At 42.9% G+C, this 144,179-nt stretch overlaps 1 protein-coding gene across 2 annotated transcripts; it reads right to left on the bottom strand.

Annotated features, from left to right (window-relative positions):
* Positions 1–4,764: 4,764 nt before the first annotated feature.
* ZNF462 (zinc finger protein 462) lies at positions 4,765–76,252 on the bottom strand (the record flags this gene model as incomplete). Of its 2 annotated transcripts, XM_080939950.1 has the most annotated exons (13): positions 4,765–5,341; positions 6,638–6,761; positions 12,796–12,928; positions 24,928–25,151; positions 33,453–33,589; positions 34,398–34,665; positions 60,441–60,632; positions 63,662–63,780; positions 66,780–66,883; positions 68,969–69,211; positions 72,384–72,422; positions 72,675–75,580; positions 76,033–76,252. In XM_080939950.1, 13 exons carry the CDS (start codon positions 76,250–76,252, stop codon positions 5,134–5,136), a joined length of 4,917 nt encoding a protein of 1,638 aa, XP_080796076.1. In that variant the 3' UTR covers positions 4,765–5,133. The 2 variants fall into 2 exon arrangements, with proteins under 2 accessions (XP_080796076.1, XP_080796075.1); XM_080939949.1 differs by having other exon boundaries at positions 68,969–69,130; positions 69,966–75,580.
* Positions 76,253–144,179: the final 67,927 nt, after the last annotated feature.

A 144,179-nucleotide genomic window follows, 5' to 3' on the forward strand; every position in this document is an offset into this window, starting at 1 on the left:
GGGTCTTCTCAAGATCCTTGACTTTCTAGAATGGACAAGAATTGTTCCCTTTCTGATGAAGTAGACCTGTGTGAAGACTCAGCTGTTGAGAGACTGCCCAATTTGGAAGTCTGGCCTTTTTGTTTGAATAATTTTACTGTATTGAGATATGCAGAAAATTTAAATTAGCAATAAAAGTAAACAAGATTCATGTTAGATTCCACATGTCCATTTTAAAAATAAAGCAAGGTACTTGGGTTTAAGTAAACTGCACAAGATATCACATCATAGATAGGTCAACTGGGGTTTAAGTGCAAGAGATCTGACCAATGTTCTCCCTCTGTTCTGTATACCTATGACCTCCACTTCAGCTCCTGCTCAGATGTCCTCAATGATGGGCTGTGGTGCAGAAGTGTAAGGAAAGTTAGCTTTTTCTTCCCCAAGCTGCTTACAGTCACGGACAGAAACTCAATTGAGGCGATGCCCTTTCTAAACTTGAAACCCCACTGGGGATTTGTCACGGTGAAACTGGGGCAGGTGAGGGTGCTACTGAGAAGTACTAACTGCATCAGTATGAGCTGCAAAAAAAAAAAAAAAAAATTAAGCGAGTGTTCAGTGACACCTAGGAACTGGGTACAGACTACACTTACCCAATGAATCATCCAATATGCTATGGAGTTCAGAAAAGCTTCAAATTGTGATGACTGCATATAAACACAGAAAGTATTTACACCTCGAGGTGAAAAGAATGTCATAAAATCACTTATTTAAGCCATAGGAGATATCAGCAATGAAAGGGCCAGAAAAGTTCACAGCATGTGAATGTGGGATACTGAAGTGACTTCACTCTTTCCTTCCTATCATCTATCTATCTATCTATCTATCTATCTATCTATCTATCTATCTATCATCTATTATTTATCTATCTATCTACCTATGTATCTACCTATGTATGTAGCATGTATCAATCTATATATCTATTTATCTACTTATATATCTATGTATGTAGCATGTATGTATCAATCTATGTATCTATCTGCCTACCTACCTATCAACAAGGTATCATATCCTTTACCAGGCTAGAACACCAAGATCCATCTGTCCCCACCTTCTGAGTGCTGGGATTCCATACAAATCACCATTCCTGACTAACAAAAAACAAAAACTTATGGTTTCATCAATTCTCAGAGCCCCATTTTCCCCCAACTCACTTGTATAACGCAGGAGGCACTTTGATTTTGTTAAGCTTATTCCTAGGAGAAATAGCTCAATGGTGGGCAAAACACAAGAGGCAGGGGAGGTTACATATCATACCGCACTGTTTGCTTAAGTGTAGGACTGAGAGCCCACTCAGTGGTTAAGAGTATCCAAATCCTTCATGTGTCTTCCTAAACCAAAGCCGGACAGAAGAAAACCACATTCACTCTCAAGCAACACAAAAGCCCAAAGCTTCTGAGATTAAATGAAGGCTCCAGCAGAACCCAACACCTTCCATGGAAGTTTCCCTCCCAATCTCCTATTTCCACCTTCCTTATTTGAAGGCTGTCAGAAGACCAGAGCCACATCTGTCAGTCTGTTCATGATCCAGTGGCTAGCACCTGAGAGGGAATATTGTGTAAGCCCTTGGCTGATGAGGCCAGCATCTGGTGTTTTTGAAGAACACGAAGTTTCCATATGCCTGCTGTTTTTTCATCTTGGTAGAAGCTCATAGCTCACATTCTTTCTGGACTCATTGATAGTCTAGACCAAATACTTTCCAGCCCCTCATGGGGCTGTGAACAGGTCCAGCCTATATAAAGTGTGTGTGATCCTATCAGGGCAAGACCATCAAGTGGACAGAATGCTATTGAGTTTTCTGCAGTGACCCTGGCATTTGTGTGCTGTAATAGACATATCATATGATCAGATGAAGAAAGCTAGGGTCACAGAGTCATGAGAACTGAAGCATGGTGCTAAGCCAAAAGGGTCAGATGTAACCCCTACCGTGGTCAAATCATCTGCACATTTCATTTGCAGTACGTTAAACAAAGCAGAAGCATGGGCTGGACACCAGCTCAGACTGTTCATAACTATTGACAGAAACCACCAGACAACAGCAGCTTTCCAATCGGGAAGCTCACTAAGTAACACTTATGAAAACAAGGTCATCCTAAGTTCTCTGAAAGCCCAAGAATCTCCAAGAACTCAATGAGAAGAAAATGATCTTTACGGCTTGATCCTCGATTTGCCTTGCCCACTGATCCACATTTTGGGATGGAGCAGTTGTGATCTTCCTGCATCAGACTCACAGTGAGATTTCATGTGTGAGGTGCCACAATCGATTCTCATTTTTGGTAGAAAATATTCTTTCCATAAAAGTTTCATTATTGATGTGTACCCCAATGCAGGAAGACTAATATTTTATACTCCTGCTCAGACTTCACCTTGATTTTACCTGCTTTTCGCATCTGTATAGATTCAGCACATAGGTGGAAAACTGGTCTTGTCCTCGCCAGCCTTCCTGTCTGTAATCACACCCATAAATAACTTAACAACAGATGCACATGTGAAAAAATTCTTTATTAATTTCTCACATCTTATTACAAAATGTATGTTGCAAACAACTTGAATAACCTACTTGTGTTTTTTTTATTTTTATTTATTTTTTATTTTTATTTTTATTTTTATTTTTTGTGTTTAAACCCTTGGCTTCAAGGAGTCAGGATCCCCCTATCTTTCATCAAGTTTCAGGAAACACTGATTATTGGAGTCAATAGGTTATCATTTTGCTATTTATTTTCTTCTCTCAAGCTCTGGAAAAAAATGTCCTCTGTATAAATTAAACAACAACCAAAAATGTTGTAAATTCTATGTCATTACAGTCAACAGAAAACAGAATGCGTCCAAAATGTGCGGCCACAAAATATCAGGTATATGTTTGAGAAAGAAAAAGAAATGACATTCTAGCCTTGTTAAAAGGATAATGGTCCCATATTTTTATTAACAGGTTAGCAAAACAAAATCCAATGGATTACAATATTTACATGTCTGAAAAATAAAGTAGTGATAAAAGCATGTCACAATTATTTTTTCCTTTTGTTGTTTTGTTTTTGGTAACCATCACAGACATCCAATCCAGGTATGAAACTGTTTAGTACATTTGAAATGAGGCCAATCAAAAGCAAGTAAGGACACAGAAGAAACTGTCTCGTTTCACACTTCCCCTTTTCTGGTTTCCACATGATGGCCCCCATCCCTAAAAAATTAAATTAAACATCCTACAAATAAAAATTCTTAATAGAAAAAAAAATAAAAACAAAACAAAGCAAAAACAAGATCATGCTTTTCAAGTATGCACTTACTTCACAATTGCAACATCTTTCTATGGATTTTCTCTGAAGCTGTGTGGGACACTGACATTTCAGTTTACCCTCTTCCCTTCTGGCCCGCCCCCCACCCCATCAACCCTTCCAAGTTAAAAAAAAAAAAAAAAAAAAAAAAAAAAAAAAAAAACAAGACCAAACAAAAAACAAACAAGGACAACAAAAGAAACATGGAAACCAAGGACTTACATTCACACACACACACACACACACACACACACACACACACACAATCTCAGCTTCAAGAAAGTTCCTTTTTACTTTTTGGAACAAAACCCCTTGTTCACAATCATAATGTGCTATTAATGTAGACCTGCTTTTAGTCTAAGCTGCTCTTGGAAGAAAAAAAAAAGCTACTGTGGGGAAACAGAGCAGCCAGATGGAAAGAAAAAGCACTTCTCCAGGCTCCCTGCAGGATATGCCATCTCTTATCCAAGCTCACGAAAGGGAAGGCTCCCAAAAGAAACGAGACAGCCTCACAATACACAAAGCAAACCAAACACAGAGTTCACAGCACACACGAAAGCCAGCCCAATGTAACAGAATTGATTACAACGCACGATGTGTTGGTTTGAGGAAAAAAGAAAAGGGTGAAAGGACCTCTTTATCTGGCCCACACGCTGCATAGCTGTGCTGGGAGTTTGGTTCTTTAAATTAAAAAGAAAACAAACACAAAAACAAATTTAAAAAGAAGTTAACCTCTTTGTTATGTTCATGATTATAATTATAAAAATTCACACACACACACACACACACACACACACACACACACACACACACACACACCCCAACTTTCCCTTGACCTCAAATTAAAATAACAAGCATACAAAGAACAACTTATATGAATAAAGAACTGAATTTGTGCTGTGTTTGTAACACTCAAATCGAGAGGAAAAAAATAAACATGTGGCCAACGAAATCCCACAATCACCATAAAATTAGTTCACATGAACCTACCAAATTCTAAATTATAGCTGAACACTAATAAACAGCTTACCTGGAATACAAGATGACAATTCACACACAGTTATCTAGTAATTAAAGTCTGTTTCTTTTTTTTTGTTTTGTTTTTTACTAAAATAATTAAAAAAATCACAGTATTTTAAGAAATAAAACCCACATGGGGATTTTAAGCACAATTTGTGTTCCTTTCTTTAAAACTCTTTTTTTTTTTCTCCATTCACCATCCTGTCCAGTTCTCTCTACATTTAACCACATGGCTGACAGGTGGCACAGACAATGCAGAGAATTCCCTTGGTTAAGTCTGAGGTACTAGGAAACAGGTGACTGTTTTATTTATGCAAAGCAGTTTTTTTGTTTGTTTTCTGTTTTATTTTTTTTTTTCTCCCAAAGCGGCGCAGTTAGGTCTTGAAAAAGCTTAAGGTATTAAAACTAGAAAAACGCACTGAAAGCTGTGCGCTAAAAGTTGTTCCCCTAGGAGAAGTCTTCTATGTCCAGGAGCCTCAGTTTCCACACTGTCCGAGAGGGTCATGGAGACTGCTGTGCCATGGAAGATACTTCCCAAACTGCAGCAGATGAAACTTCCGTGAAGATCCAGAAGGAAGGATGTAGTGACAGGAAAGGAGCCACATATTCCAACCATTTAAATAACTTTTAATTTACATACTCACTCACACAGGTACCAGTGCTTTGAAAATAGATTGTTCAGTCCTAAAAGCAGCTTTTGTTCTGTCTTCTCTACTCTGTCTGTCCCTCCCTTCTCAGCCCACGCCGGCCCTCCCACACTTTCATCACGGTTCAAGTAAGGTTTGATAAGAATTTCACCAAACTCTTATTCGTTTTTGGCCTCTGCATTCTCCAGGAGAGATTTGTCGGCAGCTACTACGCAGATGGTTACTGTTTCACTCTTCAAGGGAAAGTCTATCCCGATTGGCTCATCGTCTTCCTTGGCCTCTATGGAGGACAGCTGTATACTATCCTCCATCACCTCCTTTGTATGGATTTCATTCCTGCTCACTTGGTTGGTATCATGCAATGCCCTGGAAAAGCAAAATAGCAAAAACATTCATGAGCCAGGTGTGGTGGCACGTGATGGCTCTCACCCCAGTGGGAAGATCAGGAGTGGGGAGGGAGCGGGTGCTTCTGGAAGTCCAGCACAAGTTCAGGGATCATCATCTTTTCTGGGTGTGTTTGTTCTGAGACAGAGTGGGATCTCATGGCTAGCTAGTAAGCACAACTCCTCTCTCTGCTTCCCCAGAGCTGGGATTACAGACCCACATCAGCACGCCCAGCTTGTCTCTGGGCATGGAGCTGAAATCCTTAGGCATTTTATGACCTTCCTGGCCTCTCACATGCTTTTTCTAACCAAACTAAAAACTCATCTAGCCTTTCTTCTCAGACCCTAAAAGTGCATTGAAGTTTCCCATGAATGAACTCTATGTGTATATAACTACATTATCGGTGACTGTTATGTGTAGGTCATGTAAACCTCTTTCTAACAATTTGGACCCCTAAAAATATCCAACTTTGTACTGTGCTTTCATTATGGCATGTTTTGTTTCCAAATTAGTATAGCTTTTTGATATTATCTTTTTCCTTGAGTTAGAGTTCTTGGAAAAATACCAAGAACTGCCTCACATTCAGATCTATCAGCTGAACTCAGAAGCTTAGGTATTGGCCAATAATGACCAAGACAAAAGGAACAACTCTAATATTGAAGATTTATTAGTCAAGTCTATTAATAAATTATCCAAGCACACAAAAAACAAAAACTGCAGGCATCAACCATGATTGCAGAAACTTAGTTATGTTCTAAGAAGTCTTGACACTTCATGGACATTATCTTCTACAAACCACAAATTAGTTCTCTTGTCTGGTGGACTAAGGAAGGATTCCTCTTGCAAAGGACAATTGTGTTTTCAAAGAGGTTAGGTCAGAACCTGACAGGAATGCTCTCAGTTACCTGGGAGACAGGTGTGGAATGGTGCTGTCTCTAAGTTAAGTCTTGGCATGCTTAAGGCCACTCATGGAATGAACAAACACAGCAGCCAGAAATTCAGACCACTATCCACATTCCCTTAGAGCATGAGATTCAGTTGCAAAGTAGAGGGACATGCTACCCTTGACTCTGGAGGCTTTCCTTCACCTGACTGTGACAGAGTGGCCATTTTAATAATTAACAGAAGGAACAATCTGCTTTCTCGGTCTCACTGCCTGACCTTCATGCTCAGTAAGGCAATACCAGGTGGGGGTGGGGGGTCTATGCAGTATTAGGGGATTCTAGCCTCCCTCCCACTCCTTGCTTGCAACAAGGGTCTTCTCGGTGCCCTACTTACATGCCATGTCTCAACACGTGTCTTTCCCACTCAGAGCCCTGTGAGAATGCCCGTCCACAGAATTCACATGGAAATCGCTTTTCAGTGTTCACACCAGGCCCCCGGTCAGCAAATCTCATCAGCTCTGCAAACAGAGAGAAAGGGCCAGCGTTACCCTTTGTGTTTCTGGAATCTAGAGAGGATCAGTCAACACTCACCAGAAAATACCTCCTGCCTTACCTGGGAAGCTAAACTGCCCACATCGGCATAGACTGACTCCCTAGTGACCGTGGGCTTCTCTTAAGGACACCTCCTAACCAGGTCTTGGGAACTGTTCTGGGTTTAGTCATAAGGATGCACATTTCTCCTCATTTATGTCACTGCTTCTGTCATCAATAACCCAGGTTCTTTCTTGGCCTACTCTCTGAACCCATTCCGAGTGTTCTCTAATTAACTCATCCCTTCTGCATGACCTGAATGAGGACTTGACGGCTTGGCAGCTACTCGTTGTCTGTCTGAAAGACGTTCTGCTCACTAAGAAGAAAACAGACTACGGAAAGCCCCCAACCTGCTTCTTCAGTACAGCCCACAGGATTTCGTTGTATTCCAAATTAGGCCAAAGCTTCACATGTGTGACACTTTTGTTGGATGGTTAAGAGTCCTGCAAAGACCATTCTGTGAATGGGACCCTAAAGAACTATGAGGTAGGGGCGGGAGCTTATATAAAAGCATGTCTGGGACATTGAGATGTCTCAGTAGATTAATGTTGCCTGCTCCCAGGCTCGATGACCTGAGTTTGATCCTGGGAATGCACCATGGTAGAAGAGAACCACCAATTTCTGCAAATTGTCCTTGGACCTCCACTTGTGTTACTCCCTCACACATACAATAAATAAACAATGCAATTAATAATAATAATAGTAATAATAATAATAATAATAATAATAATAATAATAATAATAATAAAACAACAGCATGTTCCTAGCTACTGACAGATCATGGCCAACTGTTCAGTGTTTTTTAAAATGGTGATATTCACAATCACGGGGATACAGACATTTCCAAATGAGTCTGGTGTACACATCAAATATTGACTAGCTGCTTTCTTTACTCCTATGATGCTGGCACATCTTAGGAGCCTGATACATGTGGATCAGCTAGCTAATTGTTTTTAAGTCACACCTCCTGGCAAGCTCAAAGATGAGGGTTTACATGGCCTTTGTGCTGTCCCTCATAAGCCCATATGTTTTTCATTAGCGTATAGAGGGCCATTTCTTCACATGGGTAGTAAGTAGCAGACTACACACTTCTGAAAAAGGGTGGAGCTTGGAGAAATTTGATCATTTTCATCTCTGATTACTGTGGGCCCCACAGATTAGATGTCACAGGAAGATATCTTCTAGTTGAAATGCCTCATATTTCATGAAATCTTCTGGATATTAGCTAGGGCTCTGTGACACCTTCATCCTCCTCACAAAAAGCTATGTGAACAGGGCCAGTTCTCACAATAGACATTTTCTCACAAATTAAGAAGATCACCACACAAGCCATTAAAAATAATTGCACAGACTATCTTCCGTGATTCTTTTCACTGGAAATGACACAGTGCCATCTGCTCTGCGTATTAATTCCTTAGCAGGGATTATCTTGGGCAAGAAATCAACAGAATGCCTTCCCGACTCCTCCCAGTTGCATAATGAGAGGGGGCAGGGTGGGCAGCATTCTGCTTGGGTTCAATTTCTTCATTCGTGGTTTCTCTCTGAAATTCCCAGGCTGATCCTGCCTTGTGTCTCCTCCCAGAACCACTCCTCAGCTCTCACGTCTGGGAAGAGACTGGGTAGCAGGAAGGCTAGAAACTACCCAACTGAAGGTGGCTATATGAAAGTTCAAATTATTCACAGCAAGGATGGTGCTTAGCACTTGCTCCTTTGCCCTCAGGAAACATGAAATCAGTCATCTATTGTCTCTAAGGGCACAAGCTAAGCTTCGTCCTCAAAGAAGAGGCCAGTCTACCTGTCACATCTCAAATCATTCTCCCTCAGCTGGAGAGCTGAGCTAATAGCCCCTCCTGCCCTCTGCCATAATCCAGGATGTCTGGCAGAAACACCCCAGGCTATTGTTGGCCCTGTCTTCTTGGCAACAATCTACTGAGATGGTGGAAGATTGATTCTAGGTTGTTTCAAGAGAGAAAAAAAAATGGGACAAAGGGAACTGTTCTTACAAGGATGTGTGACAGGGAAGGAACAGTTTCAGCTTGCAATTCCCAAGGTACTCAGGTCAGTTCCCCATACCAACCAGTCTACCCAAGGAGGAATTTTTCTTCATTTGTTTAGGTCTCTGGATACAGACATGACACTTTCGGGGGAAGCAGAAGACACACAGTTCTCTCTAATTCCATCTAGTCTGAAGCAGAAAGCCCAGTGGGTAGAGAAAGGCAAGCTGGACTAGCAGGAAAATGTGCTTGTCACCTCAAATATCTCAGATGATGTGTTTTCTCATGGCCTAAGCTTGTTTTATTTGGGGGGGTGGGCATTGGAAAATGGGGGTCTTTGGAATGCTGATGGCTTCAGAAATAGCCTAGGCTTAGCATTAGACATGAAAAAAGTCAAAATATCTAACAAGGAATCTCTTATCTTCTAAACAGGGACAAACTGAGCCACAGAGTACCAGGAAGAAAAAGGAGCCTTTGTAACCTCAGTCAGAAGTATCCTCTCCCTCCCTCGCCCTGAGGACATTCAAAACAGTGCAGAGATGTTAAGAATTTGTTGTGAGAAACATAACTGTTAAAAGATTTTTGTTGTTGTTGTTGTTGTTGTTGTTTTGTTTTTTAATGGAAAGAAAAGAAATAAGCCATACTTCTGAGATCACAAGCATTTCCCTTATAAGAAATGGCTGAACATAATAGCCTCTAGTCAACCCACAGATGAGGCTGTTTGGTTTATGTAGTCTTTCAGGTTGACCACAGCAAGCAGCTTTGACAGGTTGGCACATTTTGGCAGTAAGCCTGGGCTATCTGTGTTGCTTGGAGATTAAAGGACCCAACTAGATCCCTTGATTATCACAGAGGGAGGGTGGGGACAAGAAATGTACCACAGAAGAATTATGGTCTAAGGAAGCCACCTGCTCAGGCCTGCTAGATATTCTACCACGGCACCTTTAGTCTATCCCAAGGCCTAGTGCATTTCATGGACTAGGGTCTCTTTAAAAAAGAACATTTTTAGCACTCAAAGGGGTTGGAGATGTGAATAGTGTTAAGAGATCTGCTTTGGAGCAAAGAGACTGAAACCCTTCCGTGGGTTTATTATTTATCTTCCTTATCTTACTTTAGATAGCTCTTAAGTTTGTCAGAACTATTATTTATTAGGTTCATGTTTTGGATGTAATTAATTAATGCTTTTGGCAGTCTTGTAATCCAAGGCCTTTCACACCACGAGCACATATTTAATCACTGAGTTACATCTCTACCCTTTGCTTTCCATTCTAATATCAAGATAACTACAAAAGACCCCCGAGAAGCACAGCAATCTAGAGTGAACAGGATGAGAAGTTTGAGGTGCTTCATTCTATGACTGTAAGATATATAAAGAAAAACAAGGTCACCAAGACAGCTTGTCACTAACCTAGATCAGATTCGTGGAGCAATGAGAGTCTCAATCAATTGTTTTGAGAAAAGTTGCCAGTATAACCCAACGAGGGAAAGAGAACCCTGTAAATAATCACTGGGATGATCAGGCATCTCAGGCAGAAGAAACTAGATCCTGATCTCCCAGACAGAAAATCAATGAACTCAAAATCAGTAAGAGATCGAAACATAGGTCCCAACACCATAAAAAGTGCTGAAAGAAAACACCGGGGAAGTCCCCATGACACCGGTTGAGCATGACTTTTCTTTAAAATTATTTTACATGATACCCAAATCACAAGTAACCAAAGAAAAAATAGGCAAATGCAACTGAATCCTTCTGTACTGCCAAGGAAACATCGGAACGAAAAGGCAACCCACAGAGGAGGAGGAGAATCTGTGGACCACACACCCATTATAGGGTCAACATCCAGGATACACACAGAATGCAAACAACTCAGTCAATATTCGAGTGAACCATTTCCCCCAATTAAAAGGCAGACAAAGGCTCTGTATGAGTGTTTCTCAGAAGACATGCAAACAGACATTGGCCATTCAAGGGCACTCCACATTCTGAGCAAGAGGAAGTCCAAATCCATGCCTTAAATACTGCTCTGTAGCAGTTAGAGTGTCTGTTACCAAAAGAAGGAAAGATAACAAGGTGCTGGCGAAGGTAAGAAAACAACATTGCAGACTCATAGCAAATTAGGGCAGCCATTGTGGAATAGTGTATGTGAATTCCTTAGCAATCTCACTCCTGGGAGGACAAAGAATAGGAAGTGAATGAAAGGAATGTAGCAAAGAAATGTCCAGCAAAGACATAGAGCTCATTTCAGCGGCCATTTGTCTGTGAGAGGATACAGAAAATGTGATGCACACACCCACTGGACATCATTCCACTTTAAGACAAGAGATCCTGTCATTTGTGACAACACGAATGAAGACTGTACCTTAAGGAAAATGAACCAGGCATAAATGCAAACACTAAATGATTCCACTCCATGTGAAACCCTGGCCAATCCAATGATTCAGACTGTGGAATACAAGGTTGGGGATCTGAGTACATATTGGCTAAAAGACATTGAATTTCAGGTGGATAGGAAGTGAGTTTAGGAGGTCAATTTTGTGGCATGGTTACTCTAACCAGTAATGCTATTGCAGTTTAAAATCGCTCAGTTGATTAAGATCTTATTCTCCAAGATAAGTGATAAAAAAAAAAATGTTAACAACTCCATTTAGCCATTCCACAATGTGTACCTATTCTAACATTTTACAAACACACATTTTTTTAAACTTGATAATTAAAACTAAAGAAAATACCAAAGTTTAAAATCTGCAGCTTTTAAGTTAAAAATCTATATATTGATCACCTTAGGAGACAGACACTGCTATTATCATAGTCACTGCCACTACTATTTGTGAGCTGGTGAACTCACAAAGACAGAAAGCAAAGTCCTATAGACTGGGGGCCAACATCCAGTGAACCTTCATATTCCATAAGACTAAAGAGACAACACTTGGTGGTCACTAATCCAACGCATCCCTTCACTACTATAGTGGTGGCTGTGATGCTTTCTGTCACATTTACAGTATCCATGCATGAACTTTTCTTGCTCAATCTGCAGTAACTCAAGGAACACATTCCAACCGACACTCTTTCTTTTTCATTTTGAATATGCACGTGGGCGTGGGCAGGCCAGAAGAGTCTGATCTCTCGGAACTGGAGTTGCAGGTGGTTGTGAGCTGCCTGAAATGTGTGCTGGGGACTGAACTCAGGTTCTTTCAAGAGTAGCAAGAACTCTTGGCTGCAGGGTCCTTTTCTCTTCAGCCCTTCACTCCCCATCCCAACCTGTATTTTTATGTACTCACAGCATTCTAGGCTTAAATAGTAAAAAACAAGGAAAGTCTCTAGACCACATAAACATGCTATCTGCAATTAAACACATTTTGGAGTCTTCCTATCTTAAAATAATGGGAGAATGGCAGGGGTTGGAGCAATAGTTCAAAGCTTCCATAAACATAAAATGGTGTTTTCTGTAAATGCAGGGGAGAATGAGGCACTGTCTCTTCCTCTTGGCAGAGTAAAAACAGAACCCTAAGGGTTTAAGGGGATGGCCCTGCAGGGGGGACATGTCCAGGTTCATTACTAATTCTCACTATGACCCACCCCAGCAACAATCATTTTTAAAGGAGTGCTCAATTCCAAGTTCACTCTTATCCCTCGATAGCACTCTGGTGTCTTTCATCTTGCTCTTTGCCATCTGCATTCTGATGGCTCCTCAGACACTAGTTTTCCTTGCTAGGAACCATATATTTTTTTCTTAGCAAACATACATCTATAATTAGAAAGAAAATGTCTGTTTTCCTTGGAGTTTCTATAGCTGGTAATAGTTTGTAAAGACAGGGCCGCTGATGGTGCCTAAGCCAGTCTGTTCTGCTACTTAACCAAGAAGGATCCTTCCTTCTGTTCTTCCCATAGCAGCCTCCTGCCTCCCTTCTGGCTCACTGTGGACATTCTGGGTACCATCTGGGACTCGGAGAGCAGGGTAAGACCAACCTCTGTCCTCAGCCTTGCTGCTCATTTCGTCGTCCTTGTCCTCGTCATCACTGCTGGAGCTTTCCATCTTCTCCTTCATCTGTTCCAGCTGATCCAAGTTAACCCGTCCAACCAGCTCGAAGTTACGGCTGACCTAAAAAAGGGCCAAGCAGATGATGGAGAAATGAACCACAGACTGCATGGATACTCTTGGAGATCTTTCCAGCACAATTCCCCCTATGTCTGTGTTTTTTCATCCAAGTCCAGACAAGCTAGGAGCCTCAAAAGTTCATTTCTTCACTCTCACTCCCAGAGACAGACCTTGGCTTCCCATTCCAAACACTGGATCTCTTCACCAAACTTATGAGACGCAGATATGGAAAACAGAGAGAGCCCAGAGCATCACAAAACCTATCAAATGGCATCAACACGGAATCTAAAATCAAACCCGTCTATCTTTAACTACCCAAGCTTCCAATACATCTGCATGCAAAGTGTCCTTACCACCTGACACCCATGCTCCTGGGCTGTACCAGTTAGGACTGTAAGACTTTTAACTCTAGTTTAAATTTTAGAGCAAACAATTGCTACTAGTTTGGCTACAGGTTTGAAACTGACCACAGCCTGTTTACAGGACTAGGATTACCTGCACAAAACATAGGTAACACACACACACTCCATTTTTATTTATCTAAAACGTAGTTAGAATAATGAAAGAACCTGAGCTTCCCTCAAAATATCATTCAAAGGAAGCAATAATCCAAACTACTATGTCTAACAAATTCTGGTTTGGGGTTTTAAGGTCAACAGCAGCACAAAATTTGCCTTCTCTGCACACATAGAGTTGTTAGTGCTGGCAGGAGAGGGTGCCAGAATAAGCCAGAGCTTTCACTCTGTGTGAGGTGTGTGCTCTGATTCCCCTTCTGAAGGCCAGGGCAGGGGAATATCAAGACAAATGCCACTCAGTCCCTTCCTCCAGAGGCTCACGTCACAGTAGTTAAGGAATGAAGGCAGACACCATTCATTAGGTGGGCCAGTTCCACAGCTGCCACATGAGAGCATGAGGGAGGAAAGAGGGCTCACAAGACAACTCAGAGCACTCTCTGGGGCCAGCCTAGGACAAAGGTTTGCTGAGCACCACCAATTCCATATGCCTGGCAGATGGGACCGTCATCACTGGCTGTGACAAATGAGAGGGCCCTCAGCTCAGGGTACCAGGGCCAACTCGGTTCTATGATGAAACCTAACACTGCCCTGGCCACTTTGCATGGGAGATTGGTACAGCCAGGGGGAGGCAGAAAGCACCTTCGTGATAATGTACTGCTCTACCTATGAGAACATGAAGTCACTTAATTTTGCTCTTTCCCTGCCAGGCCTGGGGTTCCTTCCCGAAACCCCAAGTTCCCATGAAGCTCATGGCAACAGAAGACCTGTCATTAAACCACGTCCCCTTTGCCTGTTTCCTTTTTCACGGGTTTCTGAAGAACTATGCTTATCTGTTTTTCCTCACTGAAAAACTGTTCACATTTTGGATTCTGCACAATTTTAAAACAGTATGTGGCATTTCCATGGTAGACGTTCATCCCGGGACAACCCAGGATTTATCTGTCCTGAAGATGTCTATAATCTCTGCAAGGCAATTAAGACTGAAAACCATTTTTATTTTTTTTCTGCTATGTAATGAGAAGATTCCTAAAATTAAAAAAAATCTTTATAGTGCTGTTATTCTAACATTTAAAACCCCCCAAACTAACCATCTAAATGCTAATCTGAACACAAAGGGAGAACCCCTTTCTTCTTCTGACCCTATGAGCCTATCATGTCTCCTGTCTGGATCACCGTAAGCCCCATTCCACAATTAGTTCTGCAGCATCCATTTCCGTCTGCCTGTATCTATTCCCCAGTATGGTCAGAGTCAGCTTTAAGAAAAGAGTAAGAGGCTAGGGGGATGGCTCAGTCAGTAAAAGCTTCCTGTAGGAGCGTGAGGAACAATGTTTGAATCCCAGGACCCTATAAAAAGTCATGTGTGGCTGTGCACTCGGCAGTCCGAACTGAGGAATTAGAGAAGGAAGACTCCCGGGGCAAACCAGCCAGCCAATGGAGAATTCCCCCTGAGAGCGACTGAGAAAGACACTCAACGGTCACCTCTGGCCTCCATACATGTGCGTACACAAAGCTCCCTCTATATACATGTGGGCATGTAGAAAATGCCAATCTTTGCCTTGAGGGTAAAATAGAAAGTGTGCTGTGGTTTACAAGCTCTCCCCAAACTCTTCTGTTCCTACCATCTTAACTTACTGAGGTTCCCAGTATGTGCCTTGTCCTGAGCCAATACCAACATCTTCTTCCCACATATTGACTCAGTCCCTAGCCCAGCCCAGTCTCTTCCCCAGAAAGCCCTCCTATTGCTGCTCCTCCATTAAGCAATGCTGCCTCCCTGTCCACGGCACCCAGACTTGCTCCCGTCACATACACCACACTTCCTACAGAATCCTCCTGCTCTGCCTCTCTGCTGCCAAGCTGCAAACCCGAGGCTAGATTTTCTGCCTTCTCCCAGTGCCGTCTCTTCTCGCCAGCAGTGGACACTGCTCAGACTCCCTGGCTACCACCTAGCTCCATTCTAACAAGAATCTCCAACGTTTTCAGCCCTGTGTGACACAGTGTTCCATGAGAGAATGTCATCTTTTATCACCTTATCATATTTCATAAGAGAATATGATCTCCCATTCCTCCATGTATTTATCTGGGGTTATGTTATTTCTGGCTCTCGCTTTCTTTCATGTTAATGTTTCATTTTATAACCGAAGTTTCCGGATGTACCGTTAAAGGGTCTGAGCCAAAGGGAATATATAGTCTTGGTTAAGGCTCCAATGTGCTTCTCAGTTTGGGAAAGGACCAAAGGTCTTCCCTGGAGCAGGTGACTGATATCCCGATGGTCCAGAAGATAAAGCAAAGGCAGTTCACCTCCTCCCCACTCCCAGGACCAGAAGTAAGATAACATCATCCCGTTTCCATAAAAGGTGACAACCAAGGGACAAAGAGTGGACCGAAGAACATTACATCTGGAACTCAGGTGCTTCCCCAAGTTTCGCCGATGATAGAAGCCACATGTTTCCGAAGCTCACACTGTTCAGATTGTAAAATTATATGCTGACCCACATGTCTGCGAAAGTCACACAGGAGTGACCCCAACCCAAACCCAAAATCCCTATTGAAAGTCACTAACCTAGTGTTCGGGGAAAGCAGCTATACAGTGGGGTGTGGGAAACAAAGTCCATGAGCTGATCAGCAAACACTGACCCCTGACCTCTCTGATGTGATGACCCCACGAGTGCCCTTTCCCAGCTAATGGCAACTGCTGAATTCAGGAGATGGAAGAGAAGACAAAAGAGATTTAAAGCTGTTCGTGGAATATACCACACCCCTGCCACACCAGCTTGCTTTAAAACTATGCAATTGATTAAGATTACCAAGCTGAATACACATTGTCATGCTATGCCCAAATGGGTACAGAAAAGATTGACATAAACATGCTTGCTGGTGACAGACTAGAACTTGCTACCCTCACCTTCAGGTGACATCACAGACATCAAGTAGGAAAGACAGTAACAAAGCCAGTCCACCCTATGCTTCCAGGTTTTCAGGGGATAGAGTTCCGGCTCCTATTGGCTGTACACACCGCTTCACATGAGACACCCAATCGAGACCCGCTACGCATCACCTATGGTCTATTATTACTGAGAACAAACAGCCAGAGTAAACTTTCCTTTCTAGAGAAGAGTAAAGGAGAGAACATGGAGTCATGGTCTGCTGTGTGGTTGTTAACTGACACCCGTAGAGCTGAGAATGACTGACACACAGGCTGAGGAGTTGGTTTTGTAAAGGGCCATGTAAGTGACTATTGTACACTTTCTGGACCACAAAAACTTGACTGCTCAAAAGACAACAGGAATAATATGTAAAGATGCATATACTTGTATATGGATAGCAAACTTTGGAATCTGTAAGATTTTGGGGTTTTCAACTACTTATTTAAAAACTTCAAACACTTTCTTGGCTGGTAGGCAATGTAAACTCAAGAGGTGCACTGGAGTTAGCCCATCGGCCACCCTTTGCTAATCCCCTTTGCAAGCAGATTCCTGGCTGTCTTTGAAAATCAGATGAATATGCAGGAACGGAATCAGTATGAAAAACAAAGTACTATCTGTAGGACTGCCACAGGAAGATGGTCAGCAATGCAGATGAAAAATTCTGTTGAAGGGGCTGGAGAGAATACTCAGCAGTTAAAATCCCTGGCCACTCTTCCAGAGGACCCAGGTTCAATGCCCAGCACCCACCTGTCAGCTCACAAGCATCTGTGACTCTACTTTCAGCACCCTCTTCTGACTTCTGTGGGCAGGAGGTTAATATTTATCCATCTTGTCCCGAGTGGCAGGATTCCTTTCCTTTTCTGGTTGAATACTATTCTATACACAGTTGTTCACACATGTAGTTCACACACAGTGTTACATAAGTTTATTGGTGACACGATAACCCACAGGAGCCAGGCATCCTGGCAGTCAGGGGGCAGAGGCAGGCAGATCTCTGTGAGCTCCAGGCCAGCCTGGTCTACAGAGTGAGTTCTAGGATAGCCAGAGCTGTTATAAAGAAAACCTGCCTCAAAAGCAACAACAACAACAACAACAACAACAAAAACCAAAACCAAAACCAAAACCAAAAACCCAAAAAGGGAGAAAAAACAAAAAACAAACAAAAAAACCAACAAAACCCCAAAAACCAAAACCCCACACGAAATCACAGTATATAAAAAATTCATAATGTTCACATCCCATAAATTTGGTTGCTGGTTTGAGAATAAAACTGGACACTCTCTAAAAGATTAAAAAAATACTTAGTGAATATCTGTTACATACTATAAATGTATCCAGTAGTCTCTTTATGCATCCCATTTTCTTTAGACTGTTGTGTACAGTATGCTACAACTGTCTTCCACATCAGAGATGAGAACACAACAGGAAATAAGAGCTACAGTCATGATGTGAACTCTTATCTTCAGGAGGATAGCTCAGGCCTTTTCTACTGTAACAAACCATTTGTAAGAATGCAAAGGCACTCTCAAGATGCAGAAAAAATACCCACTAAGGTGGATAACCCAGGTAAAAACAAACAAACAGAAAACTAGTAGGTACAGATACCAATGTTGTGTTGAAAACTTGATGGATAGGTTCTATCCCTTGAGACCTTTTCTTCAGAATAAAAGACTTTTAAAGAACAGTACAAAGAGATGCTCCTGAAGTAGCCAGAGGGATAAGGAGCACAGAAGACAAGGACCAGATCCAATTTCTTGAAACTGAAATCAGCTTCTGACCAACTTAATTTGGCCAACGTCCAGAAGAGGTCTACCCATTTGGAGACACTGGTATAAGTCTAGACACAAGCTCTGAAGAAAGCTAGGAGAAACAGCATCAGAGGCTCTGTTCTGGCCAGCTGAGCTGTTGCCAATCTTCGGGAGCCAAAGCACAAACGATGGCAAGGCCACCAAGTTCTGTTAAGTTCAACCAACAGGCGTCCTCAAATTTCATCTCTGAAAAGTGATTTCACGCAACAATTTATTTCATTGAGTTTCTGCAGCAGGCAAGGCACTGTTAGATTGTGGAAGAAAATGTAGGAATGTCTGAAGAAAAGCAGGTTGGAAGTGAGAACCTCAGGTCTGACCAGGGAAGACAGTGAATACTTTCATAGGTTATGGGTAAATAATGTCTTTGTCTAATGTTGACTTGATAAAGAATGCCCAGAGCTGGTTGGAAACAGTCACATTTCTTACTTATCTGATCCTGGTTTATCTGTCCTTCCAAGCCCAAGACCGAGACAAATGTCCAGCTGACAAATCAACAAACAAAGCCAACAGGAGGGACATCAGTGCTGAAATCAAACAGGCTTCCTGAGAGGCCTCGGAAGCCACAGGGCTGCTCACTGGTCCTTACTTAAGAAACTGAACACAATTACAAAAAATGTGGCTAAAGGTTTGTCTGGCAGTTTGGAGAGAGAGAAGATCTACAGTACAAACTTATATTCACTTTCTGAAATCTTCACTCTGGCATATTTTATGGATTTAGAAAACTGATTTAAGAGGCCAAAGCTTATTGCTTGCTTCTGAACTGAAGGTTCATTCGTTTTCTGGAAACTGGCACACACACACACACACACACACACACACACACACACACACACACACACAGAGAGAGAGAGAGAGAGAGAGAGAGAGAGAGAGAGAGAGAGAGTCAAAGATATACAACACAGTTCTTAAGAATTCAGTTGCCTGAAACTCCATTTGTATAAAAGATTAAAAATGTTTCAAAGTAAATTCAATTAGTAAATGTATACTGCCTGATCCTAAATAAAATATACTGAACATGAGAATTTTATGAGAAAACCAAGTTAGAGGTAATTTATGTATTTTTATGTTCCTTTAAGAAGCAAAGAGAGTTTAAAACCATGAAACACCATTGACAAGGTACTGAATATATTTAAATTTTTTCTTCAAAATAAAAGTGGTTTTTGTTTTGGTTTTAAATGTAAAAGATATAAGCTCTTTCTTAGCAAGACGTTAAGGTTTCTAAAAGTGTTAAGCCTGCATCTTTCATGGGAACTGTGGAGAAGCGACGTCACTAGCTAACACTTTATTGTGAGTGTGCGGGGAGCGGGGGGGGGGGGGGGGGGAGGAAGAGGCAAAGAGTAAATTGCAGCCTTCCAGAGGATCGGGTGAGATCAGAAAAAGACAGCGAGTCAAAGGATGAGAAAAATGAAACAGCCTACACCGTTTACTTTAGATCCCGGGAGATTACATGTGAGTCCTTGTTCGCTGGCACTGAGAAAGGTCTAGAAGGACAGGATTCTGTTTGTCACCTCTAAAATGAGGGTTCTGATCGCTACCCCTTCTCCTCTGCACTCTGGCTTCTGAGGATAAACATGGCAGCCTATACTTCAAGTGTACTTGACATTTTGGTTCTTAAATGCAATGATGTATTTGACTTCAAGGACCCTTTCTGCTATCACCAGCTTTCTGCCCATGGCACACAATATCAGCATCTTTAGAGATGTGCCTCAGGTTTACAGTCTTGGCAGAGAGAACTCAGATGTCCAGGGTTGGCTTGCCAAGCTCTGTTTAATTAGATTCCTTAATGAAAAAACACACCCTACAGAGCCTTATAGAACCTTTCTCCACCATACAACATCACCTAAAGCGATTTGTGCCAGAACATAAAAGACAGTACACTAAATATTAACACATTGAAACATGGTGGATTTTTTGTTGACAGCCTGTGCATTGGTCTGGCTCTATTGGTTCAATGATTAGTTTATCAGAAAACACTTCTGAAACTTAGCATCTACTGAGTACTTGCTGCATGTTGGAGTATGGGGACTAAAGTATAATTCACTGGCTTTTTTTTTTTTAAAGTAAAGTTACTAATTTAGACAACCCCCCCCAGGTCAGTGTAGAATAGCTTTACCTTTGAGATGATACCCCAAATTCTTTGTGATCAAACCTTATTTCCAAGACTCAGTCCTAGGCAGCTTCTGAGTACTTCTTGTTGCCACAGTTGCTCATTTTCTAGAAGCTCACATAAAACAGAAGTCTGCTTTCTGTCCATTTAACATGATATGAGATCCATCCATGCTACTAAATGTCCATAATTTATTCCTTCCTCATACGTAGTTTTCCACTGGATCGACAGCTCTATTTCAGTTCTACTTTAAGCCCATGTGGTGGTTTCAATAGTAATGGTACCCATAGGTTCATAGATTTGAATGCTTGATAAGGATTAGGCCTTGTTGGAATAGGTGTGTTCTTGTTGGAGGAAGTATGTCACTGGGATGGACTTTGGAGTTTCAAGGGCCCAAGTCAAACCCAGAGTCTCTCTTCCTATTATCTAATGCTCCATGGTGCTGAAGAACTACTAGCAAGTTCTCCAGCACCATGCCTGTCTGTGGAATGCCATGCTTCCCACAATGTCAGAAATGGATTAAACACCAACTAAATGTTTTCTTTATAAGAGTTCTGCAGTCATGGTGTTTTACAACAATGAAACTTTGACTAAGACAGCCAGAGCAGAATTGCTGGGTCTCATGGTAACATAGTACTTCAGCCTGCCAAACTACTCCAAAATGGCTGTATCCTTTTTTGCTTCCACCAGAACTCCAGGATAGCTTCTATTTTTCTCAACATCCTCAACAACAGCTTGGTATTGTCAGCTTGGCACTGATAGCCTCGTATCAACCACCTTGATAGAATGAAAACATAATGTTTCTTTAATCTCTACTTTGCTAGTGATAAATAATGTCAAGCATCTTTGAATTGACATATTTATTATTTGTCTATGTCTTTTGGGAAAGTATCTATTCAATTTTTTTTTTTACACATTCTGTGTGAAGGTAAAAAGAGTTCTTTGTATGTGCTGGTTCCATGGCCTGGCACATAAATACTTGGCAAATATCTGTTTCGGGTTGTTTGTTGGCCTTTTGTTTTCTTAATGGGATCCTCTAAAGTTGTTTTAGTTTAGGTTTTACTGCTATGAACAGATACCATAACCAAAGCAAATGTTATAAGGACAACATTTAATTGGGGCTGGCTTAAATTAAAGGTTCAGAAGTTCAGGCCATTATCATCAAGGTGAGGTCATGACAGCATCTGGGCAGGCATGGTGCAGGAGGAGCTGAGAGTTCTACATCTTTGTCTGAAGGCTGCTAACAGAATACTGGCTTTCAGGCAGCTAGGATGAGTGCCTTAAAGCCCACATCCACAGTGACACACCTACTTTAACAAGGCCACACCTACTCCAATAGGACCACGACTTCTAATAGTTGTACTCCCTGGGCCAAACATATACATATCATCTCAGAAGGTCATTTAGTTTTGATGACATTCAAGTTATCATGTCTCTCAATGGTCACAGTTTTGTTTCTTATCTAAGCATTATCTTGACACCAACATTTCATTTATTTCTAGCAAAATTCCTGTTTCACTAAGATGTTTATAGGTTAGCCCAAATACTTATGACCATTTTAACTGCTTTTCTTTTCTTTCAATGTGTGTGGATACTCTGTCACTGTCTTCTGACACACCAAAAGAGGGCATCAGATCCTATTATAGATGGCTGCTGGGATTTGAACTCAGGACCTCCAGAAGAGCAGTCAGTGCTCTTAACCATGGAGCCATCTCTCCAGTCCTTTAACTGCTTTTTATGTAGAGTTGTTTAGAGACCAAGGGTCAAAATGTATATGTGCAAATCTAATTGTTTCAGAGCTCCCTTTGGAAGAACACCATCTCTCTACTATGTTAACAGGCTTGATGCAAATCAAATGACCACGCTCATAAGACAGTCCATTCTTGGACTTGTTCTTCTGCTCCTCTAAACTGAGTAATGCCACGCTCTCTTAATGACTGTAGCTTTATTTTAAGCCTTGAAAGCAAGAAGGGTTGAGTCTCCTCAACTTTGCTTCTCTTTATTGTTTAGACAAATCCATGTCATTTGCATTGCCACATAAGTTTTAGATTTAGTTTATCAACGTCTATAAAAAATACTTCCCAAAGTTTGGATGGAGATTATATGAGATCTACAGATCAGAAAAAACGATCAATACTGAATTGGTTGCCGACTTCATGAATATGGTACACATGGTAACAGTACAGGTCTTTTGTTTCTCTTGCTCTCAGTTACTAGGTCTTTAGTTCTTAGGTTCATTTCATACCAAACTGTTTTATTCTTTTTGATGTTAATACATGTAAATTAATCTTTTACAATCTTTGTTTTCAGCATTTAGCAATTTATTTTTGTAGCTGTCTCACACCCTGTAACCTTGGTAATGTTATGAGTGTTCTAGTAGCTATTTTATGTAGTCATCATTTGTAGCTATTGAGTCTGGGAGTAAAACAAGTTATATTTCCTTTTAATTCTCTAGGGCCTTTAATTCTGTGTTTTTGTCTTAGAGAGTCAGAAACGTTTACATTTGAATCAGCAATCTTGAACACACCACTGGCAGCCCCTACAACCTTTCCTCGAAGTCTGACATGAACAACTACACTTCTTGAGTACACAATGCCAGTGATCAACTGCTGAAAACCAGTTTCCACTGCACTGACTTGCATTACAGGATTCATCACTTAGGAGGGAAAAAAACAAAAACAAAAAACGAGAACAGAAGGCGAGAAGGAAAGTGCTGCTTTCTAATACGTACAAATAAACGTAGTAACAATCAAGACCAAGAGAGAATCCACTGGGCATGCTCAAAGTGGTGAGTACTCAGCTACAGATAAGTACTCATTGGACTTAACACTCATCAACCATAAGAAAGGGCAAAATTTAAACACATACCATGACATGGTAAAAGCATCATACAACTGTCTAAAATACAAGATATCATTACTGGTTTCATATCTCAGGCCTTTGAGAGTGTGGCTGCCCTTGTGATTAACACAATTCTTGCTATATTGGAGCACAATTCTATTCACCTCAGTCTATGGGACATAGACTGGGTGCCACCACACAGGAAGCACAAGGGCTCCATCTATTCTTATAAGGCTTTCTGCACATGGAATGATGATCCCCACTGACAAGCCAGGAAACAAGCGTTCATATATGAGCAGCTTCCTAATGCACACACAGTAAGCAACGGAGCAAAAGCGATTATTCAGGTTTCTTTGTTCTCAAAGTTCTAAATTCGGTTCCCCTCTTCTCAGCCTTCACCGGCTGCTCAGGAAGCCTGGTTTGGTTTCTAACAGTCCCCGGATTTCCTAGTCGTTTAGAATCCTCAGCAACAACTAGGGAAGAATTTCTCTTCCTGATTTGCTTTGTTCCCAAATACTAGCCCGAAGGCTTGAACGCCATCACAGAAGAATGACTGTATAAATGAACGAATAAATGAATACAAGGAGCTCCATCTCGGATACATTTTCCAGAGTTCGGATGAGAAATGCCCAGAAAGACACCAGAAGAAAGGATATGAAGATTTCTGAGTGCAGTAATCTAGATTTTTTTTCCGTTTATTTCAGGGGCTGTCACAGGCAACCAGAGAAGTTGCCAGCAAGCCTTTAAATTGTGGACCCAGAGCAAAGAAAGCTCTGGTAGCCCCTTACCAAGAGATGATTCAGACTAAATATTTATAACATGGGTTTGGAAGGCTAAGAGGAAGTGGCCATGTTTCTGCTGAAAAGGACTCAGAGAGTGAGAAAAAAGGAAAAGGGATCAAAAATGCTTTTCATTATGTCTTGAGAAAATGTTTAATGAATGTTTTTGGATTTGGTTAATTAGAAAGGATTGAATTAGGCTATTTAAACAGACAAATATTAATCATAGCTCCTCCTGTGCTTGGGGCAATATGCAAAACCTCCAACTACAGTAAAAGCCAAATAAACCCTACACTGAGTAAGAGAGCCCTCGTGCCCATAGAAGAGAATCTTCCACACAAAATCGCCTTCCTAATCCATCTAAAAAACATATCAATTTCTTAAATTGATCACATATGTATAGTAATGCCTTTCAAAGTTGTAATTAGCAGAACCTTAGAAAAAACATACATGACTGAGAGTCCAAGCATTGGCAACTAAGTGCCCACAGCCTGTCATCTTTCATTGGATAAAGTTTTATTTGAACACCACTGTGTCTGTGGCTGCTTTCTTGCTATACTAATGGGGGGTTTGAGCAACTGCCACTGAAATCACATACGGCCCACAAAACCCAAAAGTTCTACTGACTGCTCTTTACAGGAAGTCTGCCAACACTCGAATAATTAAACACATTTAAATGAGACAAAATTTTAGACAGGATAAAAAACAAAAAGCAAGACATGCTATTTTATATACAATATAAACAACATTATATAAAACAAATGAAGGAAGAAGAGAAAAGATTCCCCCAAAGTTCTGGACAGTGTCGGTATGAGTGAGTTCTTTGCCATATCTATTTTTCCCAAGTTCGAAAGTAATCTTACATTTCTTTTATTCCAAGAAAATGAAGTTTTACTGTAATTACCACTTTAGTTCATCTCCCTGGCTTGCACACGGTAGGTGTGACTACACTAACACGTCTCCCCGCCAGGCCCCTCCCCATAGGAGTGCTGAGGCTGGGCAGGCAGGATGTCCTGGGCAGGTGGTACCTTATGCTCGTCGCGAAGGTGAGTGTCCAGTTCCTCCGTGTGCTTGGCCTCATAGAAGCAGAGCTGGCATTTGTAAGGTTTCAGTTCATTGTGCTTTTCTATGTGTTGCTGAAGGCTCTCGTCGCTGGAGCAGGTGAAGGTACACTTATCACAGCGGAAAACTACTCCCTGCAAGTATTTTGACAGTTTGGAACGGCACACTTCAATGGGGACAACTCGCTCTTCTGTGGAAACAAATCGAATGGAGAGATGGGCATTTTTACTTTTGGAAAACAGATGTTCTTTTGTTGGAACATAAGAGGAGACGGACCCATCTAATTCTGATACTTCCTGTGGGTCTCGGTCTGTGAACAACACACATACACACTCTCTCTCCCTGACTTCCCCAAATGACTCTCTCCTCCAGCAGAACTGGGCAGTTGGAAGACCAAAAGCTATCTTGTACTTAATACCAGGCATGATGAATAATCAGATGGCAGGTGAAAAGGTGTTAGGTAATTTCTGAATGAAGGTGATGAAGGCAGGTTGAGCACAGAAGTGGCTGCCATCTTTACTGACATTAATAACCACTGACAAGGTCATTTTAATGTCCTTCAGTAAGTACCATGACAGCTGGATGCCAGGTGTCTCTGAGGGAAGGAAATGGATATTAACTGAGCACCTATGGACTACCGTGCTTCACCTTCCGATGATACCAAGGCCAGAGTCACTCCCATTTCCAGAATAAGTAAAAATGAGCAACAGCACCCCACTCGCATATGAGAGATCAAAGCTAGGGTCCCATATACGCTCAGCAAGTGCTCGACAGAGCTCCATCTCTGTGAGGAGCAATCCTTTACAGTGTTCTAAAGTTCAGACACTGCAACCGACAGCTGAGCTGTGAACCCAGGCTGGCGTCATTGCTCCTTCCATTCTCGTCCCCCCTTGTAGATGTTCTCCAGGGTGTTCTTCCCCAGTCCTGAAGGCAGGCGATCCCACACAGAACAAATACTTACTATAGAACTCAACCAACCAGCACACTTAGCTTAAAGTGAAAAGTGCTGTGGGTAACACTGAGGGGGAGGTGGGGGAAGAGTTGTGTCTTTCTAGAAAAAAAATCTGTAATCTGGTTGCTACAAGAGGAAGAAAATTCCTATCTGGAAGAGAGGACTTGGGTGTCTTTCCCACTCACATACCAAATGTTGTAGGGCTGGAAATGCATCCGCTTGTGTACTTTGCACTCTCTCACCCTTGTGTTTAACTGCTCAAATTGAATTTCACACCAGTCTGCCCAGAGTATTGGTGCACGTGCCAGATATCCATAACTGGGATAAAATTAAAATCTGTGCTATCTATGCAAGAATCAAATATAGCCCGTGTTTTCATGCTGAGTCTGGATTTCGGAAGACTCGGAAAGTTTACAAATGGACGCACACAACCTATACTTATATTATTTAGAAACAGCAATGTATTATTAAGTCAGGAAAAGCATGATTTTATTCCCAGAGACACTGAGTAGCGATGTTAGTCTTTTGCATGCTGATGTGACAGCCTCCTCCAGCCTCCCCTTTGTTATTGGCTGCACGGGGACCCAAGGGAACTTCCCCCACCCAACATCATGTCTTCATCTCAACCACAACATTCTAACTGCAGGGCGCTCACTGCCTTGGGGCCCTGCAAAGCAGTGCATCATCGGCCAGCAAAATGCTGGGCAGAGAAAGCGTTAAGGGTGGTGTCTGTAACACGCTCCCCAGAGATCTAATGCATATGTTATTTTCCCTATACAAAGAGTCAGTTGCTTATTTAGAAATATAAATATTTTTAAACCAAAGTACAGCAGACAGCTAAGAAACACATGATTATAAAGTAATCTGCACATTTTCTTAGAATAGCAAATGTTTAACAGTCTTCTAAGCCATTCAGTTCCATGGTTTGGTGTAAACAGAGGGGAGAAATGCCTTAGCATAAATTAGCCTAAAGGAGTCCATTCTAGAATGTTCTACTACTCTACTCCTGGGTTTCTCAAAACAGCACGGCTGACATCTGGGGGCTGCACAGCCCTTTGTTGCAGGTACTGTCCTGTAGATTGGAGCATGTTTAGCAGCTTCTTTGGTCTTCACTCACCAGCTTTTCCTAGCACTCATTCCTATGACTCGAAGAGTAACTGCAGGCTAGTGCACCCTTGGGAGGCTGGAAGAGCCAGCTGAGAACCATCGAGCTCAGCAGTACCAGACATGGACTACAGTGGCGCGGAATAGCTAAACCTAAGAGCCTAAATTGCTGCATAGGATGGAGGAGGAGGAGTACCGGGGACCAACCTGCACGCTGAGGCTGTCCTTCATGGAAAGGTCTGCCATGATCACTTTGGGCACTTCCATGAGGCTATGGCCCTCCGCTCTCCTCCTCACTTGTTCCTGATTTATTTTGTCATCTTTACTGCTTCTCTTTATTCTCTGGCTCTAGCCTGGCCAATCTGCCCTAGATCTGTCAACCTCAGTGGAGATGAAGAACAGCTGGGCACACTTTTCCAAGTAACAATGCCTCAAATGCCACGAGCAGCTATGCAGCCGCTCAACAGACTGTTGTCTGAAGTCAATAAACCGTTCTCACAAACCCCCCTTTTTATGCATTTCCCCACTTCGATTCCTCTACCCCTTTGGTTAGCTTTCTTTGCAGTTTCTAATTTCATGGTGCATCATTAAGAATTTTACCCAAAGGCCTAAGGCCTCAAAGTCATGCCCTGAAGTTCAAACGCTAATAGCAATAACAGCTAATACATGACTTTACAATTGATTAAAAGCTTGCTATGAGGCGAGGTCTTTTAGCTGTTATAGTGCTGTATATGAGACATCAGTTAATTATTGTTATCATTTCAAGATGTCTGTACAATTTTCCACAAACAGATAAATGTAATTTTAAAAATTAAAGATGAAAGACAGGATTTACCATTTCCAAATTAATATATGAGCTAAGGTGGACCAAATTTCTCACTTACTTAAATATATATCATCATTACCTGCCAAGCTAGACTAGAATGCTCCAGGTATAGATTGAATCTTGCCTTGGGTACAGAAGCTCATATTTCTATGATTGCCCTAGTATCATGGGCCTTTCTTGATTTTCACATCTCTCAAAATTACTCTGCATAAGAAATACTTGTGACTCAGCGCCCAGTGAAGGTTGAAAATAAAGAGGGTATCACCAGTTCACGACAAAGATGGTTTATCAATTTCATTTCCTCCTACTCAGCTGGTACTCTCTGCTATAGTGAAGCTGGAGAGGCAGGACCCTGAGGCATCACTGAAGCACCTGTGGCCTAAGGTGTATCAAGATCAGAGCTGGGTGTGCTGCTGTGCTGGCAAGAAACCCATTAGAAAAAGCTGCAGAACTGCCGACTACTGAGGGTCATTTTTCAGCAGAGGCCACATGACTGTGGAACACAAAGTCACCATCTGGAAAGGAAAACGGCAACACACTAGAGTTCCTTTTCAAGAATACCCCAAGTCTTAAATGAGGCAGCAAAAGAACTAGGATTCCTTGACTCCAACAATCTTTGCTTGCAAGGAATCCACCCGGAGGACTGAGGCCAAAGACCCATTCATGACTTGTTGGACAACCAAGTGAGAAAGATTAAAGACTGGAGAGAACCATTAAAAAAACAACATTAGTCCAATGTGAAGGCACTTGGGGAAATAGAGGCAGGAGAATTTGAAGCTAACTGGGGCAAGGTAGGATGTTTCGGGTCAGGTTGGGCTATATAAGACCCTATCTCAAGGGAGTCTGTCGAAGAGGAAGAGAAGGGTAAGAAGTTGGAGTTTAAGAAGGAGAAGAAAAGGGCAGTATTATCTTTAAAATTTATTATTAAAAATAAATTTACAAATAGATACATAAGCACATGCAACAAGTTCCTGGTGAGATCTATTAAGTTTTGGCATTCACAGGTTTCTAGGGAGAGCTGTGAACAGGTAAGGACACTGATGGGAGGGAACACATAATTTCACTAAGTCAGAATAATAGTCAGCTTTACTGATTTTCTCTCCTGAAATCAAAGTGCCCCTAACCAGGGCAATTCAATTCAGAATGCCCTTCTTCAAGGCTTAGCCTCAGTCAGGATTTGTCTACTAAAGCAGGAAACAGACCCACGAGGTTAACACGCCAAGGAGAGAGGAACCACAGTGGTTACACAGCTACATAATCACAACGTAAATATTTATCAGAAGGTTTCAGCCCTGCCATTCAATCTGTACCCCAAAATTCAGGCATGCTATAAAGGTACAAGGCACAGTGGGCAAGCTGCATGAGCGCTGCACTTCTAATGGTTGTATTACTCACAGACATACCATCGAGAAGCTTCCACTAATGCTCAGTTTCCCTCCAAGAACCAACCGTTCTGTCTCTTCGAGGCTGAACAGCCCTGTGTCTTAAAATACCAGCGGGCATGCTACACATCCACTGCTCAAATGAAAACTTACCCAAAATCCTACCAAACGACTTTATGAAACAAACCTCCAGATGTAGACTGATGTATATCCATCAGAAACAGATAGATCTAATGATGTCATGCTGTAAACAGGCCTCGCCTTCAGTGGTTTACTAATAAACTACCCCCACCCTGTAGTGGTTCATAGTGTCCCCCAATTTATGTCCACTTGGAACTTCAGAATGTAACTGCTGGGATATGTAATTAGGACGAACAAGGTCATATTAGACGATGGCTGGCCTAAAATTCAGTGCATGATGTTTTTGTAAGAGACATTGCAAAAGGCAACACAGATGACTGGCAATGAGGCCTCAAGAAGGAGGCAGAGGTTGAATGGCTGCCACTATACACTAAGGATATCAAAGCATGTCAAGGAACTAGGGTATGACGAGGAATCACAGGAGGCATCATCTAAGGAGGATGACAATTCTAACCTCTATAGCTAGGAGAGAATACATCACTTAAAGCCATTAAGTTGGTAGGTGTGTATTTCAGTAAACCTAGAAAGAGACTATACTATAGCCCATCTTAAGTCTTCCCTGTCTGGTGAAATACTGCCACCTTGGTCCATGACCTCTTTCCAGGAACATACATGACTCCTAGATATCCATCACTCATTGTCTTGGACATGCTCTACATGTGTTCATCTTGAGCAGGTCAAGTATGGGTTTCCTATACCTCATCACACACAATGCTACTGTAGGACACAATGCTACCGTAGGACAGAGCAGCAAGGGGCAAGCAAATGACAAGTGTTTGTGGGACTCATGAGTCAGGTGTGCTCATGAAGCACACGTCCTTCATTAGTGCTCACTCAGAGTTCCATGGGATAGATTCTTCTCTCCTCCTTCCTTCCTTAAATGCATCAATCACTCTGCCCCCCAAAAAAGAGGTGGCAACTGTCCTTGCCAGAAGCAGCTCTGTCTCAGGGCCAGTTTCAGAGTTGTTTTTCTTGCCTTTCATCCCAAGGTTTTTAATTAACTGAGGCCTCAGAAACATCTCTTGCTGTAGACCCTGGAGACCAAAGATGTTTATTTATCCGGAGCAGGCAGTGCACAGGTGCAGAAGCCTCATCTCATTACTGTGGGCTCAGTCCCAGTGTCAATCTGCAAGGCAGACATCCGACCACATCACCAAGATGCAGAGAACAGGCTCCCTCTGCTCTGCTGTGAAGGTGAGATGGGTACCAGAGCCACAAGTAAGCAGATACTTAGGGCCCTCTACCACCTGTGGATTGGGTCCTCATCTCTGACCTCAGCCCTACAAAAGGTCTCTCCTTAGACCCAGCTTTCACAGACTCACTGAGCAGGGTGGCGGCAGCTTCCCAAGGGTAAGAGTGATGCCCAGGATTCAAAGCAAGTGCTGTGGGTCAGACACACCTGGGTTTCAATCCAAGCCTGTTACCCAAGAGTCCTTGGACCGTAGGGAAGTTACTCAGTTTTTCTGAGTCTGTTTTTGTTGTTTGTCATCAGGGATAACAGTCATATCTACCATGCTGGGTTTGGTATGTTTACTGTAGAGCACTCAGCATACCACCCACAACAGTAAACACTTACTAATAGTAGCCACAGATCCTGGTGTCACTACTGATCTTTAACTGAATATATGTGGATCATATTTCTATCTTGGTGAGAATAATATTCACATATCCAGAGGACAAGTGAACAGAAGTTATGACCAATAACATATGATGGGATCAGACAAAACAACAAAATCCTGGGCTGCCTCATTAACTGCTGACTCTGGTTAAGTTACCCCAGCTCTCTATGACCCCATGCAATAGACTGAGCACCAAAAACCCGAAACTTTGCCAGCACCAATGTGATTGGATAAGGATATTCATTTCATGTTCTACGTCAAAATTCCAAAATCTGAATACTTTGGAACTCTGAAACACTTCTGGTCTCCATCATTTCATATTATGGGATGCTCAGTGCGTACTGTATTGTGGTGGGTCAATATACACTGTAGAATCCCTGTCTGTTCTCTGTAGAGATTCCTTCTTGACTTCAGCATCTGAATTTTGGAAAATTGCTTAACAAACACCCCAAAGGCAACCAATTCTTTTTTTCTTCTCTCTCAGCGAAGGCAAAGATTCCAAGGCCTAATCTGCAGGCCCAGCTACGAAAAGATGGGGATCTTGTATACTCCAGGCTTCTCCAAACTGTTGCTGAGACCATTCTTATTGTTGGCTGCTCTTTCTATTGGCCTCACTTTCTTTCACCTTTGCCTTCATTTCTTCATCTGTTTTCAATGCAAGAGCTCTGCAGGAACGACTTTGAGCTACTTTAAATCCTTTGTGAAATGAAGCAGAGCTCCAATAAATTAAATGCATTGATTTAAAATAGCAAAGAGGATACATTCAAGCAACCCCGCCCCCTTCTCAGCTGTGAGCTTCCTATTGACCAAACAAGAGGCCATGTGATGGTGCTGTTGCCTGTCAATGTGCTGAGGATGAGGTGAGTGGCTGTAGGGAGCTCTTTGTCAAGTGCTCCTGGCCTCTGTGCAGAATCACTCTACCTCTCTCTTCCTTAAGTCTCAGCTCAGACAGGGAAAGTCATTGAGCTTGTCAGCTATCAAAGCAGTGATTCCACCGGGCATCAATATGGGAAATGACGGCAGCCAATGTGGAGTCACCATAGCCAGCGAGGACTCGCCATTGATGTTTTCTGGGCACGGGCTCCACTGATGGCCTCCACCCAAGCTGGGAAGGGGTGCACATGTTCGGCAACACATGGACTGGGGCATCAGAAGCCAGGTAAGAGAGGCAAAACACCAGGCAGGAAGCTGAGGGCCAAGAATCTCTGCCTACATACTGCTGTGCTGCTTTTGCCTGGCTCACAGGGGTTGGCCTAGCCAGCTCCCGTCTCTCATCTCATTAGATAGCAATGGGAGGAGGAAACAGAGCACCGTTGGGTCTTCTGTGAGATTTGGGCAGATGTAGACACATCACAGGCATGCTGGATAAAGGTTCTGGGGAAATGTAAGCTACTGCATAAATGCCTCTACACTGACATCTAAGGAACACCTCAGCAGGAAAGAAGAAGACACGTGCTGGTTTGTGCATATGTGGCAAATACTAGAATGCTTTCCAAGGTTAGAGGCAAAAGAGAGATGATTAAAAAAAAAAAAAAGAGGAAGAAAGGAAGGATGGGAAGAGATGCAATGAGCAGCAGACCGCACTGCAAGCAATGCCCGGCGGGGTCCGCGGGCAGGCCAGGAGCCTCCTCCCCACACACCCGCAGGAGGGCCTTTCTGACAAAATGAGTTACCCACATGTTTCCTTCCAATACAAACATGTTTTAATTAGACAAAAGTAAACTATAATAATAATAATAGTAGTAGCTCAAGAAGACCAGAAACTTCAGGAAATTACTAAGGCAGGTAGACTTTGACTTTGAGGCCAACTTAGGTTTGAGAAATTCTGACTTGAAAACACAAAACAAAGCAAAGTGAAACAAATAAACGAAAAATTGAAGCAACCCACGAGTTCTCACAAGGATCCCTGCTTATCGGGGAGATGCGCATCCACATCACACCTAACACCCCGCCAGCCACGGTCTCACAGGGATCAAGCAATACACAGAGCAGGATCCAAACCAGAGCAATCCAGTGCTCATCCAGGGCGTTCTGTCCAGCAGCCCACCTGTGCGCGTTAGCACTCTTTCTCCTCATCCATTTCAAAGCAAATTCCACTTTGTGTTTTGGAAAACACCATTTCTTGTTTCTTACGCCACCCTGCCCCAGGCTCATCCTATACATCTGGATGGTAGCAAGGGATTCAAAGCGAGAAGTTCCTGACTCCCAGAACCCTGATGGAAGAGTTCTGAGACTCCACACCCCTTGGCCTCCCTCCAGGGAGGAATTCTACTGGCAGGAAAGTGTCTTATTCAGTGGTTGTCAGTGGCTGTCACTGTGTGACTTGCCTACAGGAACTTGCTCAGGGATGAGAGCAATGCTGCTGTGGTACACAGGGAGCATCCTCAAAATGCTGTGGCACTATCTCCCAGCGGCATTATGTCCTTCCCACCAGGACCCGAGAAAACTGAGTCAGTCTTAAGATTACCTCGGTGCAACACTATGTGGTCGATCATGTTGCGCTTGTATTTGGTGTGATAGAGGCAGAGGGGACAGCGGAGATCTTTGGGGCCTTCCTCTGGGACCGCCGAATGCCCAGCTTCCACGTGCATAGTAAAAGCAGATCTAAGAGAGAAGAGACAGAGACCATGACAAAGAGTTACTGATGTCTCCAGCTGCACATCTCTCACATATCCACACATGGCTCTCCTGCTTGAGAGGCCTAAAGTAAAGCTATTAGACATGTTTGCTGATGCTCCTCAGCCATCAAGGACATAGAGACGAGACCCAGAGGCAACTTCAGAACCTTTGCCACTTGGCTGGGATCAAAGCTTCATGTAAAAAGAAATAAATGCCCTATATACTTCAATCTTGAAAACTAGAAATTGCCTACTAAGCCAGATATGGTCTAGAAACATCAGCTACTCCCAAGGCTGAGATTGGAGGACCACGAGACTAAACTCTAGAACTTTTGTTTTCTTCAAGTAAATGGATAAGTATTAAAGTGAAAAAGAACTGATTAGAGAAAGGCTGTCAAAGGAAACATTTTTATTTCAGAGAACATTCCCTTCCTGTGTGTGTGTGTGTGTGTGTGTGTGTGTGTGTGTGTGTGTGTGTGTGTGTATGAGATCTGAGATAAAAACATGTCCTATACCATGCACTGGATCAGGGCAATCCTTCCATACAATCAATCTCACTCTGTTCAGAAGACCATATGCTCTGTTTTAAGATAATTTGTTCTTACATAACTCTTCACCTCCCTTCCACAGCTCCCAACTAGTCCTTCTGAAACTTGCTTCCTTCTGTGAAGACTGAACTCAACCTTCCTATCACACACTGGCTGAGAATTTCTGAAGGCAGAGGAAGAGTGTGATGAGGGGTGGAGCAGGGGCAGCCACTTAGGTTTTACACAAGTGTTCTTTAAACCACTTACTTAAAGCCTGTGTAAAAGGAGCAGTCTTTGCATTTGAAAAGCTTCTTTCCACCATGTTTGTCCCGGTAATGGCGTCTGATGCTCTGGATGTAGCCAGAGGAGAATTCACAGAATTCGCAGTGAAGAACAGCTTCTGCCTTCTGTTCAGTGCCAGCAGCAGTCCCGGAAGGAGGCACGGGGCTAACACGGCTGTTGTTTCTTGCCAGGGCAGCTGACTGGTAGTGATTCAGCTGCTGCTGAACATCGGGGGGCTCTGAGTAAGAGGAGTCTGTGGAGAGACAGGGACAGTGAGGGGGACCACAGAGGACACAGTGTTGGGTGTGGGAATGGAGGAGTGGGAGGGCTGGTGCTTGCATGGAAGCCCTTTACTGCACAGTCTCCCCTGACACTTCTATAGAACAAGAACAACCTACTGGGGCTGAGGAGCTGGCTCAGGTGGCAAAGTGTCTCCAGTCCAGCACCTGCCCACAGCATACCAGGCCTGTGACCTCAACGCTGGGAACGTGAGACAGGAGGATACCTGGAGTTACTGGCAGCCAGTCTAGCCATACCCTGTCTTAACAAGGTGGACAGCAACTGAGGAAGGTGCTGACCACTGTCACTCATGTGTGCATACACACATGTACACAGCTCACATCATATGTTAAACTATCACTGTGACCAAGTTCATCAACTAACCCCCTTCGTCAGTCACATGGCTAGCGTTCTCTGGTACGTGGTGGGCATCGTCCAGCACTAACTGTGGTACCTGCCGTGTACAGAGGCTACACTGCCCTCATACCTTGCTACCTTCCACCTGAAAGTTTGTCTCCTTTGGCCAGCATCATTCAGTCAGTTCTGAGTGGTTTTTAAGGGGGAATTACATCACTCATTGGCATCCCACTACTTAACCAAGAGCAGAGGAACACACAGATAGTGAGAACAGGCTACCGCAGAACACCCATCCTCACAGAGTGCAATAAATGAACAGCATGGTCCATACAAATGTCTACATGGGAAGGGATTAGATGATGCAACAGCACCCTTCCACTTCCTGCATCCCAGAATTCTTCACACATCACTTAAAAAAATAATCAGTCTTTAACGTGAGTGTTCAGGCACATGGTACACCCACAAATACAAAAATGTTTTATGGCTTCAGCGTCAAGAGATTTAAATTTTAAAATATAAAAATTCGATAGTGTTCTCCTGGAAGAGCGGTTTAAAGCTTGGCATTAAGATGGAGATTTATTCACAAATCCCATTAAAATGAAATTCCAAACAAGTTTCTCTAAAAGGTATTTTTAAGTTTGTAGTTTCTGAGGGGACACAATGAAACGGAAGGCAGGAACTATAACCTGAGGACTTTAACGGCAAGTAAGTCCTGGTGAAATGAGATGGGGAAGGAGGACGGAAGCACATTTACCTGTCATGATTCTTGGGATTTGGTCATCCATATTCAAACACAGTCCCATCTATCCTGTCACTGCCTGGGAAGGCTAGGCGAAAACCTGGGAATGACCCTGAAGAATTTCAGAATAACCTTCCTTGGAATGGAAACAGAGCTCTCCTTTTCCTCCGTAAGCAAAGGGAGGGGGACATTTCACAAGCTTCTCTAGCTAAGACAGATGCCTCCTTTTCCAAAGCATGGCTCTCCCAGGTGAGGCATGGACTAATGTTGTAAAACTAGTATTTGATCAAACCGAGATCAACTGTCATCTCACTGGAAGAGCAGAGAGGGAGCTTCCCCAACTGCAGGGGATACAACCACCTCTCCACCTCACCCCCGTCAGAACACTAAGATGACTTCAGCTCCTTGTTGCCCAGTATGTCCCTGGATGCATATTCTTCACAATAGAGACCCTTTTGGAAACAAACCAGCCAGGTACAAGACTAAAAAAGGAAAGGCAGATCAATCTCTGCAAGCCTCCAAGGGTTCAACACCAGGTATACACGGGAGACAAAAAGGAATAACACAGCTAGTGCATGGTCTCCACTCATTTATCTCCTTCCTCTCCTTTCTTCCACCTCCTGCTGATGATCCCACCCAGGACTGCAATACTGCTTTTGTCAGCCTCTCCTTTCCTTCACTAGCAGGGTCGGTTATCACCTCTGTTTGGGCTCCAAGACCCAGTTACACCACACAGTCAGGGAAGCAACACTCCACCTCTCCTAGAACACTGTTCCAGCGTGAGCTAAGCACAACCAGCCAGTGTCCCCAGAACTGCTGTCCTCTCGATAGTGCCCTCCCTTGCTCTCTCAGCTCTGTGGCATAACTTTTCTGAATGCAACAGGCCAAAGCCAAGTCTTGGTGAACGAGATCTGTTCCTCAGCCACGGATCCACCCAGAGAACAAAACAAATGCTGCAAAGGAAGGTCCGTATCTTACTAAGTGGTTTGTAGGTCCCTCAGAAATGGCACTCATGTATGGAGACTCCCGGGTTTGTGTTCATCTCAGACACCAGGTACCTGACAGCTTAAACCCCTTCCCAGCAAGGCTGTAAAGCAATAAATTCTTTGTAGATGGGCAGGAAGCAGGGCTAACCCCCTTTTTCACCCACCACCCATCCAACAAGACTCACCTGCCGCTTAGAAGCACAGGGCTCCTTTAGGTGAACCCACTTTGTTGTTGTTGTTTCTAGACTCTACTGAATGTTATCCCATCCCATCCCATCATAAAAACAAAAATAAAACAAAAACCCACCCAAATTCTCAAATATAACTTCATGTTCTATTAGAAACTCAAAGGGGAAAAAAAATGCAAGACATCTCAGCAGAACATTTCAGGAAACCACTTGGCAATACACAAGACACAGCTGCCGCTGCCCATGTCCCCAGCACCTTCCCTCCCCTCCTGGTTAAAGTCAGGACAAGAAATCTCTCTCTCTCTCTCTCCTCTCTCTCCTCTCTCTCTCTCTCTCTCTCTCTCTCTCTCTCTCTCTCTCTCTCTCTCTCTCTCTCTCTCTCTCTCTCACACACACACACACACACACACACAAGCAAATCCCAGCAGCAATGACACAGCTGTAACAGTTCCCAGGGCTTCAACCCACTTTGTGGGACCTCTCAGAGCCTGGCTTTCTCCCAGGTAGCAGCACTCACCCCCTTGTTTGTAAATAATGCAATTCCCTGAGCACTGTCCTCTAATCCACTCATCTTGGAAAGGGAGGCTTGCTAAGCAACAGAAGATTCTAGTTTGCTAATGGAATGCAGCCCTGAGACCAAGAAGAGTTGTTTGCACATGGAGACAGGGACAGGCCATGAGTTCAAAGCCAGCCTAGTTTACATAGTGAATTCCAGGATAGCCAGACTAAGAAGTGAGATTCTGCCTTAAAAATAATGAGGTACATAACACACCATTCCCACACAGCACTCTAAAATTCCTCATGCCGAGGCAGGGGCTAGAAAGGCACACACAGGAAAATGAGGGCTAGCACTTGGGAGGAGATGGGGCTCTAGGATAGTTGGAGACTTTAAAGCAGGAAAAGATAACCTTCTAAAGGTTCCTTCCAAGCCTGTTTCCCTGGGTTCTTAGAAGACTACTTGGGGATTTCTTGCTGATTCTAGATCCCCTAGAATGCTAGCCAAAGCCAGGTGTTGATCTTCTGGATTTTCATTTTTCTTCATCCTCTAAACATTAGCCATTGCAGAAACATCTACAAGAAACTTGACTTCATAAGGGCAAACCAAGGGAGAAAGGTAAACTTCCCAAGAACAATGTCCCTGGAAGAGGAGCCTTGTGATGGACCCACAGTGCCAAACACACATTTCTTAGCATTGTCTTGGGGCCAAGATGTTGCTGGCTCAGGGGACTGAAGACCAAAGAAGTCATAAAAGGTACCTTCTAGCAACTCGGATCTGTTAGGAAAGGGAGCTGGCAGTTGATTGTTGGGAAAACACAGACCTTCATAGCTCCAAAACTCCTTCTAATGACTGAAGCAATAAAAGAGGCAAAGAGAACAAAGGGAAAGTCAGAGAGCTGGGAGATTGAGGATAGAGAGGAGGAAGCAGTGGGGCAGGGAAAGCATTCTTTCTGCGTGCTGCTGAGTGACACAAAACTGTGCCAATGGAGCTCAAGTGTCAAGTTTCTTCAGCTCCACAAAGAAGCTAGGGTAGCCTACAACTGCATTCAGTTATATGTCAGCTGGGTTCCTATGCAGACTTGGAAGACAGGCTCAACAGTTAGTGGGAATCAAATATCAGGAAAAATAAAGAGAAAAGAATTTTAGGTAAGTCCATTTCTAAGGTGGACAGAGGCAAAGGATTAGTCATCAGCAAATATTTACTAAGCATCCAAGTAAACAGGAGACCTGTTCCGGGACAGTTAAGAGTTGATCCTTGTCTTCAAGCAACTCATTGTCTCAGAAAAGACATATACATGATTGATTATGATACAGTGCAAACAACTGGACATTTTACAGAGACAACTGCGAAAAGGTGGGGGAGAAAGAGGGACAGTCAGCACCATTTAGTGATTGATTGTGAGAGCAAGGGAGATGGAGCAGGGCTGTCAAGAGTGCCACGTATCCATTAATAAATATGTCTGGTATTAATTACTGTGCTAATTAATGAGATCAAGATGAGACCAGCAGATGCTGAGTGTTTTGCGAACCCCAGCTCTAGTTTACAGCATACTTGTGGAGAGAAGTAAAGAGAACTTTGAACAACTGCAGTCTTACAGTGGAAACAAACCAACGTGACAGGCTTGAGAGAAAGCTTGGTGGTAAGAGTGTGAACTGCTACAGCAAGGGACCAAGGCTGTTTCCCAGTACCCACATCAGGCAGCTCACTAACTCCAGACCCCTAGCTCCTGGGTATCCAATATCCTCTTCTGGCCTTAAGTACAGGCACTGACCTTCACATAATAGCCCACATAACCACACACACACACACACACACACACACACACACACACACAGATACACACACACACAGATACACAATCAAAAATAGAAACAAGGGGCTGGAGAGATGGCTCACCAGTCAAGAGCCCTTGGTTGTTCTTGTGAGGATCTGGGTACATATCCCAGGACCCACACTGGGTAGCTCCCAACTACCTAGAATGAAAGCTCCAGGGTATCAGATTCCCTCTTCTGACTTCTGTGGGCACCAGACACAAATATATACATACACACACACAAATAGAGTTAAATATTAAAAATAAGTCTTGTTTCCTTAACTGAGGATGAGAACAAGGAGAACAGATCTAGACAGAGAAGCACACGCAGCAGAAATGTGGTTATGGGTTGTGAAAACAAAACGCTAAAACCTTGAAGTTTGACAATAGTCTAAACATTTCCCAGCAGCCACACGTGCTGATATACCTCTGCAGTCCCATCATCACTGATCAGAAGGCAGAAGCATGAGGATTGGTGCACGTTCAGGACTGACCTTGTCTACGTGCTGAGTTCCAGGCTAGCCTGGATCACATAGCAAGACCAAATTGCAAAAAAACCAAAAGGAGGGCTTAATGATAACACATGGATTATAATTGTCTTCAGAAAAGTAGATGATTCATCAATCAGCAAAGGGTTGGTTAAACATAGGTGTAGATATCCAGAACAGGGCAGGAGTTAAAAGGGTAAAACTGAGATAAACAGGAGCAGGGTTTCACTACCTTTAGCTCTGAAATGATGGAAATTTAGAAAGACTCACTAATCACGGAACAAGAACACTAAAGGTGAACTGTAGTTGACAGCAGGGAGCTTCTGGCCTGTTATACAGCTTCTATGATGTAACCACTTTGAAACTCTGACAAAGGACACAAGCAGTCTGAGTTTTTATGTGTGTGTCAACAATATCCTAGGAATCTGAAGTGAACAGAGAATTCTGCTGTCTTGGGAAAGAATCGCAATGCCCCTTTGGGATGATGACACCAGTCTTTCATCTACAGCTGGGTTCAGGGATGCCTCAAAACCACTCAGTATGCTAGAAACCAGCTCAATTCTTCCTCCTGCATTTTGAGTGCTAGTGGATGGCTCCTGCTTTCATTCACATTGGAGGTGTAACCATGCGCTAGATGAAAATCTCATGGCCCACCATCATCACTGTTCTCCTCTCCATCCCATGCCTTCTTACCCACAGATCTCTTAGGTCTCCATATTTCACAAGTACTACCTGTTCTGATTTCCTCTAAGACCTAGTCATGTATGTCATTGATGCTGGTCCTTGGTCAGGCCAAGTTACTTGATGTTCTGCAATTTCCACCCAGCTTTCAAAACTCTGTTGAAAAGTCACCTCCTTTGTGAAGTCAACTGAGCCAATGGAACACCTCCAAGCCAGAAGAACTTTGTTCAACTCTATGGCCTGTCAACGCATACACATCTACAGTTCTCTCCATGGTCTCGCTGCACCCCTTACTATATATACCCTTACATAAGCCCTCTTAATCAGCAGCACACTCAGAAAGACCAAGGCTGCAGACTGCAAAACTCTGCAACTGCCCCACCTTATGAAGGCATTTTCTCAATTGAGGTTTCTGCCTCTCAGATAACTTAAGCTTGTATCAAACTGACATAAAATCTGGGCAGCACAGTCTCTCAAAACAAAAAGGCCATGCACGAGATGTACTGCACAAGAACATGTAATGCATGTTAATAGCATGCTTAGTATTGAAAGTTGGATAGGAGAGTATAAATTTTGTTGTCATATTATTTTGTGTTTTGGTTTCCTGTGTAACCAGGGCTGTCCTGGAACTCACTCTGTAGACCAAGGTGGCCTTGAACTCAGAGACCTGCCTGTCTCTGCCTCTAGAATGCCGTGATTAGGTGCATGCACCACATTGCCCACCTCTGCTGTTGTCTTTACAGTAATGTTTCAGTGTGCTTGCACAGGTCATCTGATAGGTTTCCTTAATCGTGGTGTTTAAGATAATAGTTGGCTGGGTTGATTTTCTGAACAACTGTGGCTATTAAAGCACATTACTTCCAATGTGACATATAACACAGGAGCAAGGTTTCTTGTTCATCCTTGGCTCCCCAGCAAGAATCTCAAGTATACACAGATGTCTGGAAAAGTACATGACTGTAGCTAGACTGAATTTATGAAAAAAAAAATGTATAAACACACACACACACACACACACACACACACACACACACACACACACACGGTGGTATGAATAGAAATGGCCCCCATAGGCTCAAATATTTGAATGCTTGGTCATTAAAAAGTGGTGCTCTGTTAGACGTATTAGAAGGTTTGGCTTGGTTTAAAGAAGGGAGTCTTTGTCGTGGGCTTTGGAGTTTCAAGCCAGGCCCAGTCACAGTGTGTATGTCTGTCTGTCTCTATCCTGTCCAGCACCGTGTCTGCCTGCGGGCCATCATGCTTCCCTCCTAGCTGATGCTGTCTCACGTTCACTGTGTCTCTTCAGAACAACAGAACACTGGCTAAAATACGGACTATGTAGCTTAGAGCTGTCAAGAGAATTCATGGACTTCAATACATCTAATTATTTAAAAAGCTTTCTTGGCCTCTATCTAAGATCCTCAACTCTACTCTCCTTCTCAGGATACTTGCTGTGCAGAAAAAAACTGGCATGCAGAATTAAACTAAAAACTACAGTGGTCAGTATAACTTTCCATTTACTTCCTCTGAAGATGCTGTTCCTATGGGCCACTGCAAAAGGAAACTAAGAAAAGAAGTTCGAACTCATGCCATCTCAGTTCTGGATAGTGTGTGTGGCAGAGCACAAATCTCTAGAAACAGTTACACTATTTTATTTCCTCTTTTTGATTTTGCCTTGAGAATCTCCAGGCCAAGAACTCTGGCACCTCCCTGTCTCCTATCATCAGTGGAGTTCTCTGGCCTGGGCGCATAAGACTAAGATACAATGGCCAGAAGAACAATGGATGCTGGGTGACTATATATAGGAATTCTAGGCTTGGTTGTCATAGAAACAAATGGAAAAACAAACACCTCATTCTGAAAATAAGTCTGAGGCCAGACTTGAAGGAAACAGACTCTGAAAACTTCCTGTCATTATGATGAGTAAAAACAAAATTGAAATATGATCGGGGGAGGGGGGATGAGGTGGAAATCACACACAATATAAAATGTTCTCATCTTCAAAGCCACAGAAGCCGCCAAAACACACACATTTTCTCTCTTTGAGATGTATTTGCTGTCACACTTCAACTCCTTGAAAGTGTCTTTCAGAGGCCCAACTCTGCATGAGCTCCATGCTCCTCCTCTCAGTGTGTGGTGGAATCTGGGCCCGTAGAGCTATGTCCAGAAGATACCTTATTTCCCTTTCTTTAGATCTTAATTAAAAAGTCCACAACTTTTCTGCATTTTTCAACCCAATAAATAGCATCAGCAATCCCCAAGTCAAGGAGGTCAGAGAAATCTTGATTGATTCACTTTCCTCTTTTGGTTTGTGCATAAGCCAAACCTTCTGGAAGGTTCTTTGCAGTCCACTCATGAAACCACGGTCGCTACTCATGTTCAGCTCTCTTGGTTGTTCCAACATTCTAAGCAGACCCTTTCCCTCCATGCTTCCCCCACTTGAAGTTTTTTCCATTATAATACACAAGTGTGGCCACAGCAGCCACCCCATACAAAGAAGCATCCCCACCCCTCATGGCTCCCATACTGTATTTAACACCAGCCACAAAAGCTTCTCGGGAGATTCAGCCTGAAAATACTTAAATCAATCAAACTAAACTCAATTCAAAGTTGCTGTTACTAGGAAGATTCCCATGGATTCCTTACTCCATTCCCCTCTGGGTCTTTTCTACTGGTACTCACAGAGATTACCTTACTTAGCCCAGCACACTTCCAAAGCACATCATGTATCATCTGTGCGTCAATCTATCTTCTACTCCCATTTTGTAAGTTGACCTCCATTGACATTTTGCTCAGGGCCTGTCCTAAAACAAGAACCTAAGAAATGTGCTGTAAATATCTAGAGTTCAAACTGAAAACATGGGTCAGCAAAACTCAGATTTTAAAAGCAAAATCCAATTGGCCAAATGCCACTCTCATTTTGGATGCCGGGTTTAATAGAGCCTTCCACTGAAACACTGACCTACTTTCACTGAAATGAGCTTAGATCTTAATTACAAGGACAATGGTTTCTAGACACTGGAATTCGAACGGAAAAGAATTTAGAAGCCACAGCCATTCTATGAAGCCAAAGGCACTCACTTTTGGCCCTACCTCGAAATCAGCTGCAAGATACCACTGTGAAATAGAGGGTGCTGGAACATCTGGAAGCCACTTGAGGTGATGCCATGTGCAGCATACTCGTTTTCCTTTTTATGCAGCCAGTGGCAGACACAGATGTTTTCGAGATCCTCAGCTGTATACGAGTCACGCCCATTGACTACACCATGGCTTTAACACACAGTGTCACACAGTAGAGCACTTTGCAACCCATAACAAAGTATTCCTGGATTACCTTTAGGCATTTTCCCCTGCACAACACTGTCAGGGATTTGCTTTCCTTTTAGGTAGGTAGTGAACGGGTTGTTCATCTTACATAAGGGCTTATGAAATCTCAGAAAAGCTGTTGATGGTTTCATGTTAGGCACATAGTCAGTAGGAAGGCAGCAACCTAACCTGCAGCTTCTGTGTGGCCCAGTTTTTAAAAAGTGCCCCCCACCTCCTGCCACAGTCATTAAGATAGTCTTTACTAGATGGTATGCACTAGTCAAAGACTATTCTTTACAACCCTCCTTGAAACAGGCTGGGAATTTGCAGGGAAGCAAATGAATGCTAGGGGAAGAGGCCTTTTCCTAAGTTTCCCCCCCTTTCTTTAAGGAAACTCTGGGTGGCATCTGCCATTGTTAATTGAGAGGTTCTTACAATACCAAATGCATAATTCACCTGTGACTCTTTTGGATTGTGTGCCGAGGAAGTAATGTTTCCTGCTGTTAGATCCTATAGATGTCTTTACCACCTGAACTATCCAACAAAAAGCAGAGTACAAAGGCTCCTTTCTAGAAAGAGCGTGGCCTCCTCTACAGAGTGCTCCCGAGTAACCTCAGAAGGTATTTAGAGCTCACAGGCCATGGGTGAAACCATGGTTCTTCCTCAAGACCTGCCTTGAGGGGAGATGCCTACTGACTTCAAGGAGCTGGTCACAGTGTATGTAAGGCTGGCTATAAGCCAAGCTGTGTGAGCCAGACAGGAAACCATTGTGGAGATTGCTTAAAAGATTAATCAGGAAGAAAGCACATCTGGTCTAAGCACATATATTTAGAGGCATGTAGTGCTCTAAGGGATGTATGGAAATCAGGTGAGAAGGGCGATGTCTGATCAAGAACAGGGATGAGCAGCCACACTTCAAAGCACAAAGCTATTCTAAAACGGTCCCCAAGCTGTAGTCTCTGAACCAACAAACCCAGTGGGTTTCTTACCCTTTATTTCCACTTATTCTCATGCAGTGGAAGAAAATCCTCGCTCTGGGTTAAGCTGTATTTTTAATCACCACTAAAGCAGTAGGTTCTTCCCTTAGGATAGTCTCACCGCCCACTTCAAGTTCACTCAGAGGAGTACTGCTCAGTGAAGCTGCCTACGTTGTATAATATAAGCCCCTCAAATCTGGAGGGCTCAGAGAATGAGAGAGATTCACCTAGTACTGGCTTTGTCTGGTATGTTCGATAATCTCTTGCTGAACTTCATTATGACCATATAGAACTATTACCTTCCATTCTATAGATGAGAAAACTGAGGGGGAGAATAAGAGCTAGACAATACTCCCTCCTTAGAGTGTGCTTATAAATCTCTCATAGCTCAGGAGACTTCAACCAAGCAGACTTCTTGATCTTTTATTTGTCAAAGGGAAATGATAACTGTGAAGTTTGTGACGACATCATGTGGAGGACAGTGCCTATTACACAGGCATCCAAAGCCTGTCAGGTCCACATTAATTAAAGCCCACATCATACAAACTTTTCACCAAATAAGAAAGAGTATTCCAGCAATGCTGGGCTTGGTGACACACACCTTTAATCCCAGCACTCAGGAAACCCAGGCAGGGGGGGATCTTTGTGAGTTCAAGGCCAGCCTGCTCTACAAAGAGTTCTAGGATAGCCAGGGATGTTAAACAGAGAAATCTTGCCTCTCAAAAAGCTACACACACACACACACACACACACACACACACACACACACACACACACACACTCGGGGACAGAAGGAGAGGGAAGGAGGGAGGGAGAAAGAGAGAAGAGAGAATTCTTGCATTGTTTTTCACAAGTGAAAGAAACCGATCACCTTAACTGGACTATATTAACTAGAGTGGCATCTCTCCCACTGCCATGAAAGGACAGGACAGTCATGTCATCTCTACACACAAGGTAGATGCTCACAGCTCTTTTGGGTTCTCTAAATGAATCTAAATTCATGGCTACTCTAGCTTGATTAATATGTTTAAAGTAGAGATGGCTTGATATGTTGGAAGTGAGGAAGGGTCAACTGTGGGAGGGGCCTGAGTCTAGATCAAAGGTAGAGCTCAATGCAAATGGTTATCCTCATTTTGTTAGGTAACAGATGTACACAGAACAGTCACTTATTGGCTTGTAAAAACAGGCTTGTTAGAGCAAATTTAATTCCCAAATTGCAGACAAATATTCTGGGCTTCATTTCCTCTTGATTTTTTTTTTAAACTTGCTTGTATTGTGAATACAGTTGTTGATATCCAGTTTATAGGTATGGCTTGCAACCCTTGTGGATTCCATCCCAGCCATTTTGCTAGGTTTCTTTCAACAGCATTTCTGGTCCTCCTTCATGTCTGTGAGGGACCATGTCATAAATGTCTAGGTTTGAGTTTGGACTTTGGTTTTACTATGTGACTGAGGAGGGCATCCCAGATCTTCTGGGAACCCTGGCTTAGACGGAACTGCTTCCCAGGGCTACCTGTCCAGAGAAGTCTATCTAGTCTTCTTTTAACTGTAGGTCCACAGAACAAGTGAAAAAGCAATCAAGTAAAGAAGGCCATCTATAAAGAGCAATGTGGTCACAGTCTAGAATGGGAGACTTGGGTCTCAATAGATAAGGCATCAGGAATCATCTGAGGTTCAGTGTGCAAGAGTGAAGGTATGTATGATAGAGAGTGACCAGGGCAAAGAGCAAAGGGCAAAGTACAGTCCACCTAAGAACTTTCTATTAAGTATACAATCACTGGAAGGTGAGAATAGAAGCCTTATGTTTTAACCATTTCCATGTGTAAAAGTTACAGCATAACCCTGCCCAAACAGAAGGCAGCTTGCCCTGTGGATGACAGAGGTGCACCAGACTCCACACTCTGTTCAATAGAATCCACTACTGCTTCTCATCTGGACTTTACTAGAGTGTTGGAACTGCTCATTTGAAACTCAAGTCCCTACTGCTTCTGCCATGCACATCTGGAATCTGTTACAGGCCTACCGAGGGAGAGGGGAGAAGGCAACTCAGAGGTCTGCCTTTCTGCTTCCTACCTACCCTTCATGTGCAAACAGTAAGCACAGGTCACTGCACGGGACAATGGCACACAACACAAGCATGTGCTCGGCATCCGAACGGTGGCCAGTAGCCTGCAATCTTTGGAACACTTCCATAACACTGGGTAATAGTGATACCCAACAGAACCCAGAGCGGCATTTTACTCTTTAAACATCCATGAGTCAACTTAAGGACACTTAATACCCATGTCCTGATCTTGACTTTACTCAGAATATTATTGATATTATTTGATAGAATAATAATATCAAAATATTATTTTGTCAACTCATACAATATTCTTCCCTATTTATTAGCTCTTTAGAAATGGTTTCCTTATTCATAATAAATAAAATTATTACATATTAATAATTTTTTAAAGATTTAGTAGCTTTACTTATGCATATGTGTGTATCCATGTATAAGTGTATAATGTACATGGTACCCAAGGAGACCAGAAGAGGATGTCAGACACCCCTGGAGTAGGTTCTGAGAAATGAACTCAGGCCTTCAGCAAGAGCTCTATTTATTCTTAACCAATGAGCTTCTACATTAGCAATTAATAAAGACAAAGATAATGAGACTTCATATTCCAAGAACTCTCAGGTTAACAGGGGAAATCACTATACCATACATGCAGTTCGAAGAAAACAAACACCCTGAGCCTCTGTTACCTGCTTTGTTGAGAAAGTCCGGCACTTCAGAGACTTATGAGTACATACACACATATACACGAATACACGAACACACACACACACACACACACACACACACACACACACACACACACCCCTAAGATCTTGATTCAATGCTTTATACTTTTGGATTATGGAACATGCGTGGTTTTTTTATTTTACATTTATGGGAGAACATAGAATAGAAAGAGGATAAAACCTTTGCTACTAATGTGTTCCCTTCAGGAAATATTATGGAGATAGCAGAACCAGCTAGAAGGAAGGGCAAAGGACCATAGGATTAGAGAGGAAGAGAATGGATTCTTATCCTGGGTCGTCACAGAGGTGCAGGGTTACCTGCAGCTTCGAAGGACAAACGGGGTCTGGAGATGCAGAGATTGATGGAAGGGGGAAAACACAGGCACGTACAAAAGGGTAGAAGACTGATGCTCATTTCTGTTTGCCAGAAGGAGGGGATGAGCAGCCGACAGAAGAAAGCAGGCTGGAGTTGGAGTGGGTGTGGAGGGTCCTGAGTCCTGTAGCTTTTGATTAGGCCATGGAGAGCTTTTAAAGATTTATAAATAGAGAGAAAGACAGAAACCAGTCTTGCTGAGAAGAGACTGAATAAAGGTGGGGTGGTGACGGCCGAGGTAAGAAAAGATGACAAGGCAGGCAACTGATGGACCGAAGGAAAACGGGTCAGAAGAGGATGGGTGGAAGATGAAGAGGCATTCTTGAGGAGTCCCAAAAGTCCTGGACCCGTCTGGGGGTGTGACTGCTATGTTGCACTCTAGAACTTTTGAGGTGAGAGCTGAGTGTGTGAGCTTGTGGGGCAAAGGCAGAGCACAGGTGCCAGGCTCTGTAAATGCTAGAACCGTAAGTTGTGAGGAGGTCCAGGGAAGCCCTTGTCTGAGAGGCCAGCGGAGAGCCTGAGATGGGCAGCAGGAAGAAGGGTTTGCCTAGAAGCAATAGCAGCCGTTTTAAATGCCACAGACCAAAAAGGACTTGGAGAGAGCAGTTTGTTGGGACCAGTGTGTAACCACTGAAGGAGAGGAGTGAGCCACGGAGCTAAACTACAGGAAGCCAGGCTCTTTCCCCGAGCGTATGCTGCCCAAGTCAGGCGATAGGCATCAGTTAAGGAGAGCTGTGCTGTAAAATGCTGAAAAACACAGGAGTTTTAGGCAAGAAAGGATAACTGGAAAGAAAGCAAGGATGGTGACAGTGTTCCTTTCAAGATAGGCAGGGGACAAACTCTGCAGTTACAAGAACAGACTTGCATGAGTAATTCCCAAAGCTTCTTTTCCTGTTACCAGGCCTTCTCTGAATTTCAAAAATTAAAACTAAATAACCAAATAACTAACCAACTGATCTTGTACAGAATCGATACTTTTCTGGTCAAGAGTTTCCAGCCCTTGTTCATAGTAATATATGTCTTTAACACATGACTGGGGTATGGGGACTCATGTTCATGACAAGCCAAAGTTCCAAAAGTAGAGATATGCAATAACGAAGTCTTTCAAAAGTAATAACAAAATATATATTTTAAAATAACAACCTTTTATTAGAATATTGAACTGGATCTTTTAAAGAATCAGTGTTTTGTAGCTGGGGGTGGTATCTCATACCTGTAATCCTAGCACCTGGGAAGCTAAAGCCAGATTACCATGAAATTACAGCCAGCATGTATGGGCTATGTATATATAAATACATATAATAAATTTGAACAGTTCAAGGATAATTTTGGCTGTGGAATAAAATCCTTTATCAAAAAATTAAAACACAGCCATTAAGAATAATAGTAGCAAAAAGAGTTATTGCTTTCAGGGTTTCATTATGGAAGTTATAAACCAAAATGCAAAGAAAATGCTGCAGATAAGTTAGGAAAAAATGATGTTATTTTGTTGCCATAACAACATATAGAATTCAGTGATTTTAATGTATGCATGGGGAATTTCATTTACAATTCAACTGTCTGCTTGTGGCTTAGTTATAGTCAGCATGATTTTTCTAAGGGAGGTGCTGGCGGCATTAGTCTAGCTTGTGCACAAGGTAGACATGGATTACTTCATCTTTCTTTCTCCATTTTCCTAATTAAAAATTTACCCATGGGCAAAATTCTAAAACACTGCAAAAATCAGAATAATAATAAAATCACATCTTAAAAGTACAACAATTTGTGATTGCCATAGCTACCAATGACACAGCCGTGCACTATGTTTTCCTTGGGACAAGAAAGATAGGCCCCGGCTACCTGCCACGGCGTCATCTCTGCTCCTACCTTCTTTCCAGAAATTATCATGGAACACTTATGCATATACTGACATTCTACAGAGATAAATCTGAAGAATCTCACATTTATTTTTAAAAGCAAATCGGATTTGTGATTACAAAGACAACCTGGAAAACAGATTGGGAAAAAGATTGAGGTTAGAGCCAGAAAGATGGGCTAACATCAGTGAGTGATGTGAGCAATGGAAGGGGTTATTCAGGGTTGAGATTTGGCAACTGTACTGGCCACTTCTAGGTCAACTTGAAACAAGCTAAACTTATCAATTGAGAAAATGCCTCTATAAGATCAGGTTGCAGGCAAACCTGTAGGTGATGGTGGTCCTGGGCTCTATAAGAAAGAAGGTTGAACATGTCATGAGCAAGCCAGTAAGCAGCACTCCTCCATGGCTTCTGCATTAGCTTCTGCCTACAGGTTCCTTATCTTGCTTGAGTTTCTACCCTGACTTCCTTTGATGATGAACTCTGATTTGGAAACCTAAACCAAATAAACCCTTTTCTCCTTCCAAGTTTCTTTGGTCATGGTGTTTTACTGTAGCAATAGTAACCCTGACTAACACTGAAAGTTTGAAGCTGGAGAAAGACAAGGGAGCCAGAAAAGCCAGTATCTGGAAAAAGCTCCTCCGAATGGCTAACCTTAGAATATGTGCAGGGCCTAGGAGTGGTAAAGGAGAGCACAAAGCCGTAGTTACAGAGAATTTGAGTTTATGATGCTGGATGTGGAGTGTTGGAATCAATCCAGCTATAGATGAACAACTGGATAAAGGTGGAGAGAAAGTAGCTCTCACCTGCTGGGGAGCCCGGTTTTCAGCTGAGTTACTTCATGAGTCTTATTGGAATTCTCGAATTTGATGGATACAGGTGGATGAGCAAAGAAGGCTGTGAGCTTAGCACCAAGTTCACAGAGGAAGATAAAAGAACACTCTGGAATGTAAGAAAAAGATAAAATGGGAATGCCAAATAAGGAAGTACAAATATTCCTGAGCAAAAAAATAAGAGGGATTAAGTCCCTGAGTTGCAGAAAGTGAAAGGGGAGGATTGGGGGGGGGGGCACACGTTCAATAGCTAAAGCACTTGCCATGTAAGCCAGATGACCTGAATGTAACCCTGGGATCCACATGATGGAAAGAGAAAGCTGATTCCTCCAAGTTGTCCTCTAATGTGCACTGTGACACATAAACACACACATGTTCACACACACACACACATACACACACACACCCTCTCTCTCACACACACACTCTCTCTCTCTCTCTCTCTCTCTCACACACACACACACACACACTCACACATTCACACACACCCATACATACTCACACATTCACACATTGGGGGTGGGGAAGCAGGCAGATAGACAGAAAGAGAGAGAGACAGACAGAGACAGACAGACAAGTTAAATAAACATAATGAAACACAATGATGCTGCCAGTGGAGACAGAAGCTGTAGAAGTCAGTTGGCTCAGAGGTAGAAATACTGTAGAAATCTGCAGCAGTCAAAGCTGTGCATCCTGGGATACACACAGCCAGACCCCACCAGCTCTTCCAAATGTTACCCTGTTCATGGCAGCTCCTGAACATGCTGGTGAGCTTGTGGAAATCTCTGGGCCTTTTCAGAAGAGAGCTGTTGCTTCATTTCTTTCTTTGTCTGCGATCCCTTTTGCAGCTCTATTTCAGGTCAATTTAAGAAATATTTATTGAATGGCCTGCCAAGTGTGAGGCCTCTGGAAAAAAATAGGAAGCAGTCCTTGACCTCAGTAGCTCGGTTTTTCGTTAGACAGATATGGGAGCTGATAATTATATAGATATTTGGCAAGTCAAGAAATGGAAGTGAGTACAGGGGTCAAAAGCTATCAAACATACTTTGTACTTATCCCCTGGCAAAATCTCACTTTCAGCCCATTACTCTAAACAGTCTAGACAGTCTGTAATCTTGATTTTGTCATTTAACTTATAGACCAATTTGCTAGGCTTTAAAATGCATTAAGGTTCAAGAAAATAGCAGAGATACGAGCCCTATTGAAGTATTTTGGGGGAAGAAGAGTCACCCTGAAAATGAAATTAACTTTTGATAGCAAATTTCAAAGATCTTATATGATTCTGAAAACCCTGCCATGTGTGTATGTATGATGTATGTATGTATGTATGTATGTATGTATGTATGTATGTATGTATGTGTGTGTGTATGTATGTATGTGTGTATGTATGTATGTATGTGTATCACATGTAAAAACAAAGATCTAAAGACTTTGACCACTCCACATTTCTCACTGGGAAAGAATACTTTTGGCTTGCTTATCTTTAGAAATGGATTCTCATATTTTCAACGTGTGTGTGCATGGTTCATCAGGTGATGGAACCCATCATGTGAGAACAAAATCACAAAAAGGAAAATGTATCTGCTATGGTTCTAGTTTTTTTAAAAAAATGATTAAAATAATAAGTTCTGAGAGTTTGTTTGTTTTTGTTTGTCCTGCCTAGTCATGAAACAAATGTAGATTAAGTTCTACAGCGAACAATTAGTAGAACTTGTACACTAGGTAGGGAGGAGGTGGTATACAGGTGACCCCAAAATTTTATGCTAGGCATGACCATGAAGCTTGTCTTTAATCATGAGTAGGTAAAAATGTTGCAAAAAGAGAGGGGAAATTTCATGTAGATTGTGATACATCATTATTTATCAAATGATTAATTTTTTATTTGTGCCCATGTATGAGCAGATGTATGCTGTGCCCAGAGAGGATATGAAAAAAGTATCAGATCCCTTGGAGCTGTGGTTGTGATGCACCTGATATGGGTATTGGGATCTGAACTATGGTCCTCTGGAAGAACAGCGAGTGATCTTAACCACTGAGCTGTCTCTCCAGCATCTCCCTATTTTGAATGCATCCTTATTGCTGAAGAGCCAGAGGCAAACTTTAATACACTGACTGCTTGGAAGGATTGAGCATTTTCCCCTGGAGCCCGGTTCCCTCACTATTGCTCTTTCCTCACAGATCTATGGCCCTTCCCCAGTGTTAAATACTCCCTGTGCTGTGCTTCTATTCTCTCACTCATACCACACACCTTCCTTTCCTCCAGCTAGACTGGTCCTGCAGCTCAGTCCTAGCATAAGCTCCATCTCCTCTACCACATCCTCCGAGCCAATCCCTTCTCCTTCCCATAGCTACATCTTCAACTTCTCACTTTGTGTTTCTGGTCCTTTAACATACTATTACCTATAAGCCTATTCACCTAGGCTTTAAATATCAGTCAAGAACGTCTCTTCCTTCAGAAGATTTCAGAACCCCAAAGCATGCAAGATGAGGTATGCTGTAGTTAGTCCATATCATCGCTTGGATGTGTAGTTTTGCTGTTAGACCTTGACGACGCAAAAGGTTAAAGATGTGGGCTAGGTTTTGTGATTCTGAACTCATCATCTCAGCCCTCAGGACTTCAGTATCCTTCTCATAAAATCAAATGAATCACCTGCTCCTATCATTTGTGACATGTATTAAAGCAGAGATAATCAATTTAAAGCAATCAGCAAGAGTTAAGTCAATAAAAATGATTATTTTTAATCACTTAGGAAGCAAACACGGAGACATACAATGGATGACTTTCTCTCTAGTCAAGAGGGAGAAAATCAGCATCCGTGCTAAATCTAAGAACTAGGTGAAGGGTTTGGATGGTCTGAAGTCTCAGTGTGGCTTTCACTGCAGTTGTGGTGGAAAACTTGCAGTGTGTGAAAATAAAAGATGATGTAAGGGGCTTGGCTTGTGAGGTTCATCTAAGAATATTCTGAGGAAGCTAGGGAACCTAGTGGTGGAATTGGCTCCCCAGAGGCAGTGTGCTAGTACATGAAACTTAAGCTGGGCTTTGCCCTCCCCTCCCATCCCCCAGACAAACAGCTCCCTGGGTGAAGCCTTTAAAAGGATTAGAGCCCTGAAGGCCAGAAATGATTCTTTCTTGGGCCTTGGCAGCAAGGAACAGATCCCATTGAAAATAACCACATCCTTCACCTGAATCCTCGCCTCTCATACAATCCAGCCTTTCCTTATCTCCACCAGCATCATCACTGGGTTTTTTCCACAGGATATGGACTGAGTGACTTCAGAAAATGCACACACTTATGAAGACATGCTTTCTGAGTCATACCATCAAAACCTAGAGAGCTTTTCTTTCATTTTTGTTTTTTTTTTTTTAAAGAAAAATAGTAGTGGTTTTCAAAACTATCTTTTGTATCTTGTCATCTCTGCACTTAAGACTAGAAATTCTTTTCACAAGCTAGTTTCCCTCAGGAGACACACCCTTCACCCCAGCAATGATACCTCGTATCTTTCTAATCATGGCTCATTCCTACTGCTCTCCGCAGATTCTGCATACGTCCTACATGTCACAGTACCATTCTCTCATGAACAGCAGAGTTTGGAAGAGAGGACATCCAGGTCATATAGGTCTTAGGACAGCCTGAAGAGCTTCTGATCAAAGTCTAACAGAAAGCTCAAGGTAGGTAACAATATGAAAAGGGATTTTTTTCTTTCAAAAAAGAATCAAGATTATTTTAGATAATTGGAGTAATAATTAAATATATATATATTTTTAACCTAGCATGAAAAAGTAGCTTTCTTTTGTTTTAGACATTTCCCCTGTGACTCTGGAAGTCAGAAGAAAATTTCCAACTAGCTCAGCAGGGCCACAAAAGACAGATGCGGAATTATGTAGCAAACTCCAGTGTTGCTAGGAACTAGTCTTGAGTGTGTTTGGTAACATGTGATTTATATTTCTAATGACCAAGTGTTTCTGTTGGCTTGGGGAAAGGGAGATGGGCTAGTTGACTACGTGCCAAGGACATGGAAAGTCTACACTTGAAATGTCATCTTTCACACACAAAAATACGCTGGCTTGTAAACACTAAAAGTAGATGTGTAAATGTACAAAACTGTCAAACAATTTTTAAAACCATGAAGCCCCAAATCCTAGGCAGGTGAGCTTCTTGGGAAGGGTCTATCACACAATTAAATTTAGGATGATCATCAGTTTGGAGGGTCCTATACTGTCCAAATGCCAGTGCTGGAGGCCTATCCTCTGGAGACCAGAGTACAAGCTGGAATCTCTGATGCTCCTTTGTTTCCTGGGAGCCAAAGATTTTGAAGACTTTACAGTAGAACTGTCATTCTTTAAAATAAGCACAAAATCAACTCTGGACTGCATTTTATGAAGAAATTATGTCAAAGAGGGAAGGTTAGTGGTATCTGGTCAGATAGTTCTGAGACCAGCAGAATCTATTAAAAATTATAGTCAAACCATTAAAATTATGTCTTATATTCCATGTGCTGTAAGCAACTTAAATCACTGTATCTTAAAATTATTCACCCACAAGTCTCCATTTCACTGTTCTTGTCTGTTTTTGTTTTTTTTTTTTTTTTTTCCTGATTTTGCAATGGGAACCTGCATGGAAGGTCTGATGCCATACCAACTAACTGGATCCTCTCAAAGGTTGAATTTTATGTCTGACCTATTTAGAGCTCTGCAAAGCTTCTCCTCCAAAAGCTGGCATCCCAGATCTCAATTTTTAGGTGTCATGTATCGCAACAGCCAAGGTTAAATGAGTTGATAGTTTAGAGATAGCCTTAACGCTCTCTTCCTTCCTGCTTACTTGCACATAACTCACACACTGGAGCTTTGAAGGCCTTCCCTGATGTCTTGCTCTTGACACCTTGGAATTCCATACATTAAATATGTTGGCCAAGATGAGCTGCACACAAATGGTCATCCCATAGCCTATTTCCTATGAACATCCTGCCGACACATACTCTGGGGGAATTAAACCCTACTTGTCATCAACAAGTTTTTATTGGTCTGTTTTATTCTATGCAGAGTCTTGGAGTTTGAATTTCATTTTTCCCAAAACATTGCATCCTGAGAAACACAGAAAAGAAACTGCCCACTGTATGGCTCCAAGAGACAGCTCGGTTACCTGGCAACCTCCTAGCAATGCCCCTTTCTCTCCAGTTCTACCATGCTGCTGCTACCTCCTTATGACATTCTGCTTCAAGCTTGAGTTCCCTTCCTCCACAAAGGAAAATGACAACATTTCAAATGCTACATCAAGGAAGATCTGTTCACTATAGCAGAATAGTTGCATCAGATGCCGTGAGAACAGTCCCTAAGGCTTTATCTTCAAATTGTTGTCTTTTGAAACTTTCTCTTAAATGAATAGAAACTTAATGCTGGGTCAAAGCTCTCTGGAGTCAGGTAAGCACAGGGACTCTATACTGTTGAGTGAATTGGAAATTAGGAAGCTTCCAGGAAACCAGTCAGAAGAACATTGTGTTTTCAAAGCACTTGCAAATTGTCCCATTTAGAATAGGCATGGAACCATGGTGTATCTACAAGGGCAAATACAGACCCCAGAAAGGGGACAAAAGAGTAATCCAAAAAGTTAAAAACCAGTCTTCAAAGTAACAGTGGGCGGGGGGGGGGGGGGGGGGGATCACAAACATATACAGAGAAGCAGCCATGGAAAACAAACATCCCTCCGGTTACTCAGGAAAGCTTACTCAACAGGTAAAGTTGGGAGGACGAAGTTAGCAGCTAGAGAAATGGGGGGAAACATCAAGATTGGTTATTGAAAATATTCTGCAATGGAGAATGAGTCAATTTTGAATGAATGGAGAGGACTGTGGTTTTCAGATGTGAGTCGTCTATGGCTCTTGCCTGTCCTGCCCCGCCCCCAAAATAGTATTTGTCAAGATCTCTATTAACTAGAGTTTTAAAGACAACTAAAGCACAGAGCATCTAGAAACAGTGGCAGACGCCTGTGACACCAATACTCTGGAAGCCCAGGCTACCAGGGAACAGCCTATGCTAAGCAGTGAGTTCAAGGTTAGACACACTTAGAAAACAAACAAATCATACTGCTCCCTATATTTTCTTGTTACTTCAAAATTACCAAAACCTAAAATATTTACATAGCTTATTACACTTTTCCTAATAATTCATAAAATCAAAGACCTCTCCATTGGAGCATTATCATGCGTAAGTTCTTTGTGTTTTTCTTTGGAGAGATGATAACTAAGTGACCAAGTGGGGAGCTCAATTTTTTTTTTTTAAGTTTATTTTATACTCAGTGACTACCTTTTGTCTTAACAATCTCATGGTAATGAATTCCTAAAGTAATCAGTTTTAGATGGCGGAAGAAATCGTTTATTTGCTTGCTTGGTTTGTCCAGGAGAAAGTCAAGGAGGAGAAGGCAGGACATGGCTGAATTTTCAATCACGCATTTATTACTCACATCTTGTGCCATTCCTCAGACTTAACCAAACCTCATGGATAAACTTTGGTGCCAGCTTTCTTGGTTATTTTATGGCTGTGCCGGCACGCATTTCTTTGGGCTGAAGGCAGAGACTTGGAAACAGCCTGAGAAAAGCCGGTCCTATCTTTTATAAGGAGAAAGAACACAGTGAACATTCTTCTCTTTGTTGACAACCTTCCTTGTCTCCCTCCCCCTAATGCATTGTTTTGAGTAGCAACTGAGTGTAGTTTCCCATTATTTAATACACAAAACCAATACCTCACAGCCCTTGCTTTTCTTCCCAACAATTGATCAAGCAAAGTATTTAGAGGATCCATGAAACGTGTCAAGACTGACAGCTCTCGGCCCAAGAGCCTTCTGAGGCTCAGAACAGGTGTGTGGCCAGGCAGCTGGGGTTGCGATCTACCCTCTACCTCTCTCTCATCTCTGCCTTCTCAGTCTCCCTCCCACCTTCCTCAGTGCATCCCTCTGGGTTAGGATTGAGAACAGCCTAGACAGAACCTCCCCTCTGGATTGTTTCCCTCTGCCAGAAAGAACTGGCTTGTTCTCAAGACAGCAAGCGTCTGCCTGCTGCAAAAGCTGCAAAACAGCAATGAGCGTGTCAACCCGGTTTGCTCTCATCACTCACTGGGGATTTAGATAGCCAAGGACATACGGGCCACTTCCCTGGGTTTATGGATCTCCACTCCCCTAGGCCTGCAACACATTTTTGGTTTGTGCGTTCAGTGTCCTGGCATCTGAGTGTGGGAAACCCTAACTGAGAGCCAGCAGCCCCACAGCTTCTCCCTATTAAAATGTGCAATTGGATTTCACATGTGTGTTTCAAACACCATTCTAAGCATGATTTACAGGCTACTGTCTAGCCCCACAGCTGTTTTTCCATCCTCCAGACTGAGCTGTTTCTAGGAATCCACCACCAGCTCCCTGGCAAATAGTCCTCCAAGCGTGGGCCTCCTAAGTCATTCCTGGCCGAACTAAACAATATGAGACCTAAAGCAAAGCTTTAAGAAAACACTTACCGAATGCACAAACTATTAATTATTCTTGCCACGTAATTATTCCTCCGTGAGAACAGCCTATTCGATGCCTCTTTTCTGTTCACCCGACCTCCTAATCAACTTTTTGTCATCAAATTAAACTAATCGTGGCCTGGTCCTTGGATATGGGTTATTTATATATGTTAAAAACCATATAGATCCCAGGAGTTTTGTGTGGGACTCAGGAAATGGTTACCACCTAGAGCTCTTACAGAAAATGTGTTCTTTCTCAAGATAGCACATAACAATCAGCAGTGCACTTAGGAATTTATCTTCCTGCGGCTGGGTGCTACAGTCTCCCAATGTCAGCCTGAGTGCTGTGGAAACAGCCTTCTCTATCCACAGCTTAGCTTCTAAGACTCTGAACCCTGAACGCCTCTCCCCAAACCCCCATCCCCAGAAGAAAAGGTCAGGCTTCAGGCTTGGGGCTGTGGTAAGCTTCTATGTGCAATGTCTTCTAAACATTTTATTTTCTAGTGCCGGAGGGCCAGACAGGCACTGTGTTTAGTTCAGGCTTCTCTCTGCCTAGACCAGCTTAGTGCCAGTACAGGTTCAGAGAGCGGACAGAGCCCACTCTTCTAAGCCCAGGTAGAGAAGGATGATCCACAAAGTGATCTATAGGATCACTTATCTGGTGACCTAGACCCAACTTTCGAGGAAGATAAAGGAAAGTTTATTATCAAGTTAATTTGTCTTTAAAAAAGGCTTTACTGGGAATAGTTCTTAAGTGGATCAATTTTACCCAAATGGTTGGAAGAGTATAGTTTCCATTTCAGATTTTTAAAAAATTAATTAAAATCACGTTACAATTTAGGTCAAATTAGATTTTGCCCTCTGGTCATAATATACTAGCACCCCCACCCACCCAGGGAGCAGAATCTGAGGGTGCAAGGGGGTTATTTTCTTTACTCTCTCACATGTCCTCTTGGACAACTGTAGTTGTAGAGACTCTTACTGAAGACATAAACTCACTGACTTCCCTCTGCAGTTTAAACTACCATAGCTGTGGAGGTTGTGTTCTAAATCTCTCCTAGGCATCATAAGAAACCTCCTTGTTAGAATTTCTTAACTGAAGGCTATCCGACACTTGGGCCTTCTTATTTTCTTTTAATTTTGTGCTTTCTGTTCCCTCCTGTTCAGAGACTTCGTGAATAAAGATTACTAATTCCTGCTTTCACAAAGTGAGACTTAGAATCCTTTGACAAGTTAGGCTATTGGATTCTCAAGTCACCTTGGAAAACTCTTGATTTAAGCCCTTAAACGTGAGTGAGCCCGAACACACACCTGCCATAAACCGTCCCAACGATCACAACTGTAACCAGAAGATGAAAATCACAGAGATAAAATGACCACTCATTGACACTTCCTGTGTATCAGATATTACAGCAGGCATTTTATATGTGTCCCTTGTCTCATTAATCTCTCAAGACAACCAGCTGAGGCCTACATATATCATCACCATACAGGAATAGAAACCAAGACTGCCTTGGGAAATACGACTGTCAGAGGGAGACAGATGAAACCCAGACCTTTGTTCCCCTTGCTCTCTACTGAGCTCTTCCCATGGATGGAACAATAGATTTAGGCGGGCTGTAGACCACAGCAGTTACAGTCTCAGACTCGCTGCAGAGGAGATCATGCATCAGACCCAAAGGGAGTGGTTTCAAGCCCTCCTACGCTACTCTCCGTTCTCCACAAAGGATCGATCTAGGCAAGCTGACTAGTCAGCCAGGTCTGTTTCTATATGTACTCTGATGAAAATGGGATGCTATCTTTTCGTTCCCAATGCTATGCCCGCTGACCAGCTGCAAGCTGACACTCTGTCTTCTCGACATGCTTTGGTGGCAATGCCAGGGAGCCCATCTCTGCATCTTCCTGCCTGTCTTTCAAAGCTATGAAACAAAGCAAAGCAGTTCTAAAACCATTTCCTAACAAATGCTATAAGAAAATATTGTTACCCCAATATATCATGTGACCTCCTCCAATGAGTATCCCATTCATTTGCTCTTCCCCTCCTATTCTGACACTCCACAAAACTCACAGAACATTTTCTTATGAGACAAAACATTCATAAAAACAACAGATACCCTCTTGTATTCCATTCCTGTCCCAGTAGAATCCACCATCAAAAGAGCCCAACACTGGCACATCCTTCCCCGCATGATCCTTAATGGTACCCATGGACATTATTCTCAGGGCATCATGCAGATGCTGAAAATGTACTTCTTCCTACTCCAGGATCTAGAGCTTTCACATCCTTTCCTTCATTTGAACCATTATATTTTCAGACAAGAATTCCCTCTAGAATCAGTCCTACATGGTTGACTCCATTTCAGGAACCCATCCTTACCATTGGAGTCTTCCACTTCTTCAGCTGGGGTAGCCTTCTGAGAGGAGTGGTGGGCATGTGAGGAGAGGAGACTGACAATCCGTGGCCGGGGAAGAGTCAGGGCTTTTCCATGGACCTTGAGGGAGTGTTCTTTCAATTGGCTGATTGTCGTGGTGGAAAATGAGCACCAAGAACATTTGTAGGCATGTTCACCTAGAAAGAAATGTGGTGAGGTAGACAGGAAAGGTGGGAGTCAGGAGAAAGAGAGCTAAGAAAGCAAAACCAGTGAACTGGCTCCCTCGAGAGAGTTGTTCTAAGGATTCTTGGTCTACAAGTCTGTCAAGGCCAACACCCTGCCCATTCTTACAACCACAGTCCTGGCAAAGAGCACTCACAAGCTCCAAGATAAGGCTACCTGGCCCCTGTCAATCTCCTGTTCTACCTATAGTAGTCAACTTTGGGGATGATTCCTACTCATTTAATTCACCTAATTCAGAGAGGGTGGCTCAAACTTCTTTCCTCTCTGTATTAAAACTCATCAGGAAAGGTTTCTTTCAATCCACAGAAAATATTGGGCTTAACTCTTGTTCTCAGTGGCTTTTTCAAACATTCTCTCATACTCATTTTACTCTTTCTCTCTCATACTGTATTAATTCTCAATGTTTAATTCTTCTGAGCTACGTATCCCCTCATCTGACACATTCTTAACCATTTTCTCCCCACATATATTTAGGGCAGAGGGGAAGCTAATGATGAAACCCCATTTTCGATATAATCAATACTATAGAAATGCAACATTTCTTTACGAGGAGAATTATATGTGGTAAGCATAAATGGGAAGAGAAGTGTGTATACTGTTTTCAGCATCCAATATCTCATTTTCAGTAACAACAGGTCAATTTGGCCCCCAATCTAATAACCCTACCAAAGATAAGAAAACTTATGAAGAAAACTGTACACAAGCCAGGAATGGGGTTTCACATTTATAACCTCAACATTAAGCTAAAGCAGAAAGACTGTGCATTGGAGCACAGCCTGGCTGCAATAGCAAGATACTTTCATAAAAATCCCAATGAGCAAGGAAGAAAGGGAAGGAGGAAAGGAGAGAAGGAGGGAGGGAGGAAAGGAAGGAGGAGGAAAGGAGGGAGGGATACACCCTTAACACCAAGAAGATTTTATTTGGATATTAGTTTTATTTATGGACTGGCAAGGTAGCCCAGTGGGTAAAGGCATATGTAGGCAAAGGTTATGATCCAAGTTTCAACCCTGGCATTTACATGGTAGGAAGAACTGACTCCTGCAGGGTATCTTCTGACTTACACACACACAGAGACACACACACAGACACACACACACACGAAACATTGGCACACAGAGAATATAAATAAACATAAATTGATGAAAAAATACTATATGCATGAAAAATTATGAAAAATGTAGATTTTGAAACAAATGAAAACAATTAGGCAAACGCAGTTATATCCTCTTGATGAACCACGATTAAAATAAATTCTTGAAGAACTTGTAATAAGACAAAAAATTAAGAATGAGTTAAAGCATAAGACATTCTTTACAGACATTATAATTACAACTGTGGAAAATAATTATAGAGAAAACAGTTGACAGAAAGTATCAAATATTAACAGTGGCCTCTCTATAATAACATTATTGGTGACTAATCATATTTTTTTTCAAATTTTCTCTGATAAATAAAAACCAACTCAGGTCCTCTTGAAGAGCAGTAAATGTAATTAACCATGAAGCCTCTTCTCTAGCCCTTAATGTTAATGTGAGTTTGCATGAACCTCGCTAGGTAGCCATGAGTCTGTCTCACAACCTAAGAGTCAAGTCCAGCACTGCTTAGCTCTAACCCAACAGAGCGCCAGGCATGACAGCACATGCCTATAATCCCAGGACTCCAGTGCATAAGCCAAGAGGACTTCTGCCACTGAGACTAACTTGGGCTAGACAGTGAATTCAAGGCCATATCAAGATCCTATCTGAGGATACTACTAAAAATAAACACTCAACTGAGAACAAGCAAGTTCTTCTTAGAGTAGCAAACACTGCTTTCTCTAAGGCAGGGATATCTCTCTGTGGCTCAGAGTCATGTCACAGTGACTGAGATCCCACGGTATAGTGATAGCAGAATTATATTGCTTTTCTTTTCTTCCTAGATACTTCTCAGCAACTGTTGAGCAGAGGAGGCTAGCTCAATCGTCAGCTCTAGGAACATACACTCCGTTTACTGCTTTGAAGGTGGTACAGCATCTGGTTGGTTCAGAGACCTTCATTGGGCCAAAACCATCCCCTCAGATCCCCACTGGTAAAAATTCTTTTTGGACAAGGATAAAGGCAATGAGAAAAGCTTACCAGGATGCTTGCCCAGCTAATGATGTATGATATGCATAAGTCCTGACAAGTAAGGTCAATCCTGAAGCTATTCACTCCTTGGACTTTAGGAGAAGTTTCCCAGGAACATTAAAATACTATCAGAAACAAGCCTACATAACTAATCTCCTTGCTCCAACTCTGATCCCCAGCAGGGCTAAGTTGTGTGGCTTAAGCAGTTTCACTGCACTAAAATAGAAAAGCTCAACAGGTCCAGCGCTCATGAAGCAGAGGAAAGATACGGGTGGTGAGTGGTTGGCAGGAGTGAAGGAGCCAAGCTTTTGTAATACTGCTCGGAGTGCTATATAGTACAAAAGGCACCAAGGGCATCGCACAGCACCGACCGTTCGGAATGCTATAGAAACGGGTAAGCTGATGAGGACTGTCACAGCTTAGCGCACAGCCTGGGGTGACTATCATGTAGGGACCAAAACAGCACAGCTCCTGGACACTCGTGACACAAGTTGAGAAGACATGGCTTACCTCTGAGCATCTCCTGAACCACCCCACACTTCCCGAGCTCTGTGCTAGCATATGTTCTGTCTCATGTTGAAATTAGCTTTAATGCATTTTTTTTGTCATCTTATGATCCCAAGGTAATTTAGACATTTCTTTTAAAAACAAAACAGTCTAATTCTAAACTGATGGGGACATCAGTCAAACAAAGCACTGGTGGTTATTTTATGAATGAAATTTAATTTCGCTGTTCTCTTTAAAACTGTATATGCAACCTGCAACCATCCCAAGAATAAATGATGTTCTGTTCCTGTGGGGGTACTTTCAGTTTCACCCAAGGTCATGAGGGGGACACCTTGAGAGAACACTGAAGGACGCCCCAAGTAGCAACTCACCAGCATGGGCTTTGAGGATGTGTGTCTTCAACCGGCTGTTGTAGGAGGACTTGAAGGAGCAGAGTTTGCAGCGGAATGGTTTGTGGTGTCCATGATGGGTCTGCATATGGCGATCCAAGCTTGAGGTGGAAGAAAAGGAAAGCAGGATTAAAAACCACGGACATTTTCCCACCACTATTCTTCTAAGCTGGTCCAGTCTTCCCTCTTGTTTTCTAATGACAACATGCATCATACCAATAAACAGAGGTCAGAGTTGTAAGAGACATTCTTAATAGGAGGAGAATCTAAAAGTAAGAATTTAATGATCTTTTTAGAAGCCTAGGATGGTTCACATAACTATAATTCTAGTACTTGTAAGGTACAGGCAGGAGCATCAAAAGTTCAAGACCAGCTCTGGCCACATGGCAAAATCTAGGGCAGTTGTATGAAACTATTTCAAAGAAGAGGAGAAGAAAGAGGAGGGAGAAGGAGGAGAAAAAAAGAGAAAGAAAAAAAGGTTTTTTGGATTGAGAGATGGATTCATAGTAACAGTTATAGCAGATTATGATTTTTCTCATCATAGAGCATGGGTCATAATAATCCAAATACAGAAGCGTTTTCTGCCCAGCTCTGTGGTGAAGAGTGCTCACACATAGAGAAATGGGGTGGGGAGAGATGGCGGATGGTGACAGGTTAGAGAAATGTAGCAAGGACTTTCCTTTCTTACACCATTAATTCTACTTTCCTCAGGAACAAGAGGGAAATAAGAGTTCACACAGGCTGCCGTGTTCCCAGGATCTATACCAATATGGTGCACAATGCAACTGTGTTTCAAGGAATCATGTGTGCAAGGGAAGGGCTGGAAACCCTTTGATAAATACAACCACAGTTGCCACACATCACTCTTTCAGAAGCAATTTATGAGAACATTACTTAATTAGAATGAACCCTTAGTACTTCTTAATAACTATTAGTCTGAAAAGTAATAAATCTAGTTAACAAGGTGTAGGATGTTCTTGTTTGTACAAAATCCCATAGACCAACATTCTGTTCTGAGTGACTGGCATAGGACTGTGGCTGCTTACCATTTAAACATGTTCTTCCAGCTCCACAGCCACACCACCCTGTCCATTAGCTAGTCTACACACATCCTGTGTCCACAGACGCAGCACCTTCCTACAGAGTCAATGTCCTCATTTCCATAAGTGGCTCTGCCATTTTCTCAGACAAGCAGACTTTTAACTGGATGCCACTTCTGCCTTGTTATTTGGCCATTACACAGATGCATTCATGAATCCAACCCCCAACTTCTTAAGTGAACACCTATGAGTTCTTCTAAATTGATCTCCCTGACGGAGCCATGTAGTCACTCAGACTGCCTGAGACAGAACCCCAGCTATTTGCTTATGAGCTATGTGGCCTCGGGAATACTATTTAGTCTCTTCAGCCCTCACTGTTCTCACCTCTAATACAGAGATAATAATGGGCCAGGCATAGCTCATAGGAGTGTTTGGTAAATAAAGAGATAATAGCTGAAGGCACCTAAGAGAGTGCCCGCTATATCAGCAGGTGCAATAATTGTTGGTAATTATGAATGTTACTCATTCCAGACTCTTCCTTTTGCCAGTGCAGTAATTATAATACACTAATTCCTGGCATTTATAGACATCCTAATAGGATGTTTACATAGGTAGCCAAGAGATGAACTCTACTATTCCTTTTCACATAACTTAAGGCTTACTGAAACTAAACCATGAGCTAGGCCTCAACCTAGGTTGACGTCTTCTTCACTTTGGACCCTCTCTTCTCCTTACCGAGTTCTTCTCAAATAAGATAGGTTCAACCTTCCTGTTTGAAGACTTGACTCAAATTTCCATAATCTATAAAGGCCTCTCAAGTCTACAAGTGTAGGGTGCATTTTCCTTTGTTAAATTTCTCAGCATTTTACCAAAATCTTTTTTTTAATGTACCTTATTTTGTCCAGTTATTGTTTTTTTAAGTAAGACAATTATACCCAGATTGTCTTCACATTTCCCCAAGGAATAATGCCAGGCATGAGTTATTGTTTTACTCAAAATAACTTGCTGAGGGCCTATGTGTATCATACAGTGTGGTTTAGTACTTGAGGAATGGAGAGGCCGGTCTTAATGCCACTGTGTGGATGTATGCAGCCAGACTAAACGTTAGGCTCTATATCAGAATAAAACAATGCCATCTGCCCTACTCTGAAGAGAGAAACATGGTTCCTCGTACTTCCAGTCACTCTGTCTGTCTGAAGAAAACAGACCTCACTCCTTCTCAGTTACCACAGAGATAAACGGTAAGCTAACTTCCTACAGTATCATGCCAGTATGACAGGAAGAATATTTATGTAACCAAAAGTTTCCTTCTCTTAGACCCTGCTCCTTTCCTATCACCCCGAGTTTCCACTTTCAAAGCTGAAAAGAACATGGGACATTCCTAATTCTTAAACTCTCCAGATTTTTAGCAATTAAGTGTGTGAGAGTGTGTGAGTGTGTGAGTGTGTGTGTGTGTGTGTGTGTGTGTGTGTGTGTGTGTGCACGTGTGTTCTTCCAGAAGTTCTCATGACTTCTCCATGAGTCTCTGGAGCTAAACTAAGGTTGCCAAGCTTGGCAAGGGGTACCTTTCCTCACCCCTCTACCTTGCTGATTCTGAGCAAATCATTGGCATCCATAACCCTGGCTACTTTCCAATAATTCTCCAGTCACAAGGGTTAACTGGACTAATTTGCCATCTTTAACCCCTTGGTTTTCCAAACAGAACATGACTTCTTCAAGTGATGTTTAACTTTTGGCTAAATATTTGGTGATCTATCAGGAAAAAGATCTGTTCCTAGAAACCATATCTTCTCTTAAGTAAATCATAACAGTTCCTCTGTCTTGGGTTTTTAAATGTCTGCACTAGCTAAAGCTAATGCTGTCTCATCACTGCTACTCTCAGGTCCACTTTGTAGGTCAAGTTCGCAGCAGATAGGAACCAGGAACTGAGCTTTCATAGTCAATCTGAGTAACTGTTTCCTACCATAGTTTAGCTCCCTTCTCTAAGGTATGTTCTTCCTATAACAATGAGGGACCCAGTGACACTTACTGTGTCTACCCAGGGATGCAGGGTCACTTACTTGTGTCTGAATGCAGAAACAAAGGAGCAATACTGGCAGCTATACTTGTCCTCGCGGGTAAACATGGCCAAGGCTAGGTGACTCCTCTCATGAGAACGCAGCCCCTGCATGGACATCAGGACCCGGTCACATTGACTGCAATGGTATCCCCCCGGCCGGGTTTCATCCTCCAACATTCCATCAAGCAAGCAGTGTCCACCATCCACCCGGCCCACCAGCGTGCCACTGGCGTCTCTGGCTGCTTCCAATCCATCCAGGAACAAGTGGGAAGGGTCTTCAGCCTCCTGCTAAGAGAACCATACACACACACACATGCCCCACCAACAAAATAAATATCCATCGTTACTACTCCAGCTTTATTCTTTTCCCTTCATTCTCCCAAGCTCGTCAGCATTTCCGCCAATGTTTTCTCCCCAGCAGCTCTGGCTCCCCGTACAGAGAAGGCAAGCTTGAGAGTCTCTTCTTCCACAGTGGTGTTGGTGTTGAGGCAACAGTAATTTGGAAATAAGAGAGCCTGAGACATGTGACATGGGTTTTCCCAATCTGAAGATAACTCACTCGCTACCAATCTCAGAAAGAAAATTTAAACTGTGATCTCATTGATTCCAAAATAAAGTTGGATTAGGATTATGGCTCTTGAGAGAAGAAAGGAGGGGAGCTGAAGGGAGGGGGTAGGGGAGGGGAGAGGAAGGCAGGGATGGGTAGGGATAAGAAAGGAAGGGAACCAAGAAAAGCATAGTATAGCTGTGGTGGTTTCAGTGGTCTCTGTAGGTATCATATATTTACATGCATGGTCTCTGTGTGGTACCAAGAACTGTTTGGGAAGGATTAGGAGGTGTGTCTGTGTTGAAGAAAGTGTGTCACTAAGGATGGACTTTGATGTTTCAAAAGCCCATGTCAGGTCCAATGTCTCTCACTTTCTCTGCATGTACCTATGAATCAGGATGCAAAGCTCTCAGCTACTTCTCCTGCACTATGCCAGTACCCCACCACACTCCCATACCCACCATGATGATAATGGACTAACCCTCTGACACTGTAACCAAGCCCCCAGTTGGCTGCTTTCTTTATCATGGTATTATTGCCTTGGTCATACTGTCTCTTCACCATAATAGAACAGTAATTAAGATAACGGCCATTTCAGAACCTTGGGCCCTTTGGAAAGGAATCCGAATAGTTCACTGCCTCTATCTTACAGACAGAAATGTCATCTTTGAATAAAGGTTACCATGTGGTTAGTTCCAAAAATTAAAAAACCATTTGACTTTTAAGCCATCAGTTTTTGAAGTAGCTTCTTGGAATATTGATATTTCTCTGGGTAAGCCTAGGAAGCAAGCCTGAGACTCGCTACAGTCAAGTGTAGAAGCTTTCGCCTCTGTCCCTAGGTTAACAGTGATCTCAAAGACAAGGGTTCAGTGTTCACAGAAAGATAAGCTCTACCTTCAGAGTAAACAGGATACAAAGGTCAAGAAAGAGCAAATAATAAAAATATATTCCAATATCCAGATGGAAAGGGCAGAAGCCTGAATTAATTTCTGTGTACAGAAGTAGTAAGCACATTCTAGAAGGTAGGAATGGAGACATGGCTATTGAAACAGTGGGCTGCTATTTGTAGTATGGAATTCAAAACAGGTAGTATAGCAAAGGTGAGGGCAAAGAAGAAAGATGCCAGCAGCATCACGTGGAAAGAGTACAGCAGACAAACCAGGTCTTAAAGGCTCTTAGTTTTATATTTGAAACCTTGAAAGAAGGAAAATGCAGATTCCCCTGGACTGTACCATGCTCAGGCAAAGGACAGGAAGGGAGAGGCGGTAGGAGGTCCAGAAGGTGGGAACATCTCACTTAATTCCTCCCATGAGCTGACAGCTCAGAAGGATGACCTAGTGACAATCAGCATGAAATAGTGTGACCCCAAACGTCCTAGATGAGAATGTGGGGCCATCTTTCTCCAGACTGTTCCCCAGAATCAGAAACTAGATCAAACCTTTCCCTGAATGGAATAATGAGGAAGGTCCAACCTGCAGAGAAGTCAAAACAAGCCAAGGCAAGCCAAGCATAACTCAAGAATGCCCGCATCCCAAGCCACGCTCTTCCAGGCTGCTTCAAGCAATAGGTTAATAAATAACTCAGATGTGTACACACACACACACACACACAGACTCCAGGCACCCGGACCTTCCCCCTCTCACCTTTACGGCAGACACAGCCGGGACACTGCCATACTGGACGTGTTTGCGGAGGTGGTTGCAGATGGCCCGGAGCGTTGGATGCACTTCCACGCAGAATTTACACTTGTAGCCCACCACTTTCCTCTCCTTGGTCTTTGGCACCTCTTCTAAGTGACCAAAAGGCTGGTAAAATACAGTGGTAGCCATCAGTATAGTGTGTCCGCCCTCAAAGGCAGGCATTTTACTCTTACAGATTACTGGAGACTGTATTTTAAAGAGGATTAGCAGGTTCAAGTGTTCCTTATATATATCGACTTCACCCATCATGGCACAATGCCTACTAGTTGCTGTTTCTGGAATCCACTTAGGTTCCAGCTGGTGAGGAGAGATTTCGGCATAGAAGCCCAGTCACAGTAACTAAGTCACCTGGCTTTCAGACCAGTTTTGATTATGCAGGTGACATGTTGCACAGATATTCTTTTAATAAACTTCTTGATTTAGAAAGAAAGAAAAAGAAAGAGAGAAAGAAAGAAAGAAAGAAAGAAAAAGAGTAAGAGGGAAAAAAGTCAGTCTATTCCTTGAGATACTAGGTTATGAAAGCAAACACTGGAGACTATGTCATGGCAAAGAAGGGCTAAGGGTACCAAGAGATAGCCCACAGATACCTTTGGAAAAGCAAGGGAAATATCTTTAAAAAACAAAAAAACAAAACAAAAACTAGGTTTCAGAAAACACTACTTGGCAGGAAGACACACATAGAAACCACCCCAAACTTCCCCTGGGGAGCCACTGGAGGAGTGAGAGGGAGAAGGGGAGGAGGACAGGACCGTGGAGTAGTAGGGTGAGCATAGAATGGGGAATAATCAAGCTCGGAATGTTTAATTGACTTATTGAGCTCTCTGGCAAGCCAAGTCACTAGGAAGCCTGCAGCAGTTTGGCTGGCAACGAAGAAGAAGCGCGTGTGGGCACCAGTGATGAGAGGCCTCCTGGGGGAAGGGAAATCAAAACATATCCTTACCCTCTCTTGTTTGAAATCTGCAAAAGCACCATCTGCATATTTCTGCTTGCTCAAAAGCTGTTTCCTCCTCTCCTGGCGTTTGGCACGCTTCTGGAATTCCTCATTGTGAATGTTCAAGTGTGAGGTCAGCTCGGCTGTGCTTTGCAATTTGCTATCACAGTGCTTACACTGGAAGGTGGAGTTCTGGAAGCGGGGGCCGCTGCCCAGGATGACGAAGTCCCTCTTCAGGTCCCTGCTGTGGTGGTCCGTGTAGTGCATGCACAGCAACTCTGCTGTGCTGAAGGACAGCCTGAAGCATTTGATGCAGCGGAACGGGAGCCACTCAACGTCCGGAGCTTCGCCTTCCACCTCGGCCCTCTCAAAGCTGCTTCTCTCCTCTTCCTCCATCAGTGGGGGTTTCTCATGTTCATCTGCATAGACTGCTGTGAAGTAGCCCCCCAGCTTGCTGGCATGCTGCTTCTTTGGAAACACTCCCGGGTGACGCTTCATATAATGGGACACAATACCTTTCTTGCTGAAGGACTGGAAGGAACATAAGGAACACTTTTTCTTCTCAACAGCCCGCCGAAGTTCCTCGCTCAGCTGAGGAGAGTCATCTTTGGGTGGGGACGGGATGATCACCTTGTTGGGCTTGTCACTGATGGTCCTAGAGGCTGCAAGGCAGTGGGTGTAATATGCATCAATGTCGTGGCGCTTCTGGTAGTGGGCCGCCAGTCCCTTGCGGATGGGGTTGGTGTAGGCACACAGGGCACACTTGAAGAGATTGTTTTTGCCCTCGGGCTGGGCACGGACGTTATTGTGCTTGATCCGGTAGTGCCTGGCAATGCCCTTCCTCGTGGAACAGAAGTACTTGCAGAGCTGGCACCGGAACACAGTGTGGGAGACCAGATGCGAGGTAGAGAAGTGAGCAGTGGACATCGGATCCTCTCCCACCTCCTCCTCCGTCACCAAGACCTGGGAGGGGCTCACTTCGGTGCTTATCTCAGGCTCCAGGGACACTGGCAGCTTCGGGGGAGAGGGGGAAAAGACATCAAACTCGGGCTGGTTGTGGTACTTCTCATAGTGGATTTTGAGTTTCTCCAGCGTGCCGTGTGTGTACGGACACAGCTTGCACCGGTAGGCACCGTACCCTTGTTTGAAAATCCTGCTTGTCTCCTCCACGTCATTCTGGGATATGTCAGCTGACTGCTCTACATCATGCACAAAGTCCTCAGCGGTCACCTTGATGGCCGGATGTCGCTTCTGGTAGTGGGTCAGGACGCCATGGATACGAGTGTTGATGTACGGACAATGCCTGCATTTGTAGACGGCACCTGGGTTGATGTCGATGTCCTGGGCAAAGTCGGCCGCCTTCACTTTCATACCAGGATGCTTCTTCCCATAATGGGTGAGGAGGCCATGCAGGTTGTTGTACTCAGACTGGCACACTGTGCACTGGTACGGGGTGGAGGAGATAGCAGGGTTAGCTGAAGTCAAGTGGATGCTTTTCTCCGGGGAAAGTCTTGCATCCTCTGGGCACTCGGCTTCCTGCTCGGGAAGGGGGTTGGGCATACTGTTCTCACAATTCATAGGGCCTATCAACTCTTCAGGTGCAAGGAGGGCCTTGTCCACTCCATCCTTCTCCTTGATGATATCCAGCAACACAGACTCATCACCATTCATGGCCCAGGGGTGGAAGGCTTGGTAATGATTGGTGATGTCCCAGATGGAGACGGCTTCGAAAACACAGTCCCTGCATCTGTAGGTTTTGGCTTCAGCTGACATGGTAAGAGTGGGAGAGGATGGGTCTGGCCCAGCCCAGAGTTTGGTAGCCATGTAAGTATAATCTACATAGTGCTCAGGGTGCCTCCTTTGATAATGCAGGAGCAAACCACTGGGCTCCACGTGGGAGTAGATACACCACTCGCAGTGATAGCCAGCTTCTATCAAGCCGTCTAGAAACGCCCACCTCATGATGGACGTGACCGTGGCCTTCAGGGCAGGGTGGTCTTTCTTGATATGCTTCCGCAGTGCATAGAAATAGGGGGAAGTATACGAGCACTGCCTACATTTGAGCGCTCGGAGTTTCGTTTTGTCCCGTTCCATACCGGAAGCAGGGAGAAGCACACAACCGGCGGGCTTCTGGTTCCGGTCGCAGAGGCTTCTGATGGTGGCCGTGTGCTGCCTGATCACATCGGCGTTGGCCTTGAAGTCCCGGTGCTTCTTCTGATAATGAATGAGGACGCCTTTGACCGTCCGGTTCCCATAATCACAGTGCTGGCAAAAGAACATCTCTGTCTCCACAGGAGGGCAATCTCTCTCAGAACTGCTGCGATTCAGCTGCATGGCTGCAGGAGGCCGAGGGGAATCTTGGAGCCCTTCAGCCCCTCTCATCATTGCAGCTGTGGGAGGAGCCTGTCTGATATATTTGGCAGTGACCTTTATTTCTGGGTGTCTTTTCTGGTAGTGAACAAGCACACCCACAACTGACCGATTGCTGTAGGAGCAGTGTTTGCAGTAGTAAAGCTCAACACTGAGGTCTGCTGGCGGGGGCGGTGGGGGGGGCGGGGAACCTATGGTGGACATTTTGGGAGACATTGGAGCACCCACCTCAAATGATAATTGGGCAAGGGCAGAGCCTCTGTCCACAGACACCATGCGCATGGTTTTCTGGATCCTAAAGTACGAGGCCTTTTCTTCAGGGTGTTTCTTCTGATAGTGAACCAAGACAGAGTGCATGTTGGGACTCGCAAACGAGCAAACATCACAATCATAAACAACAACGGTGTTCACCGAAGGGTCCTTCTGGTTTTCACATTCTGGAGTAAAGGTCTTGGGAGGAGTGTTTTTGTGAAATGTAGCTGGTATACCACCACCGCGAGCCACAGGCGTAGACGTCGCCATGCTTTTGGGAGCTGAATTCAAAATCTCCCGCAGGGTCTGGGACTCGGCATTCAGCCCTTCCTGCTGCTCTACAACATAGCTTGAAAAGATCATAGCGTTGTTGATTTTCACTGTGGGATGCATTCTTTGGTAATGTGGCATCAGGCTTCTGACATTCGGGCTTGTGTAGGAACAAAATCGACATCGGTAGATCAGGTCTGAGTGGTCAAAGTTCAGTACATTCATGGCCTCTGGGTGATGTTCGCCGTAATGCTGTTGGAGGTCTTCAAAGTTGGTGTAGTCAATATAGCATTCTAGGCACCTGTACACTGCACTGTGATCATTGGGGTCCAAGATATACCTAAAGCTGAACTTAATGTACGGGTGCATTCGCTGGTAGTGGGTGCTAACACTCCGGGCAGATTTATTATTAAAGTCACAGTGTTTACAATAGTAAAGCCTTCCAGAGTCACCAAAATCAGTATTTTCATTACTGTGTTCCGTCCCATAGATGGGAGGCTGGGTGTTCAGCAGAGCCGCATTGGACACTTGATGATCTTTCATGCTTGTCGAAGAGCCGTAATAATCCTCTTCATCTTCAGAAAGTGTAAGTTCGATCTCAGCCCCATTGGTGGCAGTGTAATCATGGGTGATACTTCTGTAGTTGGGCTCCTTCTGGGACTCACTGGTGTCTCTGGCCCAGATCTGTTGAGCTGAAAAGGAAGTGGGAACCTCCATGATGGGTTCTGTTGGCTCTTCTTCTCTGTCCAGTTCTACCTCTATCTCTACTTCATTGTCATCCTCTTCCTCATCATCCTCCACATTGATGATCGCATCCTCCTGCAGTTTGGTCTGGTTGATTTTGCTCTGCAAATTGCTGGCTATCTCGTCAATCCTTGTTCTCTTCTTCACAGGTGATAAATCCAGAGGAAAGTCATTAGCAAGTTTCCTAGAGGCCTTAGCTACAAAGTTATTCTTGGAGGACAATCCAAGAATTGAGGTCTGACTTTTCTTCACAGTGTTGCTGGAAGAGGGGTGGCTATCCGTCTCGTTTTCCAGTGGCAGGCTCGAGGGCTGCCCTTCGTATTTTGGCAAGTTGTCACAGAATGAATGTTTGTGCTGCTGATGGACTCTCAGCCCCTTCAGAGTCATAGTGGAATAACTACACATGGTGCACTTGTAAGGGTGCAAAGGTGGGACTTGTGTGGGTGGCTGTGGCTGCTGTGTTGGGGGTGGCTGTGGCTGAGGTGGCACCTGGTGTGGTGACTGCAGCTGCGGTGGTGGAGGCTGCTGCAGTGGCTGAGATGGTGTTGGTGGTGGTGGTGGTAGTGGTGGAGGTGGCTGTGGTGGCTGCTGCTGCTGCTGCAAGGGGTCCAACATGACTCCCGACTTTCTACCATTGATGCTGGAGCTCTCATAAGATACCATCCCTTCATTCAACGAGGAAGACAGGCTTTCGCTTTGAGAATTCACAGTATCCCAATCCGACGTACCCGTGTGACACTGTTTATGAGCCCCAAGTTTTAACGAGCTCTTGCAAGTAAACGGACACTCATCACATTTGTAGACAGCCGTCTTTCCAGATAAGTGGATATTTTCTATGTGACGGGAAATGCTGCGGCGGTGCATGGTGAGGAAAGGACAAAAGGGACACTGGAACCTATTCATGAACCTCCGAAAGGGAATCCCCTTAGTTTCTAACAGTTTGTTGCCATCGGAGCCCATCAGCTGCTCCGCAGACAGCCCTGACGCCTGGTGATCCATGACGCTCAAACCATTCTCACTGTCTACCTCATTTAAGTCCTCATCAGAACTAGAGTCATTTAGCATACTGTTAGTGTCCAGGTCAGTGGATGAATTGGTCATGTCAGACATTCCATAACGGGACCTCTCTGTCAAGTTCACAAGGCCAGAATTATGAGGTGACTTCGGCTTCATCTGAGGGTAAGACATAGAAGAAAACTTGGAAGTTGAAGAAGAATTAGGTCTCATGACGGAGTTGCCCATGGAACCCCTGAAATTGGAGACGTTAGTGCTGGGCATCTCCCGGCTTGCAGCATTCACGGACAGGTAGGAGGAGTTGGGTGTGGGGCTGGGTTCATCATTATTCTGCACTTCAGATACATTAGTCCCTTCTTGCTGCCTGATACTAGAAAGGATCTTGACCATACTGCGGTGTTTTTTCATCATGTGATCGCACCAGCGCTCTCGGCGGGGGGTCTGGTAGCTGCACCACTCGCAACAAAAGTTGCCTCGAGACTTGGTCAAAGGCTTGACCATGGATTCTAAGATGCTGCGCTCAACAACCTCTGCTGGCAGTTCCTTGCAAGGGTCCTGCAAGGATACAGGTGGAACCACAGGGTCTGGCAGTGGAGCAGGAGCAGGTGGTGGCACTGTGGACTCCTTCAGACTGTTTTTGTGGTACATCTTCTGATGTTTAATTATCCTTGCCCTCCGAGGTGATTTGTATGTGCAAAACTGGCAAGAAAAGACCTTTCCAAATCCTTCGTGCATCATGATATTATAATTTAAGGATCCTGGGGCAGGAGGTCCGGTGGGACTCTCTTCAGCTTGAGCTCCATGGACCTTCCTAGTATGTTCTATGAGGAGGTTTTTTGACCTGAAGTAGCGTACGCAGAACTTGCACTGAAAAAATTTGTTGGTTGGTTTGGGATTAGGGGTAATATGCTGACCGTAATATCCTGCACTGTGGCCATAGTAACTTCCGCTCCCCAACACAGTTGCACTTTGACCTACAGAGAACATTTAAGAAGATTAAAATGAGAGACATAAAGTGAAAAAGAATGTGAAATTCAAACCCATAAAATGGCGCCATTTTAGTTAATCTTGAATGATCATCACTTTCAACAGGCAGAAGGACTCAAGAAGTACTGAAGGCTGTCCACAGAATGTGAGTGATGGAGATATTAGAGATAGAGGCAAGTTTCATCAGCTGTAAGATCTATTCTGGAACTTTCCAAGGCACTGTTTTCAACATCAGAAGCAGAACACACAGGGCCTCTAAAAGCTCAATAACCTAAGATAACTAAGAGAAAGTGATACCTACGTAGTAAAAATGCATTGCGAGGAGTAAGAAAGCTCAGAAGGCACATGTAAGACCTATGGTTACTGGTTGATAATCATAATGACGATAATAATAATAATGACAAGCTCTATCAGACCTGAGAGTTTGGTATAGGATTACCTGATAAATCCTCTGCAATCACAAACTCATCCTTTATAGAAGAGAACTCCACTTCTGTCTGATTACTAGCATTCACGGACCCAGGTAGTGGCTCATCATCGTTGTCCTCGGCAACATCAGTCGGCTGTAAGAATGCTGTGTGGACATCCTGGATGTGTGCCTTGAGATCTTCATAAGATGGGGCTCGGAAGTCACAGCCATCGCACTGAAGCACCTCCATGATCGGGGGCTACCCTCTCACATCAGGAACCTGAGACAGAGGTCAGAACAAAGCATCAATGCGGACCGCACTCACCACAAACCCAACGTGGCTACAGATCTGCTCGTGGAATGAAACTCTATCACCACCTTTCTCCTGTTCCCCTTTGCCAACTCCATCAGCCAAAGAGAGGATATCAGACATAATGGAGACAAAGTCCTTGACTTCCTAACTTCAAAGGAAAGGAAACTCAGATAAATGTCTTCTGCTTTGACAGATCTTCAAATGCCATCTGCCAAGGAAACATTAATACTTCAAAAGTTGGTACAGTTTCTCCACCACATTCAGAATTCTAGATAACTTAATATTGACTCTGATTACTCCTCAGACTTTTTCTTTTTGAACTTCTTAGAAGAAAGAGGACCATCCATCCTCATTGAAGGGAAAGGAAATTTCAATTTCTTTTCTTCATTTCCATATGATTACATCAGTGTTTTAACACTAAATGGTAGAATAGAATTGATTCTTGGAAATGGCTGTGGCTTTTAGTATCACTTTTATTATTTTAATATCTTTATTGATACTAGGGTTCACATTTTTCCTTTCCCCAAATAGTGTAGTTGCTCTTCCCCCTCCACAATGAAGTGAGTGGTTATTTGCTCTTTTACTACCTACCAATTAAAACTTAACAGCTTCTCTAGTCTAATTAGGTCATAAAATATTTCCCATGAGATCGCCAAGCAACCAACATAAGATGACAATTCAGTTTCTGGTATAAGATTGCACCTTGGCACGTCTAGTTACATTAAGACCATAAAATCTGGTAGCTTGAAGAAGGGCTACTGAGTCAGGGCTTTCCCTTCTCATCCCTTTCATTTTTGTAAATGTGAAATTTAGACTTGGATACAAAACAGCAACAGCAAAATTCAACCTGTGAACCTGGTGTGGAATAAAGTGGAGCAGAGCCCACCTCCCTTACTTAGTAACTCACTGTGGGGCTGAAATCTACGGAAAGCTTCATGCTAGCTCAAGGCAGTCTCACCACAAAGTGACCAGCATATTGGGAAGGTATATATCCTACAAGGAGGTACCAAGTTATTATCTGAATAAGTTACTTCAAGGAGTACAACACAAACCCAACTAAGTCATTGTAATCTAGAACTAAATGTCTTATGGATTCAAGTTGCAGCCAGATGTTTTTTATGATGAAGTTTTCTATGCCTTTCTTAGAAAAGATATGTGATTTCTGCTGGAGGAACAAAGTCCAGTAATGATGTGTCGGCGGGTGCAAGAAGCCACAGCAAGAGAATTTTCTATGAAAGAATGCTCCTGCTCCTAGCCTGCTAAAACAAGTTCTGGCCAAGTCCAGCTCTGGACAGAGCTTTGCAGACTGAGACGACAGATATTTTACCTCCTCTTCTTTCACCCAACAATTTATTCTATTTCAATAAACATTGAACTGGACACCAGAGTCATTTCAGCTAACTAAGTCTCAATATTCCAGATACACAAGCTTTTATGTCCCAGCACCAGCCCAAATTGTGTGGAAAAGGTTGCTATCAGCTCTGGATCAAATTACAGCAGTCACCGAGCTCCACCCCACTTCTCCTTTAGCACAGTCCATTAGACCTGAAAACAAATTTTTCCATGGTGCAGACGACTCCTGCATTTAGAACACTTCACAGAAAAAAAGCAGATCATCCAATGCGTACTCCCCATCCCCCAAGCTTAGTCCTTTCATCTCAGCCAAGCCAGCCACAGCTCTGCTGAATGTGTTTATCACACTTTCAGGAGATAGGAGCTCCTGCGTCACTGAAGCCCTAAGACTCACTAAGCTGCCCTAGTCCTCTGAGCTGTAGGAGCAGCCATTTTAGCTCAGAGCCTCTCCTCCGTGCACAACATGGCTTCGCTTGGATTCTGCTAGGCTGACAATTACAAGTGAATGCTACAAGGGCAGGCTGGGCTCCTCCTAAGCTCTTCTCTTCTCAACAAAGAATTAACTGTTTTCATTTCTTCCCGAAAAGCAGCACCTTTCTCCTCCTCAAATGTCATTCACCAAAGATCTCCAAAGGTTCTTTTATTCCATGATTGATAGGCTGGGCCGTTAGTCCCAGCAGAGTACTGGTTAGATCAGGACGTCCCTGGACCAGATCCTGTTCTGCAGCAGGATTTGGGGGTGTCCTGGAGAGGGGACCTCCAGAATGCCTTGGTTTCTTGGGAGTCGTCCTTTCACACACAGAAGACATACCATCTGAGGCTGCTAGCCAGATTCCAAAGTCTAATGACCTTTGTTAATCACCAGCCAGTCTGTCTGCATCAGCAGACCCTGCCAAAAGACACACCCTTCAACACAAAGGCTGTAGCTATTCCTTTTAAAAGAGGTTCTGTGAAAGCTCCATTGTGTAGCTCAGAGGAAAACAAAATCCCTTCCCTTCAAAACCTCAAGCCTTTAGAAATAATGCAACAAAAGGCTTTCTGCTGTGTCTCTTTTGGAGACTTTGAGCTTGGTTTGCACAAAACATCCACTAAAGTGGTCTGCTTGCACAGGAAGAGCAGGGCACCTTCAGCTCTGAGGCAGTCCACCTGGATATGAAGTTCATCTCTCCCTACACTTCTCTAAAGTCTTGGTGTCTTCTGAAACTGTTATCTATGAAGGATGCTAACCTCATCAGAGGCAAACACTAACAGTCTCCTTGTTCTGCTACAAAGGAGATTAAAGGGTTATGAGATCAGAAGGAGGGAAAAAAAAAGAGCCACTGATTTGGAAAAAGAAGAGATGATGAAAGTGATTTTCTAATGGGTTCTAGCTTTAATGTTGTTGTAGTCTTGACCTCAAAAATAGCTCAGAGCCTTAGAAGAGGTTAATCTCCAGGCAGCTGATACAACCAGCGGCAGGTAGAGCTGAGTGGCCTTCAATTTGATGTCTGCACCAATACTGAAATGGGAATGTAGCCTACTTTGAAAGCCATTTTGTCTTTGTGTACGTGGCTCTCCTGAAGATGCTGACGGAAGGAAACAGAAATTGCTGGCATGGCCCAAACAATCCGAGAAACTTGATATATTTATGAAACAGTGGAAGTACTCACAGGCGAAAAGCGAGAGCAGGAAAATGAGAAGTAGAAAGGACCACCCCTAAGCAAACTGAACCTAAGGGAAGTGTTTCTGAAGCAGGGTGTAATCCTCTAAGACAAGAAAGCTGGAGGGTGAGGGATGGGGAATGGGGCATGGGGGCGGGGAATGAGGCATTAAAGCCTCACGTGTGACTGCTTCATTGACTTAGAAGCGCAACAGCTGTAAGAGGCTAACCTAAAAAGTGTCTGCTATAAAATTATGATTAAAGTGAAAAGCCTCGTTCTCATATTTGCCTCTTTTGATAACACCCGTGATCATGAGATTAACAACCTTTTTCTCACTTACAGAAGCAGCACAGTCAAGAGAAGAAATGCAAGTTTCTGAGCTAAAAAAGAAATGTTATTTTTAAAGGTCAGGAGATCAATATATAAACCAGACAGACATCCTTACTTCCCACTACCTGTTCCTCTCAGGAACATATCTCTCCAGGCTTTCTTCAAGCCCATTTCTAACACCATGGCTGACAATAGTTGGGAATTGACTAGACTTCACTCTAAAATAACCTTCACCTTAAGTGACCAGTTCTCTCAACAGGAAACTCTTAAACCATCCTAACTTTTCTGCAAAATATGCTTAATGAAGGGTTTCTTCACTTCATAGTTAAAGTCTGTGAGTTCAAAGTATAGTGTTTGGATGAACAGCACCCAAGCCCACTGTCTATGTTTAGCAGTGTCTTAAAGACATACTCAGAGAGTGTCCACAGTCCATGCGAGAGATCTGCAAACACACTGGAACGAGGAAAGGGGCAGCGCGGACACATCTGCATGTTCCCAATTTCATCTCCAATTTGCATGATTCTTGTTGCACACACACCGGTGCTGGGAACTTCAGGGTCCACTGCACCTTGAATTTCCTTCTGGGGAGGAGAAAACATCAAAACGTGTCTTCACTGTGTGTCCTTGTCGCTCCCCAGTCTTCTCACAGGCCTGCTGCCTTCAACCCCTGTTCAGGTCAGCTTGGCAAACACAACTCTTCTATAGCCTGATGGCCTAGAGTGTAAGGTGGTCCTCCAGGCAAAGTCCAACTGTCTCCAGGAAGTGACCAAACAAAAACACCAAGGCCCTGCCCTCTAATCTGTTCTCTGACCATAGGACTGCAGATCAGGAAAAAAAAAAAAAAAAAAAAAAAAAAAAAAAAAAAAACCGTGAAGGCCCACAGCCATGTGATTAAGTAGCAACTAATTATAACTTCAAAGCCTTTGAGAACTAGATCCAGATATACCAGAAGGTGCTTTTCCTCTGTCCACTCCAGAAACCTACTTTCATTTGTAAGACAGAACTCCCCAGGTCTTCTCAGTCACCATCCTCAGAGAAGGCTTGAGTTACCACAGGCTATGTGTTCTCAGGAAGGGCTTGAGTTACCACAGGCTATGTGTTTTTCTTGCATTGCTTATTTTCCTTTCAGTGGAAATACAAATTATCCAGGAAGATGGGTAACAGAACGAATGTATAAATATTACGGCAGTCTGACCAGAAATAAACAAAACCCAGCAACCTAACCTTCATTCTCCAAATTGTATTTACAGGCCAGGGGGGCTATTCATATAACAATGCCAACAGGTTAGGAGATGTATTAGCCTGTTATGTCTAGTAACAAATTCAGACCCTCAGAATAAAACATAGAAGTCAAATATTAACTGATAAACTTGTAAATTCAGGGTTGTTATTCTTGGCAAAGAGGAGTGTTTTGTATCATCATTAATCATTTGCTCTTGTCGTGGCCAAAGTAAAAGTTCTGCTTATTTAAAAACCATTTAAATACTCTTTCTCAACAGTGTTTAATTGGGAATAAGGTGATATCCCAGAACAAGAATGAAAGAATGCAACTTCAGATATAGACTCTCATCATGTGAGCATCACACCCACACACACACACACACCCATACACACACCCACACACCCACACCCATCCACCCACCCCCCACCCACACACACATGTGTGTGTGTGTGGGGGGGGTGTAAAACAGCTAATTTTGTTGATTTAACAAGATGTCTTATAGAGTCCTGTATTTCCACGTTTGGCAAGACCCAGAACAAAAAAAAAGCAAAGGATTCCAACAACAGTCTTCCTTCATTGATCCCACAGCATCTGGTAGTGCTATAGATTGTGGCTCAGCATGTGGTGTCTTCAAATGTCCTATCAAATGTTTATACAGTTTGCTACATGATCTAAGCAGTTCTGTGAGTTCTTGGCAATTCACCACATTAATGAACAGTCTAACTTATCAGAGAGGATAAATAATTAAGGAATGCAGAAAAGAGACACAGATGCTCTTCAAAAACAATTTTTCAGAAGAGAATAGGTAACCCTGTGATATGAAACTGAATTTAAATAGTAGCAGGAAATGCCATAAGACCACAGCCTTAGAATGCATGCAGCCTGTGGTACATGACCAGTCCTGTCCATCTGCTGGACCTTGTACACAAGCACAAAGTCTAAAGCAAGCAATCTGTAGACTAATAACCCAGTCTTCCTTCAGACCAGGATGCAGGTCTCCAAGTTATCTCTTATTTTAGGATTGCTTTGCTGAATAAAGTCTTCAATGTTATGGAGCACACCAGAGTAGTATTTCACAGCAAATACCCGTGGAGTCATCATTCAAATGAGATGGGCATCAAGAAATGTAATTTAAGTGGCTAAAAAAATGTCAGCTATGCATGCAAGAAGTAATTCTGAGTAACCTGTTATGAACAGAGGAAGTGAGTTTCTCCTACAGAAAGGTACAACAATCTTGTAGAGAAATCAGGCATTCCTTTGCAAAGATAGAAGGCTAATTGAGGCCAACTAGCCAATAGGCAGTCTGCCAATGCTCTGGTCTTTAGAAAAGGAAGCCCATGATTTGAACAAGAAGATAAAAAGAGAGAAAGGAACAGAAAAGAAAGGGAGGAAGCTAGGCGGTATCTCAGTAGCTTTAGGCTTCATTGTCTATGGAGGCAAACCTGTAGTTTACCAGATAACTCTTAATTCTGAGACGTGTCCAGACCACTTTCTTGAGATGTAGCTTAGAAACAAAATCAAGATGCCTCTCCTACACTAAAATCCTCAAGATGCAACCAGGAAAAAAAAAAAAAATCAGAGCAAGGCTCATCATGTTCTTGGTGTCAAATAAATAAATAGGAAGTGTTAAGGGCAGTAGGAGTCCCTGAAATGTCACGGGATCACAGGGAAGGTTTTTTTTAAACTTTGAACCCATTCTTACCCCTGTATTTCAAACAAGAGAAAACTGATTTCTCTCTTCCAGAGCCAAATCTTACCCAAATGGCAGAGACAGGAAATCACTGTGTTCCTTTATAGACTCTTCAAAATGCTGGCTGGGTTTCTACAGGCACTTTCCACACTACAAGGACTCTCATTATAAAAATTGTAAAATTAAAGGGAAGTTGCAGATATGCTGCTGGGTCTTCATTACAGAGTTGATTGAGACGCAGAGTAAGCAGAACCCACAGTGGAAGCCACCGTCCACAGCAGGAAAGACTAAAAATGCACATCGCCTCTCCTCATGAGCCTCAGACAGTTGGTGCAGCTTCATAGCCAAACTACCCAACCACTCACAATGACACTAACTCCACTCAGAGTCAGGTGAATGAATCACAAGCCATCCTAATGCTTATCTCTTATTCAAAAACAACAATGATGAATGGCTGCTGACTTACAGAGTATTTAAGAAAGTTTTGTCCCAGGAACTTCTTTTATCTGGGGATGGCCTATACTCCCAATCTAATCTCTTGGGAGATTTGTCCACTCCCTGTTTGCTCAAAAAGTTGGATAAGTTCATGTGTGACATGAATGAACAATAGAGACCATGTTTTCTCTTATATGTGGGAATGAAAGTTTATCTCAAAGAGACAGAACCTGAGAAGAGTAATATGGGGGGGTGATTAATGGGTTGAATAGAGTTGCACAGATAGAATGCTTTTATTTTGGTGCTAAGGATCAAACAAACACAGGCTCTCATACATGCTAAACACGACTGTTCCAGCAACTTCAGGCTCAGAGCTAAATGCCTTTCAACCTTCCATATAGCACTGTGGAATAACTTTAGCTTATAATAGTTAACTGAATAATTCCCAATAACTAGTAGAGAGGATTCTGAATGTTCACACACACACACACACACACACACACACACACACGTACAGTTGAGACAAGATATCCCAATAACCTCAATCAGATTATGAGAACATATTAAGGAATCAAAATGCACACCCAATATGTCCAATTATTATGTGATAGATGAAAACATATTAATTTCTTAATACTCACAGTTGAAAGCATTAATTTCTTAATATAGTTCAGTTCTGGAGTTCAGTTCTAGAGTTTCTGACAGCTTCACACAGACATACACACAAGCTACACACCAGTAAGAATAAAATAAAAATAAACTATATAAATAAAATCAAACTGGTTATGGTCTTTACCTGAGAATTGGCCTGAATCTACTATTAGAATATCACAAATTATTCTTTCAATCAGGTGTCTTTTGCCAGAGCCATGACAATCCTTGGCACTGAGAGGTGCTGGAGAGAAAAAAGCATAAGCAACAGGCCGCCGGATCTAAGAGGCCTGAAAAGAAGGTACAGCCCTTATTTATGAAGGCATTATAAAATGTGATGTCTACTGGGTTTGTATCTTTTCTTGGCTTCTACCATATTAGAGCCCTTCAGTAAAAGTTCTTCTTCCTTACCAAATTAGCAGACACTCCCCCAAAACCAGTCTATGCACTTACATAAGGAAGTGATGGGCATCTAAAAACTGGGAATTTTTCTCTTGCATTTTTCCCCCTTTTGGAGAAGGGGTCTCCGGCTAGTCTTAGACTTACTACCTAGCTAATAATGATCCTGAACTTTTGACCTTCCTACCTCTACCTCCCCAGTGCTTTGGTTATACTTATGAGCCACCATTAGAACTGTTTTTTGACAGCTAAGGAATTTACTCTAATTCTCAATTTATTTTCACCCAGAAAGTTTGCTCTAAAAAACTGCTGTTCCCTAAGAACTACTCAGAGATATTTGCCTGTCAACACAACTGTTTGGCTCTGTGAAACCAACAGGGTGCTCAGATAGTTAGCCACACCTACATTCCAAAACAACTACTTCTACCCAAAGAACTTAGGTAGTTCTGAGTTAGTTACTTACTACTGAGCCATTAAAAGAAAGAAGAAAGGGAAGAGAGAGAAAGGGAGCCTTCAGAAATTCCTATCTAGCCAATTAAAGAATTTGTTCCCAGGTGACTAAAACCAAAAAGTAACAGCAGTCTTTGTCTGCCCTCTTTACCTTGAGCAAATCTCTTGACGCCCTTCTTTTGGTCATTTTGCTGAATGAAGAGATTCGATCATGATGTTCAACCGTTTTGTACGCGAGCCCTGCCCTGTTACACAGGATTGCTTTTTCATGTCCGAAAAAGCACTTTACCCACTGAGGTCTTACTTCTCATCTTCCTACGGCTGCCTTCCCCTCATTTGGGTCTATACTCAAAGCCTGTCTTCCAAGGTTCTTTTCCTGACATCTCATCTAACGCTGTCACTACTTTCCCCGGTGAGACTTTTCCCACAACTGCACATGCTCGGTTTATTTCATGCTTTGTCGTTTTCTTCGTTTCTGGCGTGCTCCCCATTTTTGCTGCTGCACTAGAACACACACCTGGAGCAGAGTCCTTCCAAAGGCTTCTTCCTTAATAAATGAACCAACTTTGAGCAGGTCTCTGCATCTGTCCTGTTCACACTGTTATCTTGGGGGATGGGCAGTTATTCAGTACAGCCAGACAAACAGCACATTTAAGTTGAACCGAAATGATGAAATGAGGGAATGAGAGCTTCCAAACGACAGGAGCCTAACACACAACAAGAAGAGGGCCATCAGAGTCATGCAAACCCCATGTCACAAAGCAGAGACTCCACCTAAAGGTAATTCTATTCCCATCAACTTGAGGAGTCTAGCGATGGCTGTATATACTTTTAATTACAACAAACCAGAGTTGCTACTGCACAGTCAGGGATGCTGCTAACACCCCACAATGTACAAGACAGCACCCAAAAATATTTTCTGATCCTCGGTGTCCATATTAAGAGTGGAAATCATGCCAGTGTTGAGAGTGAAAATCATTTCACAAGTTATTTCCACGTTATTTTAAGGATCTCTTTTCAAGCACTTCCTGGAGTCTAGTTTGTCTCTGACCCAAGTAACTAACAACTTCTTTTTCACTTTCAAGATGTATGACTATAGTTCTAACTGATCTTAACAGCCCTTATAAAACGTGGTTATATTTAGTCCTATTTTCTGATTTTCTTTCAAGTCTTTCAAAAAAATTCCAAGATGGAGGCACATGACTACTGCACCCTCCACTGCTGTTAGAATCTTTGTACTGTTCATCTTTTGAATTTGGGCCAATATCATTAAAAATGGGCGAGTTCAAGTTCTACACTAAGTATATGGTCTCCAACCAAAATTTCTATAATAAATGCAACACAGATCTCCTGTTGGTGTGTCAAGGTATCTTCCTTAAAGGCGATAAAGCATCTGGCTACTCAAAAAATCACCTTCCAATGATAATTTTGTTCTTTTTTTTTTTCTTTGCCTTTGCTTTTTATCCCCAGGAGAAAAGTAATCGGGGCACAAAATCAGCATAAGGTAAATAAAAACAGAGAAGATAGATTATTTACACATAAAAATAGATGATAGATAAGTAGACAGACAGACAGATAGAACCAAATATATGACACCCCCATCCCAGCTAAGAAAGCTAAGAAAGCCACATTACAGCTATTAGTTAATTCCTGACATACTAGAAATGTGGGGCTTCTTCCATGTAGATGGTGTCCCCCAGTAGCCTTGCTCCATCTATGCAGACATTGCACTGCTAAGCTCTCCTGAGCTGATAGACACCCCTGTAGCTACACTGGAGACCATGTAATAACCTTCCCTACAAAAAGCCACTCTTAATTAGGGTTTTACTACTGTGAACAGACACCGTGACCAAGACAAGTCTTATAAAGGACAACATTTAGTTAGGGCTGGCTTACAGGTTCGGGTCATTATCATCCAAGTGGAATCATAGCACCAGGGTGCAGGAGGAGCTGAGAGTTCCACCTCTTCATCTGAAGCCTGTTAGTAGAAGGCTCACTTCCAGGCAGCTGGGTGATGATTTTATAGCCCACACCCACTCCAATAAGGCCACACCTAATAATAGTGCCATTCCCTGGGTCAAGCATATATAAACTATCACATTCCACTCCCTGGACCCCACAGGCTTGTTCAAACACATGAATCTATGGGGGCTATATCTAGCCATAGCATAATAAAAAGTACATTTAATCCAACAAAGACCCATAGTATAGCAGTCTCAATGATGTTAAAAGTCCAAATTTCAAAGTCTCTTCTGAGATCCACCTAATCACTTAACTGTAATCCCCAATTCAAGACAGGAAACCAGCTGGATAAACTCGAAACTCTGCATCTCCATGTCTGATGTCAAAGTGGTCTTCAGATCTCTAACTCCTTTTTCATTCTTGTTGACTGCAACAAACATGATTTCCTAGGCTGGTTCCACTCCCTGTTACCAACGTTCCTCAGCACATATCCCATGGCTCCGAAATCTTGAAAATCTTGGGGGTCTTCAAGGCAACTTCAGTGTTACAGCTTCTTGTTTCAATGTCTGAGATCCACTTCTGAGATCTTCTGGTCTCCTCCAAAGGGCTGGTGTCACTTCTCCAGCTCTGCCCTCTGTGACACTCTGAGCTCAGGTTGATCCACTCCACTGCTGCTGCTGTTCTTGGTGATCATCCCATGGTACTGGCATCTCCACGATACTGGGATCTCCACTATCACTAGGCTTCACCAATAGCCTCTCATAGGCTCTCATCATAGTACCAAGCCTCAAATTCTTTGCATGACTCCATCAGTCCTGAGCCATCAATTACAACTGAGCCTGCACCTTCACCAATAGTCTTCCATGGCCTCTCATAGTGCCAAGGCTCAACTGTTTTTCATGACCCCTTCATTATTTCAAAACCAGTATCACCTGAATGACTCTTACACATTACCAAAGTACAGCTGCAGCATGAAGTTATCTCTGCAACACTGGCTATCTCTGGAACACAGCTTCTGTGTGCTCTCAGAAAACACTTCCGAAAAGATTTCACCACAGTGATGCTGGTCTCTTCTTAATCACCACTAATTTCTTACCTCCAGCTAACCAGCATCAATTGTCCCAGTAGTCCCTTCTATTTTTGACTCTAAAGCCAGAGCCACGTGGCTGATGCTGCCGAGTTCTGCTGGGGCTGGGGCATGTGCGCACACACACATACATCCCTTATTTTATTAGCAATAAAAGTTTTCCAACTCCCTCTCTGCCTAAGCTTGGCTTTCCTGGAATTTGCTTTGTAGACTGACCTTTGAACTCAGAGATCTGCATGTCTGTCTCCTGTAATGCTGGGATTAAAAGTGTGTACCACAATGCCTGGATTTAATCATTTCTTCACCTAGAGCCTACTTTGTCCCAGGCTGGCCTTGAACTCAAGAGATCTCTTTGGCTTTGTCTACTGGTATTAAAAGTGTGCACCACCATGCCTGGATCTAAACTTAGCTAGGTGGGATCTTGCCCCCAAAAACCTTAATCTGTCATCTCCTAGAACATACATAGGCTTTAGCTCCATTTCACTTCCTAGTGCCCCTTTAATACTTGGACCATGTATTTCATATTTTTCCTTTCTAAGCTTCTTACACTTGTTCAAAATGTTCTTCATTTCAGAGAACAAAGTCTCTGCTAGACTTTAAGACTTCCTTTGTCAATGCAAGTAATACAAATCTTTTTACCTTAGCCTCAGACAGACTCTTCAGTCAAGGGCCAAAAGCAGCCACATTCTTCACCAAAATACCAAAAAGCAGTCTCTAGGTCACATTCTGAAATCCTCCACTGAAACCTCTTGGACCAGGTCTACACAGTTCAAATCACCCTCAGCAACAAAGTCTTCCATACTCCTTCTAAGATAGCCCATTAAACCCAACTTAAAAGTATTCCAACTGCTTTCCAATGTCACCAAATTGACATTCCTCCAAACAAAAGCATGGTCAGGCCTATCACATCAATACCTCAGTTCCTGGTACCAACTTCTGTCTTAAGGTTTTACTGCTATGAACAGATCCCATGACTAAGGCAAATCTTATAAAGGACAACATTTGATTGGGGCTGGCTTACAGGTTCAGAGGTTCAATCCATTATCATCAAGGTGGGAAGATGGCAGCAACCAGTCAGGCATGATGTAGGCAGAGCTGAGAGTTCTACATCTTTATGTGAAGGCTGCTAGCAGACAGAACACTGACTTCCAGACAGTTAGGGTGAGGGTCTGATAGCCCGCACCTACAATGACACACCTACTCCAAAAAGGCCACACCTTCTAAAGTGCCACTCCCTGGGCCAAACGCATACAAACCAACACAACCAGTTAATGCTCATCTAAAAACATTCTCTGAAACCCTGAGAAGCATCTCTCCTCCTTATATATGGAAACCATGTTTTTAAGCAGAGGAAAATATCCCACATTTCTGTAGGAGTAGTTTCTCTTCCTTAGCTAAAGAAGTGTATGATTTGAGCCTTCCTGAAGAATCTACACTAAAAGGTAGGCTCATCATATTTACTAGATCAGAAATCTTAAGAAGACCAGATAGTACAATCTACTCCAGCATCTTCATCTCTCAGATAATAAATCAAAGTCCTAAGAAAAGTAACCTGAGACTTCTCTGAAACGGTGGGGGGGACTGAGGGGGAGTGCTAATGAAACCATAATTTGAGAAAGGAAGTCAACAGTAAGGACATACATGTTATTCAGTTTATTATCAGCTCTTCCCACTTCAAGTCCATGTTTATGCATTTCCAAGTCTTCTCAGTGGTAGGTCAGCCATGTTTCTTCCCTGGGAGCCAGACTACTTCCGGTGTCCCCTGTGCTCAGGATTCAAACTCAGGAGAAGACAAGTGGTGCAAAATCTGCGGGGCATTCAAGGAGCTTTTCCAGCATGCAAGCACTGTGCCCAAACTTTTGCTAAGTGCATTCAGAAGCCTGAAGGTGCTGAGAAAGGTACCAAGAGAGGAACAAGAGCTGCAACCCCGAATTATCTTCAGACTCCCAAGTTCACAGAATCAGAGCACAGTTATAGAGGAGCTTCACTACCACCAAATCCGCCCCATGAGAAACAGCTTTCTGTCTCTTATGGAGAATGTGCTCTGTCAACAAAGTCACTGAAGAACTTGGCTGAAGAGCCCTAGGATCATCTGGAATTATTAGGGTCAGACCCCTGGAAGAAGAAAGCAGAGCCGTCAGAGACACCTAGCAATGAAGTCAGCTTCCCAGTGGCCTACCTACTAAGCCATCCAGACTGACAATGTCAGAGATTTGTTGATAGCACATGCCAAACAAAGCACTTTTAAAAAATTTCTCCAACAAGGTGAAATAAACCAATTTAAACCAGATTAAGTTAAAGGCAGGTTTATTGGGAAGCTACTCTCAGTTCACTGGCTCCAAGGACTAAGACCAGAGAGGTTGCTGAGGTTGCCATGGGGAAGAAGAGTGGAGGAGAAAGGAAGGGAGAAAGAGAGAAAGAAAGAAAGGGGGGGGGGGGCAAATGCAGAGAAAGGAGAGACCAAAATGTCTGGATTATATAGGGAAGAGCCTCAGGGGGAAGGGAAGCCTAGCCCCTGGGCTGGAAAATTCAGGGTTGGGAGGGCAGAGTAAGCCAGGTAGGTACTGAGGGATGCTGGGAAAACCTGAAGGCCAGGTCTGCTTTGGTGTGTAAAATATGTACCTCAGTCCCTTCTCCCTGTTCTGAAACCAAACACACCCATTTTTTCTTCAAAATCGCTACAATATAGAATTATTTTTCTTCTTCTGTTTTTGTCTTTATGAAGCACGGTTTCTCTGTGTAGCCCTGGCCATCCTGGAACTCAAATCTTTAGACCAGGCTGGCTTCAAACTCAGAGATGTGCCTACCTCTGCCTTCGAATGCTGGGATTAAAGGCTTGTGCCACCACGGGTCCGTAGAATTCTTTTCCTATATTTAACATACTAACTTGTCTGTCTTTCTAGTTTAAGTGTTGTTGTTGTTGTTATGACAAGGTCTGGACAGGGAGCCCTGACTGTCTTGGTCCTCTCTACATAGCCCACACTGACCTTGAACTCATAGCTACCACCCTGCCACAGCCTCCCAGTTTATCTTTACCCTTTATTCTTTGATCTATCTATCTTAACTACTAGGGAATAATAGTTTTCAGGTTATTTTTTTTTAAGTTAAATAACTCCAGAGACATAGGAATGATCTTAAACTATAAAAGTAGGTTTTGATAAAAAGGCTTTAACAGAAATGTCTAGTATTAGTGCTGAGAATATACTGACATGCCCAAGACTGTTCATGTCTTTTCTCTACATCGACTATTTCTACGGAGGTTCCAAGTAATTCCTATCCCTTGAAACAGTGTGTGATTCTGTAAAACTGGTAGGAGGAACAGCTGCAGGATCTCTAATTGGAATGCAAATGCTCGGGTAATAACCTCTTGCACAGGTTAAGGATCAACTTGTTATGTACCAACAGAATAATGCTTAGTTCTAAGATCAAGTTCCACTTTTCTCTGAAGTATGAACCACTCACTAGACCTCAAAGCCACTCCATTTTCTGTGGCACAGCAATCCTACTTCAGATGCATTTATGATATCCCAAGACCCTTGGGGCAAAACAGGGCCAAAGCATCAAAGAGCAGAGATTTTCCAAGTAACCTGTAGGAACACCTTGGGCCAGGAAAAAAATCTCCACCCCCAGGGAACTCAAACCACAACAAATTTAGCAAGACAATATGGCCAGGGCTAGGTCTATAGAAATGGAAAAGAGGCTGTTCCCATCCCTCCAGGTAAGATGATTAGAGCCTCTCCTCCCCTGAGGTTTTCCCTACCACTTCCCCTAACCTCCAACTTCACAGGGATTTTGGGGTGCTAAGAGAAAAAATAGAGGTTGGCCAAGAGTGGGATTCAGGTGATCCAGAAGACTTTGGTTCACTCTAGTTCTTGTAAATGTCCCTCAGTAAACACACTGGTTCACCCAGCTGGCACTGTCAATGTCTTTCCTATCTAGAGTGAACAGATACTCCTTTTCATTATCCCAAGAAGGTTCACAAGACAAAAGCAATGGATGAAATGAATATTAATTATATAGTTTTGAAGATCAGGTAAGAGGATGACTGTTTGCCAATATTTAACTTTTTTGCAGATCCAGCATAAGGATTGATAAAGCATCTTTTAAGGACAATACTTATCCTTACAAGAATGAGTTGATATGACAGATGGAGTTTGTGTTCCTTGCAGACTTCAGAACGGTTCATGATGTGGCATCCTTGGCATTTCTAAAGTAGGACATAGCAACCCATAACAAACGGGGGAATCAGAGTATCTCTTAGAATTGAGTAAAGCCTCAGGACTCTAGAATCTTCCATATGCAAAGCTTTTGCGATGAATAAGACAGCTACACCAGACCCGTGGGCTGGTTATTAGGAACACTGGAATGCAAAGGTAAACTGTCAATGAAAAACTGTAGAAAACAAGAGTGTTGAGAAGGATCCATGCTTCAAGCCAGCCTAGGACTTTAGGGGTGGAGGGGGCAGGGTTTGCTACTACAAACATGGCCTTGACTAAGAGAAAAAAAATGAAGAAGGCTTAAACTTTAAGATTAGAGACAAATTTCATTAGCCATGTCCAGTACCAAACTCAGCCAGGGTCCCCTGGACTGAAGGACCCCAGAACAAAACAAAGTCTCCAACCTCAACCTCACATGTAGGCGAGAATTGAGTTGAGCTTAAGGAGATTTTATTACCCACAAAATTTAGGGGTGAGGAAAGGGTCTAAAAAAGTTCTAATAGTTTCATCTCAATCAACAAGTTAGGGGAAAATATCCTGAAGGAGGATGACAAGGAAAAAATAGCCTGGAGAAGACCAATGAACAGTCTCTTTGGAAAACCAGGACACAAAAGAAAATGATATACAGCAATTAACAGAGAGTAGATGGAGGATGAGATCAAAGATGGGGTGATAAGACATCCCACGAGATGAAAGGGAGCTGGCAGCTGAAAAAAGGAACCGATGACACAAATAATACCACTGTAGAACTGATAAATATATTAAAGTTCGAAGAGGAACAATCCGCAAACCGAAAACAAAGTTGATGATGTGGAAAACAGTCTTCAAAACACTACACGAAAGACAGAGAAAAGGGACACGCAGATGAAAGCAGGTAGGAAAGATGACAGATAAGGGCTGAACACAAAGATCCGACACAGATGAAAGTATGCTAGAGGCTGACAGCAAAGCAAACCCAGCTCGGGTCCAGGATGGAAAACAGTTAAGACAGCAGAGAGGCAGAGAGGCTGGTATCCCTGGGGATGAAACAGAGTCATCAGAATCACGACACGCTACGACCAGGACTCCAAAGGGTAAGCTAATAACATTGGGACATATGGGGAAAATGCTAAATGGCCTTTGTGATTTTCACAGAGAGATTTAGCAATGGCCAACAGTGAGACAGTATCTATGTAGACTTAAGAAAGAGGATTAAGACCCAATCATCAGTCCTGAACTACAGCTCTAACCATGCAAGAAAGTATTAAAGATGAAAACAGAAAATAAAAGCAAATTCATTAATAACACTTTTCCCAAAAGCTACTCAGAGGACTGAAGAGATGGCTCAGCTGGCTCTTTCAAAGCCCAGAGCTGGGTTCCCCATACCCAAACTGGGTGGCACAGGCAGCCTGGGGGCCTGATAGCTCTGACCTCCTTGGGCTCCTACACTCATGTACACATACCCACACACAGACACAAAATTAGAAATGAAATTTTAAAAGAATCAGTGATATATGGTACACCTAACCAAAAAATTCCAAATAAAGATGTCAAGAAGGAATTCTTAAGTTAGTAGAGGCCACATGCACTGTTCGCTTTCAACTACAATTAAATGATATATAATACTTGTAAACAAAATATGACCTCTTAGATAAATGGTTATAAAAATGACCTTATAATAATCCCAAAAGCATGCACAAGGTAGAAAAAAGGAATCTTCAAATATTTTTAACAAAATAGCAAAGAGTGAAGAGGGTAACTAGATTTAGATAAATATTCTCAATTCCTTCGTAGCAAAAGTAGCTGATAGTGAAGTTAATACAACTCCAAAAAGGCTTAGGGCACGGTGGGTAGAATGCTTGCCTAGCGTGCAGGAAGCCCTGGGTTTGATTCTCTACACTGCCTAAAATTGTGTACAGTTACATTCCTATAATCTCAGTGCCCAGTAAGTGGAAACAGAAAAATCAGAGGATTAAGTTCATTCTCCACTCTATAGGAAGTTTGAGGTTAGCCTGAGAAAATGAGGTCCTGGAGTTAAAAAAAATAAAATAAAATAAATAAGCAATTACACGAAACTTCACACTTAAGTCAGTGCATCAATCAAGATTAATTTCTAATTAGTAATAAAATAGAAACAATTACATAACTTTCAATTACTGGAGGGAGGAAATGGAAGACAATGTGGCTGATCTGAGAAGACAAAGGCTGCTGCTGACTGATCCAGCTCCAGTGTACGTGCTCTCTGGGTGACTGGACTGGATTGCCCCATCTCTGGAAAACGTCCCTGGGTAGATGAAATCCTTAATTGTATTTTGCTTGCAGAAGACACACATGTAGCCAAATGACACCGAGTTTGAGTGTGGTGACATGTATGGAGAATAGCCCTCATCAGTATTAGTCACGGCTGAACTCCAGACAGAAGCTTTCTGGATGGTAAAGACAAACACTTGATAACATGAGAGAGCAATCCACAGTGAGAATCATAATGAATATCTGTCCACTTGACAGCACCAAGATACACCAAAAGAACGACACCAGACGCAAGGCAGAGGCACGGCACCGAACAGACTAATATAATTGATATTATTAACAAAATTGAGTTAAAAATAGAAAACGTTTTTTTTTTTTTTTTTTTTTTTTTGGTGTTTCTTGAGTATCTGTGGAATATTTACAGAGGTTTTCAAGTGTCCACTGAGGCTTACCAAGGTCCTTAGTGCCCAAATTGAGAGATAATAAATTACAAATAGAGAAAAGAGTCTATTGTTTTTATTTGCAGTGCAATAAAGCTTGGGGGGGGGGGGGTGTGGCAGATTTCCAAGCCCTTGGGTAATTAAAAAAAAAAAATTCTACTGAAGAATTTCTCAGATATTCACAAAATCTGAACAGCAGACAATAACTTTTAAAAGGGTACATATCTAAATGTGGAATTTGGCAAAAAAGAGTCACCACTTAGAGGACATTTTGTAGTTATATCAAAATTATAAGTTGACATATAACAGGGCTAGGGTGTAACTGTATTCTCAGTTAATAGAATACAACCCTGGGTTCAATTGCTAATACCACACAAATAAATTTGGTGGCATCCACATGTATTCCCAGAAGGTAGGAGTAAAGGCAGAAGGAATTGTGAATTCAAGATCTTCTTTGGCTAAAAAAGAGTTAATTTCAAAATATAATATAATAAGTTAAAAAAATAAAATTTATTAAAGCAAAACTACTATTACATGATCCAAAAACTTAGCATGTTTGAAGACAGGGGGTGGGGGTCCATAAGTCAAAATACAGCCAGGTGTGGTGGTGGTGTACACCTTTAATCCCTGGTGCATGAGCAGCAGAGGCAGGTGGACCTCTGTAAACCAGAGGCCAGGCAGGACTACACAGTGAAACTGTCTCCAAAGCAAAACGTAAAGAACTAAAACAAATACTGCCAAAACTTCTCCAGTGCATCATTTAGATACATATAAAACTATATAAAATGAAATCAAAACAAAGGAGATCCTAAATAAAAAATAAAAAGGAGCAGAGCAAAACAGAAACCCATAAGGTTGGGGTTAAGTACAAATGGAGAGGGGGCCATGTCTCATTTAAGTCACATGCTTAACCTAGGACAGTTTGTCTACCTAATATCGTTACTAATTGTCTAGAAACTCAGAGGGTACCAAAAGCAACTGACAGAGAAACATACTACTTTGCTAACAGACAGACACAAATACACACACGACACAGTATAAGACTAGGAAACACTTAAAAGCTTATCCAACAATGTTTAAGAAAATTAGTAAACCAGATACTTTTCAAACTATCTGTCCTATTGCCGGGATCCTTACCAAAGTGACTTCCAGCCATCAAAACTCAGTTTCATCTGACAATGGTGGCTAGTTTAGGACTAGGTTGGTGGCTCTAGGCCAGGAATCCTAGTACTCAGGGGCAGAGGTAGGTGGGTCTTAGTGACTTGAGGCTGGTCTTATCTACACAGTGAATTTCAGGCCAGCCAGAGATAGAGTGAGGCTCTGTCTCACAAATAAAACAAAAGGACAGCCAATGCCTCTTCCAAATTTTGAGGAAAATAGTTATTTTAAAATAATACCTGGCAACCCATTACAGGCCTGCCACTCCATGTTGCTAGTATTTTAATGTAGCAAGTCCATCAAAGCTATTTGAAATGAAAAGACAAGAAAGACAATTTAATCAATACAGAAAAGGCTGAGGATACCCGATAGATAAACTTTACAGTAAACTCAGCACCATACTTAATAATTAAAGTAGAAAAGCTCCCAGTTTTTTCTCAAAGTTTAAGAATAAAATTTGAAAAAATTTCAGGTCAAACCCAGAGAAGTGATCAGACTATCAGGCCCGAGCCAGAGCTAGGGAGGCAGAAGCAGCCGGATCAGGAGTTCAAGGTCAGCCTCTTGCTAAGCAGTGACTTTTGAGGTTATTGAGAACTCCGGGAGATCCATTCTCCAGCAAACAAGAGCAGATAAAAGAAACCAAAGAGAATTCCACAGTGCCTGTTGTGGGAGTGCTGGCCACATATCTGTATAAGAAAACGTACAGAAAGTTAAAAGAGGGGGAAAAGATTGCTACCTAGGTTTAATCCCAGGAAATGATACTCCCATTCTAAGAAATGAGTTCAAGATTTATTGCTTAAGATAAAATAAAGTAAGTTGACAATACAGAGTAATTAGGAAGGAAGATTGATCACCAGAAATTTCAACTCCTCATTTCGATCTTCTCCCCCAACCTTCATTCCCCATGCCTCTACCTTCCAGTCTTAAAAGGCTTCCTTATCTCAGATAATCTGTACTCAAGAACTTTCTAACTCCAGCCTAAGGTCATGGAGATGATTGTCAATGGATATATGTTTAGCCTCAAGACTCAATCAACAAGTTGCTACGATTCATTTAACAGCCTTTGGTTTCTATGAACAGAACAGCTAGGTTCTAGTTCCATCTTAAAGAGACTTAAGGGAGTAGAAAGAAAACTGGCCAGAGTTCAAACCCATTAGTTTTTCTTTAGCAACAAGGTAAGAGACTTTTCCTTCAACGGTGCTTTGCATATCCTCTGTCTGTGTTCTACTCTGCACTGTCTGATTTTGGAAAAGGTGCCCATCTTCCATAGGTCTTTGTCTGAAGCTCCAAACACTCCTCCTTCCCCTATTACCTTCCTGATTGCCGGATGTTAGAGTCTCCTGACAGTAGATAGTTTCAGAAACTTGGTTCTCATCCCCATAACCTATCAACCATTACAAACTATCGTCACTGATGCAAAGTGAGCCCTGTTTCACAGGGCTGCTGCATGACCTGACACGGATACTCAACAGAAAGCCTTCAGCACCGTTCTCTGGCACAGGTAAAGACTTACGTATAATTGCCATGTTTGCTATTCACTCTTTTAATAAGGACTGCTTTCATGCTCCAATTGGGGTCCAATCCTTTACATCTGCCAGGTTCAGAAACAAACTTCTTAGGAAGAATGATAACACAGTCTGACTTCAAACCCTTGTTAAACCATTGTTTATGCAGTACGTCCCACGAAAGCCCACGTTTTCCCTTTAAGAAGCTCCCTTCCTCGGACACTTGTAACTCCAGATTTAGCAGCTGCCCCAGCACCTTCAGTTTACATGTATCCTTCAGACCCAATTTAGAGGTGAGCCTCTCAGCCTCAGCACTGCCTATCACTTCCTTTGAAGAGTCCTCAGGTATTGAGGGCCTCGAGCAACATTTCAGAAGCTATGTACCCATCAGAAGCCAGGAGTGTCAACATCTGAGGCAGGAATAAGAACCATCATTACTTCTCCTGGTCTCACCCAAAACACCACAAAATAACCCCTACTAGGGCAAAATTATTTCCAGTTGAGTATCATTTCCACCCCCCACAAAACTTTTCCTGGTACCCCAAAGCAAGGTGGACCCTGAATCTCACAAGCACTTCCTACACAGCACCATGTGCCTTTCTACACACAAGCATATGATGAGTTCCTAGGACCTACATGCTGTTCCTCTATTATGTGGAAATAAACTTCGGTTGAATTTAAGGAAGAACCTCATGCAGACTAAACAGAAGCATGGGTTCCCAGGGAACTTCTTCCCCAAAGATGCATATATGTTGGGGAAGGCTCCTAGCACCTTAACTGACAGGCTGTGTGTGTGTGTGTGTAAGGGAGGTGCAGGGTGAGGGCATGGGGGACACAGGGATGCTATGAGTCAGAGGCCTGGTGGCTCAGGGCTATTCCAGGGCAGATCAGCGAAGCCTTTCTGAGGCCTTGTTCCTTGTTCTCAAGGACAAGTCTTCTCCCTCCCTCATCTCAATGCTACCCTTGTCTTAAGACTTGAGACACATTTGGCAGTGTGGGACTTAATGATATGTTTCTACCTCTGTCCTCCTTGTTTTCCCTGTCCTTTTGCACATTACTCTCTGCTCCTGCCTCTAGCAATGACATTTCAGACAAAGGGTGTCCTCACAAAATGTAACTTTCACTCATAAAACAGGACTGCATTCCAGGAGACTAGTGTACTTGGAGGGTGAGACTCATCAGAGCTGAAAAGAACTAGTAACAGTTTATTTCTATGGAATCACTCAAGACACTAAGTCCTTAAGAGATTCACATATTAAATTAAGAATGAAGTCACTGATGGCCAAGGCTCAATGTAGGCAAAGCTCTGGTCACCATAGCTGAGGACCCCAAGCATTGAGCTCCTTCATTTCACAATCCTGTCCTTCAAGAATCTGTAATTTGGAAAATACAACATATAGTCTTTTACTATTAAAAATACAACAATATATGCTAGTGGGTAAAGAAGACAGGCCCCAAACCCTGAACAGTGAGGTTCTTCTTCTGCATGGAGTGGAAGAGTACTTTCTCTTTGTCTGAATTCCAGCTTCTATAATGTTTGTAATTTTTTATTAGTGTGTGGGTTTTACAAGCTGGAAAACCTTTTTAAAGTTTAAGTGTTTTCACTGAGAACTAAGAAAACAAGCTAACTCATCTTTCTTTATTAAAAAAAAAAAAAAAAAAAAATTCCTCCCGGTCCACAAATGGCTAGCCAGCAAGGCAACCCACACTTTAGAGAATGTGGGGGTATGCGATCACTTTGGTGCTTAAATACTTTATGAGTTCACACAATAATAAGGTCATGTGACCAAAATGGCACAGCCAAGACTGACCACAGAACACTAACTGCCTATTAGCAGATGGACCAACCTCACTGCTCTGCTAGCAGACTTCATCAACCCACATCAGATGTGTCTCCTAAGAGAGATGGGGGGGTACTCATTTAACTTCCGTTGTTTACTGATCACTGGACCTTGTATTTTACACTTTTATTTTGTATGGGAGGGCACAGATTCTGTTTTTGTGGGAGCAGATTCTTTACCATCACCCTTAAAACATAGAAACACCTGAGATGTCTGTTTAGGAAAGCAGAGGGGCACTATTACCCTTAAAATATATGTGAGACAGCAGACACGCTCACCTCATCCCACAAGTGAGGTCCTGAGACCAAAGTGGAAAATCTGAGACTCAGTGAGGTAAAGTCTGACTCTGAAGTGTCTCGTCATGGCCAAGGTCCACCCCATCTCACATTTAGATGGTGCAGAGGTGATCTTTGACCCAGAGTTCTCTGCTTTCATTAAAAAAAACAAAACAAAACAAAAAAAAAAACAAAAAACAAACAAACAAAAAAAAAACCCCACAAAACTCATTTTGAATTGAGCCCAAACAAATGATCTATTGATTGGTATGTGCCAACACCGTTATGGAATATTTGTGTGTCTACCAGGCATACAATTTTTTTTTTCTAAGAGAAGTGCAATGAGGGAGACAAAGACTGGTTTAAGGTGGACCTTTTCTGATAAGTTAAAAATATAATGAAGCTATGATTAACATCCAAAAACTAGCAAAAGAATTCCAAACACTCTAGAATGAAAATCAGATTGTTATAGGTACAGCTTGCTAATACAAAGGCACAGAGAGGGTTGCCAGTCTGGGCAATTGGGAAAAGAAGCAACATGACTTAAGGTAGGAAGGGTGGGTTTAATACTGAGTGCCCTTGAGGCCGGGCGTGATAATGCGCACACCTGCAACATCAGCACATGGAGGTAGGAGAATCCAGACTGGCCTGTGAGTCTAAACCAGCTGCTATCCAAAAATAACAACAAAAACCTAAAAACAAACACCACTGGCAGGAAGTTCTGAAAATACAGAAAGAAGGTCTTGGAAGCCTGTGGTGACACATGCCTTTAATAGCAGCACTTGGGAGGCAAAGGCAGGTGGAGGATCACTGAGTTCAAGACCAGCCTGGTCTACAGAGTGGGCTCCAGGATAGCCAAAGTTACCCAGAGAAAGTCTGTCTAGAAAAAAACCAAACCAACCAAACACAAACCTCCAAAGACCCTAGATAGGTCTTTAGCAAAGAAGACCAATAGGACTTCATCCTAGCTCCACCTACCATCTTGACTTCAGGCAAGATACAAAAAAAAAAAAAAAAAAAAATGTTTCCTCATCTGTAGAGTAGGACTGAGGAAGATACCATCTATGTAGTCTCAGATGTCAGAGACTCCTGCCACCCTTTCTTTAGAGAGCAATAGGGAACACTTAGCAGTCTTCATCACAGGAACATAACAGAATATAATCTGTCTGGGAAATTGAAAGACACATATCATGGAGGCCTTCTGGAGGAAGGAAGGGTGCTGGGACACAAGCCACCAAGGCAGCTCCTGAGATGTGTCTATCGATGAGAAAGTAAGTCTGGACTGGGAAGGTGCATTGGGGTGAAGAAGAAAGGTCATGCCTGCAGGATATTTAGGAAGGCAGACAGACAGAAGCTAACACTGGATGAACTCCGTCTCACAACCAGGCCACCACTTTCTGACCAGTCCAGAGTAATGAGATGTGGATGAGCTTGATCTTTATAAAACACATGTTAAGCATAGTATGTTCTTTGTGACAGAAGAAAAATTATGCTTTCAACTGAATTTTCAACTGAATTAAAAGATAGTTTAAAATAGTTCAGGCAGTTAGTCAAAGTGTACTAGCCCATGAACAGTTACCTTCTCATGCATTTCCCATTTAACTAGAGAACAAAAAAATTAAATATGCCAGCAGCACAGTATAAGGTACAACAAACACACACACAAAATATTAAATTTTTTAGGAGCCAGAAACAGGTGTAATTATCCAAATATATTATTTCAACAATCAACATAAAAATGAATAAAAATATTTTCTTTTCCTAGTAAGTTTCAAAATTCAGTGTATTTCAGACTTAGAACAACACATCCACTGAGACCTGGCGCACTTCAAGTGCCTAACAAACAGTGTGGCTTCGGGCCACCACAATGAATGTCATAGACTGCCAGCCTTGGTGGATCCCTTTGAACAAGGCACTTATTCTAGAGTTTTCATGGATTCTCATTTGCCGTAGTCACCTCAGGCAGCCAAATATCTAGAGAGATTTAAAATGTTAATCTAATCACATCTGGTGATAGAACAGCAGTCCTGAAAAACTTTTCCGTTCTCCTTAAGATAATAAGCAAAGAATTAGGGATCCTGTCTACTTAAAACAAAACGTATTTTATTGATCTGACTGAAAACAATCTCTGGCCAACAGGAGTTGCTTGCACCTGGCTTGATTAGTAACACCCATCATGGTGGTAAGGACCATAGGCTGAGAGCCCACCTTCCAGAGTTAAATCCAGTCATTCCCACAGAACAATTGCTTGGGTTATTATTATTATTAATTGAGGGCAGAAAGGGGATGGGTTTGAGACCAGCTCTCTGTATAACCCTACTCTTCCTCTGTCTTCCAAGCTCTGAGATTACAGCTTGAGCCTGCATGTCCTCCCCGCCAGCTGCCTTGATGAAACAGGTAAGTGCTTCCATTTCCCCCCTCACCCTTAAACACCAGTGAATAGAATAGTCTTTCATGGATCGTCGGAAGGATTAAATGAAGTAATATATGAAAATTCTTTGAACACATAATCTTCATCTTTAATTTCAGGGATTTATCAAACCCTCCAGAAATGCCAGAGTCACATGTCTCAAACTCAAGCAGGTTTCTGGGCAGCTCTGCACAAAGTATACAGGTAGCCTGGGCTCAGTCTCATCTTGACCTATACATAATGACACATCTGTAACCATGCACACGCTACTCAACCTGTCTGAGCCTCTGCTTTCTCTGAGCCTACACAGGAGGAACATCTCTCACATGCTAAGTAAGAATAACAACACAGCTGGGGTCATTACAAAATCAGGGAGAATTACATTAGGCACCCTGGGCTACAGGTAATCTGGCCAGTAGAAAAAAAGTCTCTAAACTAGGTGTGAAAGGTGTCCCATGTCGGTATCCCAGCATTCAGGTGGCAGAGACAAGAGAATAGCTGCAGTATTGAGTTCACCTCCCTGGGCTACAGAGTAAAGCCTCAGAAGAAAGGAAATAAGGAAGGAAGGGAGGGAGGGAAGGAGGAGGGAGGGGTAGGGAGGGAACAGAATTTCTGGTCTGTCCCAAGTATCAGGAGCATTTTTTCCTTTTGTTTCTCTATCTGGGCCCACTTGTTTCTTTAAACACATCAGTTTGGGAGTAATCTGATGAACACCACTTCTGAGTGGAATAAAGGTACTGGGAAACAGTTATGACGCCGCCGGCTGGTCTAGTGGGTAATTATTAGTTTCCCAAATCATTCCCAGCTTCCTAATCACCACTCCAATCCACATAAGCCATGGTAAGCTGTGTCAGCTCTCATCTCCAAGGACTAGTGGAAGAGCATGGAGATTTCCTTCCATAGTGATACATCCTCACAAGGTTAGAGGATGTCCTCTGAATATCCTCAACTTCCTTTAAAAGTCTAGGAAGCATCTGTCATTTGTGTGTGAGTCACCCATGGTGTTCTGGAAAGGGCTGGTCAGAAGACAGGGTTTGGGGCTCTGTGCTGGCATTCAACAAGCTGTATGACTTTGGGGAAGTTCCTTGACCTCTGTGGGTCACAGAGGGTACTTATTTCACAGGGTTGCTGTGGAGTGTGTATTGATGTAATGTGTCTTAAAAGGCCCTGTCCTCTTTTACAGTGAGACTTGGGAACCAATGTCAAGTGTAGATGTACCTAAACCTCACTTCCTTCCTCTCTGCTTTGGTTGTGTATTTTTAGATTTGCAGGATAGAAAGGGATTCTTGCTTTCTATCACCTGTGTCTTCCCCTCTCTTCTCGCCCAGCTCCGAAGTCAGTAAGTAGTTGTCCAGACCTCTGAGAGCAGGAAGAGGACGATGCCAAGGCAAGAAGCCTGGGGCCTCGATGACTCACGGCTGTGGAATCCATTAGCTGTGGAATGCTCTCTGCCTTTCTCCCCCATGTCAAGTTTCTGGGTTAGCAAGGTACAGATGACCGATAAAGAAAGCAAATCAATGTGTACCTGCATATATATATATATATATATATATATATATATATATATATATATATATACATATGTGTGTGCCTTCAGAGCTACGGAACATTTTTCTATTACGATGTATAAAAACAAAAGTTGACTTGTTAGGGAAAAAAAGATATGTTAGATAAAGTACAGTATATTTTCCAGAATGTTATGTTAAAAAAAAATGGTCAAAAGCCTAAAGCTAATAAAGCTGCATTACATACCTAGAAAACCACTTAGTTTTCTGTCTGAGTTGCTCTTTAGTTAAATGGGGCCAGGATTACAGAACAAGAGTAAAGAACCTCAAAGGAAACATTCGAAATACCTTGTGCCTGGATTTTCTCGCACTGCAGTACATATTAAAATTCTATTAAACCAGCTGCTAATAATTTTCAAATGGCTCATTAGTTCTACCCACGACCTTGGGCCACTACCAATTTCAAACCTTGTCTTCAAGTCTTAATCAACAAACAACCTTGGATGGAATCCTCTTCTCGAAATAGCAAACGCATTGTGGGCTGCATAGATGTTCTTCAGCATTCAGAACTTGTGTGATATGGAACGTAACCTAAAAGCTCCATTCTTCCAGAAAGACTCTAGAGAAAGGCAAAAAACCTAAACTTTTCTTCTCTTGTTAAAAAACTAAAACAAAGAAAAACCTCTTTTCTTAAGAAGAAGAAGAAAGAAAGAAAGAAAGAAAGAAAGAAAGAAAGAAAGAAAGAAAGAAAAGAAAGAAAAAGTTCTCTATCTGTTTAGATGCCTTGAAGTGTCTCTCAGGATTCTAGAAAATTCTCTTGTATGTACTTGATCAGTGGGAATTCATCCAAAGGGAAAAGGGAAAAAAAAAATTCCAGGAAAATAGACCCTAAGCTCTTTCAGATGGATCAGAGTAAACGTCACCTTTTCTATAATCAGGGTGTGGAGGGAGGAAAAACTCACAGAAGTGATTTCATCTGCAGATGTGATTTATTCAGGAGCCTGAAGACGGCTCAGGGAGAGATCAACACTATGAGCCAGAGTGTGCCAAGACCAAAGGAATGTCCTTTTCTTGGGCTTGGAAGAGGAAATATTTTTCTCTCTCGTGACTGTCTTAACTTCAGAAGCCGAAGCAAGAAGTCAATCCACCCTGAGCCTCTCTGGCTCTTCGGCTCCGTTCTTCCCACAAAGAGGAGGAAAGGTGGCCATTGTGTGTCCCTGCCAACAGGGGAAGAAGAAAAAAAAAACACTTTCTTAACTTTCAGAGGACACAGATAACCCAGAAAAACAAAAACAGAGATGGTCAGAGATTATTCTGGAATTAAACATTAGAATTTTCTTAAGAAATCAAGCAAATCTGGGAATTCAAAAAATGTTCAGAATTTCCAGTGGCAAAAGGCAAAGAGGCCTTGTGGTTTATGTAGAAGGAAAATGCTCCTTTCTGCTTTGACTCTTTTTTCCGTCGGTTTTTTTGTTTGTTTGTTTTGTTTTTGTCTTTCTCTCTCTCTTCAGTAACTTTGTTTCAGAAAGAAAACTCCTCTTGAATGTGGTGAAAATCCAATTAACCATCCCCGACCTAGAACATCATCATCTCACTTCCTCAGCCAAATATACCTTCCATTCTACCTCTGCCTTCCTATCAACCCTCACCGAATTAGCTAAAAACTCCTGGGTTCTTGTACTAGCTGCATTCCTGGCTAAAGAAGAAAAAAATTCTTAACTTCAAGGATGTATATTTTAAGGACGACACTTAGTCTTAAGAAGAATGGCGAGAAAGCTGCTTGGCTTATCTCTTTGTTGGCTGTGCTGGTGTGTTTCCAGGCAGCAGAATGCGGTAATCTTAAGATAATTGAACAACGTAGTCCCTCTCTCGCTCCCTACCATGCAATATTGTTTAGCAGGACACCATGGTGCAAGTGACATGAGCATTAGGGCAGAGGACAAAGGCAGGGAGTGACCTGGAGAATTTCGTACCAGAGCATATGCCCTCTGACCTAGTCACATTTGGCTACCCTAAGGCATTCACCAGAGCTCTGAAGATAAGCCCGGGTGCATCACTGGGAACAGGACCCCTTCCCCCCACTCCTCATCTTATATAGTTTAGTTCAACTACAGAATGTAAATGTAAAAAAAGAAAAAAAAAATACTGGAGCCAGGCATGGTAATTCAAGCCTATAATCTCAACATTTAAAAGACAGATGGGGGATCCTCATGAGTTTGAAGCCAACTTGGGCTACAGAGAGATTGCCAAGCCAGCAAGGCCTACAGAGAAAAACAAAGAAACAAGACTGAGGATAGACAGAGAGCATCAGGGAGATGCGAAGCTAAGCTACCTTATGAGTCATTTCATGAGGTACATACCCCCAAAAGGATTCTGGAAGATATTTTGAAAAACTGCAAGCCAACAGGCTAGGTCATCAGTATTCTTGGAAGGGGTCTTACAGATACTGAGTTTATGATTAGGAGGTTTTTCTGTCCACATATGCAACGAATTTGAAGAGGGCACACAGCCTTGTCAAAGCCAAGAAATCCATTTTACTTTCTTCACTGCCAAATGAGTAATTTTATCACCATATTTTGTAAACTTTGGGGCAGAAACACATCTACGAATGTTCAAATTAGTCTTTGAGAAAGTCTAGTCTGAAAATATGGTGAGCAAATCAGAAAGGTAACCAAGAAATCTGAGATCAACATGGGAAGTCCCTGTAACCCAGAATATGAATCCTCAAAGAAATGATCATAACTATTTAGTGCAGAGATACCATAGTGAGTCCATGCCTTAATCACCCGAGCCAAGCAAGTCTGGAAGGATACCAGCATGCTGTCCCAGCAGCGTTGAGGGAGTTAGCCACCAGCAATTACAGATGAGATAGAAGCCAAAGAAAACGCACCACCATGCACCACTTCCATGTGGGGTTGGGTTATACCTGCTGGCGACAGCAGGCACGATACTAGAATATGAGGAATGTAGACAAGGTTTTTTCATTTTGTAGAGCCAGTATTTACCACAAACCCGAAAAAGTAGAAATTCTCCGTAAATTCCTTTCGGTGGTTGAGGGGCAGGGTATAGAGTATATGCCCAAGATGTATCAGGGGCTAGTTTTCAATCCTGCCACAGACTTAAAAAAAGAAAGAAAGAAAAAAAAATGAAGAAGTGAATGAATAAATGAACAAATTAAAGGGAAAACCAAAGAAGCCCGAGGTCCAGCTTCCGAGAACAAGGAAATAGGTTCCGTTCTTAACGTAACTAAGCAGAGTCCAGTAAGGCAAGGACTGAGAAATGCTAGAAAGCAAAGGGCAGGGCAGGGGACACATAGCCCGATAACATTCTCCTGCAGTTCCTTTTTAACTAGACACCCTTGTACATGTGCCACATCCCGTCGCTAGCACAGGTTTCCTATCCTAAAGCCTGCATCATCCACAGCCACAGCCGGGGGACGACAGTCCTGCAGTCTCCCCAGCACACGGGAGCTCAGACACCAGAGCTTTACGAGGTAAATAGGGGGCTGACAATTTTGGAGGCCTCTCATTTGAAAGAGGTGGGGAGAACCGGTGTGTACCCAGGGTGGATGTACCAACTTCCACCTTGGTGCCCCATTAAGCCGATAGGCTGCCAACCCAGGTGTGTACAATTTGCTTATTAAAGTTCTCACCCTGGAGCAACTGACAAGACTCATCAGTCCTGAGAGACAAGTGCTGTGACCCCAAGGCAAGTTAAAGCATATCCCAGAATATTTTAAACTAGAAAGGGAATCTTTTGTGTTAAAGTGAACAGAAATCGTTCGACCAAAAGCGGGGCAGGAAGAGAAAGTAATTAAGAGTAGTTTGTTCCGAGTTTTGTGTAAAAATTATACCACTGTCTTCCAAAACAGAGACTCAAGGAATGACTGAGAGGGAAAAAAAAATCTGTATTTATGATTTTGCAATTAGTATTTCACCAGAAGGTACAGTCCTCCAAGGTTTTAGAACCAACATGTTGTTGCTATTTTGGTTTTCTGAGATAAGGTCTCAAGCTATAGTCCAGGCTGACCTGGAACTCACCATGTAGGTTCAGGATAACCTTGACTGTACAATGAATTCTGGAGCTGCTGGTGTAAGCCATCACCACACTTAGTTTGAGCCAAAATGCTTACACACCAAGATTGCTCAGAAATCTGGAAAAACTCTCTTCCCTGCCTGCTGGGGAAATGAGAAACATGGAGAAACCAGTGGAAACAGACTACGGTGGCAGCCGTTCTCAACCTCCCTAAGCCTGTGACCCTTTAATACAGTTCCTCATGCCCCCCACCATAAAATTATTTTTGTTGCTACTTTATAACTGTAATGTTGCTGTTATAAATTGCAATGTAATCTGTTTTCCAATGGTCTTAGGTGAAAGGGTTGCTCCGCCCACGGAGGGGTGGAGACCCCACAGGTTAAGAGTTACTGGCCTTGGGCAACTGTCTGAAGCTAAAGATACCAAATAAATGAACACATGAATAAACAAACAAACAGCCAAAAGGAACAAATGGACGCACCTCGGTTGGAAACAACAGTGGCCTTTCCTGCTCTTCTCAGCAGCATTCATCTCTAATTCGACATTAACAGATTGGTCTAGCTGTGAAGTACAGCTCCTTCCTTGGTAAACACCAACCCTATTCAGGCCAAAGTACTATCAGTTAGGACTTAAGAGGATAAGCTTGACATTTCTGGTGGTAGGTATCCTGGAGGATAATGAAGTCTACGTTTTCAGAACCCCTATCACATAGTTTGCATTGTTCTAAATTACCACAAACCCACAGACCCCAGATTGCCAGGGACACGGAGCCTCTGCATCTGCTCTCACAGCATCTCCAGTTATCTCTGGAAGTTTGAAAGGGTTCCAAAATTATGTTTAACATCTTATGGGGGTCCAGTTTTAAGACAAATCTCTGACCAAAGTTTTTTTTTTTTCCATCTAACCTGATGGACTACATTATGCTAAGGATAACCCCAAAGGGCCTTCTCAACCCTGGCTCTATCATTCTAACTACATAAAATTTATAGATTCTAGTATGCTGTAAAGCAATCATCTTTCCTGTGAACTTCTTGATCAACACTTGACTTGTCTCATTAAAATAAATTATTAGAGAGAAAGAAAAGAGCACACAACGTGCGCTTGACTTTGTGCAGCATCCTGAGAGGTTTTATGCAATTTAACAACTTAGGCACCTTGGGCAAATCTCTTAAATGTTTTTGGATTCAAACTCTCTGGCTATGATAGATTAAATCACCTTCAAGGTTCCTTCTAGTTTCTATACCCTGGTAAGTGGTAGGAGTCCTGAGGAAACACCTTGGGGTGGCACCAAGGTCCTTGTTTAAAGTGTGTTAACTCTAAGCCAATGCTTCTCAACCTTCCTAACACTGCGGCCCTTTAGTACAGTTCCCCATGTTGTGGTGACCCCAGCCATACATTTTTTCATTGCTACTTCTTAACTGTAATTTTGCTACTTTTATGACTAGTAAATATCTGATATGCCCATAGGCTGAGGACCACTGCTCTAGACAATCCTGACATCTTTGAACCTTTTCACCTACAGGAGAGAATTCAGAAGCTGACGAGGGTACTCCAGAGAAAGCAGGCAGTGACAGGCGAACTAGACGGCATGTAAGAATAGTCTCTTAGAAGATGGAAGGCAACAGGGAGCTGGGGAATCCTCAGCAGCAACATACAAGGAGCTCATCCCGTTAGCTGATAAAGCCCACGGTGAAGGCCATTACAGGTTCAAATGGCAACTTACCATCCATTACCCTGGATAAGTCGCAGGCACAAGCTATTCCCAACCAGTCTCTCTTTCCAATTAAACACTCACTTGCTCATTTTAAACCATTTGGGAGTGGACTGTCTCCAAGAACGTCAAGTGAGAAGGTGTTTAGTTACAGGGAAAATCTGATTTTAAAAGGGACAGCAATTGTGGGGACATGCAACCTCCTGTCATTTACCCTCTCCCACCCACTCAGCCTTCTCTGCTGGATCTCCACGTTCTTCCAACAAGCCCAGACAAAGCACAGAATCCTCAAAATGAAGCTGCAGGCAGTCTCCACCAATCAATCAAAACTGGCATGAGAAAGAGAAGCTATCTGCCAACACAGTTGAAGTGGAATGAGCCCGGATCACCGAGGCAGGAAACTCAATTGCAGTTCATGTTTCCCTGGCTGACTTTCCTACACTGTGGACTTTGGACCAATCACTTTAAGCCTTTCCAGAGCTAAAAGCAAACTGAGGGGCTGGGGAGGGCTCCTTCCCAGCTGCACATAATGAGTTCGCATTCACTACAGATGACAGTGACTTCTTCCCTTTCAACCCTCTCTCTTCCCCCTGCGTTTCATAGCTGATACTGCTGTGTATTTGGGGATCAAGGCTTAGAATGTGCTCACATTCTGTCTGGTTCCTCAAGGCGGCATCCTGGCATTTTATTTTTAAGTCCGGGATCCAGTATCCTTGCCAACATGCAGTGGCTTGAGTCCTGAGAGCTGGATACTCTTGAGTCATTATCAACTTTCAAAATAGGCAGCAAACTCACACAGCGGAGCAGAAACACTTCAAGCTTTACATTTTGAGATTTACAGAAACATAGTAAAGTCAGGAAATGATAAAGTCTAAAACGTGACCGAGTGAAGAAGCAACTCCCAGCACCTTTTTACCACCCAACCCCCAGCTCTTTCATTAAGTCACTAATGTGAACCTAAGACCAACAAGCCCCCTTTTTGTCTATGTGTTATGTGTTGGTTATTATTTAATAAAATAAATAATTCAAGTTTATCTTATTAAGAATAGGCACCACACACTTCTTAGGCTACTTTATGCATACTTTACCTTTTTCTGGGGGAACACAAAGCCTCTGTCTACCTAGACGAGGAAACTTTCAAAGACCAATGACTGTCCCTGGCATCCTCTCCTTCTCACAAGTGGTTTACGTGAGGACAGGGTTTTGGAATATAGGTGAGAACTGGAAGCTCTCAGGCATCAACTGGGCTCCAAAGCACAAAGGATCAACATTAGTCCATGTTCAGGGTGGCCATTTCTAGTTGTCCTGTTCTCAGGTCCTCACAGTCTCATAGGCTCTGCACCATATGCCTGAGGAATGACAGATTTCAGCTGAGGAATCTGGAATGGGACAGGATCATTTGCCCCAGTGATCTGAGTCACAGCTCAGCAACATGTCAGGGTTAACAAGATCACATGTTCAGCTGCCACTTAAAGCCTTGGAGGCACTTCAACCTCTTAACTTGGGTAAGCATTAGGAGCCTAGCAGGTAGTGTCCAACTCCTCAAAATAACTTCAGACTATACTCCCTTCTTGGAACTTCTAAGCATGCCAAGGACGTGGCCATGAGTTCCTGGGTTATGATCACTACCTTTCTGTTACTAAAAATGACCGCTAATCAGATAAATTTCCTCTGTAAAGTCCTTCTCGGTTGTTTCCTCTTCTAAAACAGCATTCTTCCCATCCCCTGTGAAACTCTTAGCACTAAAACAAACAGTAGAGAAGAGCCCTTCTCGGAGAGCACATTCTATGGCTAACTCACTGTATTGTGAGCATGGTGTTTATGGTAGAAGTATAATCGTTTAAGGGGTCGACGGCATATGAAAAATAGTAATCTCCCTTATTCTCCCAGGAAGTCACTGCCCAGTCCTGTGCCTGAGTGATTTCCCTTTCTGTTGAGATGAACGCACAGTACATTCTAGGGCGATAGGCTGGCTCCACCCATTGCTGTCAATCAGAATCTTCATTTTCCAAAGTTACCTCTTCCCCTTTGGGACAAGGTTTACTGAACTGGCCCAGTCCAGTCACTCTGCACTAACCAGCACAACTACATATCAAGCATGTTACTGGTCCTACAACGCTCAGATCTTGCAGCCGGGGTCACTCAGAAATAGGTCAGCTAACAGTGGCTTAATGTAAGAGGCAACAGCTTCAAACTAGGCCATTCTGAGGCTATATGGACCAAGTCCCTGGTTAAAAAGTGCTTCTCTTTATTAATAGAGAAAAAAAAAATGCTTTTACTTGGGTAAATCAGTAGCAATTTCTTTGTACTTAGATATTAATATAATGACTTTCCTTTGTTTCTGCAAAATAAATTAAAATGAAAACCATGTACCTATTTTCATTGATGAAGGCGGATTCTGCTGTCATGGCCTTCAAGGTGGGAGAGATGGGAGAGATGGGAGAGGACAAAGGAGGAGGACAGAAAAGATGGAGCTTGACAATGAGTAAGTAGCCTGGCACTAAGACTCTAGAGTGACATTTCCCAAATGTAAATCATTCATATTCAATACCCTTAAGGTGCCCTAAAGCTACTACATTCCTGGGGAAGAAAAGATATAAGCCTATTATTCCACAACTCCAATCACTATCCGCTACAGTCCTTTGCCTGCTTACTGCATACAAGCCATTCAAACACAGTGGCTGCATCTCTCTTCCTTCCTACACAATGACAACTGTGCTCAAGGCCAGTGGGACTATGGTTCCTACATATCTTCTGCTCCCAGCCTATACCCAATAAACCTAAAAGCCAGTTTCAATAAATCTGTTTAGTTCTCAGTTCTCAGAATAATTCTGAAGATCAACCAGGATTAAAAATCATAATTTTATAGTGATTTTTTTAAAAAGGAAGATGCTAACTAACCCTATCCCTGCAAGAGCGCACACATGTGCACACACTCATGGGCAAACACACACAGAGGTGGGGGTGGGAGGTGATTACATGCACACATGGTTCCTCAAACATTTTCTTCAAGAGCAATGGAGAAAGTAGAATGGTTCTTCACTACCGCTCAGACATCCACAATTAGCAGCCTAGGCCCACAGATTCTTCACATTCTGAAGTTCTTAAAACAAACAACTGTATATCTGGTATGAAAGTTTGCTCACTAGCCCCGTGACAGCTGCCAGCTCCTCTACCCATCTCAAAGAACCTAGGGCTACAGATTCCAGGTACAGTGATGAATTCATCCAAGGAGCCTCAGACTGAGCTCTGGACTCCAGTCAGCATTCAGAAAAAGATTTACGGATCCCCTGTATAGAATATAAAAATAATAACACAAAAACAAAAAGCACCTGCCACCAACCACATCTAATCTAATCCTTCCTGGCAGTGACAGTTCTACTCTGAACTTGCCCTTGCTTGCACAGTGAATGAACTAATGATGCAGGCCTGTGTGCAAGGCATTCTGGGAACACACACCTCCTTGCAGTGAGTGAACTAGAACGACAGGTGGGAACTGAAATCAGAAGTAGCCAACAAGACCATAAAGAGGAAAATCTTTTCATTTCTATTGGTGCACCTCTCAGCCCTCCCCAGCACGGCAGCACCATGTCCCTGCTTCACAAGGCTTTGACTACTACCACCCTTGCTTCGTTTTAACACATACTTTATATCAGAATGAGTTCCAGGAAGCATATGGCAAGAGAACTAGGTCAACCATTAACCAAATAACAGGAAACCGCTCTGCAGCGCACACCCTTCAAAAGCTTGCTTAATGAGCTGCCTCTTCAGAATATGTCCTTCAGTCTGGTTGGAACTAACAGGATCCATGGCTTTCTTTAATGTGGCAAGGTCACCTGAGTCCTAGAAGGCTTCTGCACATACTAGACTTTCAACCATCTAAACCATTGCATTGAAATGTCTAAGAACTAAAGTCAAAGGTTCAAAGAAGAATGTTTTCTGAATCCGCTTGACTGCCTGCAAAGAACCATTAATTCTCCCGGCTTCTGAGCACCATTCTGTCAGATTGATAGGGGATACGATATACTCATCTCTTCATTGCAGACCATTTCTCTCTGTGTTCCCTTAGGCAACCTGTACCACCAATCACATAATCTATAACCCACTTGGACTTAACAGGTCAAACAAAGTCTTAGTTTCATTAAAAACTACAAATGAGTTTCCTCCAGAACCAATGATGGGCTGGAATGATTTCATATCCTTGAGTCTTGATTCTTCTGCTCCAGTGTGTGTGAAGCACTATTAGGACTATCCAACAACTTCCTAATGACCTGAAGGAATGAACACGCTTATAAGCTATCATCTCAAATTAGTATCCTACCAATGACCAATCTTCTTGGCCTCTTTAACCTAGACAGCTAGCCACATAGTCTGACTTCTGAGAAGTTCTATAACATGAATTTGTAGAGCTGGGTGGTTTCCTTAGATGGAGAACTTACATGTCAAGATAAATCTTCACTAACATTTAAAGCTGTCTGTCTAGTAGGGTTATGTCAAAAATCATGGCTAAGAAGAAACAAAGAGATACCTCTTGATTTCATGAACCTAGACCTCTTTTGAAAATACTAGGCTTGGGTTACTGACCCAGCATCCACTTTTTAAATACAAAGTCTATTCTACGAAAACATCAATGGAAGACATCAGCAAAACAGAAGCTTCCATGGGAGACCCCCAGTTTGCCTCCCAGTAGCTTCTAGTCCAGTCTTTCCAGTGACTGATATGAAACACAACCAACTGTTGGCCATCAAGGTTTACTTTGCCAAATGTTAACTAATGTTTTCTTTTAAAAGGGTCATTGAGGCTTCAGGGAACATGACTATAAGCAATAGTACATTGAGCTAAAGGCCAAAGAAAGGTGGATTCTAAGAGACAACAAGATTGTTAAATCTTTCCAATCCTGACTAACCACATCTCCTATTTCTGTTCTAGTCTTGGACATTTTCAAGTTTCATTTAAAGATGTTAGTTGCATAGGTAGCAATAGTCAAAAAGTAAAACAAAACAAACCCATAATCCAGTCTAAGGAATTAATAATCTAAACAAAACGTTCAAGATAATGCGAACAGAGGTTGAGCTACTATTCTTTCTCTTTATTTCTCTATATTTCTCAGGAGTGCACTGGCTGTTACTACTCTGGGGGGGTGGGGGGGGAGATAATGCTTGGCCCTGAAGCCAAGAAGTTAAAAGGTTTATCAATCTCACCAGGATGTACTTCAAGGAGACCCCAAAAGGGGACTTCATGAGCAACTCAAGGGCATTCTAGTTCCAGACCAGACAGGCACAGTTTAACAACGCTCTCTCTGCCTATCATTTTATACATTTTATAAAAATTTGAGGTTGAGAGAAAGGGAATTGCTATTTTTTATTTGCCCACTATATGTCAGGCTCTGCAGTAGAGATTTATATTCACGATCTCATTTCTTTCACCTATAAGAACCTTACAGAATAGGTTTTCTTTTTCCAGATAAGGAAATCGAGGAATCGTTCACTCAAGGTCAGTCCAGTACTGGGTGCCCCAGAAGCCTAAGATCTTCTGTATACATTCCACAGTCCTCACTGCCAAGGCTTTCTTTGAAGGGCTCCGAACTGCTGATAGCAAAGGATTGCCTTCTATGTAGCCTTCCTCATGAGTAGCAATCAAAGGCTCCTCCCTCATGAAGGCACACTGTCCCACCCTCCATATAGCCTCAGAGACCCTTGGAAGTGTTTCTCAGAGTACGCAACCAGATGCTGATTTTGAAGGCACAGGATCTGAGCTGTTCATGAGATCCGAAAAAATGATTCAGTGGGTCCTCCTGCCAAGTGCCCGTCCTTACTCATCATCCGGAGCATGCCAAGACCTCCCTAGAATGACGCAGGAAAGGTCACCATGAGTGATTCCATACCCCTCAAGATTGCTACAAAGTAACAGCTCAGTTCAAGACAGGCTGATCCTTGGAAGGCTGCCAACACTGTCTCACAGGATCAAAATTCTTCAGCTCCTTGCCTCCATCAAACTCAGAGTCAAGCTCAAGAGGTGTAGAAAGCAGCTGAGTGTCTAAAGGTTAAAGGGCCAGGGATCCATGGATCCACTCTGTCTTGGGGGCCTCATCTTCATTTTGGCCTCTGGACATTCATTCCCTTGTCAGTCTCTAAGGAAACAGAATCCTTTCCAGGTGCCCTGAAGTTTCAACGGTCATCATTTAAACAGGGAAATATTGATGTGATTCAGTTATGAAAGACCCATGCCATCAATAAAAACTGACCCTGACAACCACACCCTATGCTAGCAGTTACATGGATGGAGACCAAAATGGCAGAGCTGCTGAAATGTAAAGCTACTGAACAAACAAACTCCAAGTCCGTACTTGGATTGGGAGATGTGTCTAATTTTAGAAGGTCAACTTGGGAAGGGACAGAGCTGGGACTTCTCACTGGCTTATGGTAGCCCTCACACCTATAGCTAAACCAGCCCCACATCAATGTTTTCTCACCCCAAGAAAACAAGAGACCGGGTAGCTTTTCCTTTAGGAGCCTAGGATGATAGCTTTTGCAGTGCTTCTACGGATAAGGATCTGAGATATGTATTTATTCAAAAGAGATGGGGAAATCATTTTGAGCAGGCAGCAGAAATTGAGAGGGCTCCCAGTGATTGCAGACAAGTGCGCCAGCCCCATTCCCATGGAAGCCCTAGCACACTCCACACTTTGAATGCACACAAAATACAGTGACAGACATTATTGTTTCTGGGGATCCTACAGTATGGGAATCCGCCGCTCCAAGAGTCAGTACAATACTCTCTCCTCATCTCAGACAACCGTACAATCCGTTGACTGTCCGGCAGTGTGTACTCAAGAATGTTAAGGTTTCAGCCTGGTGACCAGATGTACTTACTCATCAGCCTTCGAGTTTAACAGGGGGAAAGAAGCTACCCCTCAAACCGTGGACTCCTTCTTTCTAGAAGAACTAGTCAGTGCTGATGGCTCTCTCCAGCTACATAGCAATTATGTAATTGCTTAGCTTCTGCAGAAGCACAGGCACCATTCCTCAGCCTCCTCACGGACTACAGCACAATGTTCAGAGATGATTGCAGCCTTTGAATGGATGGCCAGTCTCAAAGCGGAGCACAAAGGAACCTACAATGGGATCCCATCTCAAGCACAAAGATGTTCCTGCCTAATGAAGAGCCCCCTCTCCTCCGCCCAATCTGTGCAGCAAACTATTCCCTCTGCCTGCCCCTACATGAGTGTGCACTGTGGCTTACTGTTTATGCTGACAGGTTCGAAAAGAGGCAGAGACACCAGCTGAGGTTTTGCCATGGACCATACACAAGGTAATCATTTAACACGCAATGTGAAAGCGTCAGAAGAGGACAAGAAGCAAAAGGGGTGGAAAGCCTCTCTCTAGGCTTCCTGCACTGGCATGAAATGACTGCTTCCTCTCCTTCTGCCAGCTCCAATCCTTCATGTTGACATTACACATCCTGTACTGTAGATCCACCCCCACGCTGCCGCTTGCCCGGCTGAATTATCTCCTGCGTCACAGCGGTGGTAACAGAACTGCTGGCTCGGCAGCCCTGAGAGCACCGTCTCTCTGCTTAGTGCATTCAGCAACTGGACACATTACCAGTGCAGTCAGGGTGACTGGTTTGTGGTCCTCTCAGCAGCCAGTCCAATACTTGACCTAACCTTCTGCTAACCAGATGGTCTGTTTGCCTCTTGGGACCAAACCATTAAACTTTACTTTATTAAATTCTATCCAAATGTGGGGACAGTTTACAGCAGCGTGTCTGGTTCATCTCCAACAGGGTTGCTAAGATGAAAATGACCTAAAAATATCTGGAAACTCTACTTCACACCAACTGAGAACAAGATCGTTTGGAGTAAATATTTAAATGATCTGCCAGATTAGGAACCACAGCAGAGCTGACTACATGGTTAGTAAACTGTATTGTGTACACGCGTGCGCGCGCGCGCATACACACACACACACACACACACACCCTACAAAGGTAAAGAAAGACATGAATGAATCTATAGAAAACCCACTACCCGGCCCCAGCTCTTTTAATGTGTCTGAAGAAACCATCAAACAAAGAACCTAAGCACAATCTAATAGGCCCCACATTCCCTGAGGTTGACCATCTAAGCACACTGCAGGTGGTGGCCCAGGTACTCAAAAGATATTTCGTGAATGAGTGTATGCACTGGTACAAATTTCTTTAAATGTAACAACTTCCATGTAACACATCTCATTGCAATGAAGCCATTAAATTCTTTCCAACTCTATCATCAACCCACAATGAGGCATGTAAACCAGGCCTCGGATGAATGGCAAGGAGTAAGTCATCTGTGCTGGAGTCATTGGGTGGCCACTAATTCATCACTGCAAATGAACTGCAGAAGTGGCCACTTACCGGGCACCTGGCAGGGTGCTGGGTGCTTTACATTCAGTTATGCCTCTTAGCCTTTCTCCAGCAAGAATGGAATTCTCTAAAGAGAAGAAACAAGACAAGGAGACTAGGAGCCATTAGGACCTGACCTAAGGTTATAAAGCTAGAAAGTAAGGGACAGATAAGGGCCAACTGTTTTTCTCCATAGTCAGAGGTAAGTAGGAATCCTGTAACAGGTAGTTAACTGAATACATGGGAAGCTAATGACCCTAACCAAGGAGAGTAGAAAGTCTTTTCTACTTTCAGGCTTTTACATGTGTGATAAGTATTTTGAGTTTCAGCACCTACCTTTTCGATACACACACACACACACACACACACACACAATATATATATATCTATATATATATATATAGATATAGATATAGATATATAGATATAGATAGATAGATAGATAGATAGATAGATAGATAGATAGATAGATATGGTTTATGATGATGACTATCATACCCATGGCTATATCTCCATTCTTTTAGTTTTTGGTCCACCCCTCAACTAGCAAATTTTCATCTGGGGCTGGCCAGATGGCTCAGCAGGTTTAGGTACTTGTTGCAAAGCCCAACAGACTGAATTTGAACCCCAGTGAAGATAAATGGAACTATATGTGTACAGGCACAACATTCCTACATAGAAAACAAACCAATCTAAGTGAAGGTTTTATAAAAAGGATGATGCCCTCTGCTAGGTTTCAAACCTGGGACAAAAGATGGCTATTTAACATATTAGAGTGGCCACTGGCCACCAGGTTCTCTCAGCATCCCTCGGTCTCTATCAGTTACAGACCATGGCTGGCGAACCCCACCCCCACTTTATTTCTCTTCCCTATTTAATCAACCCCAACATTTTGGTTACTTGCTCTCTTTGTATCTTTGGGCCTCTTAGGTGCAGCCCCTGGCTCCCTCTCCCCCTTCCCTTCCCACTTCTCATTATTGCTCAACTCAGTCTGGTCATGACCACTCTGGACTCCCCCAAATGTTCCTTCCCCAGACTATGCTTCCCACATGTCTACAATAAGCCTTTTCCTCCACCAAACCTCCTAGGAGCAATCATGGCCTCTTCCTTCCTTCCTTCCTTCCTTCCTTCCTTCCTTCCTTCCTTCCTTCCTTCCTTCTTCTGGAGCTAAAACCTAGAACCAGTCAGTAACTGTAATTTTAAAAAAAAACCTATTTTGTAATGATGGTTTTTAAACATTTTAACCTCCCTTGTAGCCCACCACCCCACCAGTGGTAGTGGGAAAGAAAGGATACATGGTGAAGTGGAGGAAATGGACCTGTTAAGAAAGGTTCTTTGGAGCAACACCAGTCTGTGTTACCTGTAAATCAACAGTTCGTTCATGGGTTAGCGGCCTCAGTTCAATCTACTCACAAACACTTCACAGAGACAACAGAAGCTCCGTCCGGTAGAGTTGGGTTGGCGACAGTGGTGACAGGACCTAGCAGAGCAGGAGGGACCAACAGGACCACCAGGAGACGTTCTAGACTGTACCTCTCTCAGGGAAACGAAAATCAGAGAAGACTGGAGACCCACAAGCACCAGGCTGTGTCTCTGTCACTCCGAGAAGTCCTATTTATACCCTCCAAGCATCACGTGTCCTCCACGTGCCTTGCCTCAGCACCTGGCTCTCCTCAGCTGTGTCTGTCTCAGCTGACATCACTCTGTCAATCAGCCCAGGTCCATGGGAGTGTCAAGAAGCCACAACACACCACAAGTTTTTCAGTGCATTTCTCTCTACGGAGTCTGGACAAATGCAGCTCAACTACAGTGTAAAGCAGATCAATACATGCATGTTGTTAGCAAAGGATCCGCCATCACATGTCCTTTCATGAGCTTGCTTTAGCAGAGCACCCTCTCCTGTGTCTGCTTCAGCTAAACATTCCTTTATTGTATTGTGCAAAACACGATCCAACCAACTTTCCAAAGAAAAGTTTCTAATTCATGTAGCTTTCCTTTTTATTCTTTTTTTGCTCACCCCCTAAGGTATGTGCTGACCTCTACACACACACACACACCCCACACAACACACTAAATGAATGAAGGATAAATGTAAGATAAAATTTAGTATCTCATTTACAAGAATCTTGGAGATCTCAAATACTAATAATTAAGAACACAACCACTTTCTCAGGTTGCTCTGGACACAATGTTGAAATGGTAACTATAAAATTTTCAAATAAATTTCAATAACTAAAAAAACTTCCACTGACATTTGTCTTTCTGGAAAATTCTGGAATGTTAAAAAAAAAACTATGGGTAATTTGCATTGTGTGTGTGTGTGTGTGTGTGTGTGAGAGAGAGAGAGAGAGAGAGAGAGAGAGAGAGAGAGAGACAGACAGACAGACAGACAGACACAATCAGACAGACAGACAATCAGACAGACTAGGTCTCACCGAGTCCAGGCTATTCCTAAACTCCTGTTTCTCCTATCAGAAGATTATGGGCATGCACTGCCACACTTGTATTGGGTGATTTGCTGTTAAGTGTGAAAAATCACTATGCAGTTTTACCAAAGAGGCATTTAGGCATTCTTCATCTTTGTCACCAACATTCCCCATATCACCACCACCACCACTTCCACACTGCCATCAATGAAAGTTCAATGGACAAAGCAAAAAAGTTGGGACATAGGGCCCAACCAACATCTACCAATATTTCCTAAGTCTTGAAACATCATCTTCCAGTAAGACACTCTAAAATTAGCCTCCTGTAGCTGACATCTCAAAACATCTGAAACATGGTGAGACCAAGTAGACGTAGGCTGCTAGAGCAGACATTTGCACAGAGAAAACTCAAGGCATTACTAACTGAGGTCTTCGGGCAGTGCTGAAACTGGCTTGGCATTCCCTCCATGGGCAAAGCAACAGAGGCAGCCAACCAGGTGGCAGAAACAGCACAGCCAGTATTCCCTTTGCAGGAAGAACCATTTTCATAGATGGCAAGACATTTCTTGTCAGTATAGTTCAAACAACAGAAGGGTAATGACATCTAAGAAGCTAAAAGAATTTCTCACTTATAAACACTGTGCCCTCCCACCTCTCCAGGTTCTAGCACACGGGGCATTGGGCAGCCTCTGGACCCTGCAAATGCTCTCTCGCTGGAGGAAATGACATCACTGTCAGTCAGTTTACATATTTCTCCGGAGGCAGAGATTAGAGGCTCGTGTCTCTTATTTCCAACTCTCAGGAGGCTGAGGCAGGGAAGGCTGCCCTGAGGTCCAGGCCGGCCTAGGCTACCCAATGAGATGGCGTGCAGAACAGTAACAACAAAGCCAGGGCAACTGGACACTTTTCACCAAGACCTAGAACTACTGCTGGCTTTCAGAGCACCAGACCATGTTGTAGCTGCATCTCCCTCTGAACAGTTTCCCACAGTAACTGCTCAGTAGCAACCACACAGCAAGAAACAGGAAAGTTGAGAAATGGATGTAAAGGTGAAAAACTAGACACTGAATCTAGGGAATGTGGCAGGTCCCTGGTAGGTCACCATTTGGGTTTCTCCATCAGTAAGAAGTTTTAACTGTCATACACCGGTGCCTGCCATAATCCAGCGCTCGGGGACCAGAGAGAAGACCCAGTGGTTAAGAACACTCGCTGCTCTTACAGAGGACCTGAGTTCAGTTTCCAGTACCACCACCTCTAACTGCAGTGTCCTCTTCTGACAGTCTGACCTCCACAGACACCTGGCAGGCAGGCATGCATGCAGGCACTTATGCATACATGTAAAGTCATATAAACAATCTTTGGAGAGGAAGGAGCCCTGGAGAAGAGTTCTGCCCCCTCCCAAACAAATAAATGAATAAGCAAGCAGGGGCTCTCATACATATATTTTTGGAGCTCTTATGGTTTTATCATTACCAATACCATTTGGAGATGGGGGTAGGAAACCATAGGATAAAGAGGTTTAGTGTCTTAGGCAGGAAGATACAAGGAAGGGTCAAACCTCAACCCGTACTTACACCCTCCAATATACCTGACGCACCACATACCACTTGCTACAGGGAGTCCTCTGCACAGAAAAGGGAATTTTCACAGAAAAATTTGTCAAGCTGATATTATAGAAATAAATAGTGGTAGATATCCACCCCGATTTTGCCCCCCCCACACTCATTCACACACACACACACACACACACACACACACACACACACACCAGTTGCCAGCTGTTCTTTGGACCAATGAACTGAAGTCTAGCCACAGTGTACAAATTCCAAGTGCACTGCTTTCCCACATAACTGCCCATCCAAAGAGAAAGGCTGCCAAAATGACAATCTGGCCCAGTGACTCCTTTTCAGAAACAAACCCATTTCTGATAAAGGTTGATGTTAGTATGTTAGTATTCCTAGAAATCATTGGAGATAGGGCAGCAAAGAAAACTGACTGTGAGGGTGTACACTCGTAACCTCAACACTCAGGAAGTAGAGGCAGAAACAGTGGAAATTCAAAGTCATCTCGGCAATATAATATTCAGAGCCAACCGTGGTTACAGGAGAACATGTCTAAAAAAAAAAAAAAAAAAAACAACCAAAACACAACATACAACACACAGCAATGAAACTGAGAATTCTTGCTCTCTGTCTATGTAAGATGCATATACATCTTATGTAGCCCAGGCTGATCTCAGACTTTCTGTGTAGCTTAAGATGACCCTGATCCTTTATCCTCCTCCTTCCTTGATGCTCCAGCTTTTGCCCTGCAAACAGGGACTCAAACCCACCATATTTTGTATGGTGAATAAGCCCTGTGCCAAATGAGTGCCACCCAGCCTGATGCTCTTCTGAAATTACAAATACACTGATATCAAGTTTCACAAATTGGGGGAAGCAAGAAGTGTCATAAGAATGTCCCCTCTAGAGTTCCTCAGACCTTACTGTTGACACATTATTTCCAAACAAATGGTCCTCTCACCTTAAAAGTCTGACTTATAAAGTGCACCATATCTTGTCAGATGAAACACATCAAAGTTGCTGACAGGCTAGTATGCTATGAAAAAAGACAATCTGGCCAATTTTCAAATTTTTTATGCTTCAAGAATTTCACCTGCTAGTATATTTATCCTTTTGTGTCTTCTCTGATGTTTAAGATCTTAAGAATATGTTTTTCTGTAGAAGCCAACACACGTCAAATAGAATGTGTGTGGTTTCAGGCAACATTATACTGACATAGGCCTTTCTACACGGGAAAGGAAGTTATTATGGGAGGGTCACGGGGAGGGGGGGTATCAGGGATGCCCCATCCAATGCCAGGTAAGATCACAAAACACTTACCTGTGCTGGGGTCAGCTATGATAATTGCAATTGAGTCTAGAAATGGGGTTATGAATATAATTATTGTGAAGCAGCAATTGGGCAATCACAACCTAATTAAGCCCACTGACTAGATTATCTTGTTTTCCCTCTAATAATCACATAACATTTAACACTTGCTAATTTCAGGACCTATGGGTGATGTTCATTCATGACTAACAAGCTGCAGCCACTGGTCAGAAAGAGAAGGCGCCAGTATACGGGGTACCAAGTCAACCACAGAGCTGGGATAGATCTCACAGCCAGCCAGCATCTGTTCTTCAGCATCCCTCCACTTCTGGGCCCCACCAAGTCACTAACTGCAGGCAAAGCCATGGGGCTGAAAGACTTACTGAACTCCCAAGTGGCTAGAGGGACAGAGCTCCTGTTTCCTGGAAAGCACCCAAGATCCTGTTAGCCACATAGTGTGCTTTTTCATTTTTAAGGATAAGGTAAGGTTAGTTCTGCCTTTGAAAATGTAGTTTTCTTTTCTTCTTCTTCATTTTTTTTTCATTCTGCAAGATAATAGCTAATGCCTCTGTTTGGCCTGCGTATATAAACTTTACCCCTTTGCCTCCCTCACACATGTCCCTGAGACCCGGTCTCTCCTGCAGAACAGGTTAAGCACGCTCACAAATTGAACATCCGATGCCCAATTGCCATGGCACCCAGAGGTACACTGACCCAATTCACCTTGCTTTCTTCAAAGCAGCTCCTGAAGGAAGCCTAGGTGGGCTTCTCTCCAAAGAATTAAAAAGAGCAAAGAAATAAGCTGATTGAAGACTGGTCTTTGAGATCAGCTGAGGAGGGCACAGTTTATGTTGCAGCTGAGTCCCAACTCCTCTCTATTAGACATTCTCCCAAAGAAACAGATGCTCAGCTACAGTTTACGTTATTCTCTTCCAGGGTCTCTCTACATAACCCCGACTGCCCTGGAACTTACAATGTAGACCAGGCTTGCCCTGGATTCAGAGATCCACCACCCTCTGCCTTCTGAGTGCTGCATCTCAAAAGTGTTTTATCCAAGCAAACAGTCCTTTGAGAATTGGGAATGTAATTCTATGGTGAAGTTCCTCTCTACCTTGTGCAACACCCAACAAACTATAAAGGAAAAGGAAACAATGGCTTGTGTAAGACTGACCAGTAATTATTTTAATGATGTGAAAATGGCCATTCCTCGTGCACTTTGGAAATAGGGTATATATTTACACTTCTATGGAAGTTGAGGCTATGTATCTATCTGGGCACAATTCTGATGAGCAGAGCCACAGCGAAGATATCATAAAATTATAACTAGTTGTTTGGGGGCTTATAAGACCAGCAGCCATTGGCATCCAATAGCTCATCTCATAGAACAACCATGGTCTTGATTATGTTAGAAGTGTATGGGTCACCTCTACCTCCATAAGGACAGCCACTCACTCTGTGAAGGATATCTATCACCACCTATCAACGGCAGCTTCTGCATTGTATGGGAACAGTTCAAGAAGGGACAAACAAGACCATAACATTCATCGTATCTAGGAAACAGGGAAGAACAGTACCCTCGCTTTTAATAGAATCGGCCCCATTCACAAATGATCATTTGCTAACTCTCAAGTGTCTGCATGTATAAATTCTGACAATATCCTGGTAACCCAAGCCATTATTGAGCATTGATATTTCCGAAAGGGACCCTAAGAGGCAGACAGACAGCTTGTCTGTTTCCAGTTCAGGTAAGCACCTGTGTTAAAACTCTGTCTGTAATAAGTACTTTAATGACTTTGACACAGTTTAAAAATGTGTACTCCCCCCCGGTGACTCCTACAAGGTCTCTTCTGTAACTCAGAAGACAAAAAAAGGTGCTCTTGGTAAAACACTTTCCCAAGTTATTGGAATGGGCTGCCTCTCTCCTCTTAACCAATACATTACAATCAATCAATTTTCCATTATGTGCAGATTCCCTCCCAGAGCACAAAGACTCCTGGCTACTGGAGGAGACAGAGCATCCGGAACATAAGCTATTAGCATATAGGTCAGGTCCTATCAGCAGAGAGCCAAGGCTTTGAAGGAAGGTACCTCTCAGGTGAACTCTGGCTTCCTTATTCTTAGCTCATGACCCTGGGCAAATTATCTCCCTAACCCTTCCACTACATGAACAATCCCTGGTTCATACTAAATGTTAAACAAACGTTACCTGGCATTAATATCAGCTGTGAGCCCATCCAGGAGGAAAATAGCATTCTGAAGGTTTACGTGGTATTCGCTTGCTGAATGGGAGCTGGCAGACATTTCTGATGATGCAATCATTTTTTACCCGGTGTCGTTCTCACTCAATATTAGGACAGACAACATTCAACTGACTGCAGGAAGGGGAGAAGCTTTTGTAGCTGAACTATGACATTCAAGTGAAAATCCTCTCCCCATAGACACCCCCTCCCAGTTACTACTGTTAAACACTAATTAATGGTCTTCAGAGATTATTCAAGATTGAAACACAGAAAAAAAGAAGAGATTCTGGTGGGTAAGTGATTATGTGAAGTCTTTACATGATCTCTAGCTGATGTCTACCTTAAGATGGCTTCAGTCTGTAGCCCAGAGTTTACATTTTGCCCTAAGTGAAGAACTCGTAGAAGAGTCCCACGACCATCTGCGCTGAATGCCTGTCGTTCAGTTGCTCATTAACCGTTCATAACACAAAGAGAAGATGTAACCAGGGATGAGAATGGCTAAATATCTTGCACTTCAATGGCCTGATTTAGGATTTTAAAATGCTGGGAGTAGACTGGTTCATCAAATCGTTTGACCCCCCCCCCCAGACTGGACACCAGGCAGTGGTTGTGGTCTACCCTTATCCTCGCTGAAATAAGCAGGTCTTTGCTTTTCATTCCTTCTGCTACCCCGAGCGTGGGCTGCGAAGTGCTATGGATAACCTTAGCGGACTATCACATTTTCTGCCCATCAATAATGCAGCGATTCACCACAGGGCTCCAGTCTCTGCACCACTCATTTTCCAGGAAAATCTGCAGCAAGCCTACTTAACCAGTTCCCTCAAGTTTCCGTCCGCCCTTTATCAAAAAGGCTGCAACTGTAACCCAGAAGTCTCGTGAACCGACTTCCAAGTCCAACTCTAAGGTTGGTTTTTTTTCCCCCCAATAGAAACTGGCTGAAGGGTGTGTGTGTGTGTGTGTGTGTGTGTGTGTGTGTGTGTGTGTCTTAGCCATTGCTCTTCATATTTCACATGCAGTGGGTACCAAATTACAAGGTCTTTCTCTGCCTTCTTTATTGTTTTCTTAAGAGCAATGCCTTCCTTCCCAGTGGACAATCCTCTTCTATTTTGACTTGTCAATTACTCCCCTGCCTCACTTCTTTCTCTCTTTTCTATCCAAGCAGGCTCCTTCTTTTCCAGCAAATTTCCACCATATAATTACAGCGATGCTTTAGCCTACTTTTCTGTTAGCTTAACAACCCTGTCTATTTTATACTTGTGCTGATGCTACTGTTTGCTTTTCTGATGGGCTAATCCATGTATCCTTTCAAGGCCTAACTTTCCCTACCATGATAGCAGCTGGAGCTCTAATTCACAGGTACCTTCCAAAGCTTTTCATTAGCAACAGAAATGAGATGGTTTAGAAACCCATTTCTTAATCTGCAGGTGAGTACTGGGACCTTTGTGTCGCACACATCTTTCAAGTATCCCACATTGTGCTGCTGCACAATTCTCTTCTGAGTACTAAGGTCCAGTGTGACAGGCACATTTGCAGTGTTAACAGGGAGAATGTGTCCTCTTAGGTAACCAGCTTCCAACCCTCCAGCACACCCTCCACCTCCCAGCCCCTGCCTTTGGCATTTTCCAGCTCCAGAGAGAAGCCCTCAACAGACATGAAAAAAAAAACTGAGGCTTTGCCTCCTTACACCTGCACAGGGAAGAGAAGGGAAAGCCAGAGGGCCTTAAGGGAAAACCAGAGGGCCTTAGCCCGTGTTCTGGTTCAACTGGCCAGACAAGGGCTTAGGGAGTGAGTTTGGCCTTCTCCAGCTGGGCTCTGTGGCAGATAAGCCTCTCCACAAATCCTGGGCTTAATTACTTCTGACACAGTCCTACCTGGGCCTCCAGCTCCTTTTATGCTCTAACCAAGATGAATCCAAGGTAAGTCTCTTACTCCCCTGGGGGCAATGCTTACATCCCTTCTAAGTGATCCAACACATTTAATAAGGGTCCACTGAGTCCTGGGAACTATTTCTTCATTTTCCTTTCATGGGTTCTGTTCAAAGTCTTCTCCAATGCTTAGCAAATAGCGTTCTGAATGACATAGTCCTCATCTCCAAATATTTCTTTAAACAAGTAAAACTACCAACCCTTTCCTCCCATGAACAGACTCTACCCTTTCAGTGGAGTTGGGTTTAAGTGTGGATAGGAACAGCATTAAGCATCTTATTACTACCAAGAAGCAATGCGAAGTGATCTGAACAAACAAACACATGAAAGAAAGAAAATCAATACTAAAACACTCATGGGCTTGGCATGAAAAGGAACCTTCCCACCAACCCTCCAGGAATAACTCAAGAAGAAATGTGTCCAGCTAGGAACTAGGAAAGAATGCTTTGAAGACCTCAAGCATGATGGTCCCTGGAAGAGAGGGGACTGACCATAGCTGCAACTTCTCCTACCATGTTACTTTACCCACCCAACTGCCCCAACAATCACCTTTGCATGGAAGCCACCCATTCGAAGACTTCCCAGATCCTATAGTACTTCAACTGTAGAGGACCACAGTGCTGGGCAGAAAAAAATATCAAATTTATGACAGCATGTCCAAGCAGGAATTGTCAATCCAAATCACTTCTGATGGATTTCTCATTAATCAGTTGTATGATTCAAGGGGGACAGAAATTCAGAAGAGTTTCCTAGTAAGCTGCAGATTACATATAGATTCATAAAAGTCCACTCTGCTGTATTTGAAAACTTCTCCTGGGTCTCATAAATCCAGGAGACAGTTCAAGTCTGATTATCTTCTTTCCAGTGCCCCCACTTCCCCAACCCTCAACTTCTTCTTCCCTCAGCTCTGGCATGCAAACCATGCCGTTTTAACTTCTTTCCTGTTCTCCCAGTTCTTCTGGAACATTTTATTTTCGACAGTCAACTCATTTGGAGGAGTGCCACACCGAGGTTCAACTGTTTACAACATTAACTGTGTTTCTGCCAGAAGTCCCATATCCAGTACTACCATGTCCATGCTGCCTCATAGATTAAGAATTTATGTATTTGTTTGGAAGAAGCTTAGAAAATTTGTAAACTTCCAAACATCACTCTTTTCCCTTACAAAATTGTTTGCGCCTGTCCAAGAGGAGACAGACATGGAAACTTATCTCATCCTCTCCAAAGTGCTCTGCACAAGTCATTTGAGTGACAACTGCCTGCTTATTGAGGAAGTACCCATTGATCTACAAGAGAGAATTGGGATTCAAAGATATACATAGAAACCATTCTTGCTTCTGAATGAACAGCAAATACTACAAATTCACCAGTTATGGCTGGATTTCACTTCTTGACCATTCATCAATATTACAAAACGGCATGTCTGAAAGCAGCCAATTTGAATTTGCACCACGTTGCAAAACAGAGCCTCGGAGTCCAGTTGTGGACACTTTTGCAAGTTGCAATAGACCCAGACAAATTTCCAAAGAAGGGCATTTGAAAAGTACTTCTCAGTCCTGGATGGTAGAACTAGAGAGGAAAACAAAACCTCAAAGAAAAGTACAGCTAACAAGCCAGAAGCTAAAGGTTTCCTAACAAAATGGGTCTCTGCATCCCTGAGTAGAATACCTCAACTTCAAATCCCGACCTGTTAAATCCAATGAACACCAACACATTTACACTCCTGCCCCAAAGACTGCAGAGTTTCTCTGAGCTTGGAGAGGGCAATCATCACACAACTACAGCCATCAAAGCCTGCTGGGGCAGAGGAAAGAGCCGCAGGCTGCAAACAGCCACCTGTGCTCTAGCTAGGCCAGGCTTGGTCACACTTCAACTTTCTGGTCTTATAGAAGTCACTTCACGAGCATATGCCATTTTCCTCTTGGGTAAAATGAGGGTGAAGAAGGGGTATCTGAGGTATAAAAAGAAAAAAGAAAATCTAAAGGTATAAAAAAAATACTTGTAAGTTTTGTCTGGTGAGTATTAACTTCTTAATAGTCTTCAGTTAAAATCTAAGTCTCTGTCAATTTTTAGTGACTTGGGGTCGTTTTTTTGTCATTCCCAACTCCTCAGCTCAGGCTCCACAGTTCTTTAATATTCCACAAAATGCCTCTTTTCCTTTCTTTCTTATTATTTTAAGCAACCTTCCCCAAACTGAGACTTGTGCTATTAAAAGAGCTTAGAGCTTCCCATTTCCTTGCTAAGGCTAAAATTAAACTGTCCATTCCTTAGGGCCCCACATAACATCTGCCAGATGTCTTGGCGTATCACACAAGAAGAGAGGAATTTTCTTTTAACATTATCTATTCTCTTCTCTGTTTTCTCATGATCAATTAATGGGTCACCAATGCTCAGATAATGTTTCTCTCAAAGCCATCAAGCTCAGAAGCACAGAACTATCACAATTTATTGTCGAAAATATGTACACATATCACCTGGCAAATGTCTCAGCTTACTGAATTTTGTCTGTAGACCAGCAAAACATTCCCTCTACTCTTTTTCCCCCTTTCCTGGAAACACAAAAGTTCTGGGGACTGAACTTAGGACTTCAGTCTACAACAGAGCTACAGTCCTAGACCTCACCCCAACTTCTTTTGAATCTGTAGTTTCCATATAGTTTCAGACACGGTCACAGCCATGGAAATCATCTGAGATTTGGATTAGTTGCTTATGTGCTTCTTAATCCATGCCCGTAACACTATGAACCAGAACTTTGCTCTCCAGCTCCTCAGTTCCCAACTTAGAATACTCAACCCAGACCAGTCAAACTTCTTTTGTGTAACACAGTGAACTGTAAATCTGATACATATACCACCAAGATAAGGGTTACCTTACCTAAAACTCTCCACATCAGGAATAACTAAAGGAAGACCATTAAACCGAATCACACGTGAAGCAAGACTCATGCACAAAGCAACTTTACCCCTCCCTTTGAAGAAAATTCACCATAAGTGCTCTAAAGGTCATTAATAAAGTTGGATCCCTACCTCCTACTGTCTACTGGCAGACACATAAGAGAAAATGGACAGGTTTCCCCCACACACACACCTAAAAGTTGTCTCCAACACCAGGTGGGGTTGGGGTAGACTAAGAGCTTAAGGGAATGAGGTCAATGGGTCATATATAAAATCAAGAAGAGAAATATTAGTGACTTATGATGACCCAGCTGCTATCTCTTGTATGTCAGGAATAATCCTCATGGACTTGACATCGCACATCAAAAATGATCTGTGAGCTGTGACAGCAAATGAGAACTTTCAACCTGATGTTCTTCTGTGGTCCTTTCATGATGACTAATATGAGGTGCTTTCTCCAATCCAAGTGTGTTGGTCTAGAAAAGAAAAACTAAGAAGCCATGCCCTTAAAAATGTTATGGGACCTTCCATATTGATTAAAGACAAGGTTTGTAGAATTGTCATCTAGATTATCAGATTATAGTCTCAAACTCCAAAATGCCTATGAGGTACTTCATTCCTCCTTTCCCCCCAATTCCCAGATACATTCAACTTTAACACTATCTGACAAGACAGTAAATCGTTTGATTTTCAAGTCAAAACGTGTAGAGAGTCACGGTTCTGTAATGACTGGCAGCTTTTCATACCACCCCCCAACACACTAAAACAAATTGATCACTTGCTCCAATATTAACAAGTATAAAAAGATAGCATGAAAGTTTGTTTCAAGATCAACATATTTATGTTTCTATAAACACAAGCTAATTAGATGCAAAATTATCTGATAATTACTTGCCCAAATAACTGTCTACTGCATTTAAACTTCCAAGCTGAAGATGTAGCATTCACATGTGCATTACCAAACTTAAATATAACACAGCGACTTAAGAACCAAACCAATCCAATCAAAAGATAACATTCGAAAATGAAAATTAAAAGATCTGATCCCAGACTAGAATATTTTTTCTAAGTACTCTTAGAGAAGAAGCCTAGGACTTTAATAAAAGGGGCAAAGATCTGAACATCATATTTTTAAATGAACATACACGTCAAATGAAAACCATACATCTTTATCTGTACAAACAGGGTTTTACTTCATTGACCATGGACAATTATCAGCTAAAGAGCCATGTATTTTCCCTGTCTTCCTTCACACCCCTCTGAAGAACAATAACCCTCAATTAATGACACAACAGTTTGGTTTGAAAAATGTGATGTTGTCATAGGCAGCATTGTGCATTTACTGAGTGACATTGCTACCAGCCCCTCAACAAAACATAATTACATCTGGAATTAAAAACCACTTCGATATGCACAAAAACACTGTGGACCAAAGGAACTCTTCATTAAAAAATCTGACACATAGTGAGAAAGCAAAGCAAGAACAAGGCTGGTGTCAGTGGTTCACCAGTGTGTTCCTTATTCCTGTAGAAGCTGGTACCTTTCTGCCTTTCTCCTTAGTTGGAAGCGAGGTCCAATTAGTCCCCTTAGAATCTGTTAATTGATTCTGAACCTCCTCCAAGTCTCCATCCCTCTGTGAAACCTCCTTCATCTATCTATCTATGTCCAATAGGCCATATAAAATTCTTCCAACATCTTCCCTCATCCTCAAGATGGCTACCTTAGCTAATGGAAAAGCAACATCTTCATGGTTGGCTTTTGTAAATCCCTAAAGCATTTCAGAATTCAGTTCTTTCCTTGGGTCAATTTCATACAATCTCTAGAACTAATCTGTGAAGGGCTCCACATCTATGTGTATGTGCTAAGGTAGAACTGGCTCCTGTTTTCAAACCACCCTCACAAAATGTCTTCCTACAAGATTAATAAATTTCTCCAATTAAAAAGGTTAAGATACCTGGACATAAGGTTTTTTTTTTTTTTTTTTCAACTGACACCATTTGTTTCCATAGTGACATTATTAAGAAGACACAGTGATATTTCTGAAGATTTACAGTACTGGAGAACACAAAAGGAAAAAAAAAAAAAACACAGCAGAAGGAAAGGGAAGAAGGGAAACAAAGGAAGCAGGAAGGCCTAACACAGGAATGGAACAAGCAGCCTGAAGAGGCATGAAGAACCTGAAGAAACTGCCAGGCTCAAGGGTTCCTCTGAGGTTCAGGAGGAGCATATTCTATTCTTTCTGGCAGAAATCAACCCAAGCCAGACAATAAAGTCTTGCAGTGCATCAGACTGATGATAACCAAGCCCCAGAACTCAGAAGAGGGGAAAGAAAAGCTCAGCTTAGGACCACCAACCACAAGGAAATATGCCTCGAGACATTCAGGGGACCTGGAGCAGCTGAAAGGCGTGAGGAGATCTCTGTGGAAATGTTTGGAGGTTTATGCCTTGCCTTTCCTGAAGGAGGGCAAAAACCCTTCAGGTCCACTCCAAAGGAGAAAGAAAAATTCCAAAAAGTTTACTTTAAAATGGAAACAAACATCTCAGTAACTTGTGAAGGCACTGCTTGGGTGGGAGAAAAAAAAAAATCTGAGGAACCCTTAAAAGCCTCAATTTCCTCTCTTAATGACTAGATAGTGAGGAACAAGGTCTCCCTCTGGAGAGGGAGAAGGGGTAGGCAGGCATGCCTACTCCTTCAGTCATCACCAACAGAGCTTCAAAATGGAGACATCCATAATTTTATAAACACTTCTCATCTCAGCTTTGTCTCCTGGAAGCCTGCTCTCCTCCATTTTCTGGTGGAGTTACAGAATGACAAGGATTACCTGACTCAGTTCTCAGCTCTCAACCCAACTAGTCACTTCCTCCCCAAACCTGCAAACAACCTCCAGAAACAAAACCAAACCAAGCCAAACAGCCAACACAGACACTGAGACACAGCCACCGGGAGCCCTGGAGAAAGCCCCAACTGGTTGGTCTTTCCCCATCCCAGGCGCATGCTTAAAAATGAAACTTTTTTCTTTTCTCTCTTCTTCTTCTTTTTTTTTTTAAGGTTAGGGAGAATATAAAAGGAACTCCAGGCAATCTCCTTCCCTCCCTCTCTGTAGGTTAGGAGCCACAATGAAAAGAAAACCAGGGTTCCTTCAGGAATGGTGAACAGCCTTGGAGAATGAACGTGAGAAGGAGCTTTGTGTTTTGGAGTCTGGACTGGAACCAAAGCAGACAGCTTGCAAATGGAGGACAGGGAGATAAAGAAAGGGAAAGAGAGGGGCTGCTCCAATGGGGGGCGGCTGAGGCTTCCCCCCGTGCCTGGAGGAAGGGCAGACCCCTGGGAACCGCACCAGGAGTGAGAGACCCCCCACCCCCACTCCAGGCCCCTGCCTTCCTTTCTCCCAGCCTCAGAGGAGAGCGGAGCGTGTGTAATGGCTTCTCCTCTCCAGAAACCGTTGTCCTCCTGCAACCGACGCTTCTGAACCTTCAGCCTGGAGACAGCTCCTCAGCTGTCCCTCAACCTGCGCCCCCACCCGACAAGCGCCCCCCAACCCCCATGCTCGTCGCCTCTCTCCTCCCCAGCAGCAGCGACGGCAGCCACCCCTCGACACATCCAGACCCCGCATCCCAACTTCGGAGAGAGAGGAGAGAGAGAAGGAGAGAGAGAGAGAGAGAGAGAGAGAGAGAGAGAGAGAGAGAGAGAGAGAGAGAGAAGAACCAAATACCTGAGGAAGAGGGGGGTGCCAATCCACACGGCTTTGCCATCGGGCAGGGGACAGGCAGACAGAGGAGGGGAAAGGAAGCAGAGGGACAGAGAAAGAAAGAGGTCAACCCGCTCAGGTCGGGGCCGCTCACACCGAGCGCTCCCTCTTCTGACCCCTTGCTCGCTCCCTCTGGCTCGGGCTCAGGTCTCTCTTGGCCTCCAGCCCTAGGCCCCCCCCTCTCTGTCCTGTCCCCACACTCGGAGCATCCGTCCTAAGCCTCCAGCTCTCTCCTCTCACTCATCTTTCATTTTTCTCCTCTCTCCTCTCTTCACAGAACTACACAAAATTAATTAAGCCACAGGGCTCGCCACCCCCCCCACACACACACTCTCAAGCAGAAGGCTAAGGAGCAGCCAGCAGGAAAAGCACAGCCACCTCCACCACCTTCTCCTCTTCCTCCCTAGCTTCTTCTCCTCCTCTTCCTCCTCCCCCAGCTGATCTCCCTCCTCCCCCTCCTCCTTCTCCTCCTCCTCGGTCTCTCTCTTTAGCTTCTTCTCTCTCCTCCTAGCCAGCCCATGCAGGGGACTTCCTCTCCTCCCCGCTCCGCCAGCCCTCCTCGGCCGAATGAATGAGTGCGTTTGTGCCTCCACCGCCCCGCGCTCTCCTCCTCTGAGCACTCAGACCACCCCGGAGGTGGTGGTTAATTGCAGTAACTTACAGAAGAAGCGTCCCGGCGCCGGGAGGTGCTTCGGGTTCTCCAGCCCCACCGCCTCCTTATCCTCTTTCTCTTTCTCCTCTTCCTGCTCGGGTTATTGTTGTGGAAGTTGTTTGGGAGTCTCATGTGCTTCTGCCGGGTCTCAGCAATGGAGGATCGCCATCTTCCCTGCCTTCCTCGGCTCCTCAGACTCGCTGCAGCTGCAGATGACCTGAGATATCCGTCTCTCTCCCCTCTCCCTCCCTCCCTCTCCTCTCCTCTCACTCTCTCTCTCTCTCTCTCTGCTCTTCTCTCTCCTCTCCTCCCTCTCCCTCGCGCGCGCTCTCTCTCTCTCCCTCTCTCCCTCCCTCTGTGTCTCTCTCTGAATAATGAGCAACCAGAGGGAGAGAGAAAGCAAGACAGAAAGAGAGAAGACAATCTTCTCCTGCCACACAAAACGCCGGAGCACCAGGGGGTGCGCGAAGCCTTTCTAATAACAACAACGTGCAGGAGAGAGGAAGGAAAAGAAAGAAAGAAATGAGAAAGGGGCTGCGAGAAAATGGGAAGAATTATCCAAGAGCTGAAGAAGCGCAGAAGCTGGAGGAGATGTTGAAGCTGCTACTGCTGCCCGCCCCCCTCCCGCGCTGAACCCCAGAAGGAGGCAAGGTGGTTGCAAAGTTAAGGCTGGGACATTGTCTTTGTCACTCTGAACAACACAGAGCCAGGCCAGTGAGATGTAAGAGGAGGAGGTGGCGGCGGCAAAGGAGGAGGAGGAGGTGGTGGTGGAGGAGGAGGAGGAAGAGGAGGAGAAGGAGGCAAAGGAGGTGGAGAAGGGGAAGAGATGAGATGAGATGAATAAAGACCTGAGGAAAAGGCGGTGCGAGAAACGCGACCGCCTGGTCCCAGGCGTGCGCTCTATCGTCCAGGAGGCGCCCGGCCTCCCTGACCAGAGGAGCAAGCCCCTAGTGGGGACCCTGCCCCACTGCTCTAAGTGCTCGCACCATCAGCTCTGCCCCAAGCGCCCAACCCCGGCTTCAGAGGGTCCCTCAAACGTATCCATCTAGAGGCCAATCTTTGCAAAGAACTGAAGGTTGCAAGTCTAAACCCAGATCAACCACGTGGGGCTTTTTAATTCCTTCCCAGCTTGCAGTGTATCTTCAGTGTAGGGCTCAAGTTGTCCATTGCTGGCACGTATGTTAAGCCTTCGCCCTCTAAAGGCTCATTGTGTGTTTTTATGTCTCTTCTGCTTTTGATAGAAGGAACCCATCATTCTGATCTAGAAGCCACCACTTTCTTTTCCGAACTTGTGAAATGTTTTGACGGCGCACCAAGGCTGGGGTGGGAGGTGGGGGCGTGCTTAAATAACTTTCCACCCACGAGCCCCGTGTTGTTTGCACTTTCCGGCTGATCATCTAAAGGCTTGGAAAGAAACAATCATCGCTCCTAATGATAAGGTGCCATGGTGTTGAAGACAAGAGAGCCAAACGGCAGCATCACACCTTGAATTTTTATTTAGTGTAATTTCCCCCCAAAATTGTCTGTTCGGGCGATTCTTTTTCCAGGAAGTGGGTTTCTATTCCTTCTCTCACCAGGTTAAAGACCTCCTAAGGATGGTTGATGAGGGGGGGACGACGGACCCAAAACAAAAACAAACAAAAAATAGAGAAGAAAAAAAATCAATACAGGCAAGTCAGGAGCAACTGAAGTTCAAGGGCATGAGCTGGTGGTACCATTTCTATTTCTCAGATCCTCTAGTTGGACATCAACAACCCCAAGAGAGAAAAAGCACGCAGCTCAGCGCGCGCGCGGGGCAGAGACCTTAATTAAAGTTTCTTTTGTCCGCCTCTGAATTAGGGGTTGTTGCAGGATTCCTATGCATAGAGGAGCACGCATCCGGTGAAGGCACGGTGTTGAGGATCCTGGGCGAGATTGTCCTCTTTAATACTTGCCCCCTTCCCCTCCCCCACAGTCCGGGCAGCTCCGTGGTAAACCCATACAATAAAAGCAGAGGAGACGCGCGCGGAGTTGGTTCTCATCAGATAGCGGCGTTTCCTAAACACATCTTAAAAATTCTAATTTCCCAAGATTTTCCTGATTGTGTATTCCAGGGCAGAATGTCTCACCCTGACGCACGATCTAACCCCCTTCCAGTCAACACTTCCTGCCCTTTTCTCCTCCCACTCACATTGAAAAGCTTGGGAGTCCTAAAAGGGTGTTGATGGCTGGGGGTGATAAATAAATAAATAAATGACACTACGCGTGAGGTGGAGGAGAAAGGAGGGGGGAGGAAGCGGGAGGGGGGAAGTCAGGGAGAGGAGAACGAGGAGAAAGGACTCCGGCGCAAGGGAGCCAGGAGTCAAAGAAAGCAGAGGAAGAAAGGAAAGATCTGCCAGGCTGCTCCGCCGCGAAATCCTCCTGGCTTTGTGCAAAGGGGAAGACTCCCTTCGTTCCAGGTGCCAGAGGGACCTGAGCAAGTCTAGCGGTCCGGCGCTCCTCCCGCCCAGGACCCGAAGGGTGTCTGAGTGCTGACCACCGCTCCCCCATCAATTCCTCGTGGCCTGGAGAGGAAGCGCGCCAGGTCTGCGCCGTCCTGACTGATAATTTACCTCTTTGTCTTTAATAAAAAGCTGCCTTTTTTTTTTTTTTTTTGCTGTCAAAAGCTCTGCAACCGGGCAAAATAATAATGACGGTGATAATAATAATAGTCATATTTCAGATCGAAAGCTCCTATCAACTGCTGGCTTTCCGAGGCTGCTATAAATATCTTCCTCGACGTGAAGGTACCTTGTGGGCTGGCGTGGTTCGGAAGTGCGGGGATGGGGATGGGGACCGCCCTCCCCCCCCCTTCTCCCTCCCCAGGCGCGGGGACGCAGTGGTGGGGAAGGAGCGGTGGTCAGAGGAAACCTGGGGTTTCCAGGTTTTCGCGGTCGGGGGAATGAGCCCTGGGGAGGAGCCTTGCGCCAGCGCGTCCCAACACGCCTCCGACCTCGTAAACCCACTTGGCACAGGCCGGGGAAGCCGCTGGCGGAGCGGCTGCGGTGAACTCCAGAAATGAACCTGCGGCGCGACACCGTGGGCTACCGCCCAGGCCAACACTCACCTCGAGCGACCGACATTGAGAGAGCTCCGGACACGGCCGCAGGGGGACCTTGCTCCGCCCTCTCGTCCCAGGAGAAGAGGACAAAAAAAGGGGGGGGGGGTGAGATGGACTTGGAGATGGCCCCGCCCTTCAAACGCTCCAATCCTTGGAAACCAAACCTCCTCTCCAAGCTTCCACGTCTAGAAGGGACAAAGACTGCCAGGAGCTCCAGGCGCTGATGAGAGATGATGACTCCTCGCGCTTCTAGGGAGGGTGCTTTGGGGTGCTTTTGACTTTACGTCCCAAATAAGTCATCTGGGGGGGGGGGGATGATCTATAGAGGACAAATTGAGTCTTCTGGTAAAGAAGCAAGCTGACTACCCAAAGCTGTGAAGCAAACAATTGCAAAACTCCTGCATAGAGTAAAATTTCTACTCATGATGCTACCATCCTTTTCAGGGTTGACTACTTTTAGAAGTCCCAAGTTCCCTAACTCCCCAACTAAAATAAATGAGGGACATTAAACCTAATGTGAGGAAGTTTCACAGGTTTTTTTTGGGGGGGGGATGAAGGAGGGACAGTGAGGGGAAGCCCTGTGGCTGGGGGATTTGGTGAATACCTTAATAAACTTGGTACTTAAGTAACTGTAATTATGTTTTGCCATTAGCAGACCATTTAGACAAGCAGGAGAAAGTTCACACCTCCTGCTATCTTACGCCCTACAAATAAATATTCACAAAGATAATGCAAGCTTGGCTAATGGGTTATCTTCTTCATCAAGAGAGTTAGTACTTGACTTCTTTCTTTAACACACAAGCAACCATGTGCAGGATGCCTCTGATGGACATATTGACTGTGTGAAATTTATTCTTTGATACTATACCTTATGCCATTATCCCCTGGAGTGAGATGGGGTTTCCAGAATTTATTAATGGTCTAGAGAATAAGAATATGTCGAAAGTCTGGACTTTTCTTCTCCTATATCATGAGTGACTGGCACACAGACTCTTCATAAAGAGAAATTATGGCTCATCAAAAGAGTGACTTTATGAACGTTAATAGAATAATAAATCTTGCAATTTTAGTTCAAGAAGCGGAACTCCTGCAACCAGGGTGACCCACACAACTAGAACTGTCTTACTTTCCTGACACCAGGAGGATGGGGATATTCTGTAAATCATTTTGCTTAATAAGTAAGGCCTTTTTGAAAAAAAGAAGATACCCAACTTCTTAAAAGTGTTAATCGAGGGACAGGGGGCTTCTATTAATTCTATAGGAGAAACTTAAAAAAAAAAAAAAAAAAAAAAAAAAGAACTGTTGGGCCACAGTCTGTATTAAAAAGAATTTCAACAGAAATAATTGTAGCTGTTCTAATTTCTTCGTTTGAATAATTATATATATATATATATATGTATATATTTATATATTCCTTTTTTTCTCAGAATATTTACAGACAGGGTTTCTTCGTGTAGTATTGGTCCCAAAGCATGCTCTGCAGACCAGACTAGCTTTGAACTCTCGGAAGTACACCTGCCCCTTTCTTCCTAGAAATTAAGTGCTAGAATTAAGTGGCATGTACCACTGCCACCCTGCTAATTACAAGCCTTATAAATATTAAAACAATGAAGTCACTAGCACCACTTTCTGTTATAATAGAAAAATATATATTTTCATAGCCCAGATTCAAACATGTACCTGGCTAACTGGTGTATATATCTGGGGACTTAAAGACAAACATACATGATCCCTTAGTAGGAACAGGTTTCAGTGGAAGAGAAACTGCAACAAGCTACATTAAACTTCCTCCACATGGATATTTTTATATATACCCTCAGATACCCAACAAGATAGCTTGATAGTTATATTCTCAAATGCCTTAGAAAGTTTTTTTTCCACATAGGTAAAAGTTAAATCTATATTTCTATCAAACTAGTTACTATAATATGAAAAGCCTGCATATCATTTAACCATTGATGATTTGTTTTGTGTCTACAATGTATCATAATATTAGCTAGGCGACAATGAGCAATGAGAGAAGATACATAAAAATGTTGATACATGGTACATTTCCTGGACTGACTGCAGAATTAATTCCTTGGTTGTAGGAATTTTAATCTTTCTTTTTTTAACTAATACAAAAACAGTATAGGATTTGACCAATGAAGAGTATCTGACTGGTTTAAGCTTCTCTGAAGATATTTGGGAATAATATTTTGTCAAAAATTAATTTCTTGGTGTTTATTTTCAAAAGTGTATTTTACTGCAATTGACAATATAGAAATTCTTACTTAGGTCTTTCTGAAAAGAAATCAGTTAGGAGGTGTAACTCTGCAGGAGAACTACTCTGCCTAGCATGCACATGGTACTGGGTTCAATCCTCAGCGTGGGAAACAAAAGCAGAAAAAGGAAAGCAACAGTTAGGTTATTGTTAGGTGAACCAAGGTTCTGAAGAAAAGACTCACTCAAAAAAATGCCCTTTTGTAGAAGTGTGCCGTCTCACAGAAAGGTCTACATTTCCAAAGTGGTACTACTTAGATTCAAACTGAAGCCGAGAGGCAGGAAGGCACTAACTGGTCAGGGACAGGTAGCCCTAGAATCTCCACAGCAGTATTTAACAGGGCTCTCATACCACCCTCTTTTTTTTTAAAAAACCTTTTTTTGACACGTTTTCATGCTTCTTAAGAAATACTTTAATCAACTTTTTAAAAATTTAAGTTTGTGTGCTAAGGCTGTGACTCAGTATCAAAGTATGCAAGAGAAAACAAAATTCATTATAAACAACATTATCCACGAGATCCTGGGTATGATCTACTGTGTGTGTGTGTGTGTGTGTGTGTGTGTGTGTGTGTGTGTGTGCCACTTTCAGTGCACATCAAAATAAATACTTATATTACTAGGCTGAAATAATTTTAGGATCTTAGGTCACTTTAAAATTCAAAATTGGACTAAGGAAAAAAGATTATGTGGTCTGGTGGTATCTAGTATATAAGCAAATTAGATTCTTGGTAGAAAGTTTAAAAATATTACATGATTTTGTTTTGTTTTGATAAGGTTTCACTATAAAGCCAAAGCTAGCATAAAACCTGGAATTAGGCTGACCTAGTGATCTAGTGACCTAGAACTGTTAATCTTCCTGCCCCTCCTCTCAAGTGTGCTGGGTTTACAGATGTGGACCACCATACCTGGCCAATTTATATGTTAGCAATATATACTTAAAGCTTTAAAATGCTCATAATTTTCTTTCTCTAATTCCTTAGATTTTACCTGAAGGAAACAGACAGCTAAAAAGTATCTAAGAAATGATAAAGATAAAGGAAGTAGCTGAAAATTAATGACTAAAGGGGAGGGTACGGGGGCTGGAGAGATGACTCAGCAGTGAAGAAGACGGTTTTAGAGCATTGGTGCCAGCACCTTCATCTGATGGCTCACAACTGCCTGTAAGTACAACTCCAGGGTATCCATCCTGTGTTTTGGCTTCCTCTGGCAAACTGCACTCACATGCAATCCCCACCTCCAACACACATGATTAAATGTTTTAAAAAATAAATAGAAGAGGGTAGATATGATCAAGATATACTGCATACATATATGAAATTGTTAAAGAATAAATGAAAGATATTTTTAACAAGTGAAGATTAGGAAATAAAAACTGTTTAGGTAAATAACATTCCCCATTATTTATATGTCAGTCAACTTCAAACTGGCTATTGAAATTTTATAATAAATATGAAAATACCCTGTTCTTAGTTAGAAAAATTAGGTACAAAATGGTGATCTTGGTTTAATTCTTTTCTTTCTATATGCCCCATAAGTTACCCAGAAAGGAAATAAACTAGTGTATTCATAAATTCACTTCACATTAAAAAAAGATTTCTAAAATGTGAAACTTATATATACAAGCTACATAAATTTAATAGGCTTAAAATGATATATAAGCCACATTTGCTACAGTGTCCAGTGACCTGTTTGAGCTGAATCACATATTGTTGTTTAAGTGCCTAAAAGTGTTTTCAAGTTCGATGTCAAAAACAGCTTGCTCATGTCTGTTAATCACAGACATGTTCCAAACAGTGTGTTAATATAGATAGTAAGAGGGATTCAGTGACTAGTTTACACATAGATATCTCCATTCAAGTCTTATGAGGAAAATAGGGCAATGATTCAGGTGAGTATTTTTAGCTTATTTTATGTAAGAAAAAGAAATTCAGGACTAAAGAGATTAAATGGCTCACAGTCAGAATGCACTCTACTTTTATTGATGGTAAAGACTAAAATCCAATCTCTGGTATGACAGCATACACCTGGAATCCTAGTAGGTTGGAGGTAGAGGGAGGTACTGGAGTACCAGATCATTTTCCCCTCTGTAGGCAGTTCAAATCCAGCCTGATTTACATGAGACCATGACTCCCCCTCCAAAAAGGAAAAAAAAAATCAGAAATATATCTGAAGTGGTAAGATGGTGGCCTACTATGCATAAAGCCTTGAGTTCATCCCCAGGACCGCATAGGCAGGACATGATGGTACATGTCTTATTATCCAGTACTTGTGAGGAAAAACCAAAGTATCAAAAAAGTTCAAGATCATGGATTGCATAGTAAGTTTGAGGCCATTCTGGGATACATGAGAACCTGTCTCAGAAAGAAAGAAATGGGGGGGGGGGATGGGAGGAGGGTAGGAGAAAGAGAGACAGACAGAAGCAAAGAAAGAGAGAGAGAGAGAGACAGAAAGAAGGAAGGAAGAAAAGGAAAGAAAGAAGGAAAGGAGAGGGAGGAATAGAGAGAGGGGAAGAAAATATTCAGGTCTCTTAATTCCTACTTTTGTGCATTGGAATATAAAAAAGAAAAATATGTTTTATTTTATATGAATGACTATTTTGTCTACATGTATGTTTATGTACCATATGAATGCCTGGTGCCCAAGGAGGCCAGAAAAGGGAACTGGATCTCCGGATGTTAGAGTTACTGACAGTTATGGGCTACATGTGGGTGCTGGGAACATAACCTTGGTCTTCTACAGGAGCAGCGAGTTCTCAAACCTCTAAGCCACTCTCCAAAAATTTGTTTACAGAAACCCATGTAAAGATAGAAGAAAAGAACTAACTCAACAAAGTTGTCCTAACACACCTACACAACCTACAAACACACACACACACACACACACTTTAAATTTGAAAATGAATAAAGATGAAATTTACAATTCTACTGTTGTTTCAGAAATGTTAGCACATATAAGTAAAAGTAAGTACTAATGACCATTATGAAAAAGCTCAACTTCATCATTTATGCAAATCAAAGAGGATATTCTTTTATACCTATAAGTTAGAAGCATATACAAAATATGTATGCATGTATATGTGCATATACACATATATAAACACATACTTTTATTTTTCAAGTTTGCAAATATATATAAGTCCCAGCTACTGAAGATATAGAAAACTAGATCTTTAATTTTCTTTTCCTTTTAAATATTGAAGAGATTGTTGGGGCAAACCTTTAATCCCAGTATTTGGATGGCAGAAACAGGTGGATGTCTGTGAGTTTGTGTCCAGCCAGGTCTACATAGAGGCCAGCCAGAAAAATGTGGTGAGAATTTGTCTTGAGAAAAATCATTTTTTAAAGAATTCACTTATTTTATGTGTGCAAGTGTTTGCCTGTATGTGTCTATGTGTACCATGTTCATGTGGTGCCCATGAAGGTCAGAAGAGGGCATCAGATTCCCTGGAACTGGAGTCCTGGATGGTTATGAACCACTAGGTATGTGCCAGGAACCAAACCCAGACCTACTGTAAGAGCAACAAGAGCTAAGCCATCTCTCCGTCTTCAAGAACCTGCGATTTTCCATTGGGTCCAGGAACAGTTTTGATCTTTCTGAATTCATTAAAAGTACTTATCCTGGGAATCTAAGCTTTAACTTATGGTCATATTCGTCACTTCATCAAAATTTAAATGCAGGGGATTAACTATGGTGTCAAAGCCAAAGAGTAGGTACGTGGCACATACTTACTAAGTGAGTAAGACATTGTGTTTATCTCTAATAGAGCACTATATAGCTCCCAAGTCTTTTAGAAAATGTTTACCATTTGTTGATTTTTATTTATTTATATTTTTTGTTACATTTGGTTTCTTGAGACAGGGTTTCACATAACAATTTTTTGGGGTTATTTTATTTATTTACATCATATAACCGGATGTTGAGCCCCTGACCCTCTTGCCGCTGCATTCATAAAGCTGGGATTAATAGGTAAACTTAAATGCCCACTGAAGTATTCAAACCTTTTTTCCCAAGAGTTTAAAAAAGGGTTTTACTTTACTTCTATGGCAGTCAAGAATGAAAGTAGAGATCCTTGTCTTAAATCTGCCTTCCTGAAAATAGGTTTCAGAGGTGTTTATGGGAAAAAGATCCTGGGTGGTCATCTGGGGTGGTTCCTGTCTATAATCCCTGCAGTAGAGAAAGGAGAATTAGAAATTTAAAATCAGCCTCAAGGGCTGGAGATACAACTCAGCAGAACACTTGCCTAGCATCTGCAAGGTGAAGGTTCGAGCCTCAGCATCACCAAACCAAAAACTCAGCACAGATTCAAGAGTGTGTGCTGTGTAACCAACCTTCATGGCATGGCACTCGCAGGACTTTTCATGAACTGAGGGTAGCATTGTCAAGTCCGCTGACATTAACAATCATGCATGGACACCTGCTTGAGACTGCTAAATAAAATATCTGTGTTTTCAGCAAATGAGGCCTTCAACGTTTTTTTCCAAAGACTGGAGTCCACACCCCTTAGCCCTGCTGATCCTGAACCTGTGGTGACATGGAACGTCACTGCAGCAGGAGCATCACATGGTGGGAAGAGAGGATGCATGGCACGAGAAAAGCAGATTTCAAAATCGTTTATATAGCACTAAGTAGAATTTGTGACTCTGTGTGGTGTGTGTATGTATAGCATATGTATGTGAATAGGTGTGGTGTGAATGTATGTAAGTAGATGGTATATGTATATGTGTGTGTGTGTGTTTATGTGTGTGTGTGTGTGTGTCTGTCTGTGTCTCTGGACATTAGAAAATGGTGAAAAGATTAAGAGAATACATTCAGAATGCTAGTAGTAGTTTGGGATTCATAG

The sequence above is a fragment of the Micromys minutus genome (genome assembly GCF_963924665.1).
Source record: "Micromys minutus genome assembly, chromosome: 28".
Lineage (NCBI taxonomy): Eukaryota > Metazoa > Chordata > Mammalia > Rodentia > Muridae > Micromys > Micromys minutus.